Source organism: Misgurnus anguillicaudatus, unplaced genomic scaffold, assembly GCF_027580225.2.
Source record: "Misgurnus anguillicaudatus unplaced genomic scaffold, ASM2758022v2 HiC_scaffold_33, whole genome shotgun sequence".
Classification (NCBI taxonomy): domain Eukaryota; kingdom Metazoa; phylum Chordata; class Actinopteri; order Cypriniformes; family Cobitidae; genus Misgurnus; species Misgurnus anguillicaudatus.
The window spans coordinates 3,931,714-4,038,957 of NW_027395283.1; the positions used below are offsets into that span (position 1 = coordinate 3,931,714).

Sequence of the window (107,244 nt, forward strand, 5' to 3'; positions counted from 1 at the left end):
GGGGTAATGAGTAATGCTTATCTCACTCTTGCGCTTATCTCACTCTTGCAGCAGGGCCGAGTAATGCTTATCTCACTGTTACATCAGGGGTGAGTAATGCTTATCTCACTCTTGCGCTTATCTCACTCTTGCGGCAGGGCAGAGTAATGCTTATCTAACTCTTGCAGCAGGGATGAGTAATGTTTATGAGTAATGCTTATCTTACTCTTGCAGCGGGGTAATGATTAATGCTTATCTCACTCTTACAGCAAGGGTGTGTAATGCTTAACCCGACACATCAACGTGAAATTTCTGTCCGAACCCGAGTCTCCCTTTTTTTCCTCATACACTTAGGCTATTATCATGACCAGCAGACAGGAATTCATATCAACCTTTAATGTTCAGGCCTTTTAACAATACAAACAACTGAAACAATAAACATTTAATATATGCTATATAAATATGCCTTAAATAAAAATCACACAATAATAAATAAAAAGAACTCAAACATGTACCCAGCCAGCGGCTTCTCCTTCTGTAGTAGCAAGCAACGGTGAATTCACCTGCGGCAAGTTTAGTTTTCTCCAACTCCTCTTCTCCAGGAAACAGGCGTGCACGCAGTGCTAGCAATAAGGCTTAATCTTTAACGCTCAGTGAAAAAAATTCTTAATCATCACTGCTGTTCACCGTAAAGAAAGTCTGGTCTGGCTGCTGCGTGCAACGTGCATCACGGAAAGGGTGGGGGATAGCAATAAGCTCCAGGGCGGATCTGCAATGGATCCACTCTGAAGCTGGCAGCTCTGGTCTGGATCCGTTGCTGATCCGCCCCGGAGCTTATTGCTATCCCCCGCCCTTTCCGTGATGCAGGACCTGAGGTCCGACCCGACTCATTTGCTTATATTTTTGACCCAACCTGGCCCGAATGCGGGTCTCATCGGGTTTGTCAGGCTGGCCCGACCTGTTGAGAACTCTAACGAGTAATGCTTATCTCACTCTTGCGTTTATCTCACTTTTGCGGCAGGGGCAAATAATGCTTATCTCACTCTTACAGCAGGGGCGAGTAATGCTTATCTCACTCCTACAGCAGGGGTAAATAGTGCTTATCTCACTCTTACAGCAGGGGCGAGTAATGCTTATCTCACTTTTGAGGCAGCGGCGAGTAATGGTTATCTCACTCTTACAGCGGGGTGAGTAATCTCACTCCTACAGCAGGGGCGAGTAATGCTTATCTCACTCTTACAGCAGGGGTGAATAATGCTTATCTCACTCTTACAGCAGGGGCGAGTAATGCTTATCTCACTCTTACAGCAGGGGTGAATAATGCTTATCTCACTCTTACAGCAGGGGCGAGTAATGCTTATCTCACTCTTACAGCAGGGGTGAATAATGATTATCTCACTCTTACAGCAGGGGCGAGTAATGCTTATCTCACTCTTACAGCAGGGGTGAATAATGCTTATCTCACTCCTACAGCAGGGGCGAGTAATGCTTATCTCACTCTTACAGCAGGGGTGAATAATGCTTATCTCACTCTTACAGCAGGGGCGAGTAATGCTTATCTCACTCTTACAGCAGGGGTGAATAATGCTTATCTCACTCTTACAGCAGGGGCGAGTAATGCTTATCTCACTCTTACAGCAGGGGTGAATAATGCTTATCTCACTCTTACAGCAGGGGCGAGTAATGCTTATCTCACTCGTACAGCAGGGGTGAATAATGATTATCTCACTCCTACAGCAGGGGCGAGTAATGCTTATCTCACTTTTGAGGCAGGGGCGAGGAATGGTTATCTCACTCTTACAGCAGGGGTGAATAATGCTTATCTCACTCTTACAGCAGGGGCGAGTAATGCTTATCTCACTCTTACAGCAGGGGTGAATAATGCTTATCTCACTCTTACAGCAGGGGTGAATAATGCTTATCTCACTCTTACAGCAGGGGCGAGTAATGCTTATCTCACTCTTACAGCAGGGGTGAATAATGCTTATCTCACTCTTACAGCAGGGGCGAGTAATGCTTATCTCACTCTTACAGCAGGGGTGAATAATGATTATCTCACTCCTACAGCAGGGGCGAGTAATGCTTATCTCACTTTTGAGGCAGGGGCGAGGAATGGTTATCTCACTCTTACAGCAGGGGTGAATAATGCTTATCTCACTCTTACAGCAGGGGCGAGTAATGCTTATCTCACTCTTACAGCAGGGGTGAATAATGCTTATCTCACTCTTACAGCAGGGGCGAGTAATGCTTATCTCACTCTTACAGCAGGGGTGAATAATGATTATCTCACTCCTACAGCAGGGGCGAGTAATGCTTATCTCACTTTTGAGGCAGGGGCGAGGAATGGTTATCTCACTCTTACAGCAGGGATGAAAAATGCTTATCTCACTCTTGCAGCACACTGAAAAAAATGATTCATTGAATTTAATCAATTTTTTTAAGTTAAGTGGTTGCAATCAATTTATTTAAGCTACATTTAAACAAAAAAGATTAGTAACGTAAAATGATATATAAACTTTTGTTTAAATGTAGCTTAAATAAATTGATTGCAACCACTTACCTTAAAAAAATTGATTAAATTCAATGAATCATTTTTTTCAGTGCAGGAGTGAGTTATGTTATGTAGGAGATATGCTGCAGGAGTAGGGTTGGGCATCATTTCCAATTTATGGATTCCAAATTCGATTCCGCTTATCGGATTCGAGTCCTGAAGATTTTTTGGTTTAGATTCCAATGGGGTAAAACACAATAACCTTCAAGCCTTTATAGATCAATTTCAAAGGTTTGCTTAAAATGATAGCGACTCAACAACAGAAAATGAATTCAGGCCTTTTAATTGATTTTTCACAATACTTTTTTCCTGTGTTTGCCTTCCATTCGAAGCGAGGGGAAAGGGGGTCTCACGTGTAGCATGTGCCGGCTACTGTCGTGGCAACTAATAAAGAGCACTCAAGAGAGTCAGCACTCAGTATGCGCAACACATTAAACAGGATGCATTCTTTTAATTCGATACGATGAACCAAACCTCAGGTGTTTTGCCAAATTGCTGGTGACTCCAATCTTGCAACATCATAGTTACGCTTAGCTTTTTCTTTTTCTTATTTTGCAAAATGCAGCCACACTTCAGAACGCCTTTCACCGTGGTCCATCATGCTTACTCATCCAAAATAAGTGGAATTGAAATTGTAATTTTATCTAGATATAGAGATATTGCATATCTCCCTCTTATTGGAGGAGTGAATTATGTTTCTCTCTCTTCACACTGCATGTTTTTCTCTCTTACTGTAGGAGTGAGTTATGTAACATGCTTGATGTTTCATGTGGCAACAGGATTTTATAGTCTGATTATGAATCATCTCTTGGACTCCATTTCAAAGACAGCAGGTGTCATGTTATTCATTTCATCCTGCATGTGTTTCTTTCTCTCCACCTTTTTCACACTCATAATTCTTGAAGGTCTTTCATCTTCTTCTCTTCAGTGCTCAATCTCTCTGCATGCGTCCATCTTTTGAATCTCACCCCCTGAGCGTAAATTAGCTCCTTTTTAAGGTTAAAAGCTATAAAAAGCTCTCTTAGGTTCCAGAACACGGTCTATCACACCACGCTCTGATTGGTCAGATTCTGTCCATTGTGATGTACATTCAAGCGTCCAATGGCATCAATAGATTTCAGCGGGTGCGGATACCGTCCTCGGGCCACAGACGACATTGAGCAGCAATTGAGCTGTGTGTCATAGTGAGGTCAAGCATCTATAAATAGACAAACATTGACCTCTCGAAAATCACCGGTCAGGATGTGAGACGTGACGTTGTGTGTTTTGTGTGTGTGTGTGTGTTGGGGTAGGAGTGTGTTCACATTTATCTCACTCTTAATTAGAGCTCTTCATGGCTCTCCAATTTCGTTTCTACAAATGACATTCATTAGAGACATGAAGTTTCACTTAATTAAACTGTGTTCGTTCCCATGATAATGAAATATAGCCGTGTGCGCACACACACACATTACAGGTCTAACACCGAACCAGTCTATGTTCAACAACTATTTCTACTTTCAATTTATATTTTACTCTTTCTTTCTGGTTTATAAATATTTGATGGCTTGTTATTTTGATATCCGAATGTTTGTTTCTGCATTTATTGGTTTGAGTTGAAAATAAAATGGATTAATGTTGTTTGTAAGGATGGAGTCTGTGGATACTTTATCAACACCGTGACAGATTCAAACTTTCATTAACATGATTCATTGATGTTGTGCACTATCGCTTTTGCTTTTGCTCAAAAGGGTTGAAGGCTTCAACCCTCCTTTGTGCTTTGAGTTTCACGCTGCCTTTAGAAATAAAATCACATCATTTATTTACTTGTTTTATTCATAAAGAAAAATGTAGCTAGCTATCACATACAATATGAATAAATGTACATTAAAAACCTTGCAGTGCAAACCCAAAACAACAAGATAAGTGTTTGGCACAGATGCACATGAATGACTACTTGTATATTTCTTTATTTTTGGTTATATTTTGCTGAAACTGAGCTATGATATGAGAAGACATTTAAGTGATTTTGTAAAAAGCAGTTAGTTGGATACCAGTGGTTTCTGATAACACTGTGTTTGGAGTCTCCCGTGCTGAAGTTTTCCATGTCTTATCTCATGGACCGTTATTCCAGGAGTGGATGCCAAGGGCCAAGACCTTTTATGGAGTGCTGAGGGTGCCCAGCTGACCCATAATGCACTGGGGTGAGCTCTCTATAATGGGAGGCCGGGCTTTTGTCATTCATTCTCACGAGTCTGAATCTGTCATGGCTTCTTTGAGCGGATCTTCAGCGTCATCGTATCATCGTTCATCGCGTTACAGTACGAGCACAGTGAGATCCTTCAGCTCCGATTCTCTCCATCCGAGACTTCACAGTCAGTTTGGGGAAGAAACCTCCATCCGCTCCATCCCAAACGGGTCCGAGCAAGAGCCTTTCACCTGTTGCCATGGTAATTCGCAGGATGAATCGTCATGGGATGAGTCCTTTGGCGGTTACCAAGGTAATAGAGAGTCTGGGGGGTTATGAAGGTGATAGAGGGTAATAATAAGTTCTTGAGATGTTACCAAAAGGATTGAATGTTTTATGGGTTATCAAGGTGATCAAGAGTCTTTTGGAGGTTACGGTGAAGAGCAGAAGTACACCAGAGGAGTTTACCAGGGTGACTGGAGTCTTGGAGATACCATACAGGGTAAGTGAAGAGCAATGATTCACACCAATACAGTTCAATACAGTTACATTAATACCCCAGCTGTGTCTGAATGGTAAAGTGAAAGGGTTTATTACAAACAGAGATCTGAGGAGAGCTTAATAAACAATAAGATAGAAGGTGTGCTATTTTGTCAATTTAGTGACAGCTAAATGGTGTTTGACACACTATGATGTGTTTCACATCAGAACTAACATTTGTGGTATTTTAGTACGACTGGAAGAGCAATTTTCTAACCATTCCGCATGCAGGAGTGCAAGTGTCCTTGTTATAGATTTAATTTGTAGAGTAAAATGACATGTTTGGTTTATGTTCTAGCAAGTTAAACGATAGCACTTGAATGTAAATAAGATCTCATTTTTGTTCATCCATCTGTTTCTATTGCAGGCTCCAGGTGTTCTGGCAGTACAGGTGTGGTTAGAGCGATGGGAGACAGTTACTTCCTGTCTGCAGATGTTAGCGGGTTTGAACCACATGAAGTGGTGGTGTTGGCCTATAACCAGTGTGTAGTTATTCAAGCAGAGAAGGTGTGTGTGTGTGTGTGTATCTGTCTGTCTGTCTGCGTCTATCTGTCTGTCTGCATCCATCTGTCTGCGTCCGTCTGTCTGTCTACCTGTCTGTCCGTCCGTCTGTCAGCCTGTCCGTCTGTCTGTCTGCGTCTGTCTGTCTGTCTGTCAGCCTGTCCGTCTGTCTGCGTCTGTGTGTCTGTCTGTCTGCGTCTGTCTGTCTGACTTGGTCTGTCTGTCTGTCCGTCCGCGTCTGTCTGTCTGACTTGGTCTGTCTGTCTGTCCGTCCATCAGCCTGTTTGTCTGTCTGGGTCTGTCTGTCTGCGTCCGTGTCCGTCTCTGTCTGTCTGTCTGTCAGCCTGTTTGTCCGTCCGTCTGTCTCCGTCCATCTGTCTGTCTGCGTCCATCCGTCTGTCTGTCTGTCTGCGTCCGTCTGTCTGTCTGCGTCTGTCTGTCTGTGTCCGCCTGTGTCTGTCTGTCTGCGTCCGTCTGTCTGTCTTCGTCAGTCTGTCTGTCTGTCTGCGTCCGTGTCCATCTCTGTCTGTCTGTCTGTCAGCCTGTTTGTCCGTCCGTCTGTCTCCGTCCATCTGTCTGTCTGCGTCCATTCGTCTGTCTGCGTCCATCTGTCTGTCTGTCTGTCTGCGTCCGTCTGTCTGTCTGTGTCCGCCTGTGTCTGTCTGTCTGCGTCCGTCTGTCTGTCTTCGTCTGTCTGTCTGCGTCTGTCTGTCTGCGTCTGTCTGTCTGCCTTTATCTGTCTGTCTGTCTGCCTGTCTGTCCGTCCGTCCGTCAGCCTGTTTGTCTCTCTGGGTCTGTCATTCTGCGTCCACGTCCTTCTGTCTGTCAGCCTGTCTGTCCGTCCATCAGCCTGTCTTTCTGTCATTCTGCGTCTGTCTGTCTCTCTGTCTGTCTTTGTCTGTCTGTCTGCCTGCGTCTGTTTGTCTGTCTGTCTATCTTTCCGTCCATTCGTCGTCTGTTAGTCCGTCAATCTGTCTGTCTGTCCGTCCGTCCGTTTCTTTCCATTCGTCTACTTCTGTCCGTCTGTCTCTGTCCATCCATCTGTGTCTTTGTCTGTCTGTTTGTTTCTCTCTCTCTCTTTCTCTAGTTGTACAGAGCATATTTAGAATATTTAGAATACTGACATCCCTTACCAGTAAGATAAACTGGTATAATATAATTAGCAATTTTGAACATATAACTGTTTGTTCCCAATCAGACTGGATTAAAACAAAACATATTATTTTTTTTAAAGATGAGAACTAAACACTATTCAAATGTCTGACCGGTTACATAATTACTCCAGTAAACAAAGCATATACAGTAGTAAGCAGTAAACTAGTGGTCTATTCAGATCACACTTACCAGACTTCTGTTGTTTGTGTGTTTGTTTCAGACTGGAATTGATGGAAATGTTGCAGGCAAGTTTACCCATAAGTCTGTGTTACCAGAGGACATGGACCCGCTGTCAGTGAGCAGTTCAATGGCTCCCGAGGGAATGCTGCTGATCAGGGTCAGGCGAATCCCAAAACAGTCGATTCAACCCGCGACCGCTCTCTTTCACACTGAGGCTCATTTTTGACCTTCTTTAAATCTGATTTTGTAGCGAGGAGAAAAACAGAATCACATCCAAACACATCCTCAATACTGAACGCAGCCTAAACCAAATACATACTGAGTATAGGGAGGTCTCAGAAAGAAGATGTGCTATAAGTTAAACATTGTGTCTAATTAGATTGTGTATTTCTTTTTATAGCCAAATAGATGATGTCATCAGGTGAGGAGGTTACCATAGCAACAGCAGACTGCTTCCCTGTTTGATCCGTATTCAATAGTATTTATCCTTCTTTTATACATTGTTATACATTTAAATACTATTTAATATTAAAATATTTTTAGTCACATCTTTAAATTTGCTTGTACAACAATCTAGTAAATCAAGTCCTACATCTATTGATATTGATATTTTAATTGTGAATGAAATAAACAGATTTGATGTTTTACAGTACAGAATTTCTTCAAGCTTTTAATATCACATACTGTATATTTACACTTTATTTTTACATGCATGAGTGAAAATTTTTTATCGTTTAGTGTTTTATCTATAGTATTTTATCATCTATGTTAAACAAACAGCAGGTCACAATCTTTTAACCCATGACTTTCCATTAATATTTAAGATTATGATGGGTTAATAAAAAGATGAGTGTATTATATCTAAGATATTGTCTGAGTTAAATGATTTTTTACCAAACAAGCACAGAAATGTCACAGATGGCTTTGTTTTGCTTTCATTCCTGTAGGGGAAATTTGATCTTTAAATGAATCTCACCCAAGGGCTTTCTAACCTACTTAAAACATCAGCAGCCAATCAAACTTAACAAATCTGATCAAAGAATTAAACGATAACCAATCAGACGTGAGATAATAGAAAAACAACTCAAACGTCTGTCCAGAACAGATGAGATTTACTGGAAAAAGACGAAGCGACAAAGAAATAAAAGATAAAAAACAGGTGTGAATATTGTAAAGTTAAAATCTCTTTATTTATGCCTGATATACACAACATGTTTAAACTGCACTTGATTTTTTGGAAATTGCACAAATATTTTTGTTGTTTTGTACTTCACGTTCATGAAATAACAGTACTGAGTTCAGATGAGTTTTAAAAACTAATAAAGCTTATCTACATTATTTATTCTCACTAGTTTAGTTCATAACTCAAAAAGAAAGCATAAATAACATGTTACTGTGTTTCTCTAAAGCGCTAAATCTGTGGCAGTGATTTAACAAACATCACTATAGACTTCCCATTAGCGAACATCAGGAATCATCATCTTTACCTGTTTCTTTAGAGAAAATACAGCAGACGACTCTGGGCCAGATCCACACCGGATCCGGGCCAAAGTCAACAGCTCAGGGGTCTCATTTATAAAATGCTTTGTAGAAACCGGCACTCACGATCATTTATCAAAAGTGCGTACGAGTGATAAAACGAACGTGCGCACAAAAAAAAAAACGCATATAGATGTGAAATCTATAAATCGCAAATTATCTTGAAATTGTGTGCAGTTAATAGTTTCAAATATGCGCATTTAAACAATGCTTACTTAATGTCATCAATGTTAAATCCTTTAGAAGCAAGAAAGACTTACATTTCCAAAAACAATCGGACAAGCAAAAGTGCGTATGTCTTGTCTGGTCAGATCCTGACATGGTGCAAAGCACTTTTCCATGTCAAAGACCATTTTTATAAATACTTTTACGTACGCACACTTTACAATCAAATCTGTTCTTACGCACACTTTATAAAAAGGCCCCAGCTGCGGATCCGCCCCGGATCCGGACCAAAGTCTTCTGCTGTCTGGGAAGTGACAGATACTTTAAATTCTGGTTACACTCAAAAAAATGAACTTTCGCCTTTGTCAGTTTTACTTAATCTTTTTATATTGTGATTACTTAAAAAAATTAATTTAACAACGTGAACTTAATTTAATTGAGTTTATTCAACAAAAAGGAGTATCTTGTCAGCTTTACTTAAAAATTATTTGTTCAGCCAACATAACATTGTTGTGTAAAATTAACAGATCAATAAAACCAATACAGACTGGCATCTCATTGGCTAATGATGTTGCAGTGTATTATGGGTAATTGTTGTTGTTCTGGCACCCTCTTGCAGAAGTGTAGCACCATTAGATAGGTACCTGTGGCCAACTATGAGTGAATTAACTTGTTCTGATATATTATTAGAACAAAAACAAACAAATTAATGGTTTGAAATGTAACATTTCATTTCAAATATATTTGTGATGTACTTGATAAGTTATAATTAAGAGGCTTATATGATTGGTTGTATTAAGTAGCTGCACTATGATTGATTAATTGATTGATTCAGTGTTAAGGAGTTATTAGATAAAAGGGGTGGAGTTTATAAAATGGCATTATTCAAATTTTTGTCATCATTAATTAATTATTTATGTACAATCAACTCAACTGTTGTTTGTTAAGTTTACTTAATCTTCTTTTGTTAAATGAACTTAATTATTGTTCGTTGAGTTTACTAAACAAATTATGTGGAACCTGTTGACAAAATATTTTTAAGTAAATCCAACATTTCATTTTTTTGAGTGTACAAAGAAGCAAACATATTGTTATTGCACAAAGGTTTTATCTTTTCTGAAAATATAAAATCAGTTGATCAATAAGATTGTTAATAAATATGATTCTCAGAAGACATGAACAATACATTTGATGTAGAAAATACAAACAGAAGCAATGCTGATGTCAATCATTTGGTCTCAAGGGCTGAAAACTGTAAAGAGTATCATTGGTCAAGAAAAGATTACAGCAGCGTACGTGTGTCTACTGTAAATGTGCATCTGTTTACTGTAATCATGATAAACAAAACAACAACATCAAGAGTCTCTGAGATTCAACTAAAACGCTCCCTCAGATTTCTTTCAATGTTTGTGGAAATAGTCTGAGATTTTGTCTGACTGAAAAACATCTTAAAGAAGAAAATTGTATATGTTGTTTTAAATATATTAAATCTGTACATCTAGAGCAAACTTCTACATAAATCATAACAAAAATAAAATCACGTCCTCCAAAACATATTAACAGATTAAAGCTTACTGGCCATGAGAAAGAAAAAACATCTGTTAAAAATCAAAATGAAATCAATTCACATTAAAACGATCTGCTGTTGAATGTTAAGACATAAAAATCATCAACAAACATTAACAAGAGTAAATCAAACCTTTCATTATTTGTTCAAGTCGGCTGTAAGTCAATCTCATAGATTCTGTCAGAAACACATCCTGTAAAAATCCACTCCAAAGTTGGACGAAATAATATTAAATCAACAGTAATGTAACAATCCAAATATGAATGCTCATAAGATTTGATTTGCGAGAGGACGTCAGGAGTGCTGACAGAATCAGTCAAAGAGAAACACATGAAGGAATATTACCATAAAACACTGGAGTAAATATATCTGTGATGTCATTTCCTCATATTTGTGAATTCAGTGACCTCATACAGTACAACAAAAATCACAGCCCAGTCAAGTGCTTAACCAACAACATGAAAATAACGCGATGGAGAAAAGTTCCCCTTCATATACACTAATAATTATGATAAAGCAAACATTCACATACAGACGATAACTCAACATTAGTTCAGTTCAAATCTTTCTACTCAATGTGATGGTGTCTGGTGTAGTCTCGGGACTGTGATTGATTTAACTTTTGTTTCAGTGCAAACATGTTTACCAGCTAATCCAAACAGGTCAAATATATGAATAACAGTTTACTGAAAGGTTGTGCAACTGAACTAACAATACTTATTTTTACAGCATTTAAAAAAATTGTCCACTTTCATAAAAAAATCCTGATAATTTAATCCACTGTCTTCCAAGATGTTTATATTTTTCTTTCTTCAGTCGAGAAGAAAAAAAAATCCAGTATTTTTCGTGATACACTGCAAAAATTACTTTCTTACATACGTATTTTTGTCTTGTTTTTAATACAAATATCTAAAAAAAATTATCTTAAATCTAGAAGCATTTTCTTGATGAGCAAAATTACCTAAGAATATAAGTCAAGTTTGTAAACAAAAAATATCAAATTTAAGTGAATGTGTGCCTAAAACATGCAAAAAAAATCTGCCATTTTTTAAATTAAGTGTTTAAGATAAAAGTAAAATATAAAAAATATTACCCCAATTCACTTAAATTTTGCGGGGTTTGTTTTGTCGTTAAACTAGACTTATTTTCTTAGATCATTTTGGTCTTCGAAAAAATGCATCTTGATTTAAGAATTTTTAGATATTTGTACTGAAAACAAGGCAAAAGTACTTAGTAATAAAATAATTTTTAGTGCAGTCTATAGTGGACCTCAACAGTTCACAGTTTCAATGCAGCTTCAAAGGACTCTAAACGATCCCAACTGAGACAAAAGGGTCTTATCTAGCAAAACCATCATAATTTTCACCCTAATGTAAAAAAATAAGTATTTTTAAGCCCGTGTGATGTGTCAGCGCGACCTTACGTATTACATAATCACGTCGAAAGGTCATGCATGATGCATGTGAAACTAACGCTCCAGTGTTCAGACGTTGTTGATAAATGATAAAAATTCATGTCTTTGTGTCAATTTATTGTTTAAAATGGTCCACAAGTGTGCAGTTGTTTCACATATGTAACGCGTAAACTTTCCACATAATTATGTAATATGCAAGGTCGCTGGCGCAAAACACAGCTTAGTGTACGACGAGAAGTATTAAAAGCTTTTAAAGGTTTAAAAGTACTTTTTTGTGAAAATGATGATCAGTTTTGCTAAATAAGACCCTTATGCCTCGGATGGGATCGTTTAGAGTCCTTTGAAACTGTACTGAAACTGTAAACTGTTGAGGTCCACTAAAGTCCACTATGGAGAAAATGCTGAAATGTTTTCCTCAAAAAAAAATATTTCTTCTCTACTGAACAACGAAAGACATCAACATTTTGGATGAAATGGAGTGAGTAAATTATCAAAAATTGTTATATAAAAGTTAAATATTAATTAAACATTAGAAAATAATAATAAGATAGAGTTGTACAATATTTGGTCAGCAATAAATCAAAATGAATAAAGGCTGTAAAAAAAACTTTGCTTGTTCGTAATTCATGATAACTTACATTGCAAAAAAATGACTTTCTTACTTAGTTTTTTTTTTGTCATTTCAGCACAAATATCTACAAATTCTTATATCAAGATCCATTTTTGTGTAAGCAAAATGACCTAAAAAAATAAGTCTCATTTTTATAAAAAAAAAAAACAAATCTAAGTTAAAGTGAATTTGTGCATAAAATAAGCAAAAAAATCTGCCAATGGAGTAAGGAATTTTTTCTTGAATTAAGTTTTTAAGAAGATTTTTTTCTTACGACATTGGCAGATTTTTTTAATGTTTTAAGCACAAATTTACTTAAGTGTAGTTTTTATACAAAAACACACTGCAAAAAATTATTTTCCAGAAAAAAAATTCTTAGTATTTTTTGGCTGTTTTCAGTAAAAATATTAAAAAATTCTTAAATTAAGATGCTTTTTCTTGAGGAGCAAGACGACCCAAGAAATAAAGTCTAGTTTTTAGACCAAAAATATGAAATTTAAGTGATTTTGTGCATAAAACAAGCAAAAAAAAAAAAAAAAAATCTGCCAATGGGGTAAGCTAATTTTTCTTGAATTTTTCTTGAATTTAGTGTTAAAGAAAAATATTCAAGATTTTTTGCTTACCTCATTGGCAGATTTTTTGCTTGTTTTATGCAGTTTTATTGGGTCATTTTGCTTAATTTAAGAATTTGTAGATATTTTTACTGAAAACAAGACAAAAATACTAAGATTTTTTTTCTTGAAAATAATTTTTTGCAGTGTAAAAACTGTATTTTCTTAGGTCATTTTGTTCATCAAGAAAATGCTTATTGATTTAAGAATCTTTAGATATTTGTAAAAAACAAAAAAGAAGCAAATACTAAAATCTTTTTCCAAATTTTTGCATTCACTAATAGACCTTACTGTGAAGTGTTTCTTAAAGTTTAGTGGGTAACACTTTATGATAAGGTTGTATGTGTTAACATTAGTTATTACATGAAGTAAGATGACTAAATGCTGTAGAAGTATTAATCATTGTTAGTTCATGTTAGCTAATGCATTAACACACGTTAACAAACACAACCTTACTGTTAAGTGTTACAGATTAGTGAGCGGGCAACAAAAAAACATCTATAAAGAAAAATAAAAAGTGCACATGCGTTTATAATAATAATGAATTCAGTGTGAATGTGATTTCACTCCTGTGTTGCTTGTTGATATTGCAAAAAACACAAAATGTTTCTTAAAAATGCCAAACAAAAATCTCTTTCTGCTTGAACAATTGAGATAAAAATACTGCAGTGAGAATGTACTGAAGTGAAACGATTATACATCCCACATACATGCAATTACTCTCTCTCTCCACATCCATCGCCTACACCTGCAACAGTGTCTTTATATAGAGGAAAATTCACTGCCCACCTCTTGCTTACAAAAGAAAAGAAAAGAAAGAGACGGATGGAAAGTGTTGAGAGATCACGTATGAAACATTCAGAAAAGGAGTCAAAGGGAAAGCACGGAAACAACACTACACACGCACATAAACAAACACACAAGAAGATCGAATTTAAAACGTCCCTGATTATTTTCCATATGGAATTAGTTTCTATCAGGAAGTGATGTCAGAAAAATTAAAAAGGGGGCGTGGCTCTGAGGCCCAGTAGATTTTTGGGAGTGTACAGAACGTGTCTCTATAAAACTCTGTATTATTTTGTGCGTCTCCTGGACGCCTCATTGCCATCAGTGGGATTTGTCATCGGAGTCTGAGGTGTTTACTTGATGTTCTCTGGGCAGCGTGAGGTTTGTGTGACGATCCCACAATTTGTGAAGTTCTGTGGCTTCACTTTCACTGCTGGTCCCACTGGTTCCACTGTCCCGGAAACTGGCCAGCGGCGGGCGCACTTTCACCCCCTTCACCGTTATAGAGCCCTCGATGGCTTTCCGCAGCTACGACAACAGACGAGAGGAAGTTCATGAACCCATCTGATACATAATTGTGTGTTTGTTAACAAATTATTTGTGTGTCTGTGACTTCTGACCTCTCTTAGTGAAACAACCCCAATAAGTCGCCCGATACTGGTGACATATGCGTGATCCAAACCCAGCAGAGAGAAGATAGTGTGTGTCTGTCAAAGAGAAAGAGAGGCGGGGCTATCGTCAATGACATCTGACCTTCAACATGTCAAAGACTTTAACAATAATGATCATAAACTACACACACACCTTGTGTAGTGAGGTTCTCTCCACCAGTTGAAAGGGGGCGGGGTCAATCTTACAGTTATTGAAGTTCACCTGCTCGTCAAGCTGTTGCTCCTCCCACTCCTCAATCTGTATTCACAGTTAATCATACATGACTCTGTGTATACAGGTTTCTTCTTAACCATCATCACATATACCAGCACAAAGCTTGAGTGTGAAGATGAAAAGTTGATGTGCACCTTTAAATTTATATAACTCAGTCATTACACTGCAAAAAATGATTTCTTACTTAGTATTTTTGTCTTGTTTTAGTAGTAATATCTACAAATGCTTAAAGATGCATTTTCTTGATAAGCAGAATTACCTAAAACATTAAGAATTTAAGTAAAAAAACAACAACAACACAAAATTAAGTGAATTTGTGCTTAAAACAAGCAAAAAAATCCTGCTAATAGAGTAAGAATTTTTTCTTGAATGAAGTGTTTAAGAAAAATTTTCAATATTTTTTTCTTACCCCATTGACAGATTTTTTTCCTTTTTTAGCCAAAGATTCACTTAATTTAATGTTTTTTCTTAGGTCATTTTAGGTCAATACATCTTGATTTAGGCAGTTTTGGATATTTGTAGTGAAAATAAGACAAAAATACTAAGCAAGAAAGTCATTTTTTGCAGTGCATTTGGTCTAGAAATAAAATCTTGGTCTTTTTAAAGAAGACACTTTAAAGTTTTGGAGTTGTGAATATTAAATAAAAAAATATTTTAAATTTATTAAAAAATAAAATATGCATTTTATATTAAAAACATAAAAATGAAAATACAAAAATAAAGCCACAAGTATAAACTAGTTATGATCCGAATTTCAAGTTAAAATCACAAAAAATGAGGTTTCATCACACTTTTATTGGTTTACCAACAACGGCCACTAGGTGTCATCGGTTTGCTACATACTCTTGTCACAAATCAATAAATTACTGTCACTGCATTATTATTACTGCAAAAAGTTTTTGAAACATGAAAACTAAATTTTAGAGCTTTCCAGCAATATATAGACGGTTTCATCGGACGCACGTGATACACGCCTGGATCCGAACCTTACTTCCGTTTTTTTTTTTTTATGGGGTTCTGACTAGTTGCTAAAATGATCTCTTGAACAAATGCCTCGTCGAAAATAACAAATGTTTTGGTTTCCTATGTAATCTGTGTGTTGTTTTTTTGCTTGTTATATAAATAAACTACGTTTAAAAAACTTTGTTGTTATTTATTCTTAGCGGAGTTTACCGGAAGTTAAGTGCGGACCACGACAGCCGCTTGTTTATGTTGTTACTGCTGAAACAGTCTATAGTTTGTCAAAATGATGCCATGTTTATAGGATATAAGCGTTACGAATATATAATAATTTATATGTATTGCTATGGGGTCAGTGACTTACAAAAATTATTTCTGGTTTAAAGGTATTTGTAATAATAAATATGTAACAACACATTGGGCCAACCTGTTGGCCTGTCACATTTTAGAAAATTTCTCTTACTACATCATTCTTTTGGCAAAATGGTGAAATATGACAACCTCAACGCTGCAAAAAACACAACTTTAAATGTTGTGTTTTATTTTTCTCACCTCTCGAAGTGTCATATCGTCTTCTGCATCGGGGTCGTCCTAAAAAGAAACAGAAGAGTAAATATCAAAACACACACAAACACACCTTAAGAAACACAAACACAACAAAAACTTAAGTAAACATCCGATTGAGAAAATATACGATTCACGCGTCTACATGCTTACTTTTCTCCTGATGATTGTATCACAGATCGAACTACATCAACCTTTTCAACATCCGATCGAACTCAATCATATTGATTAAAATGTTTACATGAAGGCTTTTCAATCTGATTGAGCCATCAATATTGGATTATAGTAACCGTGGCTATTGTGATGCTGTACTTTTGTTACCCTTTCACCTTCCAAAAAAGCAATAAAAAACTTTAATGTTAAAAAAATAACATTTTCTATAGTTATCTGTACTTTAACTTGAGTAAAGTTTTTGGCAACCAAATTTGGACGGCTACTGTAATAACAAGCAATATTTACAACTGATATTAAAGACTAGCTAATAATATGACTTTGGTGTTATGAAATAAAATGCATTATTATTAATGTTTAGCTATCAAGCAATGAACAATTGAACTAAATTCGTCACCTTTAATCTGTTGAGAAGACAAAAACATAATATAAAGATAATTTTAAGAGTTGCATCAGATGAAAAGTAAATCTGTAAATAATGTTATGAATGAACAGTGTGGAGGTTAAGATGATATTTAATATCTAAACTCTATTTCTCTCTCTAAACTTGAGCTGAGATGATGATGATGATGTAAACAGAACAGGTGTGGCGTGAGTTTTATTGGCCCCGCCCTCTGTTTACACAGCTCATACTGATTGGCCAGATGATCATTCTTGATTGACTCTTCTGTGACTGCTACATTTTAGATTGTATCAGATTACACAATGGTGACCTTTGAACTGTAGCTCGAGTCTCTGGACCAATCAAAACATTTCAACAAAATCATTATGAGAAACTTTAACAGTTACTGTAATCTTTACTGTAACTACAGGTCAAAGGTCAAACACTAAAGATGATGGTCGATGAATTACTCAATGAGCCACTGGCTATTCTGGCTCTTACCACCACTGAAATCCTCACATGTTTGGCTGGTCTGAGATCAGCAGACATCACATTATTATTCTTTGATTAAGAAAAGAGAAAAGACAAACAACAACACAAACAACCTTTACTGGAACCTAGAGTTATAACACACAACAGTACAATACTGATACAGTACAACTCTGTTTGTGTCTGTCTGCATGTGTGACTGTCTGTCTGCGTGTGACTGTCTGCATGTGTGACTGTCTGTCTGCGTGTGACTGTCTGTCTGCGTGTGACTGTCTGTCTGCATGTGTGACTGTCTGTCTGCATGTGTGACTGTCTGTCTGCATGTGTGACTGTCTGTCTGCGTGTGACTGTCTGTCTGCATGTGTGACTGTCTGTCTGCGTGTGACTGTCTGTCTGCGTGTGACTGTCTGTCTGCGTGTGACTGTCTGTCTGCGTGTGACTGTCTGTCTGCGTGTGACTGTCTGTCTGCGTGTGTCTGTCTTTCTGCGTGTGTCTGTCTTTCTGCGTGTGTCTGTCTTTCTGCGTGTGTCTGTCTGTCTGCGTGTGTCTGTCTGTCTGCGTGTGTCTGTCTGTTTGTCTGCGTGTGACTGTCTGTGTGCGTATGTGAGACTGTCTGCGCGCGTATGTGAGACTGTCTGCGCGCGTATGTGAGACTGTCTGCGCGCGTATGTGAGACTGTCTGCGCGCGTATGTGAGACTGTCTGCGCGCGTATGTGAGACTGTCTGCGCGCGTATGCGAGACTGTCTGCGCGCGTATGCGAGACTGTCTGCGCGCGTATGCGAGACTGTCTGCGCGCGTATGCGAAACTGTCTGCGCGCGTATGTAAGACAGTCTGCACGCGTATGTGTGACTGTCTGCGCGCATGTACCTGTCTGGGAGTGCGTGTCTGTCTGGGAGCGTGCTTGTCTGTCTGCATGCATGCATCTGTCTCTGTGTTTGAGTTTGTTTGTGTGTGTCTGTGTGTTTGTGTACCTGTTCGTGCGTGTGTACCTGTTCGCGCGCATGTCTGTCTGTGTGCGCGCATCTGTCTGTGTGTGTATGCATTTGTGTCTGTCTTTGCGTGCGTATGTCTGCGTGTGCGTCTGTGGCTGTCTGCGTGTTTGTGACTGTCTGCACGTATGCGTGATTGTCTGCGTGCGTATGCGTGACTGTCTGTGAGCGCGCGTCTGTCTGTGTGTGTGTTTGTATGAATTTGTGTCTGTGTGCACATGTCTGTCTGCATGTGCGGGTCTGTCTATGTGTGTATGCATTTGTGTCTGTCTTTGCGTGCATCTGTCTGCATGTGCGTCTGTGGCTGTTTGCGTGTGTGTATGACTGTCTGCGCGTATGTATGACTGTCTGCGCACGTATGTGTGACTGTCTGCGCACGTATGTGTGACTGTCTGCGCACGTTTGTGTGACTGGCTGCGCATGTTTGTGTGATTTTGTGTGTCTGTGCGTTTTTTGTGACTGTCTGCACATATGTTTACCTGTCTGCATGCGTCTGTCAGTGTGTATGCATTTGTGTGTTTCTGCATGTGTGTCTATGTGTGTTTGCCTGTCTGCGTGTGTGTGCTTGTGTGTGTGTAGGTCATCTCACCTCCAGTGTTTCTGTTCGAGGGTGAGTACAAAGCAGATTCTTTAGACCAATGCCAGAATCATGTGGACCTGAGAGAGAGAGAGAGAGAGAGAGAGAGAGAATATTGTGTGTGTGATTATTTTCTATGATTGTGTAAGTATTTGAGCAAACTAGCTGTGTCACAGCTCTTTGAGTTTGTGTTAAATGATTTGGCATGGAACAGAAGTGATGGGATGTGTGTGTTTTTGTGTGTGTGTGTGTGTGTGTGTGTGTGTGTGTGTGTGTGTGTGTGTGTGTGTGTGTGTGTGTGTGTGTGTGTGTGTGTGTGTGTGTGTGTGTGTGTGTGTTGTGAGTGTGTGCGTTTACTTGTTGGGATGTCTATAATTTTCTCTGCGGCATATGATTTCTTCAGCGCTGGTTTGAGAGGTTTAGGAGAAATAGGACGAGCTGGAGGGACAGAGGATTCCTCTGTGGAGATCTACAACACACACAAATAGTTGATATCAAACTTTGATCTTCTTTATCTCAGACGTTGATTTGTAGACTTTAGTTTGGATTTCACAGACAGTCACTCATATTGTTACACAGCGGTTCCTCATTATAATAATCGTATATGAGTCAAAGAAAAGTTCACCCTCTGACCTGAAAGCGAACCTCTTGGTTGACTTTCTGACCTCCATCTTCACTTTTAGGGCTGTTGATCACAGACATGCGCTTCCTCTCAGCCTCCGCCCGTTCTCGTATGAACTCCAATCGCCGCGGGCGACCGAGATGCTGCGCCAGGAGCGCCTGTAACTGCCCACGCTCAATAGATCCCAGCAAGATCATCGACTCTGAAGATTTAAAAGATCTCCTTTAGATGCACGCTTAGCGTTTGTGTTAGTCTGTAGTGATTATAATAAACAGATGTGTGTGCGTACCTGCAGACTCCACCAGAGCTAATGTTTTAAGATTTCCTATCAGAAGAATCTCATGCAGATCTCTGTAGGTTGAGTTCAGAGTGATGTAATGAACTCCTCTCACCATAATGTCCTCCACACGGATATTATACTTCCTACAAATACACACATATTTTAGTTTGATTCCAGTTTGACAAAATTTTATAAAACATTTATTAATCATAACATCCGTATAATTAAACCTCAATTAAGCTACTAACAAACAGCACTTTTTATCATTTCATATTTAAAAATAATTTAAAGGTGCCAAAGAATGCATTAAAATAATTTTAATAATTTGTAAAATTGTTCTCTGGAAGGTTTGTGGGCTTTATGGGGCTTTAAATGATCCGGAGTGAGTTTTACATGTCTATTTACAACCCTAGGATTTGAAATAAAATGGTCTATTATTACCTTATTTGAAAGGGTCATGAATAATAATGTTGAGCTCTGCTCTGATTGGCTGTTTCTCCTTCAGTAGCTCTGTGTGTGTGTAAACAGATCGTATGTTTCAGTCTGTATCAGATGAAGAGACTGATTTTGAGGAATAATCAATTGTTTGGAGATTGTTAATGGACGTTTCTGAGTGGTGAGTTTGGTCAGTATGGACCCGCAAATTGTAACTGTAACATCAATAGTAGAATTTCAGCCCGAATGCTAGCATATAGCATTAACTAGCATATAACATTCATTTTTTGCATATAGCATTGACTAGCATATAACATTAACTTTTTTGCATATAGCATTAACTAGCATATAGCATTAACTAGCATATAGCATAAACTAACATATAGCATAAACTAGCATATAGCATTAACTAGCATAGGCTATAGCATTAACTAACATATAACGTTAACTAGCATATAACATTATTTTTTGTATATAGCATTAACTAGCATAGGCTTTAACATTAACTAACATATAGCATTAACTAGCATATAACATTAACTAGGATATAACATTATTTTTTGCATATAGCATTAACTAACATATCGCATTAACTAGCATATAGCATAAAGTAACATATAGCATAAACTAGCATATAGCATTAAATAGCATAGGCTATAACATTAACTAACATATAGCATTAAGTAGCATATAGCATTAAGTAACATATAACGTAAACTAGCATATAACATTATTTTTTGTATATAGCATTAACTAGCATAGGCTTTAACATTAACTAACATATAGCATTAACTAGCATATAACATTAACTAGGATATAACATTATTTTTGCATATAGCATTAACTAACATATCGCAATATCTAGCATATAACGCTAACTAGCATATAGCATTAATTTTTTTGTATATAGCATTAACTAGCATATAGCATTAACTAGCATATAATGCTAACAAGCATATAGCATTATTTTTTTGCATATAGTATTAACTAGCATAAAGCATTAACTAGCATATATCGTTAACTAGCATATAGCCTGAACTTGCTTATAGCCTGAACTTGCTTATAGCCCTAACTAGCATATAGCACTAACTCAGCATGCAGTCACAACTTTGTTTTTAGCATTGTAACAACATTGTAATAAATTTAATTTAATGTGTAATTTAATGTTGGGGGCATTTATCTCAACTGTAACAGTCGGTGTTATGTTGAGATTCTTTTGCATGCACGAGGTTTACATATTTAACATTATTTTTTGTATATAGCATTAACTAGCATAGGCTTTAACATTAACTAACATATAGCATTAACTAGCATATAACATTAACTAGGATATAACATTATTTTTTGCATATAGCATTAACTAACATATCGCATTAACTAGCATATAGCATAAAGTAACATATAGCATAAACTAGCATATAGCATTAAATAGCATAGGCTATAGCATTAACTAACATATAACGTTAACTAGCATATAACATTATTTTTTGTATATAGCATTAACTAGCATAGGCTTTAACATTAACTAACATATAGCATTAACTAGCATATAACATTAAATAGGATATAACATTATTTTTGCATATAGCATTAACTAACATATCGCAATATCTAGCATATAACGCTAACTAGCATATAGCATTAATTTTTTTGTATATAGCATTAACTAGCATATAGCATTAACTAGCATATAACGCTAACAAGCATATAGCATTATTTTTTTGCATATAGTATTAACTAGCATAAAGCATTAACTAGCATATATCGTTAACTAGCATATAGCCTGAACTTGCTTATAGCCTGAACTTGCTTATAGCCCTAACTAGCATATAGCACTAACTCAGCATGCAGTCACAACTTTGTTTTTAGCATTGTAACAACATTGTAATTAATTTAATTTAATGTGTAATTTAATGTTGGGGGCCTTTATCTCAACTGTAACAGTCGGTGTTATGTTGAGATTCTTTTGCATGCACGAGGTTTACATATGAAAGAGGAAACAATCGTGTTTGAGGCTCACAATATGTCATTACCATTTACAGAGCTCTTATTATTTATCTATGCCTACATACAGTTTTACATTCTACGGCACCTTTAATATTCACGCCAAAAAGTATTTTGTGGCAGTTCAAACACATTCAACCACATGCGAGTCTACATCACAAAAGCAATCCGATGGAATGTGTTTCGACTACATGTGAATGTGTTCAAAATGTTTTATACCCCGTTTACAGCTGTATTTAGCGTAATCCACTTCCGATCGACCAAAAAATGATCTTAATAGCAGGTGTAAACAGTAAAATAGTGTCAAAAATTGAAATTAATGTAAAATCAAACAGCGATGCTCCTAATCTCATCATTAGATTATAAAACTTTAGCCTGGATTTCACAGACAGAGACACATTTTCTAAAACATTTCCTAAAATGATGACACCCAGGAAAGGACTCCCAGGACTCTTTAACATCATGCCAGGAACTAAAGTAAATCATTGACACAATTCTCTGCAATGTACTCAACCTGCATGACACTGCATTCACATTTATCCTGACAGTGTTCAGACACATGAGCTTTGACACGTCTGATGTTAACAAAACTTAACAATCAACAACACTGCAACATCCTGTTAACCAGACAAAACTTCAGAGTTTCAAAACTTCTATTCAGAAAACTTAAAAACTAGTTCAAACATACACATACAACTTTTTGCTTCATTAAATCATCCATCACTATTTGTTGGCATATGAGACATTTGATTTATTAATGTTCTTCTGATGATTCATGTTATGGTTATATTGTGTAGGAAACAATAACACAATGAACAGTGAAAACTGACAGAGAAACAGCAGAGAATGAAAATGACAAATGAAAATGTCCTGCTGAAAAGTGACACGCACACAAACACGTGTGCACACACACACACACACACACACACACACACACACACACACACACACACACACACACACACACACACACACACACACACACACACACACACACACAACACACGATTGTGTTTTGCTTCGGTGTGGGTGTGTGTATGTGTTGCCATTAGTCTAATGAGCCTGTATTGCATTTAGAAGTGTGTGTGTGTTGTGTTTTGTGTAATTGTACTGCACACATAATTGTCCATTTACACTAATTAAAGCCACTAAAGGCTCAAGTAACCCTTTGAAAGGACAAACACAGTGAGAGAGAAAAGCGAGAGAGAGAGAGTGTAAGAAGTAAAAGCTGTTTATCTGGGTGAATGACAGACAGATGGAGAGACTCACTCATGGTGACCCCAGCCGAGCTCAGGCAGATACGGCAGTTTTTTAATGCGAATGATGGAGTCATAAATGGACGGCTGAAGACTCTGAGCGACCGCGTTGGCGAGAATCACAGCGATCATGATGGGCAGAATGTGACTGATCTGTCCTGTCAATTCAAACACAATCACAGCCGTCGACACCGTGTGTGTCACTGCACCTGATAATGCAGCCGCTCCTATAGAGAGATACAACATTAAGAATTAACAACAATACAACTCACAAGCTACAGTACTGTCATTTCAATTCAAATGTATTTATTTATAGTGCTTTTCATAATTTTGCATTGTTACAGTGCAGCTTTTTACCATGATCTACTAAAACAGTGATCCATTAAAACCATGAACTACTAAAACAGTGATCTACTAAAGCAATGATTTACTAAAACTGTGTTCTATTAAAACCTTGATCTACTAAAACTGTAATATATTAAAACAGTGACCCACTAAACCGTGATATATTAAAACAGTGATCTACTAAACCGTGATCCACTAAAACCATGATCCACTAAAACAGTGATCTATTAATCCAGTTATCCACTAAAACTGCAATCCACTAAACCGCGATCCACTAAAACCGCATTTCAAAAACAACAACAGCGGCCGACTAAAACAGCGACCCACTAAACCGTGACCTGCTAAAACTGTTGTCCGGGGAAAAAAATTAATAAAAAAATGTGGCCTGCAAAAAACGTGATCCGCAAAAAAAGTGATCCGAAAAAACCATGATCTGCTTAAACCGCCACCCAACAAAACCGTGATCCACTAAAACTGACATACCAAACCTTGATCCACTAAAACCGTGACCAAATAAAACCGTGACCCACTAAACCGTGATCCACCAAACCGTGATCCACTAAACTGTGATCCACTAAACTGTGACCCAATAAAACCGTGATTCACTAAACCGTGATCCACTAAACTGCAATCCACTAAACCGTGATCCACTAAACTGCGATCCACTAAACCGTGATCCACTAAACTGTGACCCAATAAAACCGTGATTCACTAAACCGTGATCCACTAAAACCGACCCACTAAAAACCGCAATATACCAAACCATGATCCACTAAAACGGTGATCCACTAAAACCGTGACCAAATAAAACCGTGATCCACTAAACCGTGATCCACTAAACAGTGAACCACTAAACTGCGATCCACTAAACCGCGATCCACTAAACTGCGATCCACTAAACCGTGATCCACTAAACTGTGACCCAATAAAACCGTGATTCACTAAACCGTGATCCACTAAAAACCCCAATATACCAAACCATGATCCACTAAAACGGTGATCCACTAAAACCGTGACCCAATAAAACCGTGACCAAATAAAACCGTGATCCACTAAACCGTGATCCACTAAACCGTGATCCACTAAACAGTGATCCACTAAACTGCGATCCACTAAACCGTGACCCAACAAAACCGTGATCCACTAAAACTCTGACATACCAAACCTTGATCCACTAAACCCGTGATCCACTAAAACTGACCCACTAAAAACCGCAATATACCAAACCATGATCTACTAAAACCATGATCCACTAAAACGGTGATCCACTAAAACGGTGATCCACTAAAACGGTGATCCACTAAAACCGTGACAAAAAAACCCTGTGACCAAATAAAGCCGTGATCCACTAATCAGTGATCCACTAAACTGCGATCCACTAAACCGTGACCCAATAAAACCGTGACCCAATAAAAACGTGACCAAATAAAACTGTGATCCACTAAACCGTGATCCACTAAACCCGTGATCCACTAAACCCGTGATCCACTAAAATCGTGATCCATTAAACCCGTGATCCACTAAACCCGTGATCCACTAAACCCGTGATCCACTAAACCATGATAGAATAAAACCGGGATCCACTAAACCCGTAATCCACTAAACCCATAATCCACTTAAACTAATACTTTTATCTTAGGTAATTTTACTTTTTTGGATCTTGATTTAAGAATGTGTGTGTGTGTGTGTGTGTGTGTGTCTTACCCACAACAGCGTAACCGCCGGGCACTATGGGATAGATTGTTCCATCTGTGTTAATACCTTCTGGAAACCATGCAGCCATACTCTCACCCACCAAACGCCCGAATGCAGCACCTGGGTTACAGATATTCATACGTTAAACTACATTCTCAACACATACAGTACTACCGCTTTAAATTACTGAATAAAATATTAAAGTCATTTAAGAGATTTCCTCATCAATCCGTCTGTCCATAAAAACGTTTCTCAACAACTCTGGATAATGTCTTATGGACAGATGATGTAGTTCATTCATAGGTTCACAGACACTGAATAACAACAGTATCTCTACACTAATCCAATCCATCATCAGAGATACTTAAAGCTGGAATAAAGATTCTGACATACACACTTACCAATGACAAAAACAGGCATGAAAGCTCCACACGGGACAGGAAGAGTTGTGGCTAAAGCTGACATCCAGAACTACACAACAGATGACAGAGACACTCATCAAAAACACAAACACTTTAAAACAAACATATAATATAAATGTGCATTTAAAAGACCCAACCATCATACAGCTGTCAATCACATCTGATGCAATAAATGACACGCCCCCTTCTAAACTCTCATTTGCATGATTGTGAAGTCTGATTAATACTTGGTTAATCCGATCACTTGAGTGTAAATGATAAGTTAACTGGTTAAAATTTCAAAAACTGAATCTATGCAGAGATTTGCATGTTGATTCTCATCCCTGTTTTTACATCCATGTAAAGTGTTGTATAGTTTAATTAACTATACAGGGAGTGCAGAATTATTAGGCAAGTTGTATTTTTGAGGATTACTTTTGTTATTGTACAACTACAGTGCTCTTGGTCAATTCAAAATGTTAACAAACCCTCAAGCCTGAACATTTAAGTAGTAAAAGTGAAATTTTGGCTTTATTAAGAAAATATTTCTATGTACATCATTATTAGGCAACTATTAGTGTGCAGAATTATTAGGCAACTAAATGAAAAACAAAGATTTTACCATCTCACTTGTTTTTTTTTCAACTGTTAAAGTGAGAATATAAAAAAAACTCTACATTTACAAAAAAATTAATAAAACAATAAAAAATAAAAAAATATATAGACTCAGTGACCAATATAGCCACCCTTCTTTTTGATAACAGTCACAAGCCTTCCATTCACGGATTCAGTCAGTTTCTTGATCTGGTCTGAACCAACATTTTGTGCAGGCGCAACCACAGCCTCCCAGACACTGTTCAGAGAGGTGTACGGTTTACCTTCACTGTAAATGTCCTGCTTAAGAAGGGATCAAAAGGTCTCAATAGGGTTTAAGTCAGGTAAAGAAGGGGGCCATGGCATTAGTTTTTCATCTCTCAGGCCTTTAATGGCCAGCCTTGCAGTGGAGTACTTGTGATGTATGTTATGGAGCGTTGTCTTGCAAAATAATCAGTCTTCTTGAAAGATGCAAACTTTTTCCTGTACCACTGCTTGAAGAAAGTGTCTTCTACATTACAGGCAGGCAGGCACAGACAGGTATTATTAAACATGAGCTTGTTGGACCTTTTTGGGTTGAAAATTTTTAGAAGACACTTTCTTCAAGCAGTGGTACTGGAAAAAATCTGCATCTTTCAATAAGACTTTTTTATGCAAGACAACGCTTCAGCACATGCATCAAAGTACTCAACTGAGTGGCTGGCCAGTAAATGCCTTAAAGGTGGAAAAACTAATGACATGGCCCCTTCTTCACCTGACTTAAACCCTATTGAGACCTTTTGATCCCTTCTTAAGCAGGACATTTACAGTGAAGGTAAACAGTACACCTCTCTGAACAGTGTCTGGGAGGCTGTGGTTGTGGCTGCACAAAATGTTGGTTCAAACCAGATCAAGAAACTGACTGAATCCGTGAATGGAAGGCTTGTGACTGTTATCAAAAAGAAGGGTGGCTATATTGGTCACTGAGTCTATATATTTTTTTATTTTTTATTGTTTTATTAATTTTTTTGTAAATGTAGAGTTTTTTTTATATTCTCACTTTAACAGTTGAAAAAAAAACAAGTGAGATGGTAAAATCTTTGTTTTTCATTTAGTTGCCTAATAATTCTGCACACTAATAGTTGCCTAATAATGATGTACATAGAAATATTTTCTTAATAAAGCCAAAATTTCACTTTTACTACTTAAATGTTCAGGCTTGAGGGTTTGTTAACATTTTGAATTGACCAAGAGCACTGTAGTTGTACAATAACAAAAGTAATCCTCAAAAATACAACTTGCCTAATAATTCTGCACTCCCTGTATGTGCATACTGTACATCTGATCATCTGTTGAGCCCTGATTGAGATTTGAAAACAAGATTATGTCAATTTTATTGTATTCAAAATTTTTGATGTTTACCTCATAGCTTGATCAATACTGAATATTATCCATAAATCCAGGTTTCATGATCCATCTTAACTTAAATATTTAATTTCTCAAGATTTTTTATAAAGAATAGACCCACTTTGACTAAGAAAAACAACAACCTTTAAACACCCAGCTCACGTAATGGGTCTATTTGTGTTCTTGCAGCCGCCTGTCTCTCCGCTCACACAATAGGATGCCATATGAGAAAACAGAGGGGTGTGATATTCACACATGAGTCTGTGTGCGTCATAACATATACAAATCCCCAAATATCCTCATACAATCAAAGCTTAATTTTTCATATGACGCAAAATCTGTCAATGTTGGATGACTACACGCCATCATTTCCTCCTCAGAAAAAGTCAAATCTTATTCCGTCAATAGAAAATTGTTGTTTTTTGAAACATATTTTTACTTCCACAGAAAGAAAAGACCTTTAAAAGTCGAAGCAATTTTAACAAAGATTATAGGTGACTCATGAAAACATGCAGGCTACATTTTACTCCAAAATAAGAAAAAGAAAAAAGAAAATAGGAATTATATTTTATAAAAACTTAATTTACTGTAATGCATTTAGATATTACTTCTAATGAATATAAAATCATTATTAATAATAATAATAATAATAATAATAATAATAATAATAATAATAATAATAATAATAATAATAATAATAATAATAATAATAATGATAATGATAATAATAATAATAATAATAAAACACATCTGTTTAGCTATGCATTTACTGAATGAACACTATGCTGCGTCCAAACTGATTCCACTATATTTTATATGAACTATTTTAATTATTTTTTATTTCCCTTGTTTTTATTCTTATTTTTACTGTTTTATACGTTATTCCTGTTTTATTCATTTTTACACATTTAAACTGTTTTTATTAAAATCACATTTATTTTCTATTAATTGATATTTTAAATTCTCATGTATCTTTGATTTTTTTTGTGTGTGTCTCTTATTTCTACATACTTTCTTCTCTTATATATTGTTTTCTCATTTCTATGTAAAGCACTTTGAATGACCTCTGTGTTTGAAATGTGCTATACAAATAAACTTGCCTTGCCTTGTATAATAATAATAATAATAATAATAATAATAATAATAATAATAATAATAATAATAATAATAATAATAATAATAATAATAATAATAATAATAATATCATTATAAAATAATAATAATAATAATAATATCATTATACAATAATATTATAAAATAATAATAATAATAATAATAATATCATTATAAGATAATAATAATAACAATAACAATAATAATAATATGAAATCTTTAAAAATCCAAATACAACACAACAAACACTACAACTATGTAAAATATTTTGACAAATATCACTTGAAAGAATACATACATTTTTATAATTATTTTTTCAGTAATGATTTATATTGATATACTTGTATTTATTTAAATGGATCATTACAGTAAAGAGAATTTGTGAAGGTGAAAAGCATTCCCTTAAAAACAGATTTCATTTTAATATATATTAATACAATTTCTTTTTGATTTCATATTTGGAGTGAAATAGAAGCTGAATATTTTCGGTTTTTCAAGATTTCACTAAGATAGAGCAGCAAAGCAAAGAAAAGAGATTTAAACAAATAAAAGTTTGTCTTTTTTACATCTCTTTGTCAAAGAACAGAACCAAATATGGGAATAATAGTGTGTGTGCGTGCGTGCGTGTGTGTGTTAGATCTTATTAGTGAAGAACTGAAACATTTCTGATCTCTTATTCTAATAACACTTTATTAGATGGATAATAACAAACAAGAACTTTGCACCAATTAGGAGATGGCATGTTATTTACACTGTAAAAAATGTCTGTAGAAATTACAGTATTGATGGGGAACTAGCTGCCAGTAACTTACTGTAGATTTTACATTTATGTTATTTTCTGGCAACTGTCTGTACAAAGTTAAATGAACATGAAACATTTTCAGTCCTTATCTTCTACAGTAAGTTACTGGCAACCAGCTGCATAATTACAGCACATTTTTAACAGTGTATATTTGTTAATTAGTCACAAATACACACAAACAAACACACTTGTCACTGAATAAATGTGAGCTAAGTCCTGAACTGAACTGTGGGTAGTTATCCGAGCGATCTGATTGGTGGACTCAGAGAACAGGAAGTGAAGTTCATTAAACATAAGTGATGTGTCTGTATGGTTTATGAGTCGATTCTGATGGAGGTCTGTGTGAAATATTACATAAGTGTTTGTGTAGAGAGGTATACAGAGATTATTGTGTAATATTCTCCTCAAAGCTTCACCTTTCTTTTATTCATTCAAACATTCATTTACAGATGCTTTATCCAGACTCAGTGTGTGTCCTGTCCTGAGCATCTGATGAGTTTATTTCTTCCCTGTGAACAGCGGCATTATTAATAATCTACCATCTGAGATAACACATGCATACTGGATAAGAGATCAAAGAGATATTAAAGATAAGTTTGCTCTTTGTGTGTCTGTTTAAAGATGAAAAAATACTTTCTCATTGTGATTTAATTCAGCTCAGCTCTGTATATCAGGAGCTCAGATGCAAAATCCTTCAAAAGTCACTAATATGAAATAAGTTTTAGATTCATCAGATTTTGTTCTGTTTGGGTACCGCAGATCAACTGAGAAGAAAAACATTAATGCTAATGCAATGAAGCATCATTTGAAGTGAGTGTTGATATAATTTTGACTTTATAGTAGGGTTTCGACAGGTATTACCAAGTCAAATTTTAAGACTTTTTAAGACCTTTATACCTTTTCTTTTCTGAATAAATATGTAGAATCTATATCATGACAATTAAAGGAACAGTATGTAAGAAATTTATATCAATTAATCATAAAATGGCCCTGATATGTCACTAGACATAAAGAAATCATTTTCATTTCAAATACTTATATCACTGACAACAGTGGTCCGGCCAGAATATTGTCATTTAAAAAGTGGAGTTGCAGCCCTCAACTGATGTTTATGTTGTCATTTTGGGTATTGGCCACCAGTTGTGTGATTGCAGTACCTGTTTTAGCCACAATCCTACATACTGTTCCTTTAAGTCCAATTTTATAGTCCATGTGTTTTTTGAGACCTTTTATCTTTCATGACTAAAACAAGATGTATTTTCTAGGGATGTTACAAGACATTCCACAAGACTTTGCTGATATTACCAGACAGTTTTTTACATAGAGACTTCCGGTTTTAAGAAGTTTTGGGAAATCCTTGATGAAATATATGAAAATAACCTTTAATTTAACTGAAATCACAACATTTTGAAATGGTTTAACCAATTTAGGGTTTTCACTTACAATTATTGTGGTAATTGATGAACGCACTTGTAAACTCTCATTTGTCATCTATTAACTGGCGGCAGTAAATGTTAGTTTATAACCATAGTATTGCGAATGGCGTCTCAACTATCACTTTGGGATGAGCGAAATAAAACAAAAAAGAAAAAACACTCTAATGCGCTACAAGAGCATTTTAATCAAAAGCTAATTCACCAATTTACGGGAGTAAATTACATAAAAAAGTCAACGCAAAGATGCAAATATACGCAAACTCGCGTGAGGCAATGAGAATGATGTAAATTGGATAGCGCGATTTCCACGAACACATGCTTTTCGTCTCAAACGTGTCTTTGCGCAATAAGAAAATAGAAAAAATGAGGCACTCCTGATAAATGTTAAAAAGCCTTTCAACAAAAAAATGGCTACATGCCAACGCGTTTTAACTAAACAGTTTTCATCAGTGTCTTTGCGCAAATATTCAACTCGAGCAAAAAATTCACATGACGAACGCGATGCTCCGCATTAGAGGAAGCGTGGACGTAGGACAATTAAGACCTGTTAAAAGTTAGTTAAGAAAAGCAAATGTAAGACTGTTTAAGGCCTTACATTTTGATTTTAAATTTTTATACCTTTTAAGACCCTACGTGAACCCTGTTATATGCAAGGATTCAATAAAACAAAATTGTTATGAAACTTTTTTTGGTCCTTTCCATCCTCTTTTCTTAAGTTGTCACTTTTAACACAAATGACCAAACCAGATCCTGATCCTACAAATAATATTTTTTATGCATTTACATTTGAAGAGTTTCGTTGCAAAATGAGATAACCACCGTTTTTTTTATTGTTCAGAAATCTCGTTTTTTGGTTGTGCATTCCAATTAATATCAATTCAACTGCAGTTGATTTGTTTTGATTTAAACCTTCATAACTTAAAAAATACAGCTAAGTAGCACCATAAAACAAAATAATAACATGATAACATAATAATAAACATGTTTTGACAAAAATGTTAAAAAATGGATTTATCTCGTTTTGCAATGAAACTCTTCATTTATACATTTAGCAGATGATTTGTGACCCTGTCTGCACTGAAAAAAATTATCCATTGAATTTAATCAATTTTTTTAAGGTAAGTGGTTGCATTCAATTTATTTAAGCTACATTTAAACAAAAGTTTTTTATTTTGTTTTACTTTTCTAATCTTTTTGTTTAAATGTAGCTTAAATAAATTGATTGGAACCACTTACCTTAAAAAATTGATTAAACTCAATGAATAAGTTTTTTTCAGTGTGTGAAACCCCAGCTAGAATATTTTTTTGTGATTTACTGTTTCTACATAAGCTCATGCTAATGTACAGATCATTCTGTGAATATATAACTTTGATATCTTTAATATTGACTGTGTATGATCATGACAAAGATTGAAATCAATGAGTGAAACCAAACCTTGATGCTCATTAGATTAAGAGTTTCGTCTGGATTATACAGACAGGATCATAAATATCCAATGCACCTCAAAGTGCATTCAAGCTAATCAGTAAATGTGAACCCGAATTCAACCTAAAATCACAGTTGAGTTACAGGATCAATGCACCAAAGTGGACACTTTCCTTGTTTTTATACCACATATTTTCTATCCCTGTCACACAAACCAAACTAGTAAAAGCTATTTTATTGCTGGTCAGTTTTTGACATTTCATCATGTTTTGAGGATGTCTTGGCTCTTCACACAGACACACACACACACACACACACACACGCACACACACACACACACACACACACACACACACACACACACACGCGCACACACACACATACACACACTAAGGTTAAGCCAAAGGTTTCTGTTCGGCATAAGGACACACAGGCCACTTGTCCCCATGGCAACGCTGACGACATCACTTCCTGTGCAGTGACAGGTCTCTGATGAGGTTGCCAGGGCGACACACTCATGCAGGTAGCGCATGATGAAAGTCTTAACATGTGCACACACAGAAACGCAGTGATAATGGATACAATTTTGTTTTGTTCTGTTAGAGGAGCACAATATGATGAATTATGCTGCCTAATAATGAAGCTTTTATTAACACTTGAACTGCATTTGTATTTAACTTTCTGAGGGATTCTCATAAAAAAACTCTTTGGTTAACTGGATTTTATTTAAAATAAAAGCAGTCACTGTGAGCAGGTTTAGTTCATTTCCAGGGTGTTTAAGTGAGGAAGAGTTTTAAATACTGAAAGTTACAAAACATCACTTGGCACATAAAAATGAAGAAAGCTATGCATCTAAACACAGACAGAGATTTAGATGTGTGTGTGTTTACCTTCATGACAATGAAGATGACGAGGATGATGAAGATATTAGCCTGTGGATGTTTCCAGGCAGCCGAGTGGCCGTCATATATAAAGTCTTCTGTGACTCCTTGCTTAGTCCAGGTGTGATTGTCAAAAAATGAAACCAAGGTCTCCTTTTGTGTAAGCTAGAAAAAACAAACGTCATAAAAAGGAAAAGTTTTTTTTAGAGTTGAGGTCGTAAGTTTACACCTTGCAGAATCTGGAAAATGCTGAACATTTTGGAAAAGAAGAGGGATTTTGAAAATTCAGGTTTTTAGTTTAGTCCTGGTTTAACCCCGTGATTCTTAAAGGGATAAATCACCCCAAAATAAAAATTCTGTCATTATTAAATATGCCTCATTCACTATCATAGTATTATTTTTCCTGCTTTGAAAGTGAATGGAGCTCATGATTGGTTTGATTCAAACTAGGGCTGCATAACAATTAATCACAACTAATGGTTTGCAGAATAAAAGTTTTTGTTTACATTATATAAAGTTTGGAAAATCTTGTATTAAATTATTCTGGGAAATTTTAAAAATATTCCTAATTAAAAAACTTAACAGGAAATTATATGAATTATTTGGAAATTTTGGGGAAATTATTAAACTATATTATTTATTTATTTATTGCCAAAGATTTATTCCTTGGAATTTAATAAATAAATAAATTAAACTATATTATATACAAAGATAGATAAATATTTTGTTTGGTCATAAGCAGACATGCCTGCAAGGTAATAGAAATTTTGAGGAATCCTTGACGTTCATCAAGCCGAGGATTTATTTGGTCAAAAATCAATTTTTAACAAAATTAAGATTTTATAATTACATCACCATTTACTCATCCTCATGTTGTACTTAACCTGTATGAATTTCTTTTCCCTGATGAATACAAAATAAGATATTTTGAGAACACACAGCCGTAAGTGTCCATTGACTTCCATAGTAGTAAAAATATTTTGGAAGTATTGTGATAAATGACTAAGAAAATGTTTTGATAAATGATGGTAAGCACACAGTTGACGGTACCCATTAAATTTCATCATATTTTTTTATTCCTACTATGGAAGTCAATGGACACTTACTGCAGTGTGTTTAACATCATTTATCAAAATATCTTCTTTTGTGTTCATCAGAAAAAAGAAATAAATACAGATTTACAACAACATGAGGATGAGTAAATGATGACAGAATTTTCATTTTAAAGTGAACTATCCCTTTAATCCCCATATATTCCCATTAATTCCCATTTAAAGTATCCAGCCTTAAAAGTTCCTAGAATTTTACAACCCTAATGAAAATTATTTTTTTTCACATTGAAGACAATCAAAAGACTCATATGCAACTATTACAATAGATTCAGTGATGCTCAAAAAGTCAGCAAACCTCTAAAAATTATTATTAGTGTAAATTATTATTATGTCTTTTGGAAAACATGTCTTCCTAAGGTAAAAATAAGATATTTTAATAAAATAATTTAAATTTACACTGTCCAAAAGTTTACACACTTGATTTTTAAATGAATGGTATTGTGTGTTACCTGTCCGGCCATAAATTGTCCAAACCCCGGAGGAAAAGTGAGTGTTGACACCAGCAGTGTGACCAACGCAGGGTACAACAGTCGCCTTTACACATAAACAAAAAGACTTGTGTTTGTAAAACAGACTGAATGAGTTTTTAATGATCTCCAGACATGCTTCAGTGTTTGTCTGATGTATGATTTGAATGTAAATTGAGAACTTCAGGTTTGTCGAAGAGCAGATCTATACAATGAATATTATGAAACACAGAGACAGACACAGGTCACTAACTTCTTCATCAGGAACTTGTTAATGGTTTTCTGTTTTCTCATAAACTGAACGATAAGTCTGTTCAAGTACACGAACAGGGCACCGCCAAACCCACTCGCAATCCTGCAGAGAGAAAGAGAGAGAGAGAAGGTGAGCGTTTGTGTATTAATGCAACATTTTACAGTGATTTTACCGCAGTAAAAGAGAGTTCACAGTACTGCTTGTCTCAGCAGATTAAAAAAAACATGTTTAACTTGAGCTCTTTATAAGATGGATTTTACACCAAAGACGCTTTATGCTAATGATGTCATGAATATTTATTATGAATGGAATAAAAAGCGTTTAAATAATTAAAACATAATAAAGGAAAGGTTCATTAGAAGGGGAACAGTGTGTGTATGTTCTCATCAAACACCTGCTGGGTACAAAAAATAAACACACTGTACTGTACACAACCCGCCGTGGAGGGCAGGAAGTTCACTGACCATATAAGGAGAGAGAGAGGGTGTGGCACACCGCATATAGATTATAACATATAAAATAAAGGTGTTTCCTCTGCGGTTTGTCTTTTATATCAGAGATGTACAAATCTTTATTCATGTCTGAGTTATTTTGTTTAAGATACGCCTCTGCTCTCCTCCTCAGAGGCATTTACTCAAGAATTACATATAAAACTGCCACAACCGCTTTATTCAAAACAACACAAATCTCACTGCGAAGCTGGAAATATGACTTTCTTAATCCGGTTTGGTCTTGTTTCTGACACAAACACCTTAAAACAAGATCAATTTTCTTAACATCAAGACTTCAGAGTTTTCTTGTTCGCCTCTCAAATATGGATACGTTTCTTAAAAAAAGCAAAAAAATAAGCAAAAAGCTGAGATTTCATTTTTGTAAAAGCCTTTTGTTAGAAATCAGATTCAGACCGATGATCAAAACATTCACAGTTTTTTTTACTGTTTTTGGATCAGTGAATGCTTATACATTATGTAAGAGCGCCATCTAGTGGACAATAGATATAGATTGCCGTAAAAACTCGTCATTGGCACTTAATTGACGAGAAAACTTGTCAATGGCTGGGAAAGAGTTAATAAAAGTGTAATTGGCAAAATGTTTAGAAAAAAACATTAAACAATAAAAAACATATATTTGTCAATGTGCAGAAGAGAAGCAGAACGAACCCAATCACAGCGAAGGCCGGAAGCTCCTGCAGGTCAAAGGGGAAATCCAGTCTGAATCGCGTTTTAAAGAGAGCTGTTATCGTCTCTAACAACACAAAGAGAGAAAGAGAGATAGAGAATTACTTCAACTGAATATAAACAACACATAAAAGTACATCATGTGTGTGCTGCTATATTAACTCTTTCCCTGCCAGTGTTTTATAAAAAGATGCCAGTCAGCGTCAACATTTTTTTATGATATTCACAAAAGTTTAATGCCTTTCAAATGTTCTTCTATAAATATATAAACATAAAATATATCAAATGAAAGAACAGATCCTCTGCTTCTAAAAAAAAATGCTTCATCCTATCTTCATTTGTTTTCTTTTTATCACCTCTGAAATATAGGTAGGTTTCTTCAAAAATACAACATTTTAAGCAAAAAGCTGAGATAATTGTGTTTTTGTGAAGGACTTTTATTAGAGATCAGATTCAGAGCGATGATCAAAACATACATGGAGTTCTTACTCCCTAAGGGAATTGTTCTCAATTCCAGTCCTCGGGACCCCCCTCCCATAATGTTTTAGATGTCTCCTTATATGAAACACCAAGAGGGAGGGAATTGAGAGCCACTGCCCTAAGGGAATATTTCCGTTTTTTATAAGTTGGGAAAGAGCGCCACCCGGTGGATAATAGTGGAAATACGGATTGCCGGAAAAACTCCTCATTGGAAGGGAAGCGTTTTCTCTTAATTAACAAGTTAACTCATTAATGGCGGGGAAAGAGTTAATACAAGCACACCGGCACACACATGTACACATATGTACACACACACACACACACACACACACACACACACACACACACACACACACACACACACACACACACACACACACACACACCTTCATCTCTATTCCACACGGCTAGAACTCTGAAGATAAAAGCACTGAAAGTAGCAGCGAAGAATCCTCGCCAGTAGTTTCGGACAGCAAAAAATGTGGATGTGACCTCAATGCTGAACAACACACCTGAAAACACAAACACACACAATAGTGAAACAACACTGTGTTTTCATCTAATAATAATTATTAACATTGCTACATTCTAACACATAACCAGCAGTTCGTATGTGACCCTGGACAACAAATTCAGTCATAAGTAGCACAAATGTATTTGTAGCAATAACCAACAATACATTTTACGCGTCAAAATTATACATTTTTCACATTGATGAAAATGAAAATCTGTAATTTATTTGGGCATTTTTTCTACAACTGAAGTATATGTGAGCTTCATTACTTAAAAATGTATGTGCCCTCATAATCTTTAATCAAAACGATCTCTCTTTACTCCCGGTCATATGGTATGAAAGATGGGCGGGGTCTGCGACAAGAACGCAGGGATTAGCAAATAGCAACACGAGCCAACTTCAAACGATCTAATCAATTTTCTTGATGGACAAATTCAAGTCCAGCCCTACCTTTATTGATTTCAGAAGCAGTTTTTACTCTGATATACGTCACCACGTGGAAAATGAGACAATCGCTACTTCTGTTTCATGACTGCTTTAATGCCAAAAATCATTAAGATACTAAGGGCCGATTCACACCGGCTGCATGCCGTATCTGTTGCATGTCAGTTGCGTCGTGTTTTCTGTGTCTGTACATACCAGAAGCGTGCCTGACGCAGTGCTAACACGCTGCTGTTGCTATAGGTGACATATATTTTGCCTGGAAACGCTTCCAAGACGCTCGCGTGTGGCGTGAAAAATAGCCGTCGGTCCTATTCCTAGCATGCACATGTTTTCGGCGCGGCACGTGTTTGATAGTTTTCAGGCGTGTGAACTATCAAACCTGCTAACATGGGAGCCTAAATAAAAACGGACACGCCACGCAGCTGGTGTGAATCGGCCCTAATTTAAGATCATGATCCATGAAGATATTTTGTAAATTTCCTACCGTAAACATAAAAAATATATTTGTGAGTAGATGCAGTTGCTATGGACTTTATTTAGACAACTTTAAAGGCGTTTTTCTTAAATAATTGTATTTCTGCCAATTATTGTCCTGTCATAAACTATAGATCAATGCAAAGCATATTTATTTAGCTTTCAGATGATGTATAAATCTCAATTTCAAAAACGGGCCCTTAAGGTTTTGTGGTTCATGGTCACATCAAAAAAATTTCTACGTAATTTGTCTATATTATAATCTCTTCAGTATAGGGAAGTTTCTTTAGCATTGAGATGCCTTTTAAACTTTTATTTTTACTTTAAGAAAACAAACAGAATTCACAGATGTTTGAATGAATAAGTCCAAGAGTTCAGAGGAAATCACTTCAATATAGAAAAAAATGAATTGATGAAATGAGTCAAAGTTTATAATGCAGCTCTGTTACATCCTTAGTGAAAACAAAATCCAGAGATTATGATCCGGTTCATTTGATCAGGTTATTTATCACAAACACACGCACGCACGCACGCACGCACACACACACACACACACACACACACACACACACACACTTCTGACCTCCAATAGGAGCAGCGAAGCAGCATCCCACCCCGACCGCACAGGCAGCAGCAAGCATTTCAGTATTTCTGGACTCATTCTGTTTAACACACAAACATTTTATAAACCACATATATATACACATACACACACAAATATATAGATGTGACCCTGGAACACAAAACCAATCATAAGAGTTTAAAAATTGAGATTTATAAATCATCTGAATGCATCTGATAACTCTATTTAAAAATCTGAAGGTGCAAAAAAAAGATTTGCCTTTTAAGTTGTCCAAATTAAGTCTTTAGCAACTGCATCCACGCACAAAAATGAAGTTTTGATATATTTATGGGAAATGTACAAAATATCTTCACGTAACATGATCTTTACTTAATGATTGTTGGCATTAAAAGATAAAAGGATAATTTTGACCCATACAATGTTGGATATTGCAACAAATATACCCATGCTAGTTATGATGTGATCCAGGGTCAAATAAACACAACAATACATGAAACTACTGAACATGCACACATGCACAATCCAGAAGAAAATAATTCAAACACAATAAAAATACATCTAAAATAATTCACAATTTATAGAAAATGACAAACAATATCATAGTTTATGAACCCACACACACACAAGTATAGAGACACACACCTGTGTTTGGCAATTAATTTAATCCTCATACAAGGAAAACTTGTTCAAGAGAAATGCAAGAACACACATTTTAGATATCAACACTGTAATGGGCGTTTCACACAGTATGTGTCCAGTTCATTTTTAAAAGGAGACGTGCTGAAAGCGACAAATTGGGGGGTAAAGCGGTCCACACGACTTGCTTGTGCAACCAAAATCTTTCCCATTCCGCGGACACAGCTCTTCATGGCAGGCGTCATTGAAGATAAACATGTTTGCACTAAATGATGCACAAAATGCTTCACTACATAAAAAAAGCTGTAGCCGTGCGGTGATTTCGCTGCTTGCCGTGTACGATGTGAAACACCCATAACTATCTCCACTGACTCGTTCAGACAACATAAAATCGTGATATTTACTTTTATAAGACACTTTATATAAAAACTGTAACATCTTGTGATCCATGACAATGAGTACAAAATAATTAAACTAATAAAAAATATCCATTTAAAAAAGCATAAAGCTTCAATTATAAAGTATCACTCATGTATGTGTGCTGCTCTCTTGTGTTTATATTTGTACAAAACAGACAGATTAACAGTTTTTATGTTCTAATATACAACAAAATATAATAATAAAGTCGTTTCTAATTACCTCATAAATTCCACCAAAGAACGACATGAATTTACAGAGAAGAGACGCACACAAGCTGGCAATGTGCACAAACGGCCCCTACAGGACAAAACATACAAAAACATTAAAAACATAACACAACATGAAGCCAGTTGTGTAAGACTTTTGTGTGTTTGTGTTCACCTCTTTGCCGAGAGGTAATCCACTGCCCAGTGCACACGTAAGACCCACCACTTTGGCTACAAATGTTTTTAAGGTGAGATATTCTTTTAGCACAACTCCTCTGAGGATCGTCTTCATTTCAGGAATGCCCGACCCTGAATATGAATGTCAATGAATGCATAATAAGCCACTGATGAATAATGAAGACCTGAACGTGTGATGCGTGTTTCTCACCAGCGGCCTGAGGTGCCACGATGTGTGTGAATCCTGCAGAAAAACTGATGAGAACCACAGGATAAGTGACCCACGCCAAATACTGTAAGATCACATTACTGTCCAAACCCCCGTACATCCACTTCTGTGCTGTAGAAAGAGAGAAAAGAGATCTGCTAATAAAACACATGGAAATGTGAGTGGAAAAGTAACATACTTTTGACGTATGGGTACCCGGAGATCAAATCAAATACAGTGCAAAACATATTTGAGTAAAAGAAAAGACAAAAGATGTGGGCTTCCCATGAATGGTCTCAATAAGTTTTCATGTAAGGTCATTTTTGAAGTAAATGAGAGCTACAATCTCAAGCCCTGACTGTAAAAAATAAATAGTTGAGAAAACGTCAAAAAAATGAGGCGTAAAAAGCTACCGCGTGGGCACGTGAAGCTACCGCGTGGGCACGTGAAGCTACCGCGTGCGCACGTGAAACTACCGCGTGCGCACGTGAAACTATCATGTGCGCACGTGAAACTATCATGTGGGCACGTGAAACTATGCGCGTGATAATTTCACGAGGGCGAAAGTCTCATGTGTGTACGCGGTAGTTTCAGGTGCGCATGCAAAAACTTTCACATGAGCATGCAAAACTAAACGTGGTAGTTTCACGTGCGCACGCGGTAGTTTCACGTGCGCACGTGGTAGTTTCACGTGCGCACGCGGTAGTTTCACGTGTGCACGCAAAACTACCGCGTGCGCACGTGAAACTACCACGTTTAGTTTTGCATGCTCATGTGAAAGTTTTGCGTTCGCACCTGAAACTACCGCATGCACACGTGAAACTTTCGCTTTCGTGAAATTATCACACGCACGCGAAACTAAACTTTAAAAAAGTATGAAAAAGTTTTTGCGAGAGCACATGAAAATTTCACGTGAGCATGTGAAACTAAACTTTTTTTACTACAATGTCACCTTAGGGGGTCGGTAGTTTTAACATTTAGCCAACAAAAAAAATGTGTTCATTCATGCAATGCAGATTTCTTTATTATTATTCTTACGTTGACCAGTACACACCGAGTTTTTATTTAAACTTTACATAACTGTATATACCTCCTTCTCAGTCTAATGGTGCGTACACACCAAAAGCAAAGCATTGCTTTCCTTGCTCTAGATTACTCACGGGATTTAACTTTGTGTCATGCAAATATTTTCAACTTGCACAAAGACGCGTTTGAGGCAAATACACTTTTAAAAATATGTACCAACATATATTTTTATGTTAATTTAACTTAAAAGATTTACGTATAAAAAGTTTTCACAAGCCAAAACTTGAAATAGTAGGTTGAATTGACTTGCAAAATCAGGTTGTTTTAACTTTATGCTGCATTTTGTGTTTTCACAGCAATCAAATCGCCCCACAAATTAGCTTCTTTGCATTGACTTTGTATGTTATCTACTCGCGCTAATTGTTGCATTCACGTTTGGTGTGTTTGCCCCATAAAAGAGATCAAATAATTGGCCAAATTACTTAAATTTATATTTTTTAAACATAAAATATTTGTAAGCAGCATTTTTAGGCTACTTTTATTTGATATATGTAAAATAAGAAGTTTACTCTGTTTTTAAGTTACTTTATTTCCGTTGTTGGAAAATCATTTTTAAATCAGATTTTTACAGTGTACACTGGTGAAAATATCCCATAAAAACATGATGCAAACCATGTTTCTCTTTCTGCAACAAGCTCACCTAAATTACTGCAGATTTTGTGTGTTTTGCAGACAGACAAACCCTGGGGAAACCTTTTTATTTTGACTTTATTGCTGAAGCACTAAGCATTACCACTAACATTTTATAACACACATTTTAAGTCAATAGTTTAAAGCAAATAACAGAAAGATCAACAAACTGCACTAAATGCTTTCAACTTTGTATTGTAACACAGTGATCAGGTGACTTTATTCTGTGTACTTTAAGTATAACAAAATAAGTAATGTAAAATTTGATGAAAGAAAACAGCAGATGTCAAACTGAAACTGTAACTCCATCAATAGACGGATGGTGATTTTATAATGTTATGTTAAATATGAGCTCTTCCTCTTATCGACCCAAACAAATGACATTTTACACTGAAATGGCTTTGACTCTTAAGTTAAGTAAGGCTTTTTCATAATCGATTAATTGGGTGATTATTTTTTCGATTAATCGACTAATCATGTCTGTGCTGTCATCAGACAGTGGTGCAGGAGCATGTGACGTCACAGACCAACTAAGCGATGATGAAATTCATTGACAATGAATTTCATTATCGAATTTTATGGATTAGTTGTTGCAGCCTTGCAGTTAAGTAATATAATGATCATGTTACCCAGTAAGATGACACTGACAGCTTTTATTAGTGTAGATCTTTACTTGAAAACCCCAAACAACTCATAAATGTTTTTTGAGAAGAGCAGGGTCTCTCTTTGAACTGTACTGCATTTCAAACACATACAAACATCTGTATATCTGTAATTTTAATGTTAAACACGCTTACCTTGTAATAGAAGAGCGATGCAGAAGTCCATAACAAAACTGACCAGTGCCATGACGAGACCCAGCAGAATAAGAAAGATCCAATCCTCCCCGACCCGTGACATGAGGAACCTCTGACAGTGAACTGCACAGACTTCATATAGAGAGAGAGACTACATTACCCACAATGCACCAGTGACTGACACCTGACACACTACATTACTGTAAAGCTACCAAAACTGTGAATTACCTTACTACTTATATGTATCGTAATAACATTAGCATAACCTGACACTGTTATAACTATTGATATTGATCAAACATAGCCTGGGTGCCAGCCAATCTTAGCCCCGCCCACCACAATTTGAAAAACGGGAAGATCGAAAATTCTGACTAGAATTGAGTATGACAACGTCAGGCTAGATCAAACACTTTTTCATTTGGTATGTGACAAAAAAAAGTACAAAAGAAGATAAAGAACACGCATGAAGAAGGCCTAAAACAGTGTTCATGTATGAATCTCTGATGATTTGATATGTTTACTTCAGCACATAATTGTATGATTTTCTGTTATTGTATAATGGGGTATACACACCAAACACGAGTGCAACGATTTGCACAAGTAGATTACATACAAAGTCAATGCAAAGAAGTGATAAGACGCGTCCTCGCGTGGGGCGATGTGAATGATGCGATATGGGCAGTGCATTTGCCAGGAAAACATGCGATATTCGCCCCAAGTTGAACTCGAGAAAAAAAATTGCATGACACAAAGTTAAATCCCGCAAAAAATCTAGAGCGAGTAAAGTGATGCCCCGCGTTTGGTGTGTATACGTAGCATAATTGTTGTGTTTGTGTCTTCAGTTTCTTATTAACTCTTTCCCCGCCATTGAGGAGTTATCTCATCAAATAAGAGAAAACATTTCCCTGCCAATGACGCTTTCCTGACGAGTTTTTATGGTAATCTGTAACTGCACTACTATCCAAAAACGTATTTAATTAAATTTAAACTCTATGTATGTTTTGATCATCATTCTGAATCTGATCTCTTAACAAAATGAATTTACAAACATGCAATCATTTCAGCTTTTTGCTCAAAATTTGGTAGTTTTTAAGGAAACCTACAGGGAGTGCAGAATTATTAGGCAAGTTGTATTTTTCAGGATTACTTTTGTTATTGTACAACTACAGTGCTCTTGTTCAATTCAAAATGTTAACAAACCCTCAAACCTGAACATTTAAGTAGTAAAAGTGAAATTTTGGCTTTATTAAGAGAATATTTCTATGTACATCATTATTAGGCAACTATTAGTGTGCAGAATTATTAGGCAACTAAATGAAAAACAAAGATTTTAACATCTCACTTGTTTTTTTTTTCAACTGTTAAAGTGAGAATAATAAACAAACTCTACATTTACAAAAAAAATAATAAAACAATAAAAAATATATAAACTCAGTGACCAATATAGCCACCCTTCTTTTCGATAACAGTCACAAGCCTTCCATTCACGGATTCAGTCAGTTTCTTGATCTGGTCTGAACCAACATTTTGTGCAGACGCAACCACAGCCTCCCAGACACTGTTCAGAGAGATGTACTGTTTACCTTCACTGTAAATGTCCTGCTTAAGAAGGGATCAAAAGGTCTTAATAGGGTTTAAGTCAGGTGAAGAAGGGGGCCATGGCATTAGTTTTTCATCTCTAAGGCCTTTACTGGCCAGCCATGCAGTGGAGTACTTGTGATGTATGTGATGGATACATCAGCCGCATGCAAAGCATTCTGGGAATCAGAAATCATCATCAACCTTTTTCTGTTTTTTGCTTCAGATTTTGTTTCCCAGAATGTTTTGCTTGATGCTGTTTTTTTACAAAGACTTTTAAATGTCAAATGTTCATTTAACTTTCAACAAAATGTTGCCAGTAAAAAACATACATTTAAATCTACAGTAAGTTACCAGCAACCCAGCTGCAATTTCTACATAATTTTTCCTGGAAAGCATTTTATGAAACTTTTGTGAAAATCACAAAAAAATGCTAGTGGGAAACTTTAAAAAAAAGAGCCTGGCGGGGAATGAGTTAAACTCAAAAACATTGTTCTTCTGTGATTTTTACGTGATTAAATCTTAATTCATTTTGAAAAACTGCAGGTCTGGAAAAGCATTTCTGCATCTATGATACAAACACACGAATGCTGTTAGTATCCACGGCAACCTCCATAAGAGCCAATGATGACTCACCAAATGATGGAGAGAGATGCAGAATATCTGAACACTTACAGATGACAGGTGGAGGAGTGTTTCACCACACACACACACGCGCACACACACACACACACACACACACACACACACACACACACACACACACACACACACACACACACACACACTCACGCGCACACGCACACAAACACACAAACTGATTTAATAAGCAGAACTTTTAAATGTCTTGTTTATGCAAATGTATGGAGAATAAGTGGGTTTACGTAAGTGTGTGTTTTTGTGTGTGTTTGTGTAAGTGTGTGTGGGTGTTTATGCGTTTCATAACAGCAGACCATCAAAACAAAGTCATCTGTTTGAATTTCCCTCTCTGTCATCATCATCATCATCACCTCTTTCTTTGAATTCACTAGCTGATCTGGATTTATATGTGTCACACAATCATTCAATTATTTTATTATTATTTTACAATTCAATATCACACTAGAATGTAAGAAAACATTTCATGTATCACATTGTAACTGTGTCTAAACTCATTAACCCCTTAGCGTTCAAATGTACCGTGGGAGAAACACAGCATTAGTTGACAGAAAACTTCATGACAACTCAAAAACAAAAGCTTTTCAACTTTTTTGGCTTTTTTAAGCCTTTTTTCGGAGGGGTTAAATACATATTTACGAATTCATTTATTCTGTTTTGTGCACTGGATTACATGCAAATATGGCTAAATTACCATAAAAGTTAACAACTGCCAGACAAAGTATAAATCAGCGGTTTTAGGTTAGATATTGAGTGATAACTGAAATAAATGAATGTGAATTAGTTTGTTAAACAGTTTTACTTCTTGAAGATAAATGAGTGAGAAGAGATTACTGGAATGAATTTAAAACAAGAAAACCAAGACAAGTAAGGTTAGTAACAACACACATACTTTAATGAGTTAATTCACAAAATGTGCTTTTTAGGAGTACAAAACACAAACACACACACAGACAGTAAAGGAAAAGTGTAATTAATGAGTAAAACAACAATGAGTATGTTGTATTAGTTTCAAATCATACTTGAAACTGTATATTTTACCAGAAAAAAAGTCCCGAGGTGTTGATTCCAGGGCATATGAAAACCCTGAGAGAGAAAGAGAGAAAGAGAGAGAGAGAAAGCGAATGTGTGTATACGGGGGAGTGCAGACAAAGAAATGAACAGAATAAAATTTGTGAGTAAAAGGCAGAGCCTGAGAGAAATACACAACACACAAAGAGATTCTGCCCTGTTTATAACACACACAGACACACAAGACACAAATTACAAAAGTTTATATAAAGTCTATTAAACAGATGATTGACAGCGACTACATAACTACTGCTCTCATCTCTTCTAAGTGATGGAGATGTGGTACCCGTTGCCATGGTGACGTTTGGAGGGGACAGTTTGTTGTAGTGATGATGCCACAGAAAGTGACCATTTAATTTTATTTAGAGTTTCACTGTTACCATGACAACCACACACTGATCATCTATCCACCCGATGAGAGGAGCAGTTCTGTAACGGCCTGCTAACCGACCTGTAACCATGGTGACCTGTGGCACCTTTGCACACATGTTCTGGTGACATTACATCTGTTACAAACCAAGTGTCTGTGTGTGTACACGTGTGTGTGTGTGTGTGTGTGTGTGTGTGTGTGTGTGTGTGTGTGTGTGTGTGTGTGTGTGTGTGTGTGTGTGTGTGTGTGTGTGTGTGTGTGTGTGTGTGTGTGTGTGTGTGTGTGCTAATTTCCCTCAATTCTGAACACCTGATATCATTATTCACATAATCACGCAGAAACTGAAATGAACTCCTCTATCAGAGTAAAACTAGATGTTTTTCTCTGACGATCAGACGGTCTGATCAGACTCTCATCAAATGAGATATCAGCCAATCCACTGACATACAGTACAGAGCAATGCTGCCACCATCAGTACAAACACTGAAACTACAACTGCTGAATAACTTCATAGACATCAGTCGCATGTTTCGCGTTCACATTTATCAGCCACGTTATACAAAACATACTTAAATATTACAGCAAAAATTTACATGAGAATCAGTCACTCCTGAGATATCATTCAGCTCTTAAACATTTTAAGGGTAAGAAAGAGATGCAAAGTCTGTTATGGCCAGTAGAGGACTCAATTTTAGTACAGCAAATGCTTTAAAAACAAAATACATTTAATCTATAAGAGATCAGATGTGTCTGACATATTTTTCTTGTAAATTAGCATTTTTATTAGGTTCCTTACTTTCAATGGAATGCCAATGAAAATGTTATTAGTCGGTAATTAAAATGATTTTTTTTTCACAACTGTCATTTAAGTCATTTCATTGTTATTTAACAAAGTGCATGCAGGCTTTTGTGGCAGAACATTAAATTAAAAAAATTAAATCCACTTAAACAATTGCAAAATCACTAAAGATGCAACTAGAAACATTGCAAATAATGAAAGGCCACAATCGGGTTGTATTTAGGTCCAAGTACTAACAAGTAGCCTACTCATCTGTTGTGCATTTTAAAGGGACAAGTGCACAAAGTCAACAAGGCGTTTAGCGGATTCTGATAACAAATCAGTATTTCTGAATGGTATAAACCACATTTGAAGCAAAGGTTTTGATTAACATTTAATACATACCAAGAGCATTCGGTTAATATCATTATGTCATTTTTGATGGAGGTGACGTTTAGGGGATTTTGCATCTGAGCTCTTTATATACTTAATAGTAAAAAAAAAATTGGATAACCCACACAAATCTGCAAACTGACATGGTTTTAACTCTTTCCTCGCCATTGACGAGTTGTCTCGTCAATTAAAGGCGGAGTCCATGATGTTTGAAAGCCAATGTTGATATTTGAAATCACCTAAACAAACACGCCCCTACCCCAATAGAATCTGGACCTTCTGTTGATAGACCCGCCCCACACATACGCAACCCGGCATTTGATTTGAATTGTTTGGTATAAGTGTGTTTTGGTAGACGGCCCGTCTAATTTTCCAAAGCGTTTTTCAAACATCGTGGACTCCGCCTTTAAGAGAAAATACTTCCCTTCCAATGACAAATTTTTTCTATATTTCCGCTATTATGGACTAGTGCCGCTCTTACGATTTTAAACTTATAAAACACTGAAGCATCCACAGATCCAAAAACTGCTCTGAATCTGATCTCTAACAAAAGCTTTTTGCTCAAAATTTGGTACTTTTGAAGAAAATCTACCCATATCTGAGAGGAGATAAAAAGAAAACAAATGAAGGTAGGATGAAATGCAGAGGATATGTTCTTTCATTTGATATATTGTATGTTTATTTATTTAAAGAAAAAAATGCATTAAAATTTTGTGAAAATCATAAAAAATGCTGGCACTGACTTGCAACTTTTTTAACACTTACAGGGAAAGAGTTCACCCTAAGAAATGTTAAATGATAAGTAGTGATTGTGTGCTTTTAGATGTTGTTTTTATATGAAGGTATAAGCCGGCCTGGATTCCAGCCTGTTGTGGTTTCAGTCAAATTATTTGCTGAGAACATCTGATGGTTTTTTCCATCATTTGCGCAGTCATTGTTATGAGATCATCAGATCTTCATATAGTTCATATTTTTCTATTAATGGTCAAAGTACCAAATAATCCCAATCACTACACATCACATACCTGCCGATGTAACACCTAAGCATCATTGATATGTGTGACAATAGTAGGCACTGCAGTGACAACTTTGTTTAGTTTTAGGATTGTGGTTAAGAGGATTAGTCTGACAACAGCGTCTACTTCAATAACAAAGTCACGTAATTCACTTTCAGATTCAAATTTGTGTAACACCAGATGTTCATTCATACAATCTTTTAAAGCAATAAACTAAACTAAAGTAAATACAATTATCTAAAACTAACTCACATGTTACAGGATCAATATTAACAGAAATGACACAGAATGACAATAACATAATCACAAAATTAACACAATCCTGTTTTTAAACTTTAACTCTGCCTGATGCACTAACACCTTAGGAAATGTAAATGTTGACTGAATGGCTAAAACAATTTAAAATACAAATGTGACTCACTTCGACACTTGACGCATCGTCCCTTCTCATACTCCAGGACTTTGAGTGACGGGCTGCGTTCAGAGATGGACCGGCGATGATGTCCGTCCTCCCGCAGTCGGGCTGCCTCTTCTTTTGCATAAACACCCAATTCCTGAGTGTAACGCCCATACATCTACACACACACAGAAAGTGATTAACTCATGTACACAACACATACTACTCACATTTACTATAGTAACCACAGTATTCACTAAATACGATTAATCGCATACAAAATAAAAGTTTGTTTTTGCATCTTCAGTACTGATGTGTAAAATATTATCAGTAAGGGGATATCCAAGTGGGCATTGACACAAAATTTCATTTAAGTATACAAGTTGAGTCATAATAAATAAAGTGAAATGACACAGGGAATAAGTATTGAACACATGAAGATAACAAGGTGCAAAATGGCATAGAAAGCCAGGAGATCACTAGCCTGGTTTTACCAGACTCTTGTACATTTTATTTGTGGCCTCTCTCCATTGAGAAACGTTTACTTCCTTGTAGGGGGGTTCTCTGTTAAAGTTCAACACTATTGGATCTGCCCAGAGTCACTGAGGATCTGCCGTAGCCAATCGCTAACGTGTAGCCGTGATGTATATCATGCGCCGAAACCGGCCGGAAACAACAAGTCCGAATGATCAGACCAACAAAACTTAGTAAACATTGTTCTTGCTCCGGCTTTAACTTCTGTATATTCGGCAGTTTTGCAACAACAGACCGAATAGCTTTTCTCGCGTCTTTTTCCGCTGCCATTAGGGGCTGGACACACCAAAACTTTTAAACGCAGCTGAAAACGCCTTGAGGACGCCGAATGCCAGCTGTTTTTCAGCTGAGTGCCAGCTTTCTTCAGCTGAGCGCTTTGGTAGCTGTGATACTTCAGCTGCGAGCCGGTTGGTTGCTGTGCTAATGTCCTGCCCCTCCTCTGTGATTAGGTGGCCGTGTGAGACCTGACATTGACGAGCGGAGCTTTTCTCCCAAAGTTGAATCTCTTTCAACTCTCGAGCGCCGGTTTTCAGCGCGGAAAAAAAAACGCCGAGCGCCGGTTTTCAGCGCGAAAAAAAAAACGCTAGCTGCTGGTTTATTTGAAAAACGCCGAGCATCCATTGGAAACAATTGAAAACATGCGCCGGCTGCGGGCGTAAAAGCGTTGGTGTGCACGCGCCCTTACTGAACTACAACTCAAACTGACGCACAACATCAACGTCATCGTTCTCAGCCACTCCCTCCGTTGCTGATTGGACCTACAAAAATTGGATTTCTTGAAATGCTAGAATAGACCAAAATCTCAGACGTAGTACTGAAGGAAAATGAAATTGAGCAGAAGTGCGTAGTAGGGCGCAGCCAGGCTAGGAGATCACCTGAAATCTGTCAGTATTGAGAGAGAAACCCTCCCCCCTATCAGTAGTAATTGATTTTAGCTGCTTTAGTCCTAATTGATGGCATATAAAGGCTTCTCATTAACCAAGAGGCACACAGGAAAGACTTCAAAATCTAACTTGTATACTTAAATGTTTTGATTTCTTTGTATGAATTCAATATTTGGCTTGATGGCTACATCTGGTGAAAATTTTGTGTTAATAGCCCACTTAGAAATCCCTTACTGATAAAATGCTGATGTGTCAAATATTTATTTTCCCAGCTGTGTATATATAGGGAGTTTGGTTCCAAAGGAGATAGCTCAGTTTTTATTTTTTGTCAAATCATGTTTATTATTATGTTATCATGTTTTTATGAGATTTATTGTACTGCTTGGCTGTATTTTTTTTAGTAATGAAGGCTTAAATCAAAACAAACCAATTGCAGATTGATATTAATTGTAATGCACAATCAAAAAACGAGATATCTCATTTTGCTTCATATATTTATTTTGATTTTGACATAGTTTATATTATATATACACACACATAAATACAATTTTTCTTAAATGTATACATGTATGTGTGTACTTATATATACATGATTACACACACAAATGCAAACACAATCTATTATTTGTATGCGATTAACCACGATTAATCTTTTGAAAGCTCTAAATACTATATAGTTAACTCATGTAAAGTAAGAATAAATGAATGATCGATCTCCTTCAAACAGTAAAGGACATTTGAAAAAGTAGTATATGTAAAAAGTAATATATGTATTTGTAGTATATACAATAATATCTGTAGTCAAGTCATTATTATATTTTAGCAGAAGCAGAGATTACCGTCGTATATCACTGTGTCATAGTTTTATGTGATTTTCTATATTTGATATTGTGTGTGTGTGTGCGTGCGTGTGTGTGTGTGTCTGTGTGTGTGTGTGTGTGTGTGTGTGTGTGTGTGTGTGTGTGTGTGTGTGTGTGTGTTCTGCTGACACACATTGTTTTTGAAGAGATGGTTGTTTTAGACTCTTGACCTATAGAGAGCCGAGTTTCCATGCACACCCAAAAGGCCAAAAGTCAATTATCATATTAGTCTTTTGTGTCTCTCTCTCACACACATACGCACACAGATATCTGTGTGAAACACAACTTCCCTTTACATGTTTTCTTATAGACGGTCTCTCTGTTTCAGCACAGGTGTCTAAGTGATAAACTTCTCAACTTGTGTTCTGTATTCGGGGTGTGTTGCTCTGTCAGCAGGAAGAAGATCACTGAAGGTGACATAAAATTGGTCTGAGCTTCTTACTGGCCTGAACTGGTTTAAGGGAGTTGGAATATAAGCTGCTGGGATCTGGTTAAACAGGCAAAACATCTCAGTGTTTCCCATACATTGATTTATTTGTGGTTGCCCACCACAGAATCAACACTGGCCCCCACAAATAGAATTTTCATGATTCCATTTCACTATTTAAAACAGCTTAATTCTGCTTAAAATATAATTTGATATATAATACAGATCAAATACAGATACAGATCAAAGAGTAGAAGTGAAACATATTTCAGGTGCCAACACTAGATCAAATGCAAACACGACATGATGACATCACATATATGCTAATTAGCGGGTGATGTCATCACCACCACAGTCTCCTCAAAATCCTGTGGGAAACACTGCATCTGGGTAAGGACCATTAGAGAATCAGGTCATGTCCACTTAAGGTAATTAAGCTGGTATGTCTGCTAGTTTGGGTTTGGTCTTCTTTAGTGGTCTACCAACTCCAGCCTACTAAACCAAAACAGTCTACAAGCTCAACCGGATCTTACTAAACTAGTTGATCCAGCACTGATTTTAAGTGCAAATCAGTTAACTTGCATTGGATTAGCAGCGCAAAGGTCATGGGTTCGATTCTAGGGAACACACACACAAACTGATACAAGATTGAATTCAACATTGTATTAATAGCAACACAATCACTGTTTGTTTTGGAACAACACATTAAGGCTGGATTTACACTGAAGATCTTGATGCCCGATTCAGATTTGTTGCCTGTATCCGATTTTTTGGACGACCCGCTTACATCATCTTGAAAAAGCAACTCGTATCCGATATCATCGTTTACACTAAACACTTGGCAAACAATTCAAGGTTGACATACTGACCCAGAACAGCATTTGCTTGAGATGGAAATATCTGATCTGTCTCCTTAAATTACCGAATTATTTCCACATATAAATAAGGCCTAAAACTGATCTGAAACTATCGAAATCTATGCACTTTTTCTGGCTTACACATTCGTAGGTCATATCCGATCTGTGCCACACGAGGAGGGAAAAAATCGGAATTATGTCACCCAGAATACACACATTTCTATGTTATTATTACAACTTGTCTTTTATTTTAACACAAAATGACACATGTGTTAAATAGTACAAAAAATGTGTAAACAATTCAATGCAAGTCCCAAATCTGCCAAATGCATATGGGAAATAAAAAAATTTAGAGATCCACATTCAAATTATATACCTAAAAATGCCTTAAAAATAATTGTATTAATGTTGTCCTTAAAAATAAATATTGACCTCAGGTTCCCACACCTTAGTTAACTTTAAATTCAAGGACATTTCAAGGACTTTCCAGGTCTTATACCCTCAAAATGACGCAGGAGTCAGGAAGTATATCGCTATCTGAAATATTGCCAAAGACGGCGTTACAGGGACGCAGGAAGTATTACAAGAGAGACGCAGCGTCTCGTTCCCTTCTCAGAGAACAACAGTTACAAACGTAACCCAAGACGTTTTTCAAACACAACTATGCAAAAAAGCATTTTGGTATGAATCAACATTCACATACAGAAGATATAAACATTTAAAGTGAACAGTTTAACACGTGTGATTAAAACGTCTAGAATTTAATGATATTATCGTACACTACACAGGGAATAATATGGATTTTTCCAGAAAACTTCTTGCATAAAATAGATTCAAGCACTTTTAATGACCTGTATCCATGTATGTATATTTTCAAAAACTTCCCAGTGCCTTGAATTATTACCCCCAGATTCACAAACTTTCAAGGATTTCAAGGACCCGTATGAACACTGTTTACATAAGCCCACATAAATATACATATGTAAATATATATGTTCCTAGAAAGTGTCACCCTTATACAAACACACTAATGGAAAAATGTGTGTGTGTGTGTGTGTGTGTGTGTGTGTGTGTGTGTGTGTGTGTGTGTGTGTGTGTGTGTGTGTGTGTGTGTGTGTGTGTGTGTGTGTGTGTGTGTGTGTGTGTGATAGCGCTCATTCAAAACAGACACAAACAGACAGACAGAGGTACATCAGAGGATTATGGGTAAATGTTCTTCTTCTCAACCTTTCCTCAACCTCATACTACTGTTGGTAAAATAAAGCAATAAACCAGCTGAATTTATGTGTTTTTACCATGGTGATCTTGAGTACAGCATGATTTAACTATCAATACCCACTAAACAATTACTACACTACCTACTCTAATGCACCGTTTAAACGGCATACAAACAAATGTATAATAATAACTTCTTGAAAAACAATATGGTCATCACACCTAACAATCCAATAAATAGACACAAATCAGTCAGGTGTGAGACTCTGTGTGTGTTTTGTGTAGTATGGTTAACAAGGTCACGTGATCCCATCAACAAAAAGAAAACTGCAGCCCAGAAAATGACTTCTAAAGGAAAAGAGCGAAACATACAGACAAAAATAAACCTCCAAACAAACAACAGAGAGCTGGAGAACTGAAGAGCTGTGATTATCGTGTGGATTCGTGTGCAACTATGTGTTTGAAACTACAGCCAGAAATACGAATGAATGATGGATGGAGTCACATGACCCCGACCCGCTTCAACCCGAACAACAACATTTATACTCATAACAAGAAAAACATAAAAACATCAGTGAACTAAAGAAAACACTTCTGAGAGAGAGAGATTTATATTTTATCTTCTATCTCACTCATAATAAAAAAGAACTATTAACTGGAATAATAAGACAATATTTTGCATCAAAACTCTAAAATACAATAAATGAAAGAGCACCTTCAATGCTTTTTTTATTTATTGTTATATAATAAATATTTATTATTAATATTTATTTATTATTCATATGTATTTATTTAGTTATATGTATTTTGTATTATTAATTATTAATATTTATTTATGTATTTATTTATGTATTTATTTATTTATTTATTTATTTAATACACGATGCTCAAGAATGCTTGATTCTGATTGGTCAAATTAGTTTATAATTCTCATATATCAAACACATTTAATCCGGGTGACATGTGCCATTTAATACTTACAAATAAATATTTCAAAATAATAATTCATAAAACAAATACGAGATGTTATCTGCTTCACATTGTGATCCTGATCACCTTGTCAGGGTTTAATCTGTGATAATAACCAGCTGGATGTTCATTATTTCTTATTTAGTGTTTAACATCATAAGTTTTTTTGTTGTTGGCACCATAATAGTTAATTCTGTGTAACTGGAACGTGTTGTACAAATAAACTGCTTAATGTTCAAAGAAAAATATTTGGTTATTATATTTATTGGTTCTTCCTAACCTCAAATAGCTGGAAAAAATCAGAAAAAATACAAACAAAAGTTTGGGTCTTAGGAGGGTAAAGTTAACTGTTTAAGCATAAAACGATCTCCAAAGTTACAAAACTGAAAGTGAACTCCCTTTACAGAAAACACTTTAAAAACAACTACATCAAAAGACTCGCTTGCTTTTGAGTTTGTTTTCGGATAACCTGTGCATCCCTATAGGGCTCATGTAAATATTTTCCAGCCCAGCGGTATGCAAACTTTTGGACGAGTCCTTGGGTACGATGGTATCTTGTGTTTCCATATCACAGATTTTAAGTGTGTTTGATTATATATTCATGTGCTATAAAAAACTTGAAGTATTATTGTGATGATATAGTATTTAGCTGCAGACTCACTTTTCTTACTTTTATAAATCTCTGTTCAAATCTTGTCACTAAAATAAAAACTTGTGGACACCAGTTGCACGTGATTAAATTTTTTTTTTAATGAAATTAACATAAATTAACATTCATTTTATTTGAACTGGAGTATATAATTGATCCAACAACTTTTTTTAGTGCTGGGCAAAGTTTAATCCCGATTAATCACATACAAAATAAAAGTGCATTTTTGCATAATATGTGTGTCTGTGCTGTGTGTAATAATTATGTATATTTAAACACAAACACATACATATATACATTTCAGAACATTTTTATTTATATATCCATTTTTTAAATATAATATAGAATATATAAAATACAAATAAATATATATATATATGTAAATGTTTATTAAATACATACATGAATGTGTGTGAATTTATGTATACATAATAATTTACACACATATCTTATGCAAAAATCACTTTTGTTTTGTATGCGATTAATCGCGATTAATCTTTGCCCATCACTACTTTTTTGTTAAATTTTATTTTAAGAACATCAAACAACACATTAACAACAAGAGCTGTAAATGGTCCCGTTGAAGTCACACTTGTAGCGGTTCTGTTGTGTTCAATCAAGTTATTCTTTTACATTTACACTTTTTGATACGGGTTCAGATTTATAAGACAAAACTAATGCATTACTACCGCTTATAACAGAGAAGCTGCTTGTGGTTATGGTAAGGGGCGGGACATTTGACACACCTTAAGTGACCAATGACAATGATTTGTTTAGGAAAGAGTGTTTAAAGAGACAGGAACTAAAAGTGAGTCCAGGCTAAGATAAGTGTAATAATAAGTGTTGCATTAATGTATTAGAAAATGTGAGCCCTCAATCATGCAAATGTATTTTAGCAGACCCGTCACAAACAAATGATAAGCATGACACTTGGAAATGAGCACAATAGGTTCTTGAGTCAGATTTAGCTAATAAAAAGTCAGCAAGTTTACACACACACACACACACACACACACACACACACACACATTTTGTCTTTAGTGTTGAGATAAAGCTGAAACATTAAAAGCAGGGAGAGGAAGAAAAGATGAAGGAGAAAATATACAGAAGAAACAAATACAGAGTGAATGAAAGAGAGAAAGAGAGAGAGATGTTTGGCTGTATAACAGTAGGTTTATTCATGCCGCCGTGTGAGAAGAATTTAAATTTTTCAGTAAGTGGGAGAAACGAACAAAGCGAGAGAGAAAAACGACAGGAAGAACGACTGCAGCGGGCAGCACATGTCAGAAGAAGATAGATTTCTCTCTCTCTCTCTCTCTCTCTCTCACTCACTGCAGCAGGTGTAATACCTCACAACACCACAACACCAGAGGAGGCGCTGATGAGTTAGAAACAGAACCTAACACAAGTGATCCTTCATTTATCTGAGCAGGTGCACGTCAGAAGTTAAGAAATCATTTCTGAATATTATGATTTCTGTTTTTTTATTTAAACACATAATGATGAGAGAGAGAGAGATTTGTTTTGGAAAGGAGAGATAGAGATAGAGATGTTTGTGGTGGAGCTCTGTGGGCCATCTGAACACAAAGTGATCTGTTTCTTCTGCACGTGCTCAGATTCATCACTGTGACACCATTCACACACAAACACACACAGAGGGGGTTTGTCCCATAAAGTGTGTGTGTTGATATGGGGTGAATGGTACAGTACATGATGTCCAGGGTGAGCGTTACACAGCTGTGACAATACTGCAACAAAGCGTGAGAAATGACAGAAATACAAGAAACATCTGAACGTTTGTGAGACGTGAGATGAGGAACCATACAAAGATACCAACAAGTGTCTCTTCTGCTGGGACAGTGATTTTTTTGTAATGAATTGTACAATTTTGTAAAATAAGTATACAAAGAATATTTTATTTTGTCATCTCAATCTAACAAAATTACTTAATTTTAATAATTTCAGAGAGATTTACAGTAACAGGGTTGATGCTTTTGTTGTATGCACAAGTATATACACTACACTACATAGGCCAGTGCTTCTCAATTATCTTCTGTCACGCCCCATTTGATACTGAAAAATTAAATTAAATATAATCAATAAATAATAATAAAAACTCAAGCGGCTTATCAGCGTGATTGGGGTGTAATGTCTTTAAGTGACAGTGCAAAAAAAAAGTTTTTTCCCCGGGGTCTCGCGTGCCCCCCCGGTGTTGTTTTGAGCCCCCCCTGAGGGTCCCGCCCCACTATTTGAGAAGCACTGACATAGGCATGGGCCAGTTACCGGTTTCAAGTTATATCGAGGTTTTAAAGAGTCAAGGTTTCAAAAACAAAGCAATACTGTCCATTATTTATCCCAATTTCTCTAGAAACTAATCCAAAATGTAAACTCTCAAGTGCGCCTCACGCTGTTTTCTGGAGGGATTGACAGATTGTTAGATTTAGCATTGGTATAGGGGCTTTTAATAATTCTTCTCAAACTATTATTTCATACTAATTTGAGGGGTAAAAATGGTTAGGTTTTGAGTTAAGGGTTATTTGGGGTTTCTTTGAATAAAATGTTGATCCAGGACCACCAAAATAAAAAAAATATAAAAATATGTAGAACCAGGATCACATCTGACTTTGTGAAATCATATAATCATATAATGATTATATCTTTAACATAAATATATATATAAATAATCTTTGACATAATTCGAACACTGCATAAAACAATCTTTAAATAAAAAAAACCAAATTAAATTATACAATGTAGTGCTGTTGAACTACACATAATTTATGATAAATTAATATTTTTTATAAAATGTCATTAAAGTGGTGCCACAATCTTGCACCCCCCTCCAGTTTGAGAACCACTGCACCTCATTAAATTTGTATAAATATTTATAGCGGTGACAACACAATAATCCATATGAGAAAAACAATTCACAACATTTGTATAGTTGTGTTTAGAAAAATAACTGTAAAATCATCTATTAAATTCTGGATTACAGGAATAAAGTTTGTTCCCTTCACATGTGAGTTTACACTGATACACAACTTCAAATGTGTGTGTGTGTGTGTGTGTGTGTGTGTGTGTGTGTGTGTGTGTGTGTGTGTGTGCGCGCGCGTGTGTCCACCTGTGTTTAAGTATGTGCCTCAGGATTTGTTTTCATATTTGTGTCTTTAATCTAAGTACATAAAAGCCATAGGAATGAGAACATACCCTGGGACAAGCAATAACCCACAATTACACAACAGCACAAAAGCCTCTGTGTATAATCCTACAGAAGTACACACACACGCGCACACACACACACAAACGCACACAAGCAAATTCCACAAAATGATGACTGTTATTTTATTTGTCAAAAAAGTCTTAATTTAAAATGGAAATTAAATAAAAAACTGACAGTACTTTTGTGTATGTGCGTGTGTGTGTGTGTGTGTGTGTGTGCGCGCGTGTGTGTGTCGCAATGGATTTTAAAGGAATGCAGAATTTTCCTGAGGTTATCAGATGGAGGACTTTCATTGTTATCTTTGATGTAATTCATCATTTATTTCAATGTACATTGTTTCAAACAGCTTCACAGTTCACATATTTTAGTACATGAACATCCATACTTCAAATATAACAAACTTAACAAGTCAACAAAACTCTGGCAAGGTACGAAATGTACACAGATGTCTCGGTTTCACTGAACTAATCGTTCACTTCTGAGAATCCTCATACAAGACGTGTCACAAGTCTGTACATATATCCAGAGGTGTTGTTTAACCGCTAACCCTACTCAACCTGACAGAACTAATAAATAAAGACACCTCACTTACTAATACAGACTTTATTATCTTTTTATTGATCTTTTCTGTTCTTAAAAAAACTAAACTTGGCTATGCATACAGTGTTGGACTTAATGAGACTTTGCACTTTGCTGTTCTTTTGTTTTAATTGCTTATTTTGTTACCTGGAAAAGTGTCTGCTAAATAAGTTAGATCTGTAAAAGATGTAAATGTGTGTTAAACCTTAAATTAATCTGATTACCTCTTCAAACCTGAAGGCAATAAAAAACAACAGAAGGTTTAACAGACAGACTGTTCATTTCATCTTCACTGTAAAAAAAAAATCCGTAGAAATTGCAGCTGGGTTGCCGGTAACTTACCGTAGATTTAAATTTATGTTTTTTACTGGCAACATTTTGTTCAAAGTTAAATGAACATTTAACATTTACAAGTTTTTGTCTTTGCAGAGTAAAACTAAAAAAAAACAGCATCAAGCAAAACATTCTGGGAACCAAAATATGAAGCAAAAACAGAAAAAGGTTGATGATAATTTCTGGTTTCCAGAATGCTTTGCATGAGGCTGTTATTGTATAGTTTTATTCTGTAAAGATAAAGACTTGTTAATATTTAAAATTGATTTAACTTTGAACAAACTCTTGCCAGTAAATAACATAAATTTAAATGTACGGTAAATTACCGGCAACCCAGCTGCAATAACATTGTAATTTCTACGGATTTTTTACAGTGAATTATTTTATTGTAAATACTTCAAACTTCATACAGTTCATCAACAAAGCGACGATAGTATTTAGATACAAAGAAATACTGCAAAATTTGCATATTGTACACTGTTAAATTTTTGCTGCAGTTATGAAGCTGTTTTCCAATAACTTACTGTAGATTTTAATGTATGTTATTTACCAGAACCAGAAATCCTCATCAACATTTTTTTTCTTCAAATTTTGTTTTCCAGAATGCTTTGCATGAGTCTGTTATTTTAGTTTTATTCTGTAAAGATAAAATCTTGTTAATGTTTAATGTTAATTTAACATTGAACCATCTGCTGCCAGTAAATAACATACAGTGTAAAAAAATTCTGTAGAAATTATGGTATTACTGGCAATAGTTTGTTCAAACTTAAATGAAACATTTTCAGTCTTTATCTTCTACAGTAAGTTACTGCAACCAGCTGCGTAATTACAGCAAATTTTTACAGTGTACACTTAAATCTACAGTAAAAACAGCTGCCGGTAATACTGTCATTTCTAAAAAAATGTTTACAGTGTAATACCGTAAATCTGCATGTGGCTTTATGCATACCACACTGGTTTGCAATAACTAAATGATGTAGATACATGAACAAAGTGTTTTGTCAAAGTTTAAGGTAGATGCAAATAGCAGAAAGAGACTGCCAAGACAGAGAGAGTGATGATTTATTTTCCCAGACATTATCTTTGTTATATAATTAGCAGTTTTTAGATATATTAAATCAATTTTACAACCTTGAAGTAAATGATCATGCCACCTATTGTATACCGCATCATTTAGCAAGTTATTGCATGTCGCATTTCCTCTCAATATCGTGCAGTGCTAATAGTTGTGTTTTCTTTAAACAGAAGACTGTGTACACATCCACACACTAAACTTTAACTTCATTCTCATCTGATCACAGGATGGAAACACAACTGATGTGTGACAGCTGCTCAACATCAAACACATTTACCAAACATACAATAAGATGTACAAACAATACACACAGAAATCAATGCATCACTGCTGTCCCTCACAAAATCATCATGACAATTATCTAAATATAATCAAAGATTAACTTTATTAACTCAAATGTGTCATAATCCGAGGTGATATGGTGACAATTTTCCGCTGCTGCATTGGACAAAAAAACGTCCCAAACCGGCCAGCAAATATCCCACAGTTGTTAAGATCAACTAAACCTGTAGTATTAACTCTTTCCCTGCCATTAACGAGTTATCTTGTCATTTAAGAGAAAACCCTTCCCTGCCAATGACGAGTTTTTACGGCAATTCATATTTCCGCTATTATCCACCAGGTGGTGCTCTTGCCCAACCTGTAAAACATTGAAGCAGTGGTCACCAACCATGTTTCTGGAGATCTAACGCTGTGCCCGAAAACTCTAAAATGCCTTCGGAGGCCGCAATCCAAGGCATGAAGGCATCAAGGCACGTCCGAATCCAATCTTTGCTTTACTCCCTGTCTCCTGAAATACCTTCATTGTCCTTTCCCACAAATCTATTCGTGGGCGTGCATGGGGAATGTAATTGGTCAAGACTGGTCGAATTCGAAAAAATTAAAATGGCCACCAAGAAGCAGCTGGAGCACAAAAAAACAGAATTGCGTTAAAGTCTGTCCGAAGGCATTTCTCTGAGCTTCATTCAAGCTGTCTAAGCTTTCGTACGCAGCCCTGCACTACTGCCTACTTTAAATCCAACCCTGCTTCAGTATCTGCCTCAGATTTTTGGGTAGCCATGAAAAGCTTGATTATCAGGTTGAGGTGTGTTTGATTGGGGTTGGAGGTGAACTCTGCAGAAAAGTAGATTTCCAGGAACAGGGGTGGTGACCACTTCACAAAAGCATCCACTGATCCAAAAAACAGTAAAAACTCTGTGTATGTTTTGATGATCGCTCTGAATCTAATCTCGAACAAAAGTTCCTTTATAAAAATGGAATTATCTCAGCTTTTTGCTCAAAATTCGGTATTTTTGAAGAAATCTACCCATATTTGAGATGTGATGAAAAGAGAACAAATAACGATAGGATGAAACTGTTTTACATATAATAGTTTTCAGAAAGTTACATCATTTAGATAAAAAGCTTTTAAATTTGATTATTTAATTTTATGCAACAATAAGACATTACAGTGTTACTTGCAGCTGGTTGCCGGTAACTTACCGTAGATTTAAATTTATGTTATTGACTGGGAACATTTTGTTGAAAGTTAAATGAACATTAAACATTTACAAGTCTTTGTCTTTACAGAGTAAAACTAAAATAATAGCATCAAGCAAAACATTATAGGAAAAAAAATCTGAAGCAAAAAAGAGAAAAAGGTTGATGATGATTTCTGGTTCCCAGAATGCTTTGCATGATGCTATTATTGTATAGTTTTATTCTGTAAAGATAAAGACTTGTTAATATTTAACATTTATTTAACTTTAAACAAGCTCTTGGCAATAAACAACAAATTTAAATCTATGGTAAGTTACGGGAATTTTTTTACAGTGTAGTGCTGTTTTTTTTCAAATTTTTAAGTTATACTTTTCAAAAAACTGATTGATTGATTATTCTATTGGTTTGTAGTTTTTTCCAAACCAGATTCATAAAATTAATAAAATTAAAAAGTATAATAATGCAATTATACAAAAACTTTTTTATAGTTTCAGCCCAGAATTTTAATTCAGTGACCACTGACCGCTGAATACTCCATTAGATGTGTGTGTGTGTGTGTGTGTGTGTGTGTGTGTGTCATCATTCATTCAGAAACACAGATCATCACAATTTTTTTCACCTAAGCACAGTTAGACATTAACAGACACAAGCACACAGTTTTGTTTGAATGACTGCTGAAATGCATTGATAAAAACACAAAAAATAAACATCAATCATTTACTAGAAAAACTTAGTAAACAGAGAGAAAGAGAGAGAGGACTGCAAAAAAGTGTTGTCTAGTTTCAGTACAAAATACAAATATCTAAATATTTTTAAAATAAGATACATTTTCTGTTTAAGCAAAGAATTTTAGATAATTTTATTTTTATACAATATACAATTCTTTCTTGAATTAAGTATTTAAGAAAAAAACTCAAGATTTGAGTTTGTTTTAAGCACAAATTCTAATTTTTTTTGTATAATTTTTTGTCTAAAAGCCAGACTTATTTTCTTAGGTGCTTTTGCTTAAACAGAAAATGCATCTTAATTTAGGAATTTTTAGATATTTGTACTGAAAACAAGACAAAAATACTAAGAAAGAAATTTTTGCGGAGAGAGATAAAGTACAATATAGAGATCTTTAAGAAAATGACCCGTATCCATGGTAACCACAACCATTGACCCACAGGCCCAGAAGAAGCATGTAAAGATTGATGGAGCAGCACTGGATACAGTCCAGAAAACCCCCACAAATAACACACACACAAAACACACTAACACACAACACAGGGGGTGTTATAAACTTTAGTGCTCTAAAACAGCGAGAAATTACTGCCATGGGGCGATCTGCAGGTGTTTAGTGAGACTCTGAGTGTACGTGCGCGTGTGTGCTTGCCTTGTGCACTCCAAGAAAGGATGTGTTCATTTTTACACATTTTTTTGCTATTTAACACATTTTGTCATTTTGTGTTAAAATAAAACAAGTTGTGCAAACTCTTTCCCCATGTGGAGTTATTTCTTTAATTTAAGAGAAACCGCTTTCCTTGCCAATGACACTTCCTTGATGAGTTTTTATGCAAATCCATATTTCTGCTATTATCCACCAGGTGGTGCTCTTACACAGATTACAAAAACACTGTGTACGTTTTGATCATCGCTTTACAAAATGCAATTATTTCAGTTTTTTGCCCATATTTGAGAGTTGATAAAAAGAGAACAAGTTAAGATAGGATAAAAAATTAGGGCTGTCAAAAGATTAATCGCGATTAATCACATCCAAAATAAAAGTTTGTGTTTACATAACATATGTGTGTGTACTGTGTATAATTATTATTTATATATAAAAACACACCCAATCATTTATATTTATATATAAAATATTTATATTTATATATAATATAAATTTATATACAGTATTTAAATGCAAATATTTCTTAAATATATACATGAATGTGTGTGTATTTATACATAATATTTATACACAGTACACACACATATGTTATGTAAACACAAACTTTTATTTTGGATGCGATTAATCGCGATTAATCTTTTGACAGCCCTAAAAAAATCTTTTTTTGTTTGTTTGTTTATTTGTTTGTTTGATAGCAGCGAGTCTGTTCTTTCATTTGATATATAGTTGGTTTATATATTTATACAATCTTTTAGAAAAAATGCATTTTGTGAATTTTTGGTGAAAATCACAGAAAAATGCTGGCAGGCAACTTAAAAAAATAAACCACTGGCAGGGAAAGGGTCAAAGATAACCCAAATGCGTTGTTCCAATAATAACACAGAGATGTGTGTATTCTGGGACAACCCTTTAAGTGTGTTCACCCTAAACTAACAATGATTGTGTTGTTTTTTAACACATCCGTTCTAAGAGCGTGTTTTCATCCCTCAATATATTAAAAGTGAGTTATTTTTCTGGTTCATTACACCAGAAGATGATTTTAACTCGTCCTTCAGGTCTTAAACACAAACAGACAGAAGTTTACAGTAAATACACCTTCAATGGATTCAAGTGATTTAGGTGTGAGACACAGAAATGTGAAGCTTGTATTTGTTACATTTCTTATTTTAATTGTCACTGATGTGGCCGCAGTTTGCTACATGTTAAAGGTCACATCACATCAATCTGCTATTTCTCAAATGGATACTAACCGGGTTTACTGTTTTACCTCAACAGAGATTTCTGTCACACCAGTCTTATGCAACATGCAACATTAAAATCAAGGTATCTGTTTAAGAGTCATGAGCCTTATAGTTCCAGAAAGGAAAGAGAAAAATACTATTCAAATTATCCAGTTCATGTAGTCACAGTGAGTCTAAACCGATCAACAATGTGACATTATATTGATTGACAGCTGTCAGTCAAACATGAACAATAACAAATGAACAACAACAAACTGTGTGTGTGAGAAAGACAGACAATATGACAGACAGGACATTTCTGTACACACACACACACACACACACACACACACACACACACACACACACACACACACACACACACACACACACACACACACATACACACATACACACACACACGTTATTTATTACCTAAATGACCCATTACACACTTTACATGAACAAAACTAATCAATAACTCCATTATGACACGTTTAAAAGCTCAGAGGACACACTTATCTATTTCAACAACACACACATACACACACAATGTATTGATCCTATTATTGCGTTTTCCAGCCAGACATCAAATGACAGCCCTGATAAGACAAATGAAATGAATCTCTTTTAAAAAGCACATGCACGCTCATTCTTATGCCCCAAAACTGGGCCAAACTCTGTGATAAAGCAAAAAGTTGTGATGTAAAACTAAAGTTCCTGTTCTCATTTAATCTTTCAATACCCACAATGCACTACAGCAGAAGTGGACACTAAAATGTTACAATTTAAATAAAACGCTTAAAAGCTTTTAACATAGATAGCGCAGCAAAAATAGCCACAACAGAGATGAGACAATAATAAGACATGAATGAGAGGAAAGTAAAAGTGTAAACGCATGTGTGTGTGTCTGTGTGTGCTGATTCAGCAGTGTTGCGTAACAACTGATATGAATCTTTATCTTCTTTTTGACATAATAACAATGTGTTACATACGGTTTACAGTACACATATTGTTGTCCTGAAATATTGTAGTGTATATTATTATAATTCATAAATGATTCATTATTGTGAATCAATAAAACGCCACAAATGTTTTGTCCTGTTTGGTTTGTTGTTAGATCTTTTCTGCTAAATAATGTCTTGAATACATGAATTGTGTGGTGACAGAAAAATGTGACTTCACAGGACCACAGGTGTGTTAAACCCCGCCCACACAGGTACGTCATTCTTATTCATTTCTATAAGGAAAACAATGAGAGCTTTCTAGTAACGTGAGAGAGACTTTAACACTTTAATGAGTTTGCACTTTAAATTTAAATTATAGGCAAAACTTCAGTCAAATCGAATAAAAGTTTTACTCTCACGGGTAACTGAGATCAGACACGTTGTTCAGGTCTCATCTTCATCTTTAACCATCATCACAACTCATGAGAAACACTCAGACAGACAGCAAACAGACCCTTATAACCATAGATACACAATCACTTTAAATCTGATAACACCTGCGTGTGTGTGTTGTGTGACACGAGCACTCGCGTGACTCTATAAAAACACAAAAAGAGCAGAAACACTCACCAAAGTTTGTTCATACTGCAGAGCGCGCTGATCTGATCCCTCCACAGCCATGACTGTAACACTTTCTCTCGCACACACAAACACAGACAAAAATATAAAAAATACACAAACTTCCCCCCACACACACACACTGAAACACGCGAGCGTGGCAGTGCGCGTGAAGAAGCGCGACTCTCGCGTTATGAAACTCTGTCACAGAGCTCGTGTGTGAAAGAAGTTTGTCAGTCTTACAGACTTACAGTCTCCGCCTACTGTACTTATCCAGTCTCCGCCCACTCTACGTATGAAGTCTCCGCCCACTTTACTTATCCAGCCTCCGCCCACTCTCCTTATCAAGTCTCCGCCCACTTCGCGCGCATACGCACGGAACGCGGTGCGCTTTGAACAAACAGCGGCACATTTAAGGCTTTATGGATTAGTTTATAAGATTATATGTAAGTGTGATTTGATAAATGATTAATAGGACTGTAAAAAAACTACAAAATTTAAATGTGCTGTTATTGAGACGTTCAGAAGTGTATTGTTATAAAGAATTGTTTAAATACTTAAAAGATAGTTTGATGAACACGAAGGTATTTGAGGAATGTAACCAAACTGATCAGAGGCCCCATTGACTTCCATAGTAGGAAAAATAATACCATGGAAGTGAATGAGGCTCATGAACAATTTTGTTACAAACATTCCTCAAAATATCTTAATTTGTGTTCATCAGAATGTATACAAAAAAATGTATACAGGTTTGTAATAACATGAGAGTGAGAAAATGATGAAACAATTTATATTTTTGGGTGAACTATCCCTTTAAAGCAATTAAACATTTCTTGCATATTTTAGGCATATGCACTTTACAATTTAATGTTGCTCAGAATGTGTCGTGACAAATCAGGGATTAAAATTCAGCTCAAATGAAAGATTTAAAAAGTCTTAAAGTTTTATTATTATGTAAAAGTCTGTATTAAAAGTTTTATTATTGTGTGTGTAATCTTTCTCAGAAACACAAAGGCACACCTGAACAAAGAATATAAGCAGATAAAATAAGACGATAAGATAAAGACTAATGAATCAGAATAAAACTAAACCTTCATTAAAGTTTATCAGCCTATGAACTGTTAAACGAGTTAAATCAATAACGTTTATTTTCCATTACAGTAATCTGCACAGTTTAAAGAATCGTTGTAGGAAATATAACTTTTAAAAGACATCAAAGCAGGTGAAATGATCTTATATTACAGTTTTTTGTAATCCTTCAGAACACTGTAAAAATATGCAGCATTTGTCAAATCGACATTAAAAAAGTAAATTAAAAAACTTGATTTTATAAGTTATGTCAACTTTTCACAAGCCAAACTTAAATAGTAGGTTGAATTGACTTGCAAAACCAAGTTGTTTTAACTTATTTTAAAGTGTATAGACTGTGTTACTGTAAATGTGTGTTGAGCAGCAGTGACGCCCTCTTCTGTCTGATGTGAGTCACTGCATGTCTGGATCTCATGATCTCAAACAAACACATCTCAAAATATTTAACAAATAAAAGAAGTAATAATAGTCTCCATCTCGTGGTGGAATTTACTTCTGTCATTTCAATCTACAAACACATTTAAACCTTCTTGCACACTAGTAGATGTTTTATAAATACTGGAGATATTTGGGCAGAGCTAAGTAAAGTTTTTGGTCTAAACTTGTGTGTAGAGAGCCTCAGTTTGTGTTCAGATGTATGTGTGTGTGTGTGTGTTTTATGAATAATCAATTATTATTATTCTTTACAATTTTATTAGTGTTTGAATGCTTTGAAAATATACATTGTGGGATCCCAATGTCCCCACAAACATAGTAAAAGTCTTAACCACCTAATTCAATTGTGTTTGTGTGTGTGTGTGTCCTGCTCTTTTCAACCACAAACATCTTGAGTTGTTGATGTTCCTCTAATAACCTGTGACAGATGGTTAATGATTATCATAACCTCATAAAGAAACCAGTTCTAGAAATTTCTGAGAAGACACTGACTGACGTCACTTCATCAAAACAAAACAATCATCACCATCATTTCAAATGTGAATAAGGGAAATTATTTATCACTGCACAAGAACCACACTTTAAAAAATACTTTGCTGCCTTAAAATGTTTTGTTAAATCAACTTAGATTTACAAGTTATGTCAACAAAGATGAGTTGTCACAACTTATAAAATATAGCTGAGAAAAGTCAACTTAATTTTATAAGTTATAACAACTCACCTGTAGTTATAACAACTCATCTCTAGTCAAGATAAATAATAGTAAGTTGAAATTACTCGTAAATCCGAGTTGATTCAACAAAACATTTTAAGGCAGCAAAGTATTTTTTACAGTGCAGAGGCGTAGCCACGAGGAGGCCCGGGTGGGCCCCGCCCCTCATTTACATGTCCGGCCCCCTCAATTTCCAATTGCTTAAAATAAAATAAGAAAATGTTGATTTCTTAGTCTGATTGATAGATTGACCAATCAAAATGCTGCGCAGTAAAATGCATCTATTTTCAAACTTGATTGGATTAGCTCATTTCACCTGTTGACAGTGTTGACACTTTTCATAATCGCCCATATATAAATATATAACAAGCACAAATATCAATCCAGTCAGAAACTACAGAGAAGACAAATATCAGCCTACATTTTTATTAATGAACAATACTATAAATCAGCACAAAGATTAATCCTAGCAGATCTTTAAGAGATTATATCAGTTGATTTCATTGATCTGAATTGTGTTTTTATGGCTTTAATGCCATGAATAACATCTCAAGTGTAACACTGCAGTCAATCAATAAACACAAAGTTAAGATTTCTGATGATTTGAAGCTTTGATCTCTCTGAACTTTGACCTCTGACATCACACTCTGACCTCTAGTGAAGTATAAACCTGTGTGTGTGTCACAGTGTTGAGATGATGGCTATGTGAATGTCATGGCCTTCTTATTTTCAAAGAATTTATTTATTTTGTGTGTAGTATTTTTAGAAAAACATCAGCCACCCTCATCACACACACACACACGGTTTACAGTACACACATTGTTGTCCTGAAATACTGTAGATATTATCATTCATTAATGATTAATCAATTGTTATTGTGAATCCATTATCTCTCTATCTCCACAAATGGTTTGGTTTGATGTCCATATAACCTGCATTTAGGTTTTATTATAATCATATTTAGATTTTTGTTAAATCAACACAATAAAGAGATGAAGTTTATCGTTCAGTTGTGTATGTACTTCATTGAGACATTACAGCATTTTACAAAAAGCCACAAAAATCTTGTTTTACGTTTTAAAGTAAAATGGAAGTATAAACGGACTATTCGGCAAATGCACACATTATTGCTTATTTAATGTTTTAACCAATCATATAAAATAGCTGAAATAAGACAAACACATCTGGTTTAATGGCATTTGAGGGTACCTCTATCGCCCCCTTCAGTCTGAGGTTTGTTAGCACCAAATCAAAAGAAGAACACACATTGTAAAAATATGCAGCATTTTTGTCAAATCAACATCAATTTGTATGTTACTTTAACTAAAAAATTAAGTTAAACAATTTCTACTTGATTTTATAAGTTATGTCAACAATTCAGGTGGTTTTTACTTTAATTTTTACAGTGACGTAAAACAAAAAAAAACCCTAAAAGGATATGAAACTACATTACTGTGAAGAGTTTCTTTTTGCTTATATTCACTAAAGAGAAAGTCATGAAAATGAACTTCACTTGAAAACCGTGGACAGGAAACATCAATGTTTCGATTTCTCAACATCTAAAACATTAGTGGTTATTAAAGAGTTTTACATCCACATCAACATGTTTATATTTGAATAAGAGGAATGCTATTGTGTCCCATACAGCAAAAAATAAATTTTTCTGGCCAAAAATATATTTTAAATATATGCTAAATACATTTTGTAGAAAGTAGGCTAAAGCTTAATTAAATATATTTTTGAATGTGTAAATATATTAAGTTTTTAACTTTCATGTATGAATATATTTCAAAATGTATTTCAGGGGCAACAAATAAATTTCTATTTTTTCAATATGACAAAAATATATTTTTCATTGACAAAATATAAAAGTTTGTAAAAAATGTATGCGTTTGTATAAAATATATGTTTAATTTTGCAGTCGAGCAGTTTAAATTTAATGTTATGTTTACAGAAAGTTTTTCTGTCAATGTGATGTTAAAACAAATTCGTTAAAATATATTTATTCTTAAAATACATCAAGGAATTGCCAAAAAATATATTGGTGAAAAATAAATTTCTTCAAAATATATATTTAAAAATGTATTTAATTTTTTGTATTTTTGGAATATTTTAAAATATATTTAAAATTATATCAGAAAATATATGTTTTGTATGGGGTGGGTTTAAAATTTATCTTAGTGTGTGCAAGTTTCCAAAGATGAATATTTCGAATTATATCAAATCACTGTCACACATTGACCACATTGTACTTATGCTACGGGCCTGTTGAATGCTTTATTCTGATTGGTTGAGAAATGTTTCATGGGTGTTAATTATTTTTCTGTAATACGCACACCTGATGTGTCAAATGTCTTTAAATTACCACCATATCGATTTTGTGGTAATCGTGGTATAAGAGGAATAATTGTCCTTTGAATTATTCAAAAATAATGCACACTCGCGATGTAAGCGCATTCTCTTACGCATCGCATTACAACCTATTATTTTTTGAATAATTTAAAGTCACGTCATCAATTTTTTCCTTACATAAACAACTACCAAAACCTTCTGAAGTAATTCTGAAAAAGAAAAAAAATGTACTGTATTCTCTGTGAGAGACGGCTCAAGTATACTTTAACACACAAGTGGATTTAAACTCAGGATATCAATCTCAACTTTTTATTCCTCCCCTCAGAATAAAACCAAAAAAAGGGGTGGAGCTTTAAGACCTCATAATCCAGCCAATAAACAGAGGCCGTCATGTGTGAGTGACATCATTGATCTGAGGTGTTTGGTTGTTGTGTCAGGTTGACGTCAGGATCCAGCAGTTTTTGGACTTTAGTTTTCTCTGTAATGAAGTTGTTAGCGCCAGTCCCATAATCCTGAAAACTGATCAGTACAGGACGCAACTTCAAGCCCTCGTCTGTTAATGAGCCTTCGATCGCTTTACGCATCTACAACACAAATGAAAGGGAAATAATACAAATAATAAAACACACACAGTACACCTCAGGCATTTGTTGAGGGGTATGCAAGATTAGTTTTGGCACCCCAAAATTTTTTTTTCAAACCTAGTTTTCCCCACACAATTGTATTAATGCCTTTAATATACAGTAGACCCTCTTGGCCCTAACACACATATTGTCATTATTATTTCATTAATGTTTATACACCAACACAATACTAAACTTGCAAACAGTTATAATCTATAATGTCTTTATTCAACACATCCCATTAAACATTTACAGAGATGTGGAAAAAATAACTTCCCTGTTTTTGTTTTGTAATAGTTGTGTATGAGTCAATCATTTGTCCTCAACATTATACAGTCATTGGAAAAGGTTCAAATATGAAGATGCTGGAAAAGCAAAGAATGTGCTGGAAGCCGACAGATCAATGGGCAGTTTAATGGTTCAGATAAAACTCATGAACAACTATCACAAAACATAAAAAGAGTTGTGAGTCATGCAGGTAAGAACAGCAAAGGTATTTATTGCACTTTTTTGCATCATTGTGAATGTTGATGTGTTTATTAAAGACATGATTTATTATAATTGTTTATTGTAAGTTGAAGCACAATGGGTCTCATACCGAGCCCCTAAGGTGACATTGGAGTAAAATAATCTAAAGTTTAGTTTCATGTGCTCACGCTAAACCTTCAGAATTTGTTTTTAAGTTTAGTTTTGCTTGCGCATGTGAAACTAAATGTGCGCACACGAAAATATCGCGTTCGCACGTGAAAGCAAAAGTTTCATGTGTGCACGCGAAAGTTTCAAGTGAGCACGTGAAACTAAACACGGTAGTTTCACGTGCGCTCGTGATAGTTTCACGTGAGCATGCGAAACTAAACGCGAACGTTTCACGTGTGCACGCGACACTAAACTCTATTTAATTGTTGCCCAATGTCCCCTTAGAGGCTCCGTAGCGTACAGACATTTTCATGAACAAATCATGATTACAAAAAAAAAACGTTTGTATAAAAATTTCTTCTAAATGCATGACAAAATTTAAGGACAACAAAAAGCAATCATACGCAATAATTACATAAGCTATAATAAAATAGTAGGATATAATTATAATGTATATAATAATGTTGATATATAACATTTACATTATTATATTATAATATTTCCTATATTATATATTATTATATACATTTTCTATATTATTATTATTATATAAAGGATATTATAGATACTTATTTTTTTCCTACACAAATAAAGAATATTCACATAATGATAAATCTTCACGCTTTCCTACCTCACTTCTTAAATCTCTATAAGAAAAGGTCTGCTTAATGCCTAATGTAAGCGTAATGAAAAGTCTAAACGTCACTCACTTGATCTCCTGTCAGTTTTATTTTAGATACAAATGTGTATTTCAGATGTGTATTTCAAATTTTATATTAATAGATGTCTTTGTTATGGCATCCAATACTTTAATGTTACTCCGGTGGACAAAAGAATTTGAATTTAAAGTTAAATTGAAGTTAAATTTGAATTTTTACATTTCAGATCTGTGCGCCTACATTCAAGCTCTGATAGTTCTGGTAGCGACTTTAATAAATAATACAGTGTGACGTCCATATACTGCATACCCAATTTTGCAGACCATACAACATCAGATCAAAACACAACCTGTAGGCCTTCAAATATCTAAAAATGATTAACATAAGACTTTAATAAGACTAAAACAACTAAAAATAAAAATGTCTTATTGTTTGGCAATTTTTTTTATAACAAATATAAATCTTTTAGTTATGCTAATCCCAACAATATTTTTTTGTGAGTGAGGGCCTTAAGGTTAAAAAGACTGAGATCCCCACTACGGTTAACCCTTAGAGGAAAACGTCTCAGAATTTATAGTTTTAAATAAAAGTTTTACAAGTTATTGTTCTTATAAATATAAATATTTTAACTCTACAGTAAAAGCTGATTACTAATAATACTATGTATAATCATAATAATTATTATTAATAATAAAAATAAGTAATAACCCAGAGTAAACTCTTGAACACATGTAGCCAGAGTTAAGAATGACCCCCAGTTTAACAAATAAAAGTCCCTCCCATATACAAATGAGCAAAAATCTAGTCAATTTTATTCTTATGTTTTCTTGGTGATTTCTGACCTCTCTCAGTGAAACAACCCCAATAAGTCGTCCGATACTGGTGACGTATGCGTGATTCAGACTCAGCACAGAGAACATGGTGTGTGTCTGTCAGAGATATTCAAACACATAAAATTAATCATCTTACATTAAGAACGCTAATCTCATTTACTAATACATTAACTGATAAATGAACTAAACAAAACACACACACCTTGTGTAGTGAGGTTCTCTCCACCAGCTGGAAGGGGGCGGGGTCAATCTTACAGTTATTAAAGTTCACCTGCTCGTCAAGCTGTTGCTCCTCCCACTCCTTAATCTGCATTCACATTTAATCATACATGACTCTCAGTTACAGCATCAGCAGCAGTTTAGATGATTTAACAAACAAACGATAATGAAAATGTAGAAATGTCCAGAAATTTGTGTGTGAGGATAGAAACAGATTTATATGAAAAAAACTAATAAATTATCATTTATGTTGAAAATGCAATCTGGATTTTTTTTACTTTATATGGGAATAAAGTCATATTGAACCATTTTGGGTACATATAATGGATGTTTTAAGATGCTGGTTTGAAATATACTTAAACTAAGCCCCAGATAGAAAATGAATCTAAATATGTCAGCTACTTTCTGTTATTAAAGTAGGCATTAAAATGGCTAATATGATTATATATGATATCTTAATCATGCAAATATATATTTTTTGTCTATTTCTGCACTGTCTCTCCCTCATTATGTGTTATGTTAAACCTGTAACCCTTATTACGATTTTATCATTACAGACGTGCATGCTTCCAACTATCTAAAATAATAAATCAATCTTTAAATACTGAAGTAAATGCATGTGTGTGTTTTATATTTCTTACCTCTCGAAGTATCCTTTCACCATCTACATCCCCGTCATCCTGGAGAGAGAAAAGAGTAAATATCACAACACACACAAATACAAACTAGGGCTGCATAACGATTAATCACAACTAATCGTTGCATTATAAAAGTTTTTGTTTACATCATATGTGTTTGTATAATAGTTATGTATATATAAATACACACACATGCATGTATAACTTTAAGCAAAAAATATATTTTAGTATTAAGTATGTATTATTTATATATAATATAAATCATATATAAATGTGAAAATGTATATACACTTTTTATTTTTTTTAAACATATTCATGCATGTGTGTGTATTTATTTTTACAGAATTACTATACACAATACAAACACATATATTATGTAAACAAAAACTTTTATTATGCAAATGATTAGTTGCCATTAATCATTATGCAGCCCTAATCCACATGAATTAAAAGATACTCATTCATTGGCTGATATTTTAATACAAATAAATATCAGATATCAGTGCATACTTCAATCAATTCTCTTTACTCAATAAAAGTCGACATGTTTGTCTTTATATGTAATGTCATGCAGATGCTTCACTGATCTGAGATGACGTCATTAATAAAGTTAAACATACAGTATGTGTGTAGATGATTTAAATGATGACCTCTATCATGACCGCCTGAGCATCACCAAACAACAGATTCTTCAAGATGCTGCTGGACTCTGAAAGAGAAAACTCACACACTTATAATACCATGTTTACTATAGTAAAACCTGTACACTGCTTTGGGTATTGATATAATAAATAAAGAATGAACAACACGTGTTTGTATGATTACTTGTTGGCGTATCAGTTGTTTCCTCAGTGTCAGATGATCTCCTCAGTGCTGTTTTAGGAGAAACAGGATCAGCAGAAGCAGCAGCAGAGGATTCATCTGTAGACCTCTACAACACACACACACAACACAGTGTTACACTGCAGGCTCTTTAACAACAAACGTTGTGTTGTAATGTGAAGATTGATGTTGTGTGCCTGACCTGGAAGTGAACTTCATACCGTCCCTCGACACGCTCTCGCAGCTCCTGCACACGCTGCTTTATGAGCGAACATAACTGAGCACGCTCAACAGATCCCAACAAGATCATCGACTCTAAAATGAGAAGAAAACATGGATTGACAAAGTTCTTAAAAACAATAAAGCGCCTGACTGGTAGCAGGGCAAATATGTCAGCATCATTTTAGTGTGCGTGCATGAGTGTGTGTGTGCATTTGTGTGTGTACCTGCAGACTTCACCAGCGGCAGCTTCTTGAGTTTTGTCATGCGGAGGATCTTGAGCAGATCTTTGTAGGTGGACTTCAGACTGATATATTGAACATCTCTCACCATGAAGTCCTCCACATGGATATTATACTTGCTAGAGAGAGCAAAAGTTACAAATGAAACATCTTTTATGACAGTGATGGATTAATACATGAAATGTTTTGAGTCTCACTCTTGGTGACCCCAGCCCATCTCAGGCAGGTACGGCAGTTTTTTAATGCGAATGATGGAGTCGTAGATGGACGGCTGAAGATTCTGTGCGATGATGTTGGAGATAATGACAGCGGCGAGGATGGGCAGACCGTATCTGATCTGTCCTGTTAACTCAATCATGATGACCGCGGTGGAGATCGTATGAGTGATTCCTGCCGTCAACGCCGCTGCGGCTACAAACAAACACAACAGACAAATCAACTCAATGCTTATCAACATAAAACTGATGAATGCTTGTGTGCATGTGAATATGTGAACTCATCATACACATCTGATCTTCTTACAGAAAGTGTGAATTTACTTTCTGAATGTTTGTGCGTTTCTCACCCACGACAGCGTAAGCTCCAGGGACGACAGGGTGATACACTTCATCTGTTTCAATGCCATCCGGAAATAAAGTGGCCATACCTTCACCAACCAAACGTCCGAATGCAGCACCTGACACATAAACACAAACACACACTTCAACACATCAGATGATACGTGTAATGGTTACTGATCTCATGAGACAACAACACACACTTACCAATAACAAACACGGGTACAAATGAACCGCATGGTATAGGAAGTGTTATGGAGAGAGCTGACATCCAGAACTACACAACAATACAGACACAAACACACACAATAAACATGTTCAGTGAGTGTGTGTGTGTGTGTGTGTGTGCGTTTGTGTATGTGTGTGTGTGTGTTTACCTTCATGAAGACAAACACAGACAGGACTACAAAGACATTGGCCTGTGGATGTTTCCAGGCAAATAAATGATCGTCTTGATCAAAGTCTTCTACAATCCCATCTCTTGACCAGGTGCGATTGTCAAAAAATGAAATCAAGGAGTCCTTTTGTGTAAGCTATGAGGAAATGATGTCACAGATAAGATGAAACGATTAAATAAGTGATTTAATGTGTGTGTGTGTGTGTGTGTGTGTGTGTGTGTGTGTGTGTTTTATTAAGTGTGTGTGTTACCTGTCCAGCCATGAATTGTCCAAAGCCCGGAGGGAACGTAAGTGTTGATATAAACACTGACACCAGACCAGAGTACACGAAACAGCTATACACAAAGAGACATACAAACACACATTCACATGTTTATCTACCTATCTGTGTAAATAAAAACATATCATCTCATATAGAGCTCATTATAATCATTGCATTATTTATCATTGAAGCCCAACATACCAAATCTTCAAATTATAATGATCATTCATTTTGCAAGCTGTAACTTTAACAATCTATATTTTCTATCTCTGTTTAAAACATTCAGCACATTTTACTATATGTACTTATGTTTACAAGTCAAATGATGTCAAACTTATGTTGCGTACACACCAAATGTGAAACATCGCATTCCCCTCTCTAGATTACTCGTAGGATTTATCTTTGTGTCATGCAAATATTTTGCTTGAGTTGAAATTTTTCAATTTGCATGAAGACACGTTTGAGGTGAATAGTGCGCGTTTTTCACAATTTACGTTAAGCAGGCTTTATAGTTGTGCATGGTTTTACGCTGTAGGCTATGCGTAGGCTGAGCATAGGCTGTTGCATAGGCTGTTGCGTAGGCTATGCATAGGCTGAGCATTGGCTGTTCCATAGGCTGTGCGTAGGCTGATCATAGGCTGTTACGTAGGCTGTGCGTAGGCTGAGCATAGGCTGTTGCATAGGCTGTTGCGTAGGCTGTGCGTAGGCTATGCATAGGCTGAGCATAGGCTGTTACGTAGGCTGTGCGTAGGCTGAGCATAGGCTGTTGCATAGGCTGTTGCGTAGGCTGTGCGTAGGCTATGCATAGGCTGAGCATAGGCTGTTGCGTAGGCTGTGCGTACGCTATGCATAGGCTGAGCATTGGCTGTTCCATAGGCTGTGCGTAGGCTGATCATAGGCTGTTGCGTAGGCTGTGCGTAGGCTGAGCATAGGCTGTTGCATAGGCTGTTGCGTAGGCTGTGCGTAGGCTGTGCGTAGGCTATGCATAGGCTGAGCATAGGCTGTTGCGTAGGCTGTGCGTATGCTATGCATAGGCTGAGCATTGGCTGTTCCATAGGCTGTGCATAGGCTGAGCATAGGCTGTTGCGTAGGCTGAGCATAGGCTGTTGCGTAGGCTGTGCGTAGGCTGAGCATAGGTTGTTGCGTAGGCTGTGCGTAGGCTATGCGTAGGCTGAGCATAGGCTGTTGCGTAGGCTGTGCGTAGGCTATGCATAGGCTGAGCATTGGCTGTTCCATAGGCTGTGCGTAGGCTATGCGTAGGCTGAGCGTAGGCTGTTGTGTAGGCTGTGCGTAGGTTATGTGTAGGCTGAGCATAGGCTGTTGCGTAGGCTGTGCGTAGGCTATGCACAGGCTGTTCCATAGGCTGTGCGTAGGCTATGCGTAGGCTGAGCATAGGCTGTTGCGTAGGCTGTGTGTAGGCTATGCGTAGGCTGAGCATAGGCTGTGCGTAGGCTATGCGTAGGCTGAGCATAGGCTGTTGTGTAGGCTGTGCGTAAGCTGAGCATAGGCTGTGCGTAGGCTATGCGTAGGCTATGCATAGGCTGTGTGTAGGCTGATGTGCATCTATGGCATCGAGGCTACACCATACAACCTGTGCTGAAGTATAACGAGGCCTTTATTCCCATCGCCCCGTGCTAGTTTGCGTCTATTAGCGTCTTTGCATTGACTATGTATGAAATCTACTCGTGCAAATCCTTGAATTCACGTTTTGTGTGTACACCCCATAACACTTTAGGGTAAAATAAAGAGACTGTTGAAAAGAGACATGTAGTTGCTCAATGTCTGATTTTTTTTAAAGATAGCAGCTTTAATGTGAACGTTAAAATAAATGCATTTTATGCTGCATACACACCAAACACAAAGCATCATGTTCTTCAATCTAGCTTACTCGCAGGATTTACTTTTTCTGTCATGCAAATTTTTTCTGCTTCAGTTGAATATTTTCATCTTGCGCAACGCCACGTCTGAGGTGAAAAGCCTATGTGTTTTCACAACAATCGTGCCGCCCAATTCATGCTGCCCAATTCGGCCATTTGCATTACCCCCGCACAAGTTTACATCTATTTGCACCTTTGCATTGACTTTGTTCTACTTGTTCAAAACGTTGAATTGGTGTGTACGCCCCAAAAGAAGATTTCCCCTTACAACATTTCCCTTATGTTGGCATGACATGAAACAAATACACACATACAGGACTAACAACACTAACTTTGATATAAGGAAGTTGTTCATCGCTTTCTGTTTCTTCACAAATCGAGTAATCTGTCCATTCAAATAGACAAAGAGAGCTCCACCAAACCCACAAACTATTCTGCAGAGAGAAAGAGAGACATCTGTTGTTAAAGTTGTGTGTGTGTGTTCACTTGAATTAGATATTTTCTGAGCTGAAATGTTTCACTTCTCCTTTAAATGAATGCAGTAAAAGACATTGATTAAAGAGACAACATAGGACTGCTGTACTTTAAAACACAATTTCTTACACAACAGGACCATTGAAATGCTTGGTGACTTTAAAGCCAACTTTCTACTGTACACGACAAATGACGGCCAATAAATCGAAAGGAGAGTCGGAAAGGGGCTGCGAGGGTGTCAACCATCAGTGGGTGCATTATTTTCTGATTCAATTTGAGCTTTGAATGCATAAAAAATTAAACTGTGTGACTATAACGCATGTGACATCCCGACCGGAAGTGATGTATTTCAGTGTGTTTTAATCAAAACAATGTGTGCAATGTGAAAATTATTTTTTGTTTAGCTTTATCAGTAACACTTGAATCCTTAAAAAACGATTGATTCCTGAAAAGTACATTTTAAGTATAAATATATTGGTAGATTAAAGGCTCTTGCGCTGGAATGAGCTTCTCTCCCATGTTGACACGGATTTATAATTAAACTGAAGTTTCATTACAACTGCCACTAGGGGGCGAACTCAGCCAGTTGTGTCCGAATGTAGTGTACAATGGAAAGACAGTTTGGCCTATATATCTTTAAAATATTAAAAAGAAAACATGAAGTGCAGTTTTAGTCATTAGGAGAAGACTGACTATATGTTGTGAATACTTGAAATATAACAATTTATGAAAGTTAACCATTATAAATAAATAAAAAAATTGTGCAATGTTCATAGTTGAACTATTATCATTTGGCTCTTGCAATGTTAAACTGCAATTGTTTCAGTAAAGGCAAAATACTGGATACAAGAATCTTTTTGGAAAATGCATGTTTTTTAATATATGACCTAGTACAAAAAGTAACAAAAACAACATACATTATAACACATATAATAATAATGTGCATAGGCCTAAAAGGTAAAAGTAAAAAAATTATAAAAGGTAAAAATAGGGGTAAAAGTTTGGCCCGCATCATATTTAGACTTTTAAAATCTGGCCCCGAAGAATAGTAGTCGTACTGCCCTATGGTATCTACACATTCACTTGTGAATTTAATGTGAAATCTTAATGCTGATTAAGAAACTGATGAACTCACCCCATAGCGATGAAGACTGGAAGTTCCTGCAGGTCAAAAGGATGATCAAGCCTGAAGGTTGTTGGAAAAAGAGCCATGATGGTCTCTGAGAGAGAGAGAGAGAGAGATGCAGTGACAAATATATTAAAGTGTTCAAACAGTTTACATAACTATGGTAAAAGTCACTGTAACATAACTAGAGCTGTCACAATGATTAAATAATCATTTCATCGCGATTGTTTGACCTCATCGCGATGATTTCAGATCACCGCAATGATTGCACATCTCTCTAAAAACACAAGGGGGAGCTACAGCGCCTGTATAAATGAGACCGTATCAGATTACTTTTAAATATCTGTTATCTGTATTAATATTTACTGCCAGATAAACCTTGCAAAATATTTAATTTAATTATATAGATTTATATAATTATAATTTATAAAAGAATTATAGATTTATAATTATAATCACAACAATACGTGAAAATTATTTCATAAAAAAAGAAAAAAATTGTCAAAGCCCTAAAACAAGCAATCAATCGTCATAATCATCATAATTAATTAGACAATTAACCCTCAGCCAAATTTCATAATCGTGACAGCCCTAAATATAACTTATTTGATGAATCCAAACCTTCTTCTTTCTTCCACACCACCAGCAGTCTGAAGATAAGGATACCGAATGTTGCAGACATCATCCCTCGCCAGTAGTTTCTTACCACAAAAAACATTGAGGTGACCTCAACGCTGAACAACACACCTGAAACACACAACACATCTCACAACAATTGTTTCATAAATGAATCCAGAATGTATAATCATACTGTATGTCCATTCAGATTAAAAGTGCAGTGTGATTAAAATTGCAAAATAATCTACATAACTATATTATCAGTGGTGTAAGACCTTACATAATCAACTGTATTGTTTTTATTAACTTAGAATGAGACGTTTTTATCTCCATACACCGTGGATCCCCTTACATGAAAGTCGTGTCATGTTTCTACAGTAGAAGTGTTTTGTCACTACGTTGTCTCAGACAATAACATGTTTGTCCTGTGGCGGCTACCGTAGCTTCTCTATGTGTTTTAAAAGGAAGGGTTGAGCTGTGGACTGAGCCGTTGGTTGCAATTTACAAACACTAGATCTACACGCTGCACCTTTAAAGCATCTGACAAACATATCAATGAGGTTATATGTTGTCAGAAATGTCAACACACCTCCAAGAGGAGCAGCGAAGCAGCATCCGATCCCAACCGCACAACCAGCGGTGAGCATCTCCAGGTTTCGGGCCTCATTCTGTTCAACAACACAATATACATTATGTAAGAAATAATTGATCGGCAGGCCCTTGAATCTTTCTAAAATACAGCCAAGGTAGTAGTAAATCATTCAAAGGACGGTTACCACAGACATTGCTCTGATGGTTATTTTAATACATTTGATAGCTTAAGTGTGTATTTTACAGAAAAATAATCAACACCCGTTCTCAGTAATGTACAGTAATGTGTTTGATTTACCTTATAAATATCACTGAAGAAAGACATGAATTTACAAACAACAGCAGCACATATAGCACCGAAGTGCACGAATGGACCCTTCAAGAGAGAAACAAACAAACATTTATCCAGTTATTGTATGTACAAGATGACTTACTGTACATTACTAAATGTGTATGCGTGTGTGTGTTTACCTCTTTCCCTACAGGCAATTCACTTCCCAGGACACAGACCAGACTGATGACTTTGGTCATTAATGTTTTAAATGTGAGATATTCTTTTAACATCACACCTCTTAAGATCGTCTTAATTTCAGGAATACCAGACCCTAAATTGATATGAAAAGAGAATAAAGACTCATGTCTTCAGGTTTAGATTAGGTGTAGGACTGATGTGTGTGATGTGTGTCTCACCAGCAGCTTGAGGTGCAAACAACTGTGTGAATCCTGCCGCAAAAAGCATGAGAAGTAAAGGAAATACGACCCACGACAAATACTGCAACATCACATTACTATCCGAAGCATGATAGAGAAACCTGTGTGCTGGAGAGAGAGAACCTCAGTATAAAGAAAATTGATGAAATACAAAAACATTAATGAATAATATTTTGCACACTCACCATCTGTGAAGAGGAAGATGAAGATATCCATGAAAAAACTTAGGAGTGCAAGAAAAATTCCCAATAATATGAGAAAGATCCATTCTGCTCCGATCCATGACAGGAACAATCGCTGACAGCACGCTGCCCACCCTAAACACACAGAACAGGTGTTACCCATAATGCACCACTGCACACCTGGAATACTTTATAGGGTTAAAAACATACATTTCACTTCACAATACATCAACAGTGCAGTCTGCTTTAAAATGTTTTTGACTAATGCAACATAAAACAGATACATTTAAGAAAAACACCCAAAAATCTCACTTTGATCCCTCTTGATTTGTTGTGGATTTGATGACTCACTTGGACGCTTGACCCCTCGTCCCTTCTCATCTTCGTCTTTGGGCAACGCGCCGCGTTCAGATGTGTAGCGTCGATGACGCGCGTTCTCTCGCAGTGGGACTGACTCTTCCTGATACACACAAAGATTCATAATCATATAAAAACTTCATCATACTTTTACAAAACTACTATGGATATAAACAACATCACACACAATTCTTCACATCTGTGCTGATGTTATACACACAGCTTACCTGTGTTTAAAAAAACGTATATTTCACAGTAATGTTTTTAATATTTATAATGAACTTTAAATATGGAAAGCGGTACATCGACATTTTCAAGAGATGATAAAAGTTTGTTAGTTTTGTAGAGTAGACGCGTGCATTCTGCGCATGCGTGAGTGGGTAATATTCTCACCAACCACCACCAGGTGGCAGCAGCCTGGTGAAGCTGCAGAAGCGCAGAACTATTATACGTCATGATGACGTGTCTGAAGCCGAAAGTGGACGGAGTAGCAGTGTGTTTATTTAATTTTATATTTTAGAATTTTGTATTTTTAATTAATTGTATTTATTTGGAGAAGATACAGCTAGTGTAATGCTTTTGCTATTTAAGAGGAGCAAACACTTTCATGACGTCAAAGTTCCGCGAGAGCGAGTCGAGAAATCCTTCGGAGGAGTCTGCTTTCACATCACTCTCGCGGAACTTTGACGTCATCCGCCTCTCGGTTCTTGCAGCGCCGCATGAAGTCGAACAAAGGCTTTTGTGGGGACATTTTAATAAGGTTGTAATAAAAATAGATATCCAATCAAGCTTAATAAACAGATTAAAATGTAATTTTATATTATGGAAAAAAATGTGAATTGTAACTGACTGAGGTCTGACAATTACTCCCACAAAAAAAATAAAAAAAACATCACTTTACCTCAGAGAAGCCATTAAATCTGTTTGTATAGATTCGTTTTTTAAGGATTGAAAGCTTAAAGTTGGAGTACTAGTTAGTGCCATAATATAGCCAAAAAGAGATAGGATATTATATAATCAGGCTGGTTTTAATAAAACATACGTGTCCCTGTCTGTGAAAACCCAATGTTTTTTACATAATTTACTACATAAACTCATACTATATAATGCAAAGATTACTTTTGTGAAAATATAATCTTGATATCTTTAAAATTGACTGAGTAAGATCATGACAAAGATTAAAATCAATAAGTGAAATCAAAAAATAAAATGTGAAATCAAAAAATAAACATTTTAAAGCATTGTTACAATATATATTTTTTAATTATTTTGAAAATTGAATTATTAATTTTCAAATTCAAAAATATATTTGATTAAGCTTTACTTTCTACAAAATGTAAATGTATTTAGCATATATTTAAAACGTGTTTTTGGCCAAAGATTTATTTTTTTGCTGTATGGGTTTCTTCTATTATTATTATTTTAATTATCCTTATTTTGCTTTTTTTAATAATTTGTGATAAAATGAAGAGTTTGGTTCCAAAACCAGAATTAATTAAAATGTTTCAAAAATCTTTTTTTTTGATTGTGCAGCATTCCAATTAATAGCAATCAAGCTGCAGTTTTGATCTAAGCCTTTATAACAAAAATAAATAAATAAATAAATAAATAAATAAATCTAATTAGCATAATAAAACACATTAAAAACATGATAACGTAATAATAAACATGTTGTGATTTTTTTTTTAACTGCAGTTATCTGGTTTTCAAATATTTTCTTTGGTTAAATGAAAGAACATTTGTCAGGGTGATATTTTACCCTGAATTATTTCATATTTCTATAAAACACTGAAATAAAGAAAAGAAACACTTACCAAAGTGTGTTCATACTGCTGGTCACTTTTGTCTGCAGCCATGACTCTGAACTCTCTCTCTCTCTCTTATTGTTCACTGCACCTCACTCTCTCTGCATCTCATACAGTCTCACTCTTAACCTCACAGACGTAATGCATTCAGGAGAGATGAGACAGTTTGAGGTATCACTCCAGTAATGATGATCAGTGATGAAGCACTATGTCAGAATTAGATTTTATGATTGAAAGTTTTGTATTGAGTTTAGTTTAAGGCGGGACCTACAGCGAGAAACTCTCCACCCACTGAACACAAGAAATGAGCTAAACTACTCAGAAATGACAGCAAAGTTAAGAAAACAGTTCTTCTTCAAGACATTTCAAGTTTAATATTGTGATTGGCTTCAGTGACATTGTGGGTGCTAGGATGCAATCTGATTGGTTGAGTACTGTACACATACTTTATATGGTCACTTTACTGTAATTGTGGGTCATGTAGTACATTCACAACTATTTGATTACACCAAAACAAAGGCCAGGCGTCTTATGGCACAACTTTAGAATATTTTTTTTTTTATCCAACATGGTGTACATTGTGTGTGAGTTAACCATTTAACATGAGCTAATGCTTTGTGTTACACTGAATAAAATGATTCATTCAATTTACTCAATTTTGCATTCAATTTATTTAATCTACATTAAAAGATTTTTGTTTTGTTTTTCTATTTTTGTTTTGTTTAAATTTAGCTTAAATAAATTGATTGCGACCACTTAGCTTAAAAAATTTGAGTAAATTGAATGAATCATTTTTTTCAGTGTAGATTACAGAATAAATAAAGATGAACTCTTACTACTGCTATTAAAGTAAATCTCACAATATAATTTTTTTTTAGGTGCAAATGTAATGCTTTTTACAATTTAAGTGTGGCAGATGAAACTATAAAGCTGCACTTTCCCATGAAACAGTTAAAATCCATAAAATCATATTTTGGGATGAATATTTAAATGTGAGTTCATGAGAATTGACCTGAATTGTCAGGGCATCTCGAACACATAAACACTTCAAGGAGAAAATCACCTTTTTATTGCTCAGAATGATGTGAAGCAGTGTGGTCTTTTTACAAATCATTGTGTAGAGGTAAACACACACACACAGATTATTATGTGTTCATTTTGTTGAGAAAAAGTGAGATTGTTATGATGGTCAACATATTGTAGGAGTTGAACACAGAGTTACTCAGATGAAGAACTGAATATCATGACCTGCTCCAGACATCTCACTTCTGTTTTAACTTGAAAACCCAAAATATAGATTATTGATTACACTGCAAAAAAATTCTAATATATTTTTTTTCAGTACAAATATCTAGAATGCATATCTTAAATCAAGATGCATTTTCTTGATAAGCAAAATGACCTTAGAAAATAAGTCTAGTTTTTAGACAAAAAAAACCAACATAAATTTAAATGAATTTGTGCTTGATACAAGCAAAAATCTTGTTTAAAAATTGGGTAAGAAAAAAATCTTAAACTCTTGAACAACAAATTTCTTACCCTCCTGGCAGATTTTTTTTAAGTAAGAAAGTAATTTTTTCAGTGCATAAGCCCATACTACTGCACACATAAAAAACACATCATGTCCTTGGATTTGTTCATTTAATTTAGTTTATTTTTTATATTAACTGACTGAACATTGTCGTCTCAGATGAAGTGGGTTTCAGGTCTGCATTGAGAAACACTAAAGACTAACACATGCATGAGAGATTCTTATAGCTTTTATGGTGTCACTGTTTGTTTATTCATCCACCGCTTCAAAGAATTCATGCCTTTTGTAAAAAACATTTCCAGGTCTTTGGGAATCATGTGTGCTGTGTTACTGTAATCAGGTTATACATTTAGCTCACATTGTTATTACACAAACACACACAGTCACAAGAACACACACACTTTTAAAATGTCTGGATTATTTTTAACCCATAATGGATCAATATTATACAGAACACATGCTGGGTCAAAAATGACCCAATGTTGGGTTGTTGTTTTTCAACTATCCAATAAAATAACCCAGCAGTTGAGTTAAAACAACCCAGCATTAGGTAAATTTTAACTCTTCGGTGTGTTCTTTCCAATATTTACCAAACATGGTTTAAAAATAACCCAGACATTTTTAGAGTCCATGTTGATGTTTTATTTATTATGAAAACTTTCCGTCATCTCTCTTGATATACAGGTTTAAACAATCTGTTCAGAAAACAGACAAAAAAAAAGATTTTTGAAAGTAGATGTCCTTGTGTGAGAACTTTATCACAGAAAGTTACTCATGTGGACAGAAGATGGCGCTGTCTGTCTGTGTGTCCTGATATAAATAAATGTGTTACTAAATTACAAACAATCAAAGTGACTCAATGATCTGCTGTTGTTCAACTGTGTTAAAACAAAAATCACACACACATTAAAGGAGGAACCAGTCATGTGTACTTTAAAGGTGCCAAAGAATGCATTGTAAAAATCTGTTAAATTGGTCTCTGATGAAGGTTTGTGACTTTATTACAGTTTTTTTATTCGCTTTGGTACTATTTTCACAAGTAAGGTGTACATTTTCAAAACTCTTAGTACAAAAATCCAAACTGATCACACTTGTAACACAGCTAGTCATTCTTTCAAAACCTGATTTAATGCTTTCAGTGAGTTGCACATGTTTTCAGTCCACATTATCATTGTTTCAAATACAAGATTATTGTAATATGTAATGAGAACATTTGGTTTAATCACCAAAACACAACAGTATGATCTTCTTTCAGTTTAGTAATTTTAACAATCACTTCATCCAACAGCAAACATTAAAAGATACATGTTTCAAATCAGACTTAAAAGTCCTGAAATTAATATGCTACAGTACTAAAAAATACATATTACACAGTTTCATATTAGGCAATACACTTACATTACTTACATAATCTATCATTTCCAAAATATCCATCCTATGTGTAATCAAGTGAAGGATCAATGAAGACATCCTCTACAATCATTTGAGCAAATTACAATACAGTAGTTTTTATTTTTCAGATATAATTGTAACATAGCTATACTTTCTGTAATGTAACTGAATGAGAACATAACATTTAGTGCACACATAACATTACTGTAATTTGGATCAAGCCTGTCTTGAGCATTTGGCCGTAGATTTTTGTCCACCTCTTTGAGGTCTCTGTGGGTGCCTATGCCCACCTCCCTGAGGGATCCCTTGTCCACAAGATCTTCTTGCTGTCTGTCCTGCTCCATGTTGAAAGAAATTGCCAGTGTTTACACCCCCACTTTTACAGTATATCTACTGTAATGACCAACTGTGGTTACCACTATGTAAAATCAACTAGCAATAAAGAGTATTTTATCATGTGTGGTTACACATAATTTATATGTTTGTACAAACACACATTTTATTTCTGTAGTTCTTAAAATCCATATACTGTATATTGCTGAAATGAAAATATATAGGTTTACCAAATGGTTCAGTGATTAACCATTAAGATCAGTTGGATTTAGTGCTGGTCAAATGTATTTACGCAAATGAGATGAGAAGCATATCAAAAGTATTGTGAGCATTGCATTGTGAAAGACAATTACTTCAAATGAAATGTATTTCTTTGATGACACAATGATTAAGTGTGGTGAATAGTGAATGTATAATTTTGTGTGTTGTACTAAGTCAATTGAAAATGTGATTACATGTTTGAAAAAACTGACTTTTTGATGATTTGCTGTGAGTTTTGTACTAACAGTTGTGAGGTTTTACCACATACTTGTGAAAATAGTACCAAAGCGAATAAAAAAAACTGTACAGTAAGTGCAAAAATGATCCCGAGTCAGTTTTACATGTCCTTTACAACCGTAGGATTATCCTTTATAATGAAATGGTCTGTTATTACCTTATTTGAAAGTGTCATGAATAATAATGTTGAGGTCTGCTCTGATTGGCTGTTTCTCCTTCAGTAGCTCTCTGTGTGTGTGTAAACAGATCTTATGTTTGAGTCTGTAACAGATGAAGATACAGATTTTGAAAAATAATCAACGGTTTGGAGATTGTTAATGGACGTTTCTGAGTGATAAGTTTGTGTTTTTTCAGTTTGGACCTGCAAAACATAACTGCAACTGTTTCTATGGCACCTTTAACAACCACAACACTGTATTGTGCATGTCAGATTTCTTCAGAAAATGATATAGGCTACAGTTTCAAGTTTACCCTTACAAAATTAACCATGTTTTTTTTGTGGTAAAAGTGTAGTAGCCATATTTTTGTGGTAAAAGTGTGTGGTTCATTTTCATAAGTGTAAGTTTGCATTAAGAGAAGTAACACATTTATTTAATGTTACAGTGTGAGATGAATCACAGAACAGAATGGAAAACCACAGAGAGAAGTTTCAACGTGTTCTGTTCAAATCTATTAGCTGGTTTCATTCAGACGGCGGTGGAAAATAAACGTCGAGCTTGTTTCTCCTGTGGTTTTCTGCAATTCACACACAAAACATTAAGTGAGACACCTGGAGTGAGCCAAAAGCATGTTGAGAAAACTCTTCAGTCTGCGTCTGTGAGGAGAAACTTACATTTGCCATGGAAAGACGACCGATGAACACTGATCACTCTTACCAGATGGTAAAGTTACAACATGATGTGTGTGTGTGCGTGTGTGTGTGTGTGTGTGTGTGTGTGTGTGTGTGTGTGTGTGTGTGTGTGTGTGTGTGTGTGTGTGTGTGTGTGTGTGTGAGTGTGTGTGTGTGTGTGTGTGTGTGTGTGTGTGTGTGTGTGTGTGTGTGTGTGTGTGTGTGTGTGTGTGTGTGTGCGTGTGTGTGTGTGTAAATACATGGGCTATGGGTTCAAACCACAATTCTGCTGGAGTGCAATGGAGAAAAACAAAGTAAAACTGAGGATTGCTTTAACAGTGATGAGGTTTTCTCCAGTGGTGCTGGGAAAAGAGAAATCATTACCATTTCTATAAAGATTTTCTGCTCTCGCTTTAAAGGACAAAGTTATTGTGGATGTTCTGCAGTTGTCCTACATTAAAACCCAAAGTGTACCTCATCACTGACCTTTAACCTTTACATGTCTGTGATTCCTGCAGGTGTGACTTTATTACCAGCTGTGTCTGATCCTGTAACCACGTGTGCAGGGTCATGCAGCAATTTTTTTTAAACAAAAAAAACATTTATTTGGCCAAAAATATATTTGAAATATAATGCTAAATACAATTTGTAGAACGTAATGCTCAAATGAATATATTTTTTAAAATTGAAGAATTGAAGCAACTGCCATGTGATTGGTTGATTAGTAATTGCATTAATGAGAAATTAAACAGTGGCCGGTTGCATAAACATAGCCGTGACGTTAAGACTGCGTCTTAAGTATGATTCTGACTATCTAGCAATTAGTTAGGGCTAATCAGTCTTATTATTTGGATTTAAATTAGACTAACCTACCTTTCTATGTAACATACTTGAAACAGTTATGATCTGTCTTGAAGAAAAAAAATCATGACTAACTTTTAAAGCTAGTCTTAAAGTTTTATGCAACCGGCCACAGGTGTTCCTAATAATCCTTTAGGGAAGGGTATTTCAAAATGTATTTCAAGGGCAAGCAAATAAATTTCCAATTTTACATCCCATATGGAAAAAAGTATTCTTTTGCCAAAATATAAATTTAAATATATGTTAATAAGTTAATTTTATAAAGTAAATTTTTGAGGTTAAAACATATTTAATTTTATCCTCTTTAAAACTGTTTACACGTTAGTAACAAAGTTTTTCTTACATTGTGACGTGAATATATTTCCTTAAGCTCTAAAATGTATTTATTTTTAAAATATATTTCAAGATATACAAAAAAGAACCCCAAAATACATCAATGAAAATATTTTTTTATAAACATATTTCAAAATATATTTGTATATTTAAAACATTTACACTTTTAGCCGAATGGGGTATACAGCGCTTGCTTTTTTATAATAAATGTTAAATTAATAAAATGATTGATCATTGTTAGTTCATTTTAGAAAAACAGCTGCATTGTATTTGCATCTCGTCTAACTTGGAGAACAGAAAAATACAGCAAGACACACTTTGTTTATTACAACATAAATTTTTAACAACTTTATTGTTTATTCATCATAATTAATAAATATGCAATACAGACATTATTCATAATAGCCATCAAAATACTAAAAGTTAACCATAAACTATTACATGTCGGCGACCGTAAAAACACACCCGACGTTAGTAGGCGGAACAGCGCCATCTAGACCACGCCCACTTGCCCACAGAGCAAATCTCCAATCAGACGTCATCACAACAGTCTTTCTGATTGGCTTAGGTTTGAGTGTCATGCTGAAAAGCTTTTGTGTATACAATCTGTCACCATGTTTATTGTGGTGAAGTTCCTTTATATGTTTGTGTGTGAAATCTCAGTACAAACGTCTGATGTTTTGCACCAAGGCTGTATAAAAATAAACCAAATCCAGCAGCTGTAATCTGTTCTCCTTTCACACTCTCGTCCTCCTTTCTCTCTTTCTCTTCTGAAGCTCCTCCCTTTATTTCTTGTGTTAAGGTTGGTATGTTTCGACAGGCGTCCCGTCACTCGACTCGTGTCGACCTGATCTCGCAAACTTTCAGAAAATATGACATCAGTGTCTCCAGCTTTTCTTTTTCTCTGCCATCTTCAGCATTTCTTCCTTCTCCATAAAGTCCTCTGTGAAACAAACATGGCAGAGAGACAAAAGATGAGTTCAAGCTGTAATGAAATAAAAATGCAATCATTTTATTTTAGGCATCACACGATCTTACCTATGCACTCGGGACAGCATTTACCCTCCCGCCGAATGGGATTATTACAGCTCAACAGCGGACACTGTTTCCTCTGACATTTCGTCACACCGTGCTGTGATAAAGAGAAGAGACGGGTTAGTCGTGTTATTACAAAACCTGAAAAATATCCACTCCTAAAAACATGTAAACTCACATCACACCAGCAGGTGATGCACTTCATCTCTCCCACCAGCGGCACGCTTGGGTGCCAGTACTCGCTGTTCTGATAATAGTTTTTACCAAACTTGCAATGCCGCGTGCCGTCCGCCTGCATCATTTCATCATCATCCAGAGGGGGCGTGTCCTCCACCGGACACTCCTTGCAGCAGTCGGAGGGGTTGCGTCTGATTGGTCGGCTGCAGGTGAGTGCCGGACAGGTCACCTTTTCGCAGTGAACCTCACCTGTGGAGCCCTGAGATAAGACAAAAATTGATGTTAGTTGCTAATATTCATAAAAACTGAAGTCGACGTCAGAACGAAAATGATTTACTTACCTTGCAGGTACACACGGCACACTTGATGTACCCGAAGGGAGGTACGAAGGGGTGCCATGTCGTTCCTGGAGCGTGCATCTTCTGGTCACCTTCAAAATAACAACCTGAAACCAACGAGAAGCATTTATTATATGATTACAGCACTGTGCATGCAACATTCACAACATTCATATAGATATATACAATTTCTTACCTTCTTGATTGGGTTGATCAACTTTTTCTACTACAGCTTTCTCTTTGGTTTCTTTCTTTTCTATAAACAGAAATCAAACATGTTACATTAAACACAACATTATACCATAGTCCAAGCAAATGATGTTCACAATGTAAATAATTATTTTAGTTATCACTAGGGCTGCATAATCGTTTTCAGAATAAAAGTTTTTGTATGCATAATATATGTGTGTGTACTGTGTATAATAATTACGTATATACACAAACATGCATGTATATATTTAAGAAATATTTACATTTGTACATACATTTTTGTATTTATATATATTTAATTTATTAATTTATTATAATTATTTAGTTTATATTTTATTATATGTAAATATGAATACTTTATATGTACATATTTTTTTCTTTAAATTATACATGCATTTGTGGTGTGTATTTATATATACATCATTATTATACCAAATACAATAGAGGTGTCAAAAGATTAATCGTGATTAATCGCATTCAAAATACTTTTTGCATAATATATGTGTGTGCAGTGCACTGTGCATAATTATTTTGTATATAAAAATACACAAACATGCATGTATGTATATAAACATGCAAATATATGTTAAAAATATTTATTCTATTTATATGAATGTTATGAAAAATATATATAAGATTTTCATATTTTTTATATTATATATAAATAAATAAATAAATAAATAAATTATACATAAATAAATTTTTTACTAAATGTATATATATACATTCATTTTGCAAATGATTAATTGCGATTAATCGTTAGGCATTTAGCAGGTGCTGTTATACAAAATGACTTCTTTAAGTTAGGAAACAACAGATCGATTCATCTCAGGGAGGCAATAATATGAGAAATCCTTTACAAAGTTACTTTTAGCTTTAAATAATATGTCTTTAATTGTATGAACTTGTATATAACCACATAAAGACTTGTAAAGAGAATAACTCACCATCACAGATTGGACAGCATTGATCTTCAGGTTGAATAGTGTGAGGGCACGAGAGCACAGGACAGATCACAGGATCACAGATCACCGTCTTCTTCTGCATGACATTTAAAGAGTTGATATGAGAAATAAACACTCAGAAAGATACAGACACACATGTGTGAGTATATGTGTGAGTATATGTTTATGTATATATGAGAGTATATGTGTGAGTATAAGTGTGAGTATATGTTTGTGTATAAGTGAGAGTATATGTGAGAGTATATATATGTGAGTATATGTGTGAGTATATGTGAGAGTATATGTGAGAGTATATGTGTGAGTATATGTGTGAGTATATGTGTGAGTATATGTGAGAGCAATGTGTGAGTATATGTGTGAGTATATGTGTGAGTATATGTTTGTGAGAGTATATGTGAGAGTATATGTGAGAGTATATGTGTGTGTATATGTGTGAGTATATGTTTGTGTATGTGTGTGTGCGTTACCTGGCAGGTACAGCTGAAGCAGGTGTTGTATTGCGGAGTCCACTGTGAGCCGTGTGCGTGATCTTCTCCTTCAAAGAAACACGTGTGTGGATCTTTCTTCACCTCCGCTGGGTCACGGACGAACACAAGGTCATCGAACTCCACCTCCTCCACGACCTCACCGCGGGAGCCGAACTCACAGCTGTTAGGAACATGAATCTGAGGACAGATAGAGATCGATTTAACACGCAGAATAGATCAAAACATCAACAAAACATTCATTTATTTACATTTACTTAACATTTATTTATATACAAGTAAGTTGCTTTGAGATTAACAATAGATGCGTGTACTCACCAGTCCTCTCACTTCTCCTTTTGGGTTCATTTTGGTGCTGACCTGAATATAAGCTGTACCCTCATCCAGATGTCTCAATAACTCAAGACTTAAATCTTTCAACACACCCTGAGCCTGAAAGAGAAAGAGAGAGACAAAGAGAGAGAGAGAGAGAGAGAGAGAGAGAGAGAAAGAGAGAGAGAAAGAGAGAGATTAAACATGTGTAATGGTGTGAATTAACAGATAATACAGAGCAGCTTTGGTTTTGTTTTAATCACAGCATTGTTTACAGTACAGTTTGTTACTTTATTGTTTACATCTTTTCTGTTGATTTGTTTACCTGTTGACCGTAAAAGCCAGTGAGAAGTCTCTTGTGATTGGTGGCTGAGTCGTCCATCTCACCGATCTCAGCCAATCCATGCAGATGGGCGTTTATAGAGGCGTCGTCGCTCTTACTGAGGCCGTTGACGATGATCTCGTAGTGCAAATGACACTGTTCATCAACAGAGATCCACGCGTGACCTCCAGCGCCCGTCCGAACCGGAGGAGACACAAAATAACCAGCCAGAGGAACCGGAAGCTCTGAAGAGACAAAAAACGAAAAACTTCATTTTAATAATCTATGTGCCTACATAGTTACATTTATTTCGTAATAACATAGATAAAACTCATATATGTCATGTGGTTATATGTATCAAGTGTTTTTCTCACCATGACGTCGTGCGTCCAGTCCATTATACGGCAATATGCGAATCTGTCCACGTAACTCTCCCTCCAGGTGTTCGGACGTGGCGATGTTAATGAACAGTTCGTTCTGAAGGAGCATGTGAATGTGTCGAGCTTCCACACGCCCGCAGGCGCCCGTCGCACGCCCGCTGCCCTTCTCGCCCGCTGGAGAGTAATCTGCCGTGATGTCATACAAGACACTGCGTTTACTGCGCCGCCGCGGCTTCATCTCGATCGTCACACCGACCACTGAGCTGGTCAGACCGGCCACCAGAACCTGTGTGATACATCAGAGACGATGAGTTTATGATGAAGTGAATGGTTTTTAGTGATGAAGAGATATGAGATGAAGAGTGTGTGTGTGTGTACCTGATAGTCCAGGGAGCCGTTCTGATGAAGAGTAAAGACAGCCGACCCAACACCGCCTGTTTTCACAGGAGTCAGAGCAGAACCGCTGGACATCACACTTTGAAGAGCTGAGAGAGAGAGAGAAAGAGAGAGATTACTTCACATTTCTCACACACTAACCGGTAATAATTTGCAAATCCATGTGAAATCAGTCTGTTTATATGTGCATGTCAAAGACGATGAAGAATGTCGAAGAGTTAAATTGTGACTGTTCTGATTGAAAACACCTTCAATAACATGAGAAATATTCTCAGATTGTCATTTTTCCAAATGAAATAATTTACATTAATGATAAAACTGCTTTAAATATCTTCATGTGTGTGCCAGAGAATGAGAGAAAATAAATCCACAAGACGTGAAATAAAGCAACACAGTCGAGTCCAGAGAGATTCAATGTCATACTGTAACCAATCAAACCCACATGAACTCACACAGGGTCAGAGGTCACGACAGGAATGATGTCATCCCATGAAAACCAACCAGTAGGTAAAGAGAGAAGAAGAGAGGAGGGTTTGGAGTAAAGGAAGACAGACGTGTAGGTCAGAGCTTGAGGAACACGGGAGCGTACGGGTTCAAATTCTTAACACATCACGTCATGTGTACGTGTATATGTGTGTGCGTGTGTGTGTGATCGTGAACATGAGAGTTTGAAAAATATGTGCATGAATCCACATTCAACTTAAAGTACGAAATATCAAATCTGATCCTACATGACGTGAACTTCTCTCGCATGTCCGACCTCTCGAGCTCGATCATGAACCAGATACGACTGGAAACCAAATTCTGGCTTCAGAAATCCTCAAAATGATTAATGCATGACACAGAGATGAAATATAATACCTAATAAATCCCAAAGTAAGACCCGAACAGATGGACTGCTATGTATTTAACTCTTTCCCCGCCAGGGTTTTTAAACAAAAGTTGCCAGCCAGCGCCAGTATTTTTTATGATTTTCATAAAAGTTTAATGCCTTCCAGAAAATTTTCTTCTTTAAATATATAAACATATAATATATCAAATGAAAGAACTCCGCTTTAATACAAAAAAAAACTTTCATCCCATCTTCATTTGTTCTCTTGTTATCACCTCTCAAATATGGGTAGTTTTCTTAAAAAATACCACAAAAAGTTGAGATCATTGCATTTTTGTGAAGGACTTTTGTTAGAGATCAGATTCAGATGGATCATCAAAACATACACAGAGTTTTTACTGTTTTTGGATCAGTGGATGTTTCAGTGTTTTATAAGTTGTGTAAAAGCGACACCTAGTGGTTAATAGCAAAAATATGGATTTCCGTAAAAATTTGTAAATGGCAGGGAAGCATTTTCTCTTCGTCAACAGCGAGGAAGGAGTTAAAGAGTCAGAGAAATCAAAATTCACTTTATGACTATACGCTTGTGTAGTGTAGTGTGGATGAAACCATTACCAAACAAATTGATTATTAAATAAAATGACTCACTGTCACACAACGTCTTTCCAGAAATATGTCCGGATATCTGACGGGGATTTGGACCCTCGGTTTCCACGGCGATCTGCAGCTGCCCGCGGGACAACCAGAAGAGTTCCCGACTGTTCAGATCCGACAGAACTTCTGCGAAGTCCGAGTCCTACACACGAAAACACACAGACAGGTGTCAGAAAGCATGAAGATACCGTGTTAAAGGGGTCATATTATGAGACTTTTTAAAGGTGTCCTCAGAGTACATATGTGAAGTTTTAAATATCATATAGATAATTTATTATAACATGTTAAAATTGACATTTTGTAGATGTGAAAAAAATAGCTGTTTTTGGGTGTGTCTTTTAAAATGCAAATGAGCTGATAATGCAAACACTGATCACCATAATGGTGCTTTGTTAAAACTCAAGTGCTGTCAATTATTTTCTCTCTCTTTCTCTCTCTGCACTAAATGGCAGCACTGTGGTTGTATAGTGCAGATTAAGGGGTTGTATTATTATAATAAGATCCCCTTCTGACATCATAAGGGGAGCCAAATTTCAATTACCTATTTTTTCACACGCGTGCAGAGAATGGTTTACCAAAACTAAGTTACTTGGTTGATCTTTTTCACATTTTCTAAGTTGACAGAAGCACTGGGGACCCAATTATACCACTTAAGCATGAAGTCAGATTTTCATGATATGTCCCCTTTAAAGTTTATAATCTACAGACTAAAATAAGCACACAAACAACATTCTCTCTGATGATTTCCTCAAGATAAAATGTTATAAACAGTAACAATGACTTTCTGTCGTGTATCTCACCTCAGCAGAGATATTTGCTCGTATTTCTCTCAGCAGATGTTGTCGGTACAAAAGTTTCACCCTCACTGGAACCTTCACAGATGCTGAACATAAACAACAATCAAATTATTAAGTATTTACACCTTACAATTGAAATGACATAAATTACAGATTCAATGTGTTGTGCATATCCTTACGTTTCTCTGCGTGTTGAATGAGTCCCTGTACTATAAGAATGAAATGCAGGTTGTTTTCCGTGTCACTGAGCGTGAGCATGGCGATGCCGCCCATCCCAGAATGCATCTCTTCAGAAGTGAGGATCGCACTGAACGTTTCTGTCGGACAACGAACAGCAGGACATTAACATCTAAACCTTGAATTTGATCATCACATATAAACAGATTTAGTAAACACACACCTGCGAACAGAGCTCTGTGTTTGATGATTTTGCCCTCTAGCTCCTCCTTCCTGTTATCCTCGGTTGCCATGGATACAATGAGTTGCTCCGCCTCCAGCTGACGCAGATGAGACTTTGGCAGATTCTTCCAAACTCCACAGATCTGAAAACACACAGCATTGCATATTTAGATAATTAGCAATACACTACACTTGAGACAGACAGACAGACAGACAGACAGACAGACAGACGTTGTGCTCACCATATTTGTGTCTGTCCGGGGAACTTTAAACTCAAACGCTGTGTTTCCATCAGAATCCAGGAATGAGATGACACTGGGTCTGTTCATCCTGAATAACAGAAACACGTATTAATAAATGATTGGCTTAAGAGAGAGTGATGGGTATGACCCATGACCTATTCACATGTGTGTTTGTGTGTGTTACCTCTGGAATGTGATGGAAAACGTCAGGCTGGTTTTAGTGAGTGTAAACCTGGCTCGTGCGACACCACTTGAGCTCGGCAGCCAAGAGTCCCTCACAGATGTTAATAACGCCACAAAATCTAAAGGAAAACAAATCAAGTTAAATGCATTTTACTTCCTCATGTTATGACATCACACGTGCAGAAAGTCTCTTACCTGTCTTGCTGTCTCTGCTGCTCATGTCTTCAGAAGTGATGTAGGACCTGTCGTTGTACGACTTGTGCAGGTCGTCATCTTTCTCCTGGAAGAACTCGAACAGAGACTCCGCCTCTTTTCTCTCTGAGTCACCTGTAACCGTGGAAACCATCAATTTAGAATGACATCACTGCATCACTTCCAGAGGGTACCATACAATAGAGCCAATGTTTAAACTACAGAAATTATCAGGGTTTCCACTCTAAGCCAAATTTTCCTTGACTTTCATTCCTTGACGTCATTTTGATAAATGCAAACTTAAAGCGACAAACATCCCTGATATTCCATGACTTTCAATGTCTGGAATAGACCTGCCATGATATTCCAGAAATTCCATAACTACATTCATGATAGAGCACAACTGCTTGTCCATTTCTGTTGAATAATAACATCAGGTTTGGGTCACATCGATCAATGCACTGAAGAGTAAACTGTGCATTAAAGGTGCAATGTGTAAAAATTAGTGCCGTCTAGTGGTGAGGTTGCAAATAGCAACGAACAGCTCAGTCCTCCGCTCACCCCTCCCTTTCGCAGCACATAAAGAATCTACGGTGGCCGATGTTGGAAAAAATGTCGTTGTCTTAGACAGCAAAGAGCACTGAGGTTAACATACTGACATTTAGGGTGGGGGAGCAAAATGGCGACTTCCATAAGGGGACCCGCAGTATACTGTATGTAAATATAAACGGCTTATAATACTAAGGTAATAAGAACATAACGGTTTATTATGTAAAGTCTTCATACAGCACTGAAAACATAGTTATGTATAATATATTGCATTTTTGTCAAGAGATCCTCCTAAAAGTTACACACTGCACCTTTAACCAATCTAAAGAAGTTTTGGTATGCCTGTATTTGAACCCGGACCAACTGGCTATGCTCTAACATCATCCAACATAATATTAATCCAAACTCTCCATCAATCATCCATCCGTCTACGAGAAACAGCGCTGGCCAAATGTTTCCATCATTCCATACACGCTTCAGTGTTTTCCTGACACACATTTTCCTGTATTACAGTCTTACAGCATTCCAAAACACTGTTTCCATGTGTTCAGTCTCACCAGCTGTAAAAAAACATCTGTGTGTGTGTGCACCTTGTGTGTGTGTGTGTTACCTTTTGGACAGGTTTTACAGCAGTGACCCGGGAGCAAGATGGGATCATCGCAGGTTGGTTCAGGACAGTCCTGCTTCATATTCCTGCAGCTCACCTTCCCAAAAACCTTCCCACGCCGACTCCTCTGCTGCTTAAAGAGAGAGAGAGAGAGATGCTTATACATCTGATCAACACACTGCTTAAGTGTGTCTATATGTGTGTGTGTGTCTTACCGGCTCACAGTGACACATAACACAGTGCATCACTCCAAACGGCTCGCCAAGGTCCGGGTGCCATGTGTCTTCCAGAGAATAATAGCGTCCACCGAAAGAACAGCCTGAAACCATAAACATCCCAATGTGAGAGCTGACACAGTATGCGCAGGATGAACCCGAGCGTGTGTTTGTGTTTTTCAACTTGATTTCAACATCAACAAGCGGTTCATATGATTCTTCAGTCCACACCGGACAGCAGAACTCGTAACCAAAACATTTCCTCTGTTTTGTTTTGACGAGCGAATGAGAGATTCGAGTAAATTTGGAGTTAAGACGTTTATTGTATCTGAAATGAGGTCGTGATCATCAGCTGCAGTTTACAGATTCTCTTTATAGAGCTAGACTATTAAACAGTTTATTGTTAAACTAAACAGATGCATGAATAAACTTTAACATGACTATGAAAAGAGAAATGCTTGAAAAAGACCACATTGCATCAAAGTTTCTGTTTTCAAAACCATTTTGCTGTTAAATATTGTAACACCATGTTTGCAAATAAACTTGTTTGATCTTCTAAGATTTTTGCCAAGTTTAAAGTGGCAAATGCTCCCTCAATGCTTCCTCAATGCTTTCAAGCTATAGTTTTAAAAAAAATTATGCATTGTGTAAAGTCTCGAATTGTAGCCAAATGAATTTGTCTTGTACTTTAGAGAAGCAACTATTTGCATATGTAATGAATCCAGAAATAAAACATATGCAAGAAGTAGATGTTTCTACAAAAAAGCTAAATGCAACTTTTGGAAAATGGGAAGTTCTTGAGATCAGTGCAAACATGTTTATATTTTCTGAAGATGATCAAATCCTTCATCATTAAAACGCGCTCTTACCGGACAAGCCTTTGGATATCAACGGGTCTCTCTCAGGTTGGATGGGTAACGCTGGCGTCTTGAGTCTCGAACCCTGAACCCATGAGATCCAAACGCAGCTTAGAAACCATAACGCTCGCGTCGCCTCCATCCTGACGCCCCTATAAACCTTCAACAACTCCAACTAATGCAATATTAATATAAATACAAATAAATATAAATCTTCTCTTGCAGTAAGACACAGAGCTGTGTCTGATTTATTTCTCGACTGCAGTGATGTCAGTGCGTTCTCATGCGCGTATCGGATCGCGTTCTGCTGTGTATCCCGTCTGCGCGAGCAGGTCCCGGTTATATACGGTGCGCGTAAAGGGGAGGAGCGGAACCCCAAAACTCTTTACCTGCGAATATATCGACCTATAATACACATCCATAAACAAACACGAGTGATGTCTCTCTCATCTCTCTGTCTGGCATCTTTAAAGTAAGATTTTCTACTATAAGGCAAAGTTTTATTAACAATCATGATAAACTATTAAACCAATAACCACAAACTATCTTAGGATTTATATCTGAATACCATCAACCTGTAAAGACCAAAGCTTGTTTGATGTTTTTCTAATTGGTTTTCTTAAATATAAACCTATAAATTGACAGGTGACGCAGGAAAAAATCAAAACCAGTATAAAATAAAGTTCAGATTTAAAATTATTTGAGTTCTTTAGAAAACTTTCCACACATGAGGACTTTAATACAACTTTATTAAGATTCAAATCATGTAGTTCATCTCAGAGCCTTCACACATTGTTCCACATTTGAAGAGGATTTGACTACTTATTTTACAATAGTTTAAAGATATCTGTGAAGGAGTTGTGGACCTCAAGTGTTTCCAAATCTCTGGGTTTGTACCTTGCAGCTAGATGATTCACATTTTAATGTGCTTTAACATCCATCAGCCCCCTGGTACAATCAAAGCCTGTGTTTCTCTGTGAGTTCTCAATGAGAAGAATTGAGCTCTTTCTTTAAGGAGAACAATGAAGCTTCACCAAGGAACCAGAAGTAGTTGTATTGTACTGTATTTCCCCCTAAATCTGTGGTGGTGCATTTTGAATCTTTGGTGTTGATGGTGATTTTTAGGATATAAGAATGATTGGATGAAACTCAAGCATCATGTTTGATCTCAAACATTTAAAGGAGAATAGTGTGGCTTTGATCTTATGAGCAACATAGATCAATGCATGTGTGTTTGTTTGATTGTTATTTTCATGTCATGACACTTCTTAACAAACAGGTTGATGTAAATTTAACAGCAATTGGCATTTTTAATTAGCTTTGAAAGATAATGGACAAAATGCCATTTTATCTCCATTAGACATTAGGCTAATAATAATAATCATAATAATCATAATCTTAATAGTTTGTATTGTAAGGCATGATGGTTTGTTAAAGTCTTCTCTGTCTTTTTCTCTCTTTGTGGATGTGCTGATAGGGCCATTTCCCCTCCACGGGCTCTGAATAATGGAGAATAATGGAATAATAAAATAACAAACTAATAAAGTGTGAGAGAGAGAGAATGCGCGCAGCGGTCATATATCAGTGAATCCGGAAGCCTCGAGGGGCCCCCGGGGGTCATGCACATGTTAAACGAGTCTATAGAGCATCAGCAGCACACATTACATGAGAAAAGAAGCGCGCAATAAACGCCAGCAGGGGGAGAGGCGCGCGTGAAAGAGAAACACGAGGAGGGAGAGAGAGAGACCTTGTTCTCTTTTCTCTTCTGCATGCACTTACATTACAGATAAATACAGCTACACGAACCCTGTGTGTGTCTTTTTCTTTGTGTATGTGTGTGTTAAGTAAGGTTTTATTTAAAAACTTTCAAAGGTTTTTCCATTTTAAATCTGGAAAAAAAATCTTATTTAAACAGTAATAAATTACTTTTTTTTGCATCGTATTTGGTAATGCTCTATTTACAATAAACTTTTATTGAATTGTAACTGGTTACTTTAATAAAATGAATAAAAAAATGCACATAAATATTTGTATAATAACGCTGGAGGTCGTAATAGATTGGGAGTTTCTCGCGCGCGGAGGTGTCGCTCTCGTTATGGACTCATTATGTTCTCCTAACAGACATGTGAGACAGAACTAAACATCACAATATACACAGCAAATGGTCTGTGTGTGTATTAGCGTTTCCGAAATGAGTTCACAGGTACACACGAGTGCGCGTCTGTGTGCGTAAGGTGCTTCACACCTGCGCGCGCGCATCCGCTGAGAATGGAGATCGATCATGAGTCGATCATGAGCTGTTTGCATTTCATCATGAGGTGATAACTGAAGATATTATGAAGACATTCAAGAAGAAAAGCGACAGGAACCTGTAATGCGTGGGGGTGTGTATTCTGATATAAGAGTTTCTGTCCTCTTCATAGACAAAAGATTTGAGATAATACCACCATCCGGATACAACTCCACCCAATGCAACGCGGTATTTATGATATATTCAATGGTTCTGTACTGAAATGGACATGGTAGGGTATAAAACATGGTAATGATGACGTTTCAGTAGTAAAGTGACTTTGTAAAGTTTTACTTTTACAATGAGGTACCATGATAATGCATTTGGAATCTGATAAGCATTAAGTGCCATTGTGCATAAAATATATACTCCATATTACTTAACTAAGTAAATTATTGTTTTTATGCAGAGTCCTTTAAAGTGAAATGTTCAATGCATACTTATTTGATTTTGGATAAAAGCATCTGCTTAATGAATAAATATAAATGTTTAAGATCAGGAATGTTTCCATTTCCAAATGTTTTAGATGAACACTTATAGTCATTTATATATCACAAAATGATTGCATTAATTTGCATTGTTTTAGGGATGTTAAAGAATAGCTGAAAACACTTTATGGAGGCACATGTGCAGTATGATTCATCTTCAGCTTCTGATAACAGTAACACACCGCCTCTCTCTGATTACTGTTTAAAAACAGTCGGGAAACAGTAAATACACACATCCTGTCACAATGCACACCAAACTTCTATCAGCTCCAGACATCATCATCATCATCATCACACATCACAGGGCCTTGGATTATTTTGGAAGTTGAAATAAAGTCTATAAGTGACCGATGACTTCACTCATTAGGATGAATTATTTACAGTTCTGCTTACATAAAAAATATTTATTTATCTTTTTTTTTGTTTAAGCAGGAACTGAGTCATGTTTTCAGAAGTGTTTTGACGTGAATGCATTGTGATAATGGAATAATAATGAGAAACTTATAAAGTTAACAGGTCACTAACAGAGAGCATTAGTCATTTAATATGTAAATGAGCTTCTTTCACACATATGTGAGGAAACTGAGTGTTTTAATATGCACTGCTTTATCAGAACCGGGTGTGAATTGAAGGCCTTGCGTTTGGCTTTCTCTCCTCTGTGAGACACAACAGGATCCACAGAGCACATGTATAGGAAAAACCAAATCACACGATTCCCATCAGCAATGAAATTAAATGGAGAGGGACTTTTCCTCTTAAGAAAAGATTTGTGCATTTCATAAATATTTTCTCATGAGAATGATCTCAAATCAAAATGCTTTCACGTATAGTTCTGTATGTTGACCGATTTGTCTAATTTTTATTTCTCCTAACAAACAGTTGAGTACTGAAAATGCTCTTGTTGATCAATTTCTCAGAGTAAGATACACACATACAAATGATGTTTGTGTTTATGAACTAAATGACTTCCATGCTTGTTTTCAGTCACTTCATTACAGGCCGAGAGACCTTCAGAATTCATTCTCTCTCTCTTTTTCTTTCTCATCTGATGCACATGCAGGCTTGGATTAAATTCAATTCTGATACAGATTTCCGAGTGGTCCATCAAATAAAATCTTCAAACAGACAAAACCAGGAGAAAAAACATTCTGGTAATTCATTAAAGTATGGCATGACTAATGCAATGGCAAGGTGTGAATGTATGGGTTAACATCTAGATCTGTTTTTTCATTGCATACTTTGGATTTAAGTAACTCTAGAGACACATGTGAGCCTGCTGGGGTTTGTTTTAGGAGAAACATCTGAAAAACAGACCACAACTTTGTGCGAAATAAATATCTGACTTCTTCATAATGTGCACAGAAGTCATGATGTCTTTATTTCTTTTCCTCTATGGAAATTCAAAGCTCTGCGTCCAGAGAGACACAACACTAAAGCGGATTTTAGTCTGTTTCTCACACCTGCTAGTGATCGCTGAGATTTTTTTTATCTGAAGCTGGTTTATTTGTCTTATCCATTTCCTACAGAATCATCTCAAGGCTATTGACACACTACAGTCTGATGTGCATATGGAAGATATTTAGCACCTGTCTGCAGCCATGTTTTATTTTCATGAAGTTGTGTAACACATGGACTGTACCAAATCATATTTTATTTAAAACACATAAATAAACTTCCATCAAACAGATGTGTGTGAAGATACAGTCAGAGAAAAATACAGAAGTCATGCACTCTTTATATAAACTACTGATCAGATCAGGATTCAGGTGTTACACAACCCCAACACATTAAGTTTTTATTAAGATGCTGAAGAGAAAAACAGTACAGACATCAGGGGTGACGTTTAATTTAAACTAAACTAAACACTGAAAAAACATCATCATCATCATCCATCTGCAGCACATGTTAATGGAGCAGCGCCACCTAGTGCCTGACTGTGAAAACTCATCTAAAGTCATTGTTTGTGCTTTACTGTTTAAACTCATTCTATATAGTGTAAAGATCATTCTGTGAAAATATAACACTGATATATTTAATACTGACTGAGTAAGATCATGACAAAGATTGAAATCAATGAGTGAAACCAAACTTTTAAGACTTATTCTCACATAATGAGACAATAGCTTTCTAGCTGTAAAAGGCCCAATATTGGTTTTGGAAAACACTATACAGGACTATATTTACAGGAGACAGAGTACTAGAAAGGCATTTTAAGAAATAAATAAGTTTAAGTTAAACCAGGCAAGAACATAACCTGCTTTTTGTAAAATCCTCCTGATTTAAAGGACTCGTGTTTTCTTTTGGTGTGAAATACAAACACTCAGCCCATGCGGCAAAAAATACATTTCTCTGGCAAAAAATATGTTTTAAATATATGCTAAGTAAAGCATAATTAAATACAAACTGTTAAAAATATCTGTAGAAATTATTGCCAGCTGTTTTCCAGTAACTTACTGTAGATTTAAATACTGGCAACAATTTGTTCAAAGTTAAATGAACATTAAAGAATAACAAGTCTTTATCTTTACAGAATAAAACTAAAATAGTCATTGCTGGTTTAGTGGGCAGCACTCCGACATGTGGTGCTTTTGCACTTTCAGCGACCCGAGTTCGTTTCCCGACTCATGGTCATTTGCCGATCCCATAACCCTCTCTCCTCCATATACTGTCCTCTCTTCATTTACTGTTAAAATAAAAGCAAAAATGGCAAAACATAACAGCCTCTTGCAAAGCATTCTGGGAACCAAAATCTGAAGGAAAAAAACTGAAAAGGGTTGATGAGGATGCATGAGGCTGTTATTTTATAGTTTTATTCTGTAAAGCTGAAGACTTGTTAATGTTTAATGATCATTTAACTTTAACAAACTGTTGTCAGTAAATAACAATTACAACATACATTTAAATTTACATTAAGTTACTGTAAAACAGCTGCATCACTACAACAACATTTTCTACAGTAATTTGAAAGTATATTTAGTTTTAACCTTCATATCAACATATATTTTAAAATGTATTTCAAGGGCAAGCAAATTCATTTCTAATTTTACAACCCATATGGCAAAAGTGTATTCTTGGCCAAAATATATTTTAAATATATGCTAAATGTAAGCTAATTTTATAAAGTATATTTTTGACATTTAAAATAAATTTTAACCTTTTCAAAGCAGTTATGTTTACCAAATGTCCTTGGTTTGAAATATATGGAGGGCTAAATAAATATTTAAAAAGCTTTAAAAAATATTTATTGTTGAAGATATATTTCAAAATATAGAAAAAAATGGCCGAAAAATATATTGGTGAAATGTTTTTAAACATATTCCAAAATATATTTCAGCAAATATATTTTTTCAGCCATTTTTGTATATTTTAAATATGTTTTAAATATATGCCATTTTTTTTATAAAAGTAAAGCTTAATTATTATTTTTTTACATTTTGAAAATATATTTAGTTTTAACTTTCATA

At 35.7% G+C, this 107,244-nt stretch overlaps 4 protein-coding genes across 8 annotated transcripts; 1 reads left to right on the forward strand and 3 right to left on the reverse strand.

The window, feature by feature from the left end:
• The first annotated feature begins 2,776 nt into the window (after positions 1 to 2,776).
• Positions 2,777 to 8,395, forward strand: LOC129438743 (uncharacterized). The gene is made up of 4 exons (XM_055197620.2): positions 2,777 to 5,010; positions 5,107 to 5,199; positions 5,605 to 5,744; positions 7,114 to 8,395. Exons 1-4 carry the CDS (start codon positions 4,704 to 4,706, stop codon positions 7,297 to 7,299), a joined length of 726 nt encoding a protein of 241 aa, XP_055053595.2. The 5' UTR covers positions 2,777 to 4,703; the 3' UTR covers positions 7,300 to 8,395.
• Positions 8,396 to 9,865: 1,470 nt separating this feature from the next.
• Positions 9,866 to 66,888, reverse strand: LOC129438744 (chloride channel protein 2). 4 transcript variants are annotated; one of them, XM_073865934.1, is made up of 25 exons: positions 66,654 to 66,888; positions 49,410 to 49,563; positions 46,402 to 46,446; positions 43,126 to 43,257; positions 40,616 to 40,744; positions 40,403 to 40,536; positions 40,241 to 40,318; positions 38,966 to 39,044; positions 37,337 to 37,462; positions 36,453 to 36,537; positions 35,293 to 35,394; positions 35,022 to 35,106; positions 33,470 to 33,625; positions 25,823 to 25,892; positions 25,431 to 25,541; positions 23,395 to 23,608; positions 19,696 to 19,829; positions 19,418 to 19,608; positions 19,142 to 19,253; positions 18,797 to 18,864; positions 17,229 to 17,288; positions 16,163 to 16,201; positions 14,570 to 14,674; positions 14,386 to 14,472; positions 9,866 to 14,293 (listed from the first exon to the last, which is right to left on the reverse strand). In XM_073865934.1, exons 1-25 carry the CDS (start codon positions 66,702 to 66,704, stop codon positions 14,087 to 14,089), a joined length of 2,754 nt encoding a protein of 917 aa, XP_073722035.1. In that variant the 5' UTR covers positions 66,705 to 66,888; the 3' UTR covers positions 9,866 to 14,086. The 4 variants fall into 4 exon arrangements, with proteins under 4 accessions (XP_073722035.1, XP_073722036.1, XP_073722037.1 ...); XM_073865935.1 differs by lacking the exon at positions 46,402 to 46,446 and having other exon boundaries at positions 66,654 to 66,887; XM_073865936.1 differs by lacking the exon at positions 17,229 to 17,288 and having other exon boundaries at positions 66,654 to 66,887.
• A 2,408-nt stretch (positions 66,889 to 69,296) lies between these two features.
• LOC141363293 (chloride channel protein 2-like) lies at positions 69,297 to 85,290 on the reverse strand. Its single transcript, XM_073865938.1, has 23 exons — positions 85,088 to 85,290; positions 83,229 to 83,376; positions 82,920 to 83,051; positions 82,714 to 82,842; positions 82,495 to 82,628; positions 82,322 to 82,399; positions 82,022 to 82,100; positions 81,436 to 81,561; positions 80,824 to 80,908; positions 79,547 to 79,648; positions 77,326 to 77,410; positions 77,055 to 77,210; positions 76,885 to 76,954; positions 76,686 to 76,796; positions 76,318 to 76,531; positions 76,106 to 76,239; positions 75,862 to 75,974; positions 75,663 to 75,768; positions 75,488 to 75,546; positions 74,841 to 74,879; positions 74,183 to 74,287; positions 73,990 to 74,076; positions 69,297 to 71,813 (listed from the first exon to the last, which is right to left on the reverse strand). Exons 1-23 carry the CDS (start codon positions 85,127 to 85,129, stop codon positions 71,634 to 71,636), a joined length of 2,514 nt encoding a protein of 837 aa, XP_073722039.1. The 5' UTR covers positions 85,130 to 85,290; the 3' UTR covers positions 69,297 to 71,633.
• A 5,979-nt stretch (positions 85,291 to 91,269) lies between these two features.
• LOC129438746 (chordin) lies at positions 91,270 to 101,306 on the reverse strand. 2 transcript variants are annotated; one of them, XM_055197631.2, is made up of 21 exons: positions 101,015 to 101,306; positions 100,146 to 100,249; positions 99,934 to 100,060; positions 98,778 to 98,909; positions 98,584 to 98,701; positions 98,400 to 98,487; positions 98,159 to 98,300; positions 97,938 to 98,075; positions 97,762 to 97,844; positions 96,956 to 97,103; positions 95,458 to 95,564; positions 95,074 to 95,365; positions 94,703 to 94,944; positions 94,384 to 94,497; positions 94,048 to 94,245; positions 93,563 to 93,656; positions 92,602 to 92,661; positions 92,409 to 92,512; positions 92,069 to 92,326; positions 91,894 to 91,987; positions 91,270 to 91,798 (listed from the first exon to the last, which is right to left on the reverse strand). In XM_055197631.2, exons 1-21 carry the CDS (start codon positions 101,142 to 101,144, stop codon positions 91,734 to 91,736), a joined length of 2,838 nt encoding a protein of 945 aa, XP_055053606.2. In that variant the 5' UTR covers positions 101,145 to 101,306; the 3' UTR covers positions 91,270 to 91,733. The 2 variants fall into 2 exon arrangements, with proteins under 2 accessions (XP_055053606.2, XP_055053605.2); XM_055197630.2 differs by having other exon boundaries at positions 99,934 to 100,063.
• Positions 101,307 to 107,244: the final 5,938 nt, after the last annotated feature.

What these genes read in the sequence shown, in the direction of transcription:
- LOC129438743 (XM_055197620.2), top strand. Translation starts at nt 4,704, where the DNA reads ATGCACTGGGGTGAGCTCTCTATAATGGGAGGCCGGGCTTTTGTCATT. An exon ending in GTCCTTTGGCGGTTACCAAG is followed by an intron (nt 5,011 to 5,106) that starts GTAATAGAGAGT and finishes TGGGTTATCAAG; the next exon opens with GTGATCAAGAGTCTTTTGGA. An exon ending in TCTTGGAGATACCATACAGG is followed by an intron (nt 5,200 to 5,604) that starts GTAAGTGAAGAG and finishes TTTCTATTGCAG; the next exon opens with GCTCCAGGTGTTCTGGCAGT.
- LOC129438744 (XM_073865934.1), bottom strand. Translation starts at nt 66,704, where the DNA reads ATGGCTGTGGAGGGATCAGATCAGCGCGCTCTGCAGTATGAACAAACT. An exon ending in AACAAGTTCCTGATGAAGAA is followed by an intron (nt 35,107 to 35,292) that starts GTTAGTGACCTG and finishes TTATGTGTAAAG; the next exon opens with GCGACTGTTGTACCCTGCGT. An exon ending in GGGTTGTTTCACTAAGAGAG is followed by an intron (nt 14,294 to 14,385) that starts GTCAGAAGTCAC and finishes CTGTTGTCGTAG; the next exon opens with CTGCGGAAAGCCATCGAGGG.
- LOC141363293 (XM_073865938.1), bottom strand. Translation starts at nt 85,129, where the DNA reads ATGGCTGCAGACAAAAGTGACCAGCAGTATGAACACACTTTG. An exon ending in AATTGCCTGTAGGGAAAGAG is followed by an intron (nt 82,400 to 82,494) that starts GTAAACACACAC and finishes TCTCTCTTGAAG; the next exon opens with GGTCCATTCGTGCACTTCGG. An exon ending in AACAACTTCCTTATATCAAA is followed by an intron (nt 77,411 to 79,546) that starts GTTAGTGTTGTT and finishes CTTTGTGTATAG; the next exon opens with CTGTTTCGTGTACTCTGGTC.
- LOC129438746 (XM_055197630.2), bottom strand. Translation starts at nt 101,144, where the DNA reads ATGGAGGCGACGCGAGCGTTATGGTTTCTAAGCTGCGTTTGGATCTCA. An exon ending in GCTTCAGCTGTACCTGCCAG is followed by an intron (nt 93,657 to 94,047) that starts GTAACGCACACA and finishes AATGTCATGCAG; the next exon opens with AAGAAGACGGTGATCTGTGA. An exon ending in GCATCACCTGCTGGTGTGAT is followed by an intron (nt 91,988 to 92,068) that starts GTGAGTTTACAT and finishes TCTTTATCACAG; the next exon opens with CACGGTGTGACGAAATGTCA.